The sequence below is a fragment of the Vanellus vanellus genome (genome assembly GCF_965231255.1).
Source record: "Vanellus vanellus genome assembly, chromosome: 3".
NCBI lineage: Eukaryota > Metazoa > Chordata > Aves > Charadriiformes > Charadriidae > Vanellus > Vanellus vanellus.
Window position 1 is genome coordinate 112,418,722 of NC_138907.1, and position 130,526 is coordinate 112,549,247.

The window sequence follows — 130,526 nt, forward strand, 5'->3', positions numbered from 1 at the left end:
CATCCTTACCACCTGAATCAACCAAGGGAAGGTGGGAAGAGAAGAACTGAAGGTTTCCTCCTGATGCACATCTTACACATCTTCTCCAAACACTACTTCTGCCCACCATCTGACCTTCCCCAGCTGAAATGCCAGAATCTTGCCTTAATGAGACACTGTGATTTTGTACCTAATTCACTGCCTCACCATAACACAAAGGAGCCTGTCTACAGACTGGATCCATGCAAGAGGGCAAAGCTCCATGACCAGCAGTAAGTGTAGGAGCTGTTCTGTGCACATGGCTTAGTTACTCCCATCAGTATTTTAGCAAGATGTGTGTTTCTGCATAGTGCTAGAATGCTTAAGTCATAGATTCCATCACTGCTATTAGCCCTGAGGCTGCACCATTTTTTCCAGCACAGAGAGGATGATTTTATTGCTTTATTTTGCTTGTAGAATTGAACTTAGAAGTAGGTGCACACTATACATAGACTCTTCTTTACCGCTTCCCATTCTCTGAATTAGTTATTTTTCTTTTTTCCTTTCTTTTTTAAGGCAAGCCCTCTGATGTCTCTATTAAGGTTTTGCTTCAAGAATGTCATTAAAAAATTGCCTATCGTTGTTATTTATAAAGGACTCGGAAAACACCAGTTGTATCAACGGCTCTGCAGCAGCTGATTGCCAAGAGCCAGCCTTGCAGCTCCGCTCCAGGGCTGGGCACAGCTGCACAACTCGGGCTACATTTGAAAGTCTGAAAACTCCTTTGCACTGTTTGTATTTGTTTGACCGTATTTACTTGTTTCTAATTTGGCAATCAAACATATAAATGTGTAGGAGTATAAACTGTATTGTAAGGCAATCTGTGACTTAATGATACCAGCCTTGGTGCAATACAGCAGCCAAACCAAACTTCTGTCACAGCATAGAAAGCTGCCTAGTTGTTTTTTCTTGAGAGGCATTGAAAAGTGGTTTAAGAGTGTACAGTGCATATCCATACTGACGTTTTAGAAACAGTAATGTGCAAAGAGAAACTACTAATGTAGATGGGAAGGGAGGAAGGGAGTTTCCTCGGGAAAGGTGTGAGAGCAGTCACTGCAGCAAAGCAGATAGGGAGCTACAGCAGCAACACCGTATGCTGGATGAAGGAACAAAACCTTCGCAAAACCCCAGACTCCTCTAGCTGGCATTAAGGGTGCTTAGAAGAGGCAATGGGAACAGACATTAAAATCTTTTCCATTTTCTCAGACAGGGAACTGAGAAATACATTCTGTTTTAAGCTATCATATGCCCTTCAGTATGAGCATGAAGGCATGCAATTATGGAAATACTGGTTTATTATTTCAGCAGCTCTTAGCACTCAGGGAGAAAGGCATGTTTATCACACTGACTACTTTAGGCATCTAACCCAAATATGATCCAAATGATTAAAATTAGGAGCTTGACTTTATTATAGACATTCCTGATAAGTTGAAATGAGAGGACTGGGGTGCACTTTCTGAGTGAGGGTGCCATTGGCAACACCAAGAGCCTACACCGTAGAAACCCAAGTAGCAGCCCAGTACAAGTGATTTTGGTTGGAGCCATTATCAGTGAGATCCTAAATACACCTGGCACTTGAATGCAGCCAGCATGGTTTCCTGCTTCAGCAGTCTCCTGCCAGAGCATGCCACCAGGTCTTCCCAAGAACTGGGACACTGGTGGCTGTCACCACCGTTTTTTAGCCATGGATGGATTTTCCATGCAGCAATACCTGGGAAAAGAAGGCAAGTGATAAGAGTAAGTAGGAAACTTTGCAAAGGGTTGTCAGCTGCTCCCAGAAGGTCCTGTAGTGAAAATCCTGAGTTAAGAAATTGTCTCCTTCAGGTGCTTCACTTTGTGTCTTTGGGGTTAAAAGTGAGGAGACTAGGGAAAAGCAGAATTAACTATACTACTGAAAAAGTGACCAGGAGAGAGAGCAAGAGTGAGCACCCTTCTCTGAGGAGGGTTGGGAAGGTGAACAGAAAAGAAGACACAGTTTGGCATATGTGTGCCACAAGTGACAGGCTCCTGCCTGATCACTGCGTATCGACCACAGCAACCACATCTCTAATGAACCTCAAGCTCAGAATCTCACCTCCTCTCCTCATGATAAGCATCCCAAACAGAATGAACCCCTGGGGTTCAGTGATGATGCTGAAAATCATTTCATGGTTCAGGAACTGACAGTTGCAAAAAAAAAAGTAGCAAACATGATTTTTTTCTATATATTTTTGCCTCAGTCAAAGACTTAGAAAAATGTTCTGCATTTTCTGCTTCCAGTGGGAATGTTCTTCATGATACTTTTCCAAGCTAGGCACAGGGAATATTTAAGCTGTGTGTTAACCCATCCTCAAGCCCTGCTTCTTAATACAAGACATTCCCAGAAAGTGATGGTTAAGTGGGGAGCTGTGAGAATTGCAGCTACATATTAAATATACATATATATAAATAGTTATTTGCTTCTGCTCAGCCTCCTCACATATTACTTTAGCTTCCTTAATGATGAAGTCTTTGGAGCAAGGAGTACATAACAGCATTTGTCTGGAAAGAGCCTGGCAAACCCAGGGAGCAGCAACGCCACAGCCCTGCCATCACAGCCAGCCACAGCACACGCCAGCGCCATCTCCCCAGATGTTGGTGTGTGCTCTGCAGCAGCTGATCAGCATCTGTGTGGGGCACCCAGACCGTCCACATCAGGGGAAGCTGTAAAAACCTGGATTATATTTTCCATCTTTTTTTTTATAGCCAGAATGTTTTAGCTGTTCTTTCTCTTGATGGTTACACCCTATCCAAAGAGTGATGAAGACGCAAAGACGGAGCATTCAGACCTGATTGCAGGTCTCTGATGTGTTTGCCAGGTTGAAAATTCTCTGCTACCCAGCAGAGAGCACTTTTTCCTTCAGAAGGATAATTCTGGGCTAGACTGTTTTGTTTCCCTGTGCGCTGCTACAGAGCTTCTCAGCCATGTATGTTTTCCTGTGTGGGTGGAGATAATCTCTGTGCCTTTGCCAGCACCTTCTTAACTCTTTTGAAGCTAAGGGTCACATACAAGTACTTTCTGTTGTTGTCAGCCTGTGCTTCAAAGTTACTTCAGACTTGCTTTGTGAATGGATTATTTTAACATACTTTATTATATAAACTTGTTGAAAGAACCTTCCTGCAAGTTTAGAAATCACAAAGTTAACTAATAAACCATGTGTTATTTTTTCTCATGGGTTTGTGAATGAATAAGGGTGGAATGTGGACAGATTTTCACTTCAGATGTTAATTCTGCACCAATTTCATGTATTTGCCCTGTATGTGTAGACCTTTTTTTTGCCAGGTGAAAGAATGCAGTGGAGAGGCAAATATAGGCCATTTCTTGCTACCTTGCCAAAGCTTGAGGTATCTCAGCGACAGCCACCCTGAAAGTTCAAAGCTCATGCACCAGGCCCTAAGTAGCAGGCAACTAGCCCCAATTTCTTTGGAGAAGTTGTGGATTTTGATCTGTCTTGATATTTCCAAGACTTTCTTGTCCTTGGCTGTAGATAGAGAACTGTGGTATCCCCCACATTTCTGGAACGTAGTCCCTGATGCAGAAGTTCTCATCCTACATCTTTTTCCCCCTTCCATTCCCAGCCCGTACACCAGCCCTCCTCTGCACATCCATCCATCCCCAGGTGTGCTCCTCTGCCTACTCAGGGAGTCCATGAAACTTCAGACAGAGGGGAAAACACCCCGGGCTCCTTTATTGCACCTTCCTAGGTCTGGTGTTGCACAGAAAGACAAGAAGGAAGACAGATTAAGGCTACCCTGAATGGATGAGCTCTTCCTACTCCTGAATTCCTCTACCTGAGAGGTTAACGAAGTCACAGCTCAGTAAGGACTGAGAGTGAGCATGGTCTCCAGTATCCAGACCAGCAGTAGCACAAGGGATGTGACATTGCCTAATAGTGTATGTTTTCACAGGAAAGTGGAAAAGATTGAAATGTGTATGAGCTACAAAAAAACATTTGGAGAACTTCAAGTTCATGTAATTTTCAACTTTTTAGCCTAGCAACCATTTCATTGTGGACTGTGGATTTCATCAAGGCCTGGTTGAACGGGGCGTTCAGCAACCTGGTCTAGTGGAAGGTGTCCCTGCCTATGGCAGGGGGGTTGGAACTAGATGATCTTTAAGGTCCTGTCCAACTCCAACCATTCTATGATTCTGTGATTTTAAAAAATATTTCACAAAAGTTTTTCTTAAGTTTTTCTTGACATTTCCATTTTTCAGTATCAAAAAAAGGGGAAAAGCATTCCCCTGCTACCATCCCCCAATATATTTTTTCAAACCTTCACATATTTCTTATGCCTTATCTCTCCTTTCCCCGCTTCCCCGCCTCTTGAGACAGAAATGCTGATCAGATGGGGTTTCCCTTCCAGACTGAACTTTGTAGGGCTTCTCCCATTTAGGAGACCAGCTCCAGTCCCAGCAAAATGCTGTGAGTTACAGGGAAAAAAACAACCAACCAACAAATGTTGGCAAGACCACAAAATACACAGCGTGTCTGTAGGAGGAATATATTGTCAGGCTGGGGAAATACTGAATTTTCACAACATTGAAGCAGATAATCTGGAGGAGGATGGATTTTTTTCCCTAGCACTCCCTATTACAAATAAACACCGCTGAGAAAACAAACTTGTTTAGGTGAGAGAGGGTTGAATTAAACAGCGGTATCCATTTGTGGTCACCTAAAGCTGCTTCTACGCAGATCGCTTATCTTTGTTTACTGCTCTAAATTGCCTAAATGGTGTGAGCAATTCTGGGGATGGGTGTATGCTGTTTATACCTTTGTTTGGGTTTGTTTGCCCTTGTCATATGGGCAGGGATAAGATGAAAATAAGATTCCTGGTCTGACTTTCAGATCTCCTTTTTCTCCCTTTCCAACAATTGTGAAGGATACTTAGAGTACATTAGAAGTTTTAAATCAGCAAATTATCCCTTCCGTATCTTGAATTAGCACATAGCGTCTTATGTGCATGGCTAAAAAGAAGAAACGGAATAAAGATTGTGAAGGCACCAGTAATTTGGGCACGTGGCCTTTTTACCACACAATATATTCATGTGAGAAAGCAAGCATCTATTTGGGTACCATCGAAAAAAAAAACCCTGAGTAAAATCAAGCCCCAAATCCCTACTCTGTGAGCCCACATGATTTCACACGCTTCCTTCAGAGTGTGATCAGACCACTAAGCAAAGGTGACTTTATTACACAGGTATGTGCTGAATTTTCCTCGGGGCAAGGGTGGGATTCCCAGAGCACTCCTTGTGCTGGGGATTTGCATCCCACCTTCCCAGTTTCAAAGTCTCCTCTGAGGAGACCTCATTTAAAGAGGTGCTCTAGGTAGGCAGCAGGGACAGGGAAAGACAACTGCTATTTTTTTAAACCTCTATAGCCAACATGAAACATTTTCTGGGTGCAGACTGACCCAAGAAGTGGGGGCTGTAAGAAAATTAATTACTTTTAAGTTCTTCGCGTGCCAGGAATGGAAAAGATGGTATAAATAAATAAATAACAAAGACACGGCAGGGAAAGAAATCCCTGATGCAATCGTAAGCTATCGCTCCAGAACTACGTGCTGCAGGATTATGCGCTGATCTGACTAAGAGAACTCGTGGTGTGCAGATCTACAGATCCATCTGCAAGTGGTGACAGTGATACTTCTGTTTCCCAAGGGTGAACTAAGGCTAAATACATTCATCTGTGATAATTGCTACAATATGCGTACATACACCTAGTCCAAGTCAGTGTCCAAGAGGGCATGAACCAAAATCCATTGAAAGAAGTGAATTTTTTTCCACTGTTTTTAATGGGCTTTGGATGGGATCTTGAAGTTTATACTTTAATGAGCAACCAAATAGTTTCATGTTTAAAACCAGGAAAACAACTAGTGCAGGAACACAATGAATACTGTTAATGGCATTAAAAGGCTACCAGATGGACAATCTTCAATGATAATTAAATCACTGTCCTCAAATAGAGACTATATTGTTTAAAAGCTAAAAAGTCTTAAGATGGAACATATCAATAAGATGAAAAAAGCATGACTCATCCCTAGCTTTCCTCTTCTCATTCTCATTGCACAAAAGCTCTTAAAAATTGGTTTCAGTGTTTTTCTCCTGGTTATAACGCTTGATCCCTTTGTCACTGCTAAATGCATCCTCTTAAGCCAAAAACTTGCTAGAACTGTACTGATAAAACAGGGCTGCAATTCAATTTGCTATACTCAAACAGATCCTCATGGAGTCTCAGGCACATCTCAGTCCTGACCAGCGCCTTTCTGCACTTTTGATATTTCCATTGTACCATTGATACCTGAATCAACGAGGCGTGCAGTCTTCAGCACTGCAGGAGCAAAGCTTTCCTCTGTGACCTTTCTGTGTACCTACAGAAATAAGAATATTATGTTGGGGTGAGGCAAAAAGGAACCGTCAAGGCTCTGTCCCCTTGCCATTACAGTCTATTTAGTACTACCACCATCACAAATGCCCCAGTGCGCAGCTGAGCTCGAAACAGCACTGAACCTTGCTGAGGCACAATATATTCACGCTGGTGTGAAGCTGTCTAGGTACATCACATGCTGTAAGCCACAGGATTAATCAAGTTTTGAATAGGGATGGTGATCTTTTCTTTCTTCAGAAAGAAAGGACAGAGAAATAGATGGTGAGAAAAGGAGGGCAAAACCCACTGGGGAAATTAGATTGTAAGTCAAAGCAAACCTATGCCTCTGTTTTAGTATATTTTCATTTTTATTATTATAATAGCAAACACTACTTTTTGTAGCCCCCCCCCCCCATTTAAAAAATAGCTCATAAATTGCAGGGGGTCCTAGAAATTTAATTGCAATTTTTTAATGTTGTAGTTAGAACAGAAAATATATGTTTCTAAACTCTCCTTTTAAACTCCACAATCCTGCATAAGTATTTACAATAAAAACTATCATAAAAGCTGTGTATTGTGGGTGGGGAATAGAAATTGAGAAAGATGATATAGGTTTTTATTTTAAGGGTATATTACATACTATTTTTGGTTTCATTTTCTTTGCAGAACATTCACTTTGCCAGCACCATGTCTAGTTTAGAACGGCATTTATCAAAGATCCTTTGTAACCTTGAACATACATGTTGGTTTTGAAGAGTACAGCACCTTGGCTAGGGTGATCCTACTGGTTCTTCTGGATTCTCCTGAACGCTGCTGCATTCTCCTCTTGACAGAGACAACTTGGGAAGTGCAGATTTGAGTCCAAAGCTTGGGAACTTTCTGAAAATCGGGGTTTCTGTTCTGCTTAATTCTTTTTCTTCTACATTTGGCTCTCCTTCACCGCTGTGTATTCTAATGTAGAATCATCTCTCACAGAACAAACATTGAACACCTGCTCCCAGTGGTCTATGGATCCATGCGTAATGGCCTCTTGGAAGCATGACGGAATGAAGTATGATAGGAAAAGGTGCTTTTTTTTTGAGATTTCCATATTTTTGAAACCAGAATAGAAGTTGTTGGCTCCCTGCAACAGCCTTGTTATGTCTTTTTATGAATCTTCCCCTAGTACAACATGTCATCTTATATGTGGTTACATCTAAATTACTGGGGGGAAAATTAAACCAGTCTGAAGAGACCATTAGGGATACCAATAGATATCTCCCGTTTAGCAAAACAATGTTGGAACAAAAGGGGAAACTAAACTCTATTAAACATAAGGGATATTTTGGGCTTGTTTGTTAAGACTTGACCTGAAAAGAATGACTTTTCAGATTGCTTTCACACACTACTTGCTTTGTAGTATGCTTTGGGATATTAATGATGGTTTGGTTAACAAGGATTTTGAAAGTGGTATCTTTTTGAAATTTAATTTAAATTAGAGCTCTGCTAGTGTGTAACTAATTAAAAAAGCTTCTGGAGATGAAACTTAGCTCACTAGAAGCTGGGTAAAAGCATGTAAGACCAGTGTTCAAGTCCTGTGCTGGACTTGGTTGTGTCATGATTCAACAGCCAGACTGATTACCAGCCATTTACCTCAGCAATGGCTTCTCTAGCACCTGGAGAATGGCTCCAGCATCACAGTCCCTTCTTTTTTGTGTGAGGTTCTTTAGATATTTAAGGTCTACCACTTAGAGAGACTTTTAAAATTTGTGCTTATACAAAATACATTTTTAAGACATCATCCAATGACAATATGTGCTGAAAATAAATTGCTGCAGCATTAAGGTACTGAAAAATATCAAAGACCTGTCCTCTTGTTCTGGTAAGACCATGGGCTGGTATCCACATACTGGTACTGACAAGCACCTCAGAGTTCATAATGAGAAATGATGGGAGAGAAACAGTAAAAGAATCATTTTATAGCCCCTATTGCAACCTCAGAACCAAGACTACTTACTCTTCTATGCAGGAACGACTGGTGAATACTTCCAGTTACGGATTATGTCCATCAGTGATCCTATCTTTGCTATTTCTCTGGCTATGGAGCATATAATAACTCCAAAACTTATCAGCACTTTTGAGGACTTAATTAATTACATGGTGAAAAATGCCCTGGGAAGAACACCCCCCCACACACCAAGGCTTTGTAGGACATAATGAACACATTACTTTGCTTCCCCGATTCTGCTGCTTTCTGCATTTTTCTGACAGGCTTACATTCCTGCCTGCCACTGCCCACAAGTGTATTTCTTTGCTGCCCAGTTTTCTTCAGCAGAGGATCTGTGTGATGCACTGTGTACTCACTGTATATGCGCAGACACGTGCATGTTTACTAGATAAACAACCTCCAGCATCCCGTTGCATCGGAATTCCTAGCAGTTCCCAGCAGTATTGTTTGGAGCCCCTTCATGAATCCCAGCTCCACAAGGTGGCTCTCGATTCCTTTAAAAATACCACTTTGTTGATTAAACACATCCGAGAATGATCTTGAGAAGGCTCGTCAAGGCTCTACAGACACACAAGGCTACAGTGGAACCCAAGACCCCCTCAGTATGTTGTGTATTTTTCTTTCAGTAAAGCTGGAAACTAGACAAAGTCTGACACTATTAAAGTACTACAATTTGAAGAAACATTTTATGTTAGCTGCTCAATAAAATCTGAAAAATTAGAAAATAAAGGCATGATAAATGCCTAGAATGAGAAAAGGGACATTAAAACACCCACTTCCTGCTCTATTTTTTTGTGACTGCAAAGATCACCTTTTCTCCTAGAAGTGTTCTTTTTCTATTCCGTAGCCCTGTAGGATCAAGTTAAGATAGTCACCAGTACTGGGGGGTGTGATTTCTGCTAAAAAAAAAACCAACAGCTTGGTGCTCCTCAGGAAACAAATCCTGCCTTTGAATGCCAGGGCCCACAATGAGGTCTTTACTTGACTCCAGCTAGGACTTCAGCATCCCCAGGCAGACCTCCCAAAATCACTTTGTTGCTGACCACACGGTTTCAGATCACACGAGGAAGTTGAACATAAAGAGGTATACCTCCTAGAGCAGCTCATCTGAATGTGAGGTCTTCCCTTGTGGTCTGTGTCTCCAAACACCTCTGGTTAGATGATCACAGATGATCACCAGCTCTCTGTGGCATGGAGAGTCACATGTGAAACTGGAGCAAGACTGTGGCACCGCCATGTACCTCTGTGAGACGGGCTGGGCTGCAGCATATGTGCAAAGCAGAAGCTTATGGTACAACCCCCAAACTTGGTGTGTAAGATGGTATGTCTGCCCTCCCTCCTGGGTGCAATATTGCTGCTTTTGGTAGTCAAAACTTCAACTTCATGCTGCTCGCATGCTAAGAACAGCTTAAGAAAACCTGAGTAAACTGGGGGGGGGGGGGGAGGTTATCTGCTTTCTGTTGGTTTGGATGTTTGAGGTCATATTTTCAGGTTTTCTAGGGCCAGAAATGTATTTAAAAAAACAAAACAAAACAAAACTGAAGCTGCATAACAAACAGTATCACAGGGCAATGCTGGGTGTGCCTAAGCTGTAACGTTAAATTCATTCTTCTTGTCGCTTCCTTCAAAGCTGCACTGAGCTCAGCCCCTCCCTGGTTATCCTCCCCTACCAAGGTTGCTGCAACCCCTACGCTTCGCTGCTGTTCCCACCTTTGTCCCTTCTCCTGCCGGCTCCTTGCACAATTGTCTCTCCACACCTTTGCCTCCACGACACTTCTGCTTGGCACAATTTTTCCCCTTGACTCTATCTATAGTGTGGTCTCTTTTAAACATCAGTTAGACTGAAGCCATCTGCTTCTTGTTTTCCTAATTTCCCTTTTTGTTTTCTGTCTGGTTTTAAACATGAGTTCTTTCATGGAGAGATGGTGCAAAAAACCAATTTGTGGGTGCTAATAGCGATGTATAATTTCTATAAACTTGAATCTGGTAGATCTGCCCTGTGTTGATCTGCACAATCTTTAGAGCAGTTGAGGTTGTCTTTCTGCTCTAACTCTTTGTAGTAGGTGTCTGACAATGGTTAAAGACTGGGGAGAACCTCTGCTACAGAAGTTCATGTCCTGGAGCCAGCACAATTTCATGAGCAACATCCCAAAGGACAGGCCACAGGACATGTATTTCAGTCCAATGTGTAGTTTTTACGTTTTCACATGTAGAAAGTCTGCAGTCAAGAGCCAGAAATGTGATATCAGCGATGGAACCCAGTTCATTAAAAATTCAAATCAATGGAAACAACAGGACGTATTATTTATCTAAGCCTTGAATCAATCTGACTACTATGCATAATGATCTTAATTAGAAAAGTGAGCCGAAGCAGGAAGACAGTCTGTCTCCTGACTTTGAAATTATCATACCCCTATCAGTATGCTTGGGTAACTTGTAATTAGGGACAAAGGTTACACATAATTTTATATGCTGAAAAACCGGTTTTCTACGTGTCATTTCAAAAAATATTTAAGAAATAGATATAAGACTTACTACCCCTATTATGCTTTGATTTTTTACTGCTAGATTACCAGTCTGTACTTATTAGTTGATGGTCTTAAGAAATACCGATAGAAGCTTTGCAATTATATAGAGCCTGGATACTAATAAGTAACTAGTAATATCAGTATTAGTCTTTGTACAACTTCCCTTCCGAAGTTTTGTAGCTTTCCATATCTCTGTTTCACCTGCACGGAAAATGCAGCTCAGAAAAGTAGTGTGGGTTGTCCAAAAACAGAGATAAGTGCTTGCTTGTTCAAAAACTTTACTGGCACGTTACACCAGTATGCCCAGAATTACACCAATATAGTTCCCTGTGCAGTCACCCACCCTTTTCTTCTTGTCGTGCTTATCTTCAACTGCTGCCATTGAATATGAAGTGTTTTGGTTTTGACAAATTGGCAGAGTCCTGTAATTACGCTTTCTTTAACATTTTTTTTGACCAGCTGTAATTAGAAAACAGAAGTCCTAACTCCGAGGTCCTGCCTCATCAAAGCAGTCACTTTCACGCTTAATTTACACAAGTTCTTCAATTTATTTAGACCCACAGAGCAGGCCCACTGCCGGCTCACAGAGTCGAGTCACACACCAGCACCGCTCCCAGCAGGAGCAATGACATATCTTCTGAACTGGAACTCCACTCTTCCTGGTTTATGACAGATATAGCTACCCTGATTTTTTTTTCAAGGTAGTATTTCATCTTAGAAATTCATTACAAAAAGATCAAACTCTTTCCGTCACACGAAATGGCCTTGCTTTCCCAGAACAGTATTTCCACAAACAAAAAATATGGAAATTAAAATCACAAGTAGGATCTCTTTCATCAAAGTATTAGCTGCATTTCTGTGAGGCTGACAATCACCTTTTTAACATGTCAGGAATTATATGCGTAATTCTCTTTAATGGGTGTTACAAATGTTCATCCCACACCGAAAAAAGATCACAGTTGGTATGAGTAATAACTTTTTTCTTGAACATAAACAGTTCCCCTCTAGCTCTGTACATATCCTCCAACATCAATGTAACCACAGCTGTCAAGGCAGCCTCACCTCTTTCTATGTATATTTTAGCTTTAATTTTTTCCCATGCTTTCACTTAGTGGACTTTTTTTTTTTTTTAAGGGGCCTAAACCTGTTCTCCAATTTTGTGGGTAAATTCATTCCAATAGCAGATCTCAGTGTTTAGACATCTTTAAACATTATTATTAGTGTGCAAGAAATTAGAGACCTACATCAAGATCTGGAGGTTTGGGGTTGTTTTTTAATTGAAAGCGAATTTCAAATCATAGTTTCCCTCATTCAAGGATGTCCAAACACTTTACATAGTTAAATGAGTTCTTGTGGCCTCCTTTTGTACAGGCGGCAGCAATCCCCCTTCCAACAGCTTCAGCACGGCCTCAGCGGTTGCCCGCCGTGTGTACCCAGCCCGGGCAACACAAGGGCGAGGACGCAGGAGCTCAATGCAAAGGCATGGCGGTGGGCTGGGGGTGGAGGGGCATGTGTCCCCTCTGGTCCCCAGGACCCTGCTGTGGAGAAGCATCCCATGTCCCCTCAGAGATGAAGCACCCATGTCCTCGCAGTGAAGTGCCCCGTGTCCCCTTGGAGCACCCATGTTTCCTCAGTGAAGTGCCCCATGTCCCCTTGAAGCACTCATGTCCCTCAGTGATGTGCCCAAAGCCCCCTCTGAGATGAAGCACCCATGTCCCCTCATTGAAACACCCCGTGTCCCCTCTGAGGTGAAGTTCCATCAATGAAGGGCCACATCTCCCCTTGAAGCGCCGATGTCCCCTCAGTGAAATTTGCAATGTCCCCTCAGAAGTGAAGGACGCATGTCCCTTCAGTGAAATTTGCAATGTCCCCTCAGAAGTGAAGGACCCATGTCCCTTCAGTGAAGCACCCATGTCCCCTCAGAGGTGATGCATCCCGTGCCACCCCGTCGGGGACGTTCCCATGCCCCCTCAGAGGGGACGGGCCCTGGCCCCCCTCAGTGCCCTGCTCTCCCCCCGGGCCCCGTGCGGGCCCTCAGGAGAGGCTCTTGTCACCACCCCAGGAGAGACCGGGGCGCAGGGCTCCCTCAGGGCCTTCCAGCCGCGCCGCCAAGAGCTCTCCCGCGAGGGGAGATGGGGGGCCGGGCCGGGACCCAGGGGCGCCCGCAGCGGGCGGGAGATGGCGGTCCCCCAGCCGGGGACAGAGGCAGCTAGAGTTGTACCCGGCGCCGCAGTGGGCCCGGAACGCAAGTACCAGGGCTGCCGTTTCCAGGCCGGCCCGCAGTGCCGGTGCTCGGCGCGGTTGCCATGGTGTAGGCCCCGGGGCTGCTGCCGGCATGGACGAGGAGGCCACGGTGGGGGCTGGGCGGTTCCGCGGCGTAGGGAACCGGTGGGGGCGGCTGGTTTCGCTGGGCCGGAGGGAGCTGGCGGAGCGGGGTGGCCGCGGCTGCGGCCGCGTGGGAGGCGCTTCCCCGCCGGGCGTGCAGCGGCTGCGGGCTGTGGGGACGGGGATGGGGCGGGGGGGTCCGGCAGCAGAGCGGAGGCGCCGCTGGGCGCTGCCTGCCCCGGCCCGGCCCGGCCCGGCCCGGCCCGGCCCGCCGGGTACGGCCGGGGCCCGGGGACGGCGGGCGAGGCCCTGCCTGGACCCCTCAGCGGGGTTGCCGCGGGGTCGGGTGCTTCGTCCCCGCCGGGGGCCGGTGAGGGGCCGCGGGTGAGCCGCCGGCCGACCCCCCGGGCCCGAGGGGAGCTGTTTGTCCCCAGCACGGTCGTGTGCGGTGCTGCTGAAAAACACTGTATTTTAAATGTGTGGGTTTCCCTCTTTTCTCCTGCCTCTGCCGGACTCTCTGGGAAGTTCCCCTTTCTTTCGGCAACGACTTCTGCAGGCCTTCTTCCACCGCATATCTTTCTTCACAGTTGTAGAAACTTATTTTTACTTTCATCTCCAGCTCTCTACTTGTTGCTTCTGCTGCCATTTCTGATGGGTGTGTTTTTTAAGCCATGTCACGTGTATTGTGTATTGTTATTCTCCATGTACTAATGTGCTCATACACAAGAGCTTGCCAGCTAAAATTATTTGTTCACAGTTATCTATGACTGATAGCAAATGCAATGATTACCTGTTATCAACCAGAGCTAACGCAAAGAGCGCAAATATTATCCTCTATGAATATTCTCAGAAGCTGTGCAGAAGTCTAGTAATAGTGCCATTTGTTTTGCTTGAACACATGTGAAACCATTTTATTTTTTCTTTCCCTTTTAGAGAGATTTTAATGAACGCTGTGCCCAGTGTTCAGAAGTGAACTGGGGTCTCACTGATGGAGGCAGATTTTATTGCAGATCTTGTCACAATGTTACTGAGGTAAAAAGCCAAACTGCTGGCCTTGGAAAAGGTTTCTTTTGATTGTTTCTTGGTTTTATATTAAGAAAATGTTAGAATTCCTCCTTGGCATTAGGAGTTGAGGCCAGTATTGTGATTCTTCTTTTTTCATGCTTGACTTGACACTGTCTAAAACTAATGTTCATTGAAATCACAAAATGCAAAATGAGCCATCTTAAGATGCTGTGTTGCTGTGGCTGTAGTGCCAGCATGCTGTCGAGGTGCCTTAGAGGTATTGCCCGGGTATTGCCGTGCTTCAGTACAGTACCGATGTAGTAGGCAAACCCTGATGCGTATTGCCTCCATGTCCAGGATAGTAATTCTCTATTTTTGCAATTTCTGAATGAAAAGTCTCTCTTTAGTTTAGGAAATTTGAACAAGTTTCTCCATTAGGTTGCCCGAAGATAAAACATATGCAAGTTAGGCCTGCCTTTTTTCTTGCTAAGATATGTTCCTGTTTTGCAGAGAACTAGAGAAGTTGTAAACACTGATTTTATTTCTAATACAAGAATCCAGACAATCTCCAAAGGTTTAAGAAAGCAGGAAAAAACTGGTATGTATGAGTTTCCCTCTGTACATTTGTATGAGTGGCAGTTCAGCCAGGGTTCACCTAGCCTGTTATGTCTTTGACAGTGGCCAAAGGCAGATAGCTAGGAAAGACTGTAAGAACAAGAACAAAATACGCCTTCAAATGGTGTTAGAACCTTCAGTGGTCACCTTTGGTGACTTCCTGAGCAACAGGTGACCTCTGTGAACCTGGTGGTGGGTTTTTTTGCATTGAACAGAACTATGTGTTACTTATTGCCACTTTGATTTGTGGAAGCCAATACTCACTGAAGATACTGGTGGCATGCATTCAGATGTGGTGATCCCTTTGTTCCTTCGCAGTGATGGCTATCACAAAACCAGAAAAGTTGTCTCTTTGTAAGTGAGAGATGACAGTGGTCCAGGTCTTAGAATGTCAGTCTGGCTTGCATTACAGGTACTTGGCCCTGTAACCTACACACAAACCTACATGGAAGAGATTTCATGCAGTTACAATAACTAACCCAATGTTATATCTTTCATCTAGAGTCACTTCTATACTTTTAATTTTGTGACTCAGAAGAATAGTAGTCATTACGTATGATGATATATACCATAAGAGGTGAGGCTGCTGCTGGAGCTATGTTATGTGTTCTGTGATGGCTGGATAGATGTTTTACTGTTGTGGCTGCTTTCAAAAAGCAAAAATGCATTATAATGCTAAATGAAGCATGGAGTTAGCTTTGTCTCTGATATGCTGACCTATCTTCCCTCGTGGTGGCAGTGGAATGCTACATTCCTTTGAAAAGAACAATTGTGGGGAAGCCAAGGAAGGAATGAAAAGGGGAACAATCTTAACACCTCTACTTGTCTGTCCTGGGTTGCTCCTAGAGTCTGAGCTGTGTACCACTTCATGCTTTTTACTTCTATTAGGGAAGTCATTAGCCATCTTCTTCATTAACCAGGCTTCTTAAGAAAGAAATCCTTAGTTTCATGCAGTCCCTTCTGTGAGCGCAGTTACATTATACTATGGCAGCTTGTTTTCACGCATTTATAGGACTAAGCTGTATCTGTGATTAACAGTTAAAGCCAATGTCATTAAAGCAGGACAGAAGCTTTGGGCAGATAACTTCTGAGATGGTGAGATGTGATGTGTGATTGGAAGGAAAAATAGTGAAGAACAGGTGGGGAGGGAATGAAAAGGAAGTTGAGAAATGCAGAGAAAATTTCTAAGACTAAAAGCCTGCAGAAAAAGAGACAGGAGTTGTAAATATAGAAAGGTAAGGGTGAAAATTAATTGTAACAGTCTGAGGGAATAATGAATAGATTGGAGAAGGCCAATTCCTTATGAAATTCATGTTGTGCTGAGATTTGCTAGAAGTTCTGAATTTCTGAGAAAGTTTCTTTCATTTAAATGTGTATGATTCTGTGGGAGAGAATGGTGAAGAACCTGGTGATATGGTTGTTTTTTGCCTGACTCACCACCGTAATGTGTTCCAGTTTTCTGTGCTGGGGATGGAAAAGAAATGATCACATTTAATTTTTTAATGACAGGTTTGCAGTTATTTTAAAACTGGTCACTTAACAACTTTCCACTTGATTACAAATGCCGCACGAGAAATTATAGTGAAATATATTATTCTTGGGAAATGTGTGGAGAAAAGTGCTTGTTCAGTAGCTTTTCTTGTTGATTAAAACTGAATGTATGGAAATTAATGCAGTGTTCAGTGTAGCTGGTCTATGCTCTAGGATCTAAAATTATTTAATAGACAGACATGTCTCTGTCCTGATACCAATAGAACAGAATATTAAGTGGAGATAAGTGTGCATAAAGTTAAAAAAAAAACCCTACAACAGTACAAACAAAAAAAGACATACTTTTTTTTTTTTTTTACTTAGATGGAGGTTGTGAATGGTATGTTTGTGAAGGCTTTCAGCTTGTACTCAAGAAACAAGCTGAAGCTTTAGAAGCATTAGGAGTATGTCCACAAATGAAGGTATGTAGATGTCCGTGTGAGTTTTATACACTGTGTGTGTTTTACAGGACATGTTTTTAAAAGATTGTAATTTTTAAAGTGAATGAAATAACTCCCCATCTAAAACCATGGTGCATATGAAAACAAACTTTAGTTTCTCTGGTAATTTTGAAACATAGTTTGTAAATCACAGTTAATAAAATTAGAACTGGAACATTATTTAGATTCCTGAGTTAGCAATTACGCTCTGTTCTCTCAGCAATTAATGATCTTGTTAACTTTGTGCTAATCTCTATGCATTTGTATTTATCAGGATGAAATTCTGTGCAATTTTTGGAGGCGTTACCTTCAGAAGACCAAACAGGCATATTGCAACAGACCAGCTGGGGAAACTGTCAAAGCATTATCAGTAAGTGAAAAGCTCAAATGCCATGAGATGTTTAGTATCTTTGCAAAAAGCAGCAACAGAAACCTTCTTTGTTCAAGTTATATATCTACCTTGTATTAATGTCACTTCAGTATGAAGGATGTCTTCTAAACAGGGTTCCACGTGTCCATTTTGTTGTTCACTTTTTTCCTGTTTCGAGAGACAAATACTTCTCTGAGTATGAAAAACTGCTTATTTAAAAACATTGCTTTGTCTTGGCATAGAAGGTTAGTAGATAGAGCAGAAATTACAATACAAAATGTATCATCAGCTACCATCCTTTCCTGCCTGCTCTCTTGAAGTTACTTATTTCATCAAGCTTTTATTCTATATACTGCCAGTTTTCTGGTCATTGTAGCAGATTGAAATGTAATATAATCACTAGAAGTCAATTTATTTTGAGATATCTTTTAAAAATACTTTTTTTTGCAGGGTTTTCTTACGTTAATCGTGATTCATAGAGAAAGTGAAAATGTGAACAGTTTGAGTTTAAACTTAATTTACTGTTGATCTTGCATCTATCATGCTTTATTTGGTTTCTTCTGATTGAAACAGTAACTGACAGGTAATACAATGACTTATTTACAAAAAATAGGTATGCGATAGCAGTACTGATGTGGACAGTGAACCAGAGAGACCTAGCCTTCTTCACTTGTTATCTCTCTCTGAAAGTGAGGGGGACCTACAGACCGATTGCAGCTTTGCCTCATCAATTAGCAAGGTCTCAGGTAGGAGCAATGAACCGAGCTATCTGGAAACCATTTTTGTATATTTTTTTAATATAAATAAATATATATAAAGTATATTCACGTACAATGAATTGGAAGAACTGGTTGGAAAGTGTAAAGTTTTCAGTCCTGTTTGCTAGTAGAGTACTTTATGTTCTACGAGAAATAGAAGACTTTCCTCCCCAGCCCCTACCCAAAGACATGAAAATGGAACAGGACCTGGAAATACAATGGGAAATGCAGAAGGAAGTTCTATTTTATAACAGGTTTGCTCCATGCCTCTTGTTTGGAGTGGGAAAAAATTGCTGTTGTATTTGCAAAGCTAGATGTTCACAAACACAGCAGCTTTAAAGAATAAGCACTTGTTTAGCTAATAGCAGAGCTGTCAGTTGTGACTTTAATGTTAAAAAACATGAGTTTGTTTTTTGGGGGTTTTGTGTTTCGGTGTTTGATTTTTTTTTTTTTTTTTTTTCCTATCTTATATTTAGCTTTCTAATTTTTTTTCTTGCAGTATTTTTGGTAGTTCTGTGTCTTTTGTCTCTGCATTCTTTGTACTTCTTTCTCTATAACCCCTTCTGTCAAAAACGTTTCAGCATTTTCTGTTCACAATATCAACTTGAAAATACTTAAAATGTTTAGCATTCTGTAATTAAAATGTTACAGAAAATTTGAGTGTTTGGTGCTACTGCGCAAGTGCAATGCTAGACAACGCTGCAATGTCTGATACTGGAAATACATTTCAAGGCACATTTGAAAGGGTTTTTTTTTCATTTTAAACTTCTGATAGTTTTTCTTTTTTCCTTTATTCTTTACTTGCCTTTTCCTTCTTTATCTGTTTCACTGTTTCTTTTCCCCCTGTTATGTACTCTCCTCTTTATGTCTCATTTCTGGTCTTCTTTGATATTGCTCGTCTACCCTCAGAAGAATGCAATTTTGTTCGTTCATGTTTTTCTCTTTATTTTGCAAAGTTCAGAAATGGTAATAGAATGAGAAACTTGATATGTGGCAATTAAAAAAAAAAAAAGAAAAAAAAGACAAGAAATTTTGAAAACCCAAACAGGATTAGAGAGGGGAAAAAGGTGCAAAAGTCGTGACAAATTTTTTTGTGAATACAATGTGAGTACCTTTCATCCTTGTATATTAAAATGCAAAATTTTCAGGTAAAAAATTGCTGTATATTTGCACATGTTGCAGATCTTGGGTGATATACAGACATATATTACATGAAAAGAAAAGAATTGAGTGAGCAATATCTAGTGAAAATATTCCATTGAATTTTCTTCCCCTTTTTGATGTCTGGAGGAACCCCTTTCTTCCTGGAAACTTGTGCTTTTTATAGTTATGTTTCTTAGCAGTTTAGAACAGCTAGATAGTCTTAAGATAGGCTATAATTTAATGTGTTCTTGGTCTGCTGTTTCAGAGATTGAATTCAGCTTTAAGCAGTCATACTAATTTCACTGAAAGCACTTGGAATGGATTAAGAGTTCAGCAACACTAAAAGTACATTTTCGTGAAATCAGACAAACATAGGAATTGTTTTGTGTATTGAAATTCAACACAAGTAATACTAGATGTGTTCTAGTCAATTATAAATTCTTGTGAAGATTCATAAGTTTCCTTTTCAGTGCCATTTTTACAGAGCTGTTATTGCTGCAGACTGGAAAGCTCAACACCCTCTTTTTCCTAAGGGGCTTGCCCAATGTGCAGGCATTTTTTTTTGTTATTTTTGTGTAGGGATAATAGCAAATTCCACTGAGTATAGCACTGAGATGTTGTTAGAGAAGCCTATTAAACTCTTAAATTATTATATGTGTGTAACTGTGTGTTGTCATGCCTTGCATAAGCTGGAAGAAATAAAAGGAAATTGAGTGCCATCATTAAGGCCACAGATATAACGAGGATTATTTTAAATTGAGTTGAATGTGAAATTAATAATGAAGCTTCAGTTGTGAAGCTGCCTTTAAGCACAAGTATCCATGTAAAAGGTGAAACTGTTGACTAAAGGGATTAACTGATGTTCCTGCTTTTGTTCTGCCACGCACCTATACGTGATAGACCTTGTAGGATGCCATCATCTAGACCTTGCCTTAGTCTGTATGAGGTGTATGTTTGAGCCGGTTCTTTTAGTTGCTGTGTCCCTAGTTCTACCGCCCGCCGTTTTAGGAGCCGGTAGGTGGCATCAAAGACCAATTCTGGCTCAGGAACACGGTATCTGCAATGTCTGTCTTCATACTGCCTGTCGGTGGGCGCTGGACCTCGACTGCTGACCGCTGTCACCTTACAGGGTTGGCTATCACCTACCAGCACAACCATGGAGCTGCCAAGCTCTCTGCAGTTTTGAGCTGGTTTTTTGCAGGCTGCTCGCCATGGCCCTGCAGCTCCCAGCTGGGGAGCCCTCGCTGTTCCTGTCCAAACAGGTGAACAATCTGTGGGGAAACAGTGAGAAAATCTCTACGGAATCGATGCTGATATTTTGTGTTGGTGTGCTTTAAATACAAAACATTTTTCATTTGTCCTAGCTGGGTCAGGGTGTAGGGAAGAGGGGCTTTTCTTTTTCTCTTCCTCCTTCCCTGAACTCCCAGGTTTCACTGCTGAAAAGGTTCCTAACTCATAAATCACTCCCCTAAATGAAATTTCTCATTGCTGCTTCTCTTAGTTTTCAGTGATTCATCTCATTAAGGAAGTAAGGAGGTTGGTTTGTTTGTTGTTGGTTGGTGTTTTTTTTTCCTACCTTCTCTACTACGTGCTATATTTTTGTTCTATTTTCTTTTTCATTGAATGTAGATATGTTGTTTTAAAAGAATACTTATGTTTCGAGTTAGAGATTATATGGCAGATGGTTACATACCTTAACCTCGCTAAAATTTCTGCAGTGTAAATCATGTTCTTGTTGAAAGTCCTGACTGTGAAGTTTAAAATTGTATTTTAATGCGCAACTCTGAGGCATTGTTTTAAGCACATCAAATTTTCCCTTGTTTTGCCACTGTTCCCTTATCTCTCAAATGGAAAATAGTGTTTCCAGCTTGTAAGTAATGTTAGTTTTATGTTGTATAGGAGTTAATGTCCTTCTAGAACTCCAGGTTTAAGTGTAGTTTCCAACAAAAAGTCTGTTTTGATGGTACTAGAATGAGTTTTGTCTCTTCATATGATCCAGTGTCTTAGTCAAGTGAAGTAGCAGTTTATGAAACAGGTTGTCATCTCATATCATAGTAGATTAATAAATTAGAGTTAAGCTGTTTAATAGAAAAGTAAACAAACTACCTAACTACTGAAAGTAATGATTTCAGAATGTTGCTAGTTGCTGAACAAAGTTCCTTGTATGTTCCTTTATCTTGTTTTCTGTATAGCATGGATTGTGTGCATGTATGTCATATCAATCAATTTTTTTTTTCTTTTCTGTTTTTAACATGAACCCAAGAAAGCACCTCTGTGTGCTCTGGATCGGTAGATGGTAGCTTGTATTTAATGAAGAACCGAAAGGAGAAACTGAGGATGACAATGCCATTGACCCTTTCATTTTGTTACATGGCTTTACTCTGGTTGAGAGAACCAATTACATTATCTGATCTCTTAAGGTATGAATTGTCTCTAGTGAAGTATTTGTTGTTTTCATAAATAATACATATTTTAAAAATTACATCTGTATTATTGCCCTCTTACTAATTTGCTCTGAAATAGTGAAAAGTTCTCTCCATTTAGTTGTCTTTGACATAACAATTTGTGCTGCTGCTTTTGGAGAATATTCTCCTCTGTTGCTTGCAGTGAATCTCAAAGACCTGTAAGGGGGAAGGTTTTGGATCTGAAAAAGTTTTTATCCTTCTCCTTCAATATTTCTTAAGATTGAGTGGAGGTGTGTATGGTCACACTTCTGCTATTTTTGCTGTTGTCAGCATGCCAAAATTAAATGAGTAAACATTCTCCAGGACTTACATCAGTGTCATCGTACAAACAATATCAGGAGTATATAGTGATCTAAAAGGTAGCTAAGTAGCTTCACACAATGGAGTTGGGCACAGAAATTAATATAGGAAGTCCTTTTTTGCCTTCATATCTTTATATCTGTAATTATCAGAGTTTAGAATAATACAGCTTTTAATATAGTAGAGATAAAATGTTCTAATAGTAGGGTTTGATGTGAAATGGAGACTGTCAAACTATTGCTGACAATGCAATTCCCTTCTCCCCTCTACAAGCCTATAAACACATTCCTTATTTACTTCCAAGCCTGTCAATGTTTGAGAGGCATTTGGACAATGCCCTTAACAACGTGCTTTAACTTTTGGTCAGCCCTTAAGGGGTCAGGTAGTTTGACTAGATGATGATTGTAGGTCCCTTCCAACTGAAATATTCTATTCTACTTAAGGAATGAAAAATAATTCAACTTTTCTTGTTAACAATAAATATTTTAAGTCAGGCCCTCTCCTGGTTTAAATTCAGGAATTCTTAGATCTTCCTTGGAAGACCTTTTGTATACAGATACTCCTTTTTAACAAGTGTTGAAATACTGGGTATTTCTAAAAAGATGGGGAAAAAAATGTTACTTTGCCAAAATTTAAGGAACAGTAACTTGCCAATGCAAGTAATTGTGAGTTGTCAATTCAAATTGCAAACTTGGACAAAATAAAGGAAAAACTGATTCAAAATTCTGTTGATAAGGTAGATTTCACTTCTTTTATATATTTGAAAAATATAAATTACATGTGAGCTAAAAGGCAAGGCAATAAGTACATCATCCCCCACCTGTGGTGCATATAACTAGTATTGCTGCTGAAAGTGTGATGAGTGCAAGAGGAGTTTACCCCAGAGCCTGATCTGCCATCATGGCCTCTCCCCCCTGGAGTGCCAGCTTCGCCTGTGCTTTTCTAGCTTTATACAAGCTTTCTGAGAAGGGTGGGTACTGAAGAACGCTCTTTTGCAAGTACTTTTCAAAATGGGGAGGTTTGTATGTCTCAAAGTACAGTAGTTAATACTAGCTAATTTATTTCTATGCAAAACAATGTTTAACCCTTTGATTTAACTTTAGAGGGTGGCTGTTGGCTTCATCAATCAGAATTGCACAAACCATTGCATATTTGCATAACTGGATATGCTGTCATTGCATAAAAGATGCTTGTAAAATGTTCAGAAAATGCAACAGTATTCAGAATTCAACCCAGAAGTATTTATTGAGTGGGTTAAGAAATAGTAGAAGTCCAAAGCAGTTTTCAATAACAAGATTTATTACTGACTAGTGTCTTCCTAAGGAAATTCTGTAGGAATTGGAAGTACTGTAGTATACTCTGTATTTTTGTCAATTATTAGAAAATAAATATATAGATCCTACCTGGTAATGCTTGCATATGGCAAAAATCCAAATAGTATATTACAATTACTGGGACAGACCAAATGGGTCACAGTAAAGAATTCTTGCTTAGCCTATCCTGTTTGGAGAGAAAAATGAATAATTTAAATATCTGTTCTTGGGCTACTGTATCTTGGAAACTGTTTCTGGAAAGCATATGGGGTCATATGAGGCAAGTACATCTTCACAGGTTCCTGTCTTAGTGTGATGGTCTGGTTTAGAAAAATACAAGACTGTTGAAGTCAACTGTTAAGAGGAAAGGTTGATTGTGTCGTTTGCACATTAATGGTATATTATTGATTTGGCACTTCAAAAATTGAGGAGTCCATGAAAATAATTCAGAACCTGGAGGACATCCTTTGTACTTAGATCCTTAAGAGATGAGCACATTTGCATGAAAGGGTTTAGAGGAACCATGAAAATGGCAAAAAAAGCTGGAAAAGGAGAGACAAAAAAATCAAGTGCAGTACAGAAAGGCATAATCAAAAACTAATAATTGGAAATTGAAATAAGATTATTTGAATGAGAAGATATTTAATTAGATGAAATTTATGGATGTAATACTTTTAAAAGTGGCTAAATTGGAATGATTCAGTGACTTTAAATGCACTGAAAATATGAACTGAATTAAATGCTGAAAGTGATGTTTAAAAGAATTTCATTTGTATTGCAAAGTTTTACCATGATACGATAGTTGTATAAGACTGTAATTACATTATCATGCTTCCCTCCCTACCCTTAAGGTCTTTGCCTTTCACAAGTTTGATGAAGAAGGGGAAAGAATTTTAAATTGCATGTACTACCATAAAATTCTTGTTTTCTAACTTCTGAATATTTAAGTTTAAAAAAATCAGACAATGTTCACAGTTTTGCATGCATTAAGATACACAAATCAAAATAGCGACAGACCAGAGATGAAAACTATGCAGAGAAAACATTAAGTATGCAGCATTACCTTTTAAATCTTTATAGGCAAATTGTTTTATTTAAACCAGTTGAATTACACTTGTGCTTAAAGTTCTGCCTTGTTTTCTCCTCAGTTTGGTTTTTTCCCTACCCTGAAGTCAGCTGACTACCACTCCTCCCTTGTGATACATGCTTAGGCACCATGGTAGGGCAATCTGCCAGCTTTTAAAGGATTTACAACACCAAAAATATACTCCTCCTTGCTACTTGACATACTTAGAAGAAAAACACTACAATTACCTCCTCTGAGAGAGACATTTGGGTTTAAAAATAATATTTTCAACAACCTTCTACTCTATGTAACACATTAAATCCTTTTCCATTGTGAATAGTCTCATGATACTCCATACACTTTATATTATTTGTCTAAATAATAAAATTGTTGGCTTTTGGAAAAAGTTTCAAGTTGCTAGAGTTTGAGATTGTGAGAACTAATGCCTTTCAAATGAGGTTATACCTAGGTGTGCTGGCAGGACGAAACTTGTAATCAGTTTGTGGCATTACTGTGTGGCTTTACCAGCTGCATCATTTCCTCGTAGCATACAGAGGACCTAGGATTTTTTTCATACTTGGACCTTACTAATGGCTGCTGCTGCTGTAATTAAAAGAACATGGACTCTGTACTGTATGTGCCAGTCAAATTTTCAAGCACTCACTGATACAATGTAGTCTTACAAGTGTTTTGATCATCTGTTGGTTAAATGAAAGGTTTGGAAGAACAGCAGAAGAAACTGTTCTGAAATGCTATTCCAAACCTGGGCTTTTGGAGTAAGTGTTAAAAACCTGAATCATCAGCACATTGTATTCATAACAGGGTATTTATGCTGTTTCATTTATTTTTAGAACATAAAAACAACTCTTAACCTGAGAGAGAAGAGCATTCTTTTGTACGGAGATAGTAATTTCAAGCTAGGAAAGATGTCATTATTTTTTAAACGGCTGCAATGCTTTGACTTGGTACAGCCAACTTAGTGAAAACTTTCTGGTTTTTAAACCATTTTGATGGACATTGCTTGCCTCTTGCAGTGTAAGGATGTGATTTCAACATCAGTTTAAGCAGATCCAAGTTCCTGTGGTCCTGCATAAGTGTTCCTGACCTTTCTCTTGCCCTGGGTACTAGCATGCATCCGGTTTATGGTGTATTAGTTGAAAGAAGTAGATATGCAGAAAACTAATTTTGCAAAATAAAGTTTCACCGGATATTTTAGCACAGGTTAATTTGCTTCACAGGAGTCTCTTTCTGCCTTGTGCTGGCAAAAATGTTCCTACAGTCAGCTGAGTCTGGAAATCTGTCTGGTTGAAATCAAACCCTGGAAGACCAAAGACTAGTTTTCAATCTAATCCTCTGTCTGAGAAGTCACACAACTGCTTTTGTCAGCAGGGAGGAGTGTGTGGCTGAGGACTGAAGGGAGGGTGGGATTTCCCATTTCGGAGGCAGCAAGTTGTTGGGGTGGTTTGGCTGCAATCACCACTACACCACACCCAAAGGAAGGTCTTGATTGTTTGTCCTCTTCCAGCCATTGCTGTGCTGGCTCAGGAGGCTGCTGCTCTCTGTGTCTTTGTACCAGCTCTTCAGATCTGTCAGCTAATTGTGTGATTGTGCCTTAACACGTGTCAGGCAAAGCGTATCAGCTGAGCCAGTAATGGGTCACTTGCTGAAAGAGGACGGTCTTGCTTCCCGTTCTTCTCTCCTCCTGCCTGTGTGATGTGCCCCCTTCCCTCTGCCAATTCTTGCACTTGTTGGAGCCATCTGTGAGCCTCCTCTGTTTGTTAGATGATGGGAAACAAACCCTTCTTTCTTCAAACAGGGTAACGGGAAATCTTTTGCTGTTATAAGAGGAATTTGTGGAAGAGGATGATGAGCAACAAGAGCATACAGCCAGAGTACGACTAGTTGTGTTGAGCTTTTAGGTTGGCACAATCCGTTTTGTGAAGCCATCCCTCAAGTTTAAGTTCTTCAATTTAGTGCAGCTGACTGACTAAAATGAGCAGAGGAGCTGTCATGCAAGCTGCTCAGCAGATCGGGTGGGATGGTGAGGACGAGCAACTGGGGCTGGGTTTGGATGGTAACCTCACTGAGCACATGGACCATTGCACATCAGCACTCAGGGTGGGGAAATGCTGTTCACACTAGTTGAGGAAAGCTACCGAAATTTTGTTAGCAAAACATACATCACACAATTTGATTAGAAAGGATTCTGCAGTGACTTCTACCTCTTCATTTAAGAGACTAACACGCGGAGCTTCAGAATAAAAAGTATTGGACAATGGGATTTTTTTCCGATTGCTGTTATTTTTCAGAAATCATTATAAATTATGGGGTAATTCTAGCTGAGAGAGAGTTTTGGTTAAGAAATGCACTTTTCATTTTAATCCTGGTTTGAATTCAATTTTTTAATAAAACTGAAAATTCAGTTAAGTATGTTTAAAAAATTAGGATGTAACTAAACTTTACAGTAGCTAGCTTTTAAATAGAATTTTGGTCAACTTCAATAGATACACACTGTATAACATGCAACAGGTGGTGATTAGGGCACTGGACTGGGAAGAGGGAAGGTGAGCCTGTGAATTGCCATAGGGTCAGGAGAGAGTTGAGTCCTCCTCAACAGTGGCTGCTCTGTCTGTCAAGACGTTCTGCTTTTTTTTTTTTTTTCTTTTTCCTTTTTTTTTTTTTTCCATACTTCCAGATGCATTTTGAATGGAAGTGGCAGAATGCTGTGCTTTATGAGGAAATCGGTGTTTCTGCTTGTGATCCAGCTAGAGATTGAAGTGTTTAGGTACTGCCCCGCATTGGGAGCAGGTGCAAAGGCCAGCCTTACCACTGCTGTAGGAACCCAGGAGGGACTTACAGAGTTCATAGACCACAAAGTTACTAATATGGGTAGCAAGATCAGAGAGATACTGTACAGATAACACTGCTGGCAGGACAGAAAATTGTTTTCAGATCTCTAATAGTATATGAAGAACAGGGTCTTCTCTGTTTGAAATGTTAACTTATTTTAGTTTAATGTACTCTTTTTAACAAAATTGTTTTGGAGAAGAGGAGACAAGAAGGCGGTTCTAGCTTAGTCCTATGGGAGATCACTAATACGCTTTAAGCTGGAATGAGAGTAGTGTCTGTTCCTTTGAGGCTCCATGCTTGTTCAGTGCTTGCTTTGCCTGGTGTGAATGTCAGCTGATAGATAAGAGTGGGGTTTTGGTGTGGTGGTGGCTTTTTATTAGTAGCTGTTGTTAAGATTTTTTTTATATATATATATATATATGAAAAAGTCAATAAAAATCCCAAATAATACTGTCAGCCACTTACTAAAGCCAGTTTTTAACAAAAAATGCATTATTTGGATGCAAATAAAAATAAAATTGTATTTATTAGTTTACAAAATAATTTCTATTCATACCCAAATAATACTTTAAAAAAAATAAAATACAGGTGTAATTAATGGAATTTCAGTTCTGTGTATCTGCTCATCATTCTGTGACTTTCCTTCCTGCCACATGACCTAACTCAAACTCCTCCAGCAGAAAGTGTGTGTTTTAAAAGTAAAATTTACTTAAAGCTTTAGAATTTTGGAAAAAAAAATCCATACCATTCAAAAGGAGCAGTTTCAGAAATGCAGTAGCTGCAGAATGTGCAGAACAAGCTCCATGTAAGGGTGTTGATTGTAAGCCCATAACATTACCACTTGTCAATTGTATCTGAGCTTGAACTTAAAGGCTGTTAAATGATTGAACTGATTTTTGTCCTGTGGAGCATTTAGGGGTGTGTAGCTTCAGATAGAATTGCTTAGGCAGTATAATACTAACGTTATTTCAAATCAGAAGTTGATTTGTATATTAATTTTAGAATATTTTAGAATATTTTGATTTGGTCTTCTTTTTTTTTTTCTTAATGCAGGTTTGTTGTTGAAGGTCATATTCCATATTTGAATGTTTTTCAGCATTTTCCGGAGAAGATGAAATTATATGGACTTGATCTTAAGATCTTTTGTGTAGAGGTAATTTTTTTCTTAAAGGGAAAGATTAAGAAAAATGACCAAAACCTAGTTATGTTGTGGTATTTTAATTTGTTTGGTTGCTGTACTAATAAATTGATTGGATCTATTCCTATGTTGTAGAGTTCATATTTTGCATTATTTGAGCCTGTGCAGAAAGCAGTGCAATCTGTGATTTGGAGTGCTTTAATCTTTAACCAGTCTTATTAAGCCGATAGTACCTAACTTAAAATGAAATCAGTAAGTACTTGTGGAGAAAAAGGTATTCACAACTGCTTTTGGAACAGTCACAAAAATAATTTGTCTTCACAACTAAGGGCAATATATTATACTTTTTGGTGCTTATTTAAAATCTCTTGTATTTGTTTGTAATTCCATATCCTTTTCATAAAATATGGTTTAGATGCTATCTCTTGTTCTGTTTCTTGCTGTACTGGTTGAAATATATCAAACCTAAAAGCTACTAAGGGGTTGTGGCCCTTCTAGAAGCTGAAGAGTGATGGACAATCTTGAGTAAAATGAAAATTTCCCTTATTTAAGTTTATTATGTATTGTGGTAACAATTGCAGAAAGCTGCTAACACAAAAAGCTAGGTTTTGATCTGCTATAAGGTGTTCGTAGCCCAAGCCCTCAGTGATGATGTTGCGAGTAATGTTACCATTCTCCAATATGTATCTTATATTCAGCAGGTCGTGAGTTATTCAGAAGCTAATCTGTAGCACTTATTTTTTTTTTTTTTTTATACCACTGCTGTCCTGTCTGGATAAATGGATAAAGTCTGGATAATTTTTAAAAATCAGGAGATAAATTTAATATAAAACTTCTTGATTTCTTTTTATGTCTTAGATCTTTCCTTAATAGATCAGGTTGAAATGTGGGTGTAAATGTGTTGTTTTTTTTTTAAAAAAGACAAACTCTTTTAATTCTCAGTCTCTCTGTCTTTCTTTGCCTCCATCCTTTGGAGGTGGTTTTGTTTCTCAAAAGTGGTTACATAGAACTTGTATTCTGGCCTGACTAAATAAAATAACTCCCCCTGCCCTAATCCAACAAATCACACAGATGAAATTTTCGTATGAATAGCAGCTGTGAAACTTGTGCCATGCCTCAAAGTGGGAGATTTGGATTGCAGAGAGGAGGTGGCAATTCCCCTTGAGGACCTTATAACTTTCTTTTGGGATAGAGCTGTTTCTGGCATGCAGGATGACCAGATGCCAATCCTGAAGGTGATTTCATCAGTCCCTATTAGCTTGCTTTCTCCCAGAGCTGTCAGTTTGGATTACGCTGCTGTCCCTCCCTAAGCACACTTCCACTATGGATTGTAGCGTGTCCTGACGTGGGAGCAGGACATGACAACTTGTGAGCCAGAAGCTGGTCAATTTAATCTTGTTCCACCTTTTATATAAAAGAGGAAGTCTAGCCACTTCACCCTCTGTCTTAAACGCTTTCCTTTTTTCACTAACTGGGGGGGGAGGGGGGGGGGAACGACCCAAATCAGATTTTTTTTTTTTTTTTTTTTTTTTTTCCGATCTTAATATTGCCTATGATGAGTCTGTATCTAGTGTGGTCTGCTATTTAGCTTACAGGAAATTGCTGTTGTAAAAGCTGAATTTGTGTAACTTTTGACTTCCAACTTGCTTGTCTGTGATACTGACACCTGCTCCCTTCACTTCCAAAGTATAAGTAGGAATACATACTAATCAATTAAACTCTTAACTTTGTTTTCATTGAGATACATAGGTAAAGTTGTGTAAGCTTACTGTACAGTTTATTTTCCAGCCACTCCAGTATTATTGTTCCGCCTTCTTTCTAGGAATATCTGCTTTATACTTTACCTTAAATGTTCCTTTAGTAATGCATCCTCAGGTTTATTTAGTTTTAACATTTTTGACTACATCATTGGGCTGATAATTGCAAAAACCTTACTACTAGCTGTTTCCTACATCTTATGTTTCAGGACTGATCTTGCTGCTCATTGCAGCACTGAGATTACTAGTAGCTTACTGTATCTAGTTTTGACGTCTGAGTTTTGAGAAATTCAGGAGATGAGGTTGTTGTCCTGGAGCAGGAAGTCGGATTGTGTAATACTCCATCCGGAAAATACAGCCTGCATTCTTTTCTCCTTGGTGTTCTGTATATAATATTCTATAGACGATTATCTTCAAAACCTTTAGGGGATTATGACTGTTAATAGCCAGGCAGGTAAGATCCTCTAATGCCATTGTTGTACTTCAAGTCTAGTGAATGTAAGCTGCAAACATGATCAAAAATCTTGATAACTGACAAGACTATTCAATATGTCTCCTTTTTATTTTGAACAGATTTTTAGTGCGTTTAATTATGTCCTGTGCTAATTCCCTGCAGCCTGAATTTGAATCAAGAACATTATTATGTCATAATAGCTTGAAGGATTTGAAGTCATACTAAGTATCATTGTATCAGTTACGTACAGACGAAGCCTAACTTGATAACTCATCTTATATAAAAACATTCTCAGTGACTTAAAGTTTTTTTCCAGTAACAATTTCCCAGATACCCAAAATATACTGAATATGTACAAGATTGAAGTTGTTATAGCTTTAAAAAAATAAATGCAACAATTAATTCATGGTGAGTCATATCTATTTTCTATCTTTCTATGTAGTGACATGTGTATGTGTACATGCACAAGAGTTGGGGTTTTTTTATGCCTCGTCATTTAGTAGTAGTATTTCATATGCAAGGAATGTGACTAGTCTGAGGCTTGCCAGCTGATGAACTTCTGTGCTGTTTAATACCAGAATGGAGTCCATATCACTGACGATTTTTCCCTGTCCTGTGTACAATTTAGCAATTAGAGGTGATTGCAGCATCTGTCATACAAGGAGAGGCTGAGAGAGCTGGGATTTTTATCACTGAGAAGAGAAGACTGGGGGAGATTTCGGTAATGTGTGTGAACACCTGACAGGAAGGAGTGGGGATGGAGTCAGGCTCTCTTCTTGGTGATGCCCAGTAGAATGGCAGGAGTCAATGGACAGGAGTCAATGTAGCCCCAAAGAAGGGCTACAAAGCTGGTGAGGGGTCTGGAGGACAAATCTTATGAGGAACGACTGAGGTAACTGGGATTGTTTAGCCTGGAGAAGAGGAGGCTGAGGGGAGACCTTATCACCCTCTACAGCTACCTGAAAGGAGGTTGTAGAGAGGTGGGGGCTGACCTCTTCTCCCTGGTCACAAGTGATAGGACGAGAGGAAATGGGTTCAAGTTATGTCAGGGGAGGTTCAGATTGGATATTAGGAAACATTTTTTCAGTGAAAGGGTTATTTAACATTGGAATAGGCTGCCCAGGGAGGTGGTGGATTCGCCATCCCTGGAGGTGTTTAAAAAAAGGGTAGATGTGGTACTTGGGGACATGGTTTAGAAGTGGTTCTTGTCAGGGTAGGTTAATGGTTGGACCTGATGATCTTAAAGGTCCCTTCCAACCTCAGCAATTCTATGATTCTATGATAATGGGAAATAAGTGAAATTCCATTTAAACATATAACTCTTACTGTAAGCGTCATTGAATGCTGGAACAGGCTGCACTGAACCACTGTGGAGTCTGCATCTTTGGACATGCACAAAACATGACTGAACACAATCCTGAGCAACTTACTGTAGTTGACCCTCCTTTAAGCAAAGGCATTGGACTTAATGATCTCCAGAGGTCCCTTCCAAACTCAAGTATTCAGTGATTCAAATGCTGTAGTATGCTTTGTATTCTATTTCACATTTTCAGCGTAGGTGGCAGATAAGCCCTTCATATTTTAGTAATGGAACAGCTAATAAGAAGGGCATAATTTTTCATTCTGCCCAAACTGAACTTTATTTGAAATACCTGCCACAAAGGTTATCATATGTGGACAACTCTGTCCAGAAGTCTTGGAGCTCTGGGCACAACCACTTCATAAATAAAGAGAAAAGGAGGCACCACCTCTCCATATCATCTTTATCATGATGCATAACTGTTAGACACGTGTCAGGTCCTAGTTGGAGAGAAGTACTCTTCTCACAAGTATTTTATAAAGGATAAAAGTACTTTATAAAATATCTTTGTGTAAAATGAGTTGTTTATCTTTCCATTGCTCCAAGTCTCCTTTCTAAGCCTTCACTTGATTAGTCATCCTATTTATCCTTTCCTCTATGAAAATCATGTGTATGTTAGAAGTTAGCCCCTGGTTGATGGGTTTTACCTAAATGCAAGATCAGAGAGTTCACAGGGCAAACAGCAGTTTAGTTCTTAGTTCAGAAGTTGTAGGTTCCCAATACAAGAGAAGAAAGGCATGTTTTCATCTTACTCTGCAAAATTTCATTTTACCAAAACAAGTATTCTTATTCCATTTGATTAAAACTTTTTTTTTTTTTTTTAATGCAACAAGAAAGTGTGAGATATTTAAGTTTTGGGTTTTATTCTGTGCAGGAGATCAAGTTGTTTTTCTTGATATTTGCAGTTTGTTTATCTATAGTAAATCCCTGCTGATCCTGGGGCTTGTGCCAGTAGCCAACACATCTTTGATGAGCACAGTCATCTTTTCTCTTTTAGGTGGAAGTCATTTTTGTTTCCTTTTTAATGTGGAGGACATCTATTTCTTTAAAAGTTTGCTAGTGTAGGAGTTAAAACGAATTAGTAAATTAGTAGTACTATGTATAAAGTTCCGTGGCTAATTTGCTCTCAGCTTGTTGTGTATATATTGATAGTATCTGTCCTCCAGTGGAGCTACACACAGATTCCCTCTTCCCTTTTTGCTTGAAGTAGGAATGCATCCTTAAGATACACATCCTCTATTTTGCTTTTAGGAATTTATCTGTATCCTCATCATACAAAATCCCTTTTCTCTTGAGCAAGCAACAACTTGTGCTTGCCATAGATCTGTTTTTCTTTACGTTTTTTACTCTGGACTGTATACCAGATTATCTCTTATGTAATTATTTTGTTTGTGCTTTAAAGTTGGTTCTGCTTTGCTGTCTCAAGTTTACCTTTAGTTTTCATTACTTCTTACAAAACTCATTACTTTTTGGTGTATTTTACCATTAATACATATTAGATTTTTTTTTTTTAATGTCCAAAAATAATTTTTGGTTTTGATTCTCACAATCTTAACACACACAAACTTAAATGTATGTATATATATTTATAGGTACGCAGGTCACTTCCATTGCTGTTGGGCAACATGATTTACTAAAGTATTGAAGATAATAAATGCATGGCTTCGAAGTATGTGCTGCATGGAACAGGACAGGTGCAGTCTCATAAATATCTTTCAGATCCTGTTGTTCTGAAGAGCTTCAGGAATGGTCATCTCTTTAGATGCACAAGTATCTGGACTTGGCGAGGAGCCCGATATGTGACCTTAGTGAAGTTCCCCCTCTCTCGCATTCTCCTCCAACTTTAAAATAATTAATTTCTTGCTAAAGTTACTAAGAATCTCTTTTTCTCAGGGATGGGGGAGCTAGGAGAAAGTTGAGCTTCATGGATGTCAGATGAATTCTGTTCAGAAATTATCCACCAACCTGCCCTCGAAGACAAAAGGAACGGGTATTTACCAAATTATCCTGGCTGCTTCTGCCCTGGAGCGTGGTCATAAAATGGCTTCTCTATATAAGTCTGTCTGTGTTTTTAGTTTTTACTTTTTTGATCTTAGATGGAAGTAGCTGCACAATTCTGTCTGAAACCTGTCTTTTACAAGGCCAGTGAGTGCTTCAGTGTTGACAGAGTGTTATTAATATATCTTGCTCTCTAGGAAGCTCTATCTTAAAAATGCTTCCCTTTTTGTTTTATAATTTTAATTCCATTCCTCTCTGTCTTCCTCAGTGTTTGTTGTTTTTTTAATAATCCACTGAGTATTGCTGCCCATAACAAGAAATGTACTTAGACAGCTTTGACCTTGCAATGTAAGAAAAAGAATATCCAGGTTACTTTTTGGTGGTCTTAGTATACATTGTTGTTTTCTTTTTACTTTTACACATCCTACTTCCAACTTACCTATATTAACAGAAGCTGTTTAGTTTGAATTCTGCTCTATATAATTCACCTATTTCCATCCCTAATTGTCTTGATTCTTAAATAACTCCTTGTGTTACTCTTCAGGTTTTTCCATGATATAGAAATGCTTTCTAAACTTCCAGCTGAGAGGGATGTTAGCATCTTCCTTACTTTTGCATGTGGAAAATTCTTGAATGCACCCTGGTAAAGCAGCAGCAATATACTTTGCTTCTTGGTGTTGTGGACAAGAGGAGAAGAATCATGAAACTTAAAAGCACATGTCAGGATTTTCTCCTCTTTTTCTCACCTAACTGAAAAGCTGCTTCTTTCTTTCTTCTCCCTGATATCTTTTTTTTTCTTTCAGGCTTAATAGATTATCATTCTACATTAAAGTTATGTACAGTTTTGTCTGTGTCAGGTTAGGCCAGTAGCTCTGGGCAGCTGTCCGTTGTGTTCAGTTCAATAAGAATTTTAATTCATGCTCCATTATGAACTGATGTTGGCTTTGATGGGAAAATGAAGAGTTTGAAAATAAATATTTGCTGCCCTAAGAAAAGGTCTATTTCATTCAGGGTTTTCCTTTTGCTTAAAGTAACCTTTCATAGGTGTTGAAGTAGAAACCATAATGTATTTTTAAAGTAGACTGGAAAACTTTACCTGTTTTGAGAATGTGCCACTTTAGTGCGCAGTATTTTATTCTGTATGATGCTTTGGATTTATTGTATTTTATTTGAGTTGGAGTGACACACCCTCCCTAGCTTGAATTTCTTTCCTCTTTTATTTGAGAGTGAAAGGCTTGCTTTAAACATTGAGAGATGATCATTCTTCTCTACGCCGACTGGAAACTTTCCAATTCTTTGGTTTCTTCTTTTACAGTATTCTATAGCTTGTATTTTCTTTTTGTTCTTCTATTCGTTTTCTTTTTTTTATATTTTTGCTTGATTTTATTCTTGGCAGCACTTTTGTACCTGTATTTCTCTGTGACTAATCCTTCTGGCACCTGTCTTTCTGTGTCAGCTTCAATCAAATCTCACTTCTGCTGAGGATTTGGGAGATCTGATTTCTAAGATGAATTTACTAATATATCCTTCTGCTATCTGTTTTGCTCCTTTGTTCTGCACACTTTCCTTTCCAGCAGAGTTTAATTGAGTTTAATTATGACTTCTGGTTTTCTACTGAAACTTTGTGGTAAATTTGATTTGGGTTCCCTTTAACTATCCTATAAAAAAGGAAAAAGGATTTTCAGAGCAGCTTCTTGTGGGAGCTGGAGCTTCAGTCACCTGTCTCCTCTCCTGACCTTATGAAGGTTGCTTGACTGACAGGATATTTTTAGCTTCCATTTTTCCCATTACCATTGTATTATTTTGTTCAGGATCCGTGCCAAGCTAATCATTCTAGAGTTCCTGAATCTCCCCTTTTACATTTTTTTAAATACTGCATATTAATGTGGAGAGTTCTTTGATGTTTAGGATTTCTTAGAATTATTTAAAAAACAACATTTGTGTTTCAGAGAGCTCCTCAGTTATTTCCTTGAAGCTTCTTGTGTGTAAATTATCTGGGCCTCTCCTTTGTAAAATACTCATTTTTATCAGATGCTGGTTTGCTTTTTTGCAGACATAATTTTTCTCTTCCTTACGTATTGTTTTAACGAGATGCTTTCATGTACTTTTTCCAGTTATAGAACAATCTTACTTTTTCTTCTTATTTCTTTTATGACTTACCCATTTACCTGTAGCATTGAAATTCAAGGTTTTGGGTTGGTTTTCTTTTAAGTTTCCCTTCTGCTTACAGCTTAGTCACCTTTACCTCTTGTTTCATTACAGAATATCTATAGTGCTGTTTCTTGCCTTTTTTTATCCAGGAGGTTGTCCCTGAGTGCTATGCAGTCAAATCCCCCCTCTTCTGCTTCAAAAGGGGGATCTTTTATTTATGGTTTTCCCTTTATCCCATGATCCCACAATAAAAAGAGGGATATAACAGTCCTGTCTGGGAGTGTAGTGACCTACCAGGACTGTATCTGGAGAGGTCTAAAGCATGTACTTTCATATCTAGGACATACACTTTTTTGTATCGTTTACTATCCTCCTTGAGAACCATGTTTAAATTCAGGACTTTTGTCTTTGTGCGGTACTACCCAGTGCTGGACTTCTCTTCCAGGTTCATAATGATGATGGAATATTAATCATTTATGTTACAGTATGGTTAAATGTTGCTGAGTTTTACTATGGTAGGAAGATGAAAGCTACGGAACCTCAGATTTAGCCCATCTTTCTGATTGTCTTCGTTACAGGCAATGATACAACTGGAATACAATTATTAATACTTGTGCTGTATAAACATTTTGTGCCTTGTGACCATCTAACAACAGAGTTGCTCAGTAAAATCTGGTTGGGGATGTGCCACAAAAATGTATTTGAATCAATTCAGCATTGTTCAAGCATAGTAAAAGCCATTTTGTTTTGTAAATTTAGTGGATGAGTTTAAGTAGTTTAAGACGCTTCCTGATTTTGATTTCCCTGTGAATGTTGGGGGCAGAAGAACTGTCAGGTAGCCTGGAGGAAAACATAAAATTGGAGGGTTTCTCATGGACTAGTAAAAGAAGATTGCTCAATATTTTGACGGTTACCTGCTGTATATAACCAAAACTAGGACTTGGTTATAGTCTTCAGTTTTCGAGGCTACTGGCTTAATTTTAGAAGTAATTTGGCATTCAGTTCTCACTAATTTCTAATCATCTCTATCAGCTTGTTATAGAGTTTGAGAGCTTAATGTAATTTATACTGCTAAGATCGGTTGAATAATTTGGCTATGTTCTGACCTGAAGTGGCATCAGTATTACAGGTTTCTTGAAAACTAATTCTTTGAATTTACAGTAGTAAATAACATGAAAACTGTCACTTCTGTATCCAAGTGTATTGCTTGGCTTATTCTCCTTGGAAATAATTGTCTGCGTTTTCTTGGTAGATACATTGAGCTGCTTCTGTTTTGTTTTGTTTCCTGCAGTCACAAATTGATAAAATATTTTACTGTGTTTGAAGTGCCTAAACTTAGGCAGATAGGATCTTCCTTGGGAGGCTTTCAAAAGTAGCTACCTCTATCACTTACTGAAGAGTATTTTCATTAGATAACTTAAACGTAGATACTGAAGAAGGATAGATAGAGATTAGCAGACAGATTGTTAGTAGAGTATTGATGCTTCTCTTCTTGCCTACGCTCAGCTCTTTTCCTAGAGGGCTGGGCAAGCTCATAGTTTGCATGCTGCTTTCACTCACGGTGGTAATTCTTCCAACCTTGAACTGTGAACAAAGCCTTAAGTACTTTTTCATCATTCTTTCAAATACAGAAGTTAGTATCTTCTCACACATATAGATGAGTGGTGAACTTCATTGCAGCACAGGAAAGTGACGTCTGTACTCAAATGATGAGGTGCTCAGGGAAGAGTGTGATGTCTGTGAGGACGATGAGGAATGGCTGTACAGCACGCTGCTCATACCTGCCTTTCTCCAAACATAGAGCTGGGGGCTGGATATTCTGGGTAAAGTCTAAGCTTGTATGGCATAAACTTATGTGAAGCTGTAATATTGACCACTGAAATCCTTAGAAATCTCATGATGACCATTTTCAGTGTTGCTAAAAATAGAGGTGTTTGTTCTGCTCTTCAGGCTAATTCCTCTGTCAGGTTTGCTGGTAACATTCCTTGATTTGTACCCTAAATTGGATGCAATGTGGCTGACTGCTTTTGTACAGCAAATGATATTTCATTCTTTGTGATTGTTTTATATCAAAGATGCTATTTATGGTACTATAATTTCATCCACTTAAAAGCAGAAGGATTAGCATTTGCTTCATTACAGAGTTTGGGTATGTCAATAGAAGTTTATAAACTTGACAGTGTTTCTTAAGTGCTCCTGTTTCTTTAGTTGTGGGTGTGGATTTAGTCTCCTAATTATAGTACTCTTCTAGGAGGGGCAGATGAAGTGAATCACTGTTCTGGGGCTTTATGTTTTTTTGTCCCACTGTCTAAGGAGGAGTGAAATTCCTCTGTATATTTTTGTATTCTGAATATTGCATGAGGTCACTGTAGTGAAATTCTTACTGTGAAAATGATATATACCATTTGGTGACTGCTTTGATATTGCTAATTTGATAGGTGACAACAATGCATTCACTAAACTGACATTACTCTTTTGAATGCTGATACGTTAAATAATTTTCTAGTCTGAAGATGGTTAATAAAATAAAGTGGTCTGCTGACCATTTTTGATGAGTAAACCTTGTAGGAAAAGGTAAAATGTGTATCACTGATGCAAGCAAAGACTGCATAACTTGCAGAAGTCATTTTTAAAGAAGAATGATAATTTTAAACAAAAAATCATGGCGTAAACAAAAGTATACCTCCAAGTTACTTAGTCTTTATTATTTTATTCAGTCTTGTTTTTTCACTGTTGTTCTCGTCTTCTTTCTTGATAAAATTCTTAATCCTATATTATGAGCAGTTTGGAACAAGTCTTCAAAAGATGCTACCCCAGAATTGGGGGCAGGGGGGAGGAACAAAAAAAAAAGGGAAACTTACCCCATTCTGCATCTACTGAAATATATGATCTCTCAGCTTCACAGTTATGAGAATACAGATGGAGCAAATTCAGCTTGAAATGTCTCAAATTTTCTTGTCCAACAGTTGAGTTAAGATATTTTTAAGTCTATTTGGAGAAAGTTGTAGAAGTAAAGATAAATTGAGTGGAAGGAGAAGGTCTTAAAAGACAGATACAATGCAAGTTTGGGTTTTTTTGTTTGGCATCATTACAGTGGGCAAGCATTACACATTAGTTTTTGGTTTTCTTTAAAAAAAAAAGATTACAATTCAGTGACCCATGAGCTGCTATTAAAACACACAGATCTATTTTTTTTCTACCAATGTCTGTTTTGTGTCCAAGGGCACCCATGAAGTACATCAATCATCAGGTTTGTCCATGCTGTTATGTTTGTTAAATAGGAAGAGATTTTATTTTTTAAAGAATAGAATTTGTAGCATTCTCTGAAAGCTGGTGTTATCAATGCTATTAGGTTTGTGTTACCAGCCTTAATTTAAATATCTGTGTGATCTTAATTATACATGTTTCTGAAATCCCTTCACGATGCTGTTTTTGAACGTGCCATTGTTGTAGCCCAGCTACATTGGAATTATTTTCTAATAATTCCTGACTTCTTGTAAAGAAGTGGAGATCAACTTTATGTTAATGTATAGATCTGTCATGCACCCAATATTTTTAAATATTCCATAGAATTCTGGTTGGTTTTTTTTTTTTTTTTCTTTTCATACTCTCCCTCTTCTCAAAGTCACAGAAGAACTAAGAAAGAGGTACAGAGTGTCACAGCAAGGATCACCAAATGAAGGGACAGTTTTCCTACAAGAAACAATTAACTTTATCTGCTTACCTTTCAACCTAAGGAAGAGGTGACTTAGGGGAAGATAGGGTGATAGTTTGTAGAATGTGTTAAGGAGTCAACTATTCAATGTCTCTTCCAGCACAAGGACTGGGAGGTGTCAGAAAAGGTTGCTGGTCTGCAGATTTAGAATCAAACAGCAGGAACCGTGGCTTCATATGTTTTGTGGGTAACTGGTGAAACTCCTTGTGGTAGGATCTTTTGGGTGTTAAAAGGGCCAGATAATGACTGGACAACTGCCATGAAAGAAAGGGTATCTGTAACTAAAAAATGCAGAGATCACACTGCTGACTCAGCCACAAATGGTGTGAAGCTGCACAGCTACTTGGTAAAGTGTCGTTGTGGCTTGCTTGGTTCCTAAATTCCTCCCTACACATCTCTCTTGCTTGCTGCTGGATGCAACGCTAAACAGATCTTTTTGGATTGATGTGGTACAGCCACTTTTTTTTTTTTGTTCTGGGATTTCAGTTAGGGTTTCACTATGTGGTTTTTGTGTTCTGAGGAGACTTTTTTTAAGATCGTAAAACTTCATTTTTCATTAACCAGTTATCTCACAACTTCTTTTTAAGTCATAGTTCAAGCCTTTAAGTTAGGTGAACTAAATACCATCGTTTAAAGTTTCAGATTTAAAGATCTGGAGATGTTTCATATTCAACTTGAAAAATGTTTAGGAATGACAGAATAGTAAAATCATGCAAAATCATTGCTTGAAAGGGGTATCTCTAGCCTGTGTCAAAGAATCCTAAGCAATGAAAACTATACAGTTTTCTTAAGCAAAAACTTTGCTTCTTGAAAAATGATTTTGCATGCCTCTATTTTTCTAGTGGTCCTTTGGTTTGTTTTGGTGGAGTAACTAGAGGAATTGTTTGTATAAAAACTCACAATGTAAAATTTCTTGTTGTTGAGCAGTAGTGATGATCCCAACGCTAGGAGGAAGAAGAAATGCTTGCAAGAAGTCTGGCCTAGAAACGTGGCAAGAGGAGAAACAAGAAAAGCCATGTAAGAGTAAATACATTCCAGGTCATGGGGGAGCCATCCTGGAATGGCAGAGATGGCAGCTTAAGGGTTTTTGCACTTTACCCATAATATTTCTAAACAGCCTTCAGTTCTGTGCAATATTTTTTGGCCCTAAAAGTAAACACAGGTCTAGGATTTGTGAATAGATTACGGTAATACTGTCTTCTTTTCATGTCTTTGAATAGCGATTAAGGTTTTAAAGTTAAGCATATAGAATTTAGAATTACTGGAGTGAATTTGCTTTTAGCTGAGACTGATGTATAAGTGTGCTAGGGTGTAGTCATTAATCACTTCATCTCGTATTGTTTCTAAACCAAGATAGTGTCTTAGTTTTGCATGCAGAAAAAAATGAGCTGCTCCGTGTATCTTTTCCTTTTCTTCATTTAACGTGGGAGTTTAAGCCTGCTTTAACTCACGCCATGTGAAGCCAGCACAGTTGCAGAGTATTTGGTTCTTTCTCTTCTTTTTATGTTGGTCATTTCTCCTCTTCATGCCACGGTGCCTTTGGCTGCCCGGTGGCTGCTCCTCCAGGGCTGGGCTCTCAAGGGTGGTGTTGTGCTGCTCTGTCACAAGGTGGAAAACTGGGACAAAGAGACCTGCCCGAGGCAATGGGGTGGGTTTGTGGCACCATCATGAGGAAACCTGAAGATTTCGTAAATCCTGTAAAGTTGTCCCCATATTTAACTTTTTTTTTTTCACACTGGCTTTTCAGAAGGATTTCATATCACTTAATAATCTGCTACTGGCTAATACTCAGGTCATCAAGTCATCACTCAGCTCATAGGAAACTGCTGCCATTTGGATTGTCTCACGCTCCAGGTTTTGGTGAATTGCATATTTATATTTTAGTTTGGGTCTGATTCGAACAAAGTAATTCCTGACTAAATCTATTAATAAATTCATGAATGCAGGTCAAATGTTTGCTCTGTTTTCTCCCAGAGCATTCAGACAGGAATGACAATATCTTTCCGCTTTGCTGGAAAGTGTATCCATCGGACTGGCTTTTAGACACATTCCTCTGTTTGCTGAGGTCCTTTTCTAAAAACATTTAAGGTTTGATGTGTAAGAGCCTCTTTTCCTAACTAAAATTTGGATGAGATTAATTGCCGTATGATTTATTTTTTTTTTTAGTGGTAACTATTTAAAGAATTCAAATTAAGACAGAAGCCATTCTTGTTTATTTTTAAAAAAATCTTCAAAGAGGTATAAAATTCTAGCCATACAAATTCTGCTAATCAGTTATGCTGCTTTTACTTTCCAAAACAAGCAGTGATTCCTGCTGTGGTCTGCTGGTGTTTTGAGATACCTTGTAATCTTAGTTTTGTTGGGGGTGGGTGTCTTTCTATCTGTGGGATCATTTTTTTTTCTGACTAACTCTGTATTTTTTTGTGCATTTTAACAGCTGCATGCAGTACTTGTTCAGGATAGAAAGTAGTGCAGAATGAAAAGAAGCAGGGGTGAGGCTTTTATTTGAAAGAAAAAAAAAAAAAAGCTGAGGAGGAAGTTCACTGTTGAAAGGGTTATTGTAATCAAGTTTATCATGGGAGCTTGCTGTTGTGTAACAGAAACTCTAGCTTGTCCATACCTGTCTTAAAGCATTACTTAATGAAGAAGGAAAACAAACCAAACAAAATATTTATGAAATTCAGTAAAATTTGTTCCCAAACTCTTAAATTTCAATACATTATTACAGTTCAACTTATTGGATTACTCTCTCCATTTGTAGAAAGACTACATTTTTTTAGGAACGTGGTATTTGTCAGAGTTAGCTTGTGAGCATGATCAAGCTGACGCTCAAGCACGTGTCTCTGTTGGTTTAATAATATTGAAACTCATTTATTCAAAAACCACTTTAGCCAGGAATCATGTAATGAACAAGATGTCTTCCTCTGAAAATAGCGTATTAGAAAGTCTGCTACGCATCCAATGAAAATCTCTTCTCTTCCACCCCCCTCCCCTAGTAAAGGAGTACAACTGTACTGGATGTTCAGTTAGCTTTTTCTCTTGTGTGTGGGTTGCTTGCTCACCCACATGCCATCATGAATTCTTCAGTAAAACCTGCCTGTGTCAATTTAATGCAGTCTAATATCCTAACACACCTAGATTTTTTTTCTCTCAAAAATGCATAAATATTTTTTTATTGTGTCATCTTCTAAAATTAATCTTTTTTTTCCTATACAAAGATCCTTCTCACTTCCTCTGCAACAATGATCAGGAGTATTTCAGGATTTTAAGATGTAGCAGCTGTTTCAACTGAGACAGTTATCAAAGGAGAGAGCAAGAGAGAGGCTGCCAGTGTGATGTCTTCTATGGTTTTCAAATGGTATCTTGACTTTTCTCCCCCCCTGCCTCTTCTGCCCATTTGTTGCCAGTCAGATAATTTGGGCAACATGTTTGCCTGGCTTCATGGTGGACAAATTGATTTCATTATCTTGTGTTAACCTTTCAGTTATCCTTTCTGCTTGGTGAGAGGCTTGTAAAGCAGCAACTGTAAGGGTGTGCTTGATCTCTTTGTGTTTTTTTTTTTCTAGTGGAAGAAGTGTCATGAGATGCATATTTCTTAGCAGTTATCTCAATGGAGTTGTAGCAGTTTCACCCGTCTTTGTTCTTCTTGTCATTTTGTTCCCTTTTAATAATTCCAGGCACACCCTCTCGCTGTTACATCAGCATCTGTATGTGATTCATGGATATCAGGGTTTGAAGAAATTTATCCACTCATTTAGTCGACATAAAAATGGCTGTACCGAGTCAAACTCGAAGCTCATTGATTCTGATCTCCTGTTTCTGATGGTTACTTAGGAAAGGATGTAGGAGCAGGGTGCAGTGGCTCTCCCCAGTATACTTTCACACTTGCCAGCAATTCACAAGTCTGGGACATTTCTACACAGCAGTGGTAACAGTGCTTACAATGCTCAGCCTTTACATCGCCTGTCTTTTCTGTATACCCTGTGCTCTGGCAAAGAAGGCGTTCATGAAAAATTTAGCTTGAGACTCCACAGAATCTAACTGTGCAACAGAGTTGACTACATTAGTTTTGTGATCTAACCTGGCTGGGGAATAAAATATTAGTGAGTGCTGCTTATTTTTTAAAGTTTGTATTCATAGTAACACACAGTGTTAAAGCACGTTTAATTTGTGTGTGATGGCTCTTGCATTAATTTGCTACTGTTCCAGGTGGAATGGTGATGGTCCCTGAGAGGTGAACAGAGGTTAGGCAAGGGGGAGAAAAATGTTGTTTAAAAAATATACATCAGCAAGATTCATTGGTGCGTGTTTATATGGGAGGTAGCCAGATTGGTAGTAGTGTGAAAGTACACACAAAACATGGGAAAAAAAAATCTTCAGTAATCTTGGAGTTTGGGCTAGCCAATGACATTAAGGATGTAGTACGTAATGATTGGTTCACAAGGTCATTTCATTCAGTTTACAATACTACTTTGGGTGTAAATTTCACAGCTGATACAGTTATTGTCTTTACTGTCAATTCTTTTATGTAAGAGCTGTGTGCACTGCGGCTGGTGTCGTCCCACATCAGGCTTATGCTGCAGACGACCAGATATATCTGAACCAGTTGAGCAGCAGAAGCAAAGTAAGGTGAATCAGGCTCCATAGAGCACTTGACTGCTGTGCTTGTTGTTGGTACCTAATTTTACCTTATGCAATTTTAAAGCTAGTTTGGGTTCCTGGCAATGTGTGTTTCAATGTAGGCTGTATTCAAAGATGTTTACACACATTAGGGCATCCACTTGATTTATTTCATTTACAATAAATATCTTTTGTTTTATGAACACATCCTGCTTTATGCAAGGATTCAACCAAAATTCTGAATTGTGTTGTAAAAACTCCTTCTTCAAGCCTCCTAACTTGATGTTTTTCAAATCTTCAAGTTAAATTGCTTTCTTAGTCCATTTCCTGAGAAGTTTGGTTAACTTTTTCAAACTTGGTCATCTTAAAAATGATAAAGCCATGCTGGTTTTTATATCCAAACTTCAGATGTCAAAGATTCCCAGAAACCAACAAAAAGCCAATAATGAAAAAGTGAAGTCAGACCTTACTAGATTCCAGTATTGGAATTGAAATTGAAAAGATTGAATTGAAAGATTGAATTGAAAGATTCACTTAGGAAAGATCTCCACTGCTGAACATAAGCAGTAGAGGTGAAGGCAAAGCCTTAGAGAATGTGCAAGCATAGGAAGAAAGGGTTTTCTGGATGGAAATTCACAGATAGAAGGATGACAAGGAAGAGAACTATGCTGCAAAAAAAGTACTGGACAAGAAAGGAAGATGGAAGGGGAAAAATACAGAAGGGAGAATTTAAAACAACTCTATAATTCTTTTCAGGAAGGCTAGAACATTATCATAATAAAATAAACTGAATTGTGAATATGTAAGTAATGGCTGCTAGGATGTTGTCCTGATACAGAAGAAAACAGCCTATACAGTCATCTAAGAAGAAAGTCAGTCAGACCACATTTAATACAAGAAGCTATGGAGCCTGCAAATGAATCTAGAAAGCCAGCCAATGCATACTGTTTTCTACTTGTTGATCAGCAACATTCTGATATTGTCCAAACAAGTAGGAGAGGCTGCAATCTTGGCTTACCCAAAACAATTACCTGTTACTGTGATCTGATTATCATGCTAATAGTTTGGCTCATCTGCTTCTGAAAACCAGCTTGTTCTTTTCTAATACAGGTGAAAAATTCCATGTAACTTTCAAAGATAAAGGCAACCAATTTAAATAGTCTAATGAATATTTATCATCATGAAAATCTTGTTCTAGACACTTCTTCACTGACTCAACAGTATGTATTTTGTCCTCCTATGCTCAGTTGAAGATGAGGGGTGAGGGAAAAGAAAAGAAAAAAGTATTCTCAAGTAGTACTCATCTTCCATACTGCTTTCTGGAGAAGACCTGAAGTTACCTTATTTGTGGGAATAAGATACAAAGATTTTAAAGACAAAACAGTTAAGAAAAGTTCTCGGTAACCTCTGTACCCAATCTAGACAAGTTATAGACTATGTCAGCATTGTTGATCAGTCTTGAAGAAATCCCAGCTTGCGAAACACCTGAAAAGGCTAGCAGGTGGCATTACTTTAAAAAGGTTTTCTGTCAGTCTTCCTGAAATTATTAAGTGCCCTCAAGGGTTTGTAACTGAGTTTTATATATGGAGTGTTTCCCAGGTTCTTGAAACAAGGTGAGAGCTCAGTAACTTCACGTGCTGATGGACAGGGGAGTTGCCCCAATATTTAGCACAGAAACACAACTTGAAAATATGCAACACAAAATTCTTTCATTTATGATTGGGTAAGCAAAAGTTATACTTAGAGAGTGTGTGGCGTGTGATCTAACACTGTCCCCTCTTGTCCAAGTACTCCTCCCTGGGGGTTTAATAATGGGGTTTTTTCACCTGAAGGAGGCCCCAGCTCTGGATCTTGCTTTCCCAAGTTGGTTGGGAACAGTACTCTCCCAGTACATATGAAACTTTGCAGAGTAAGAGATTTGCTCTGTGAACTCACAGCTCTTTCAGAATTAAACAGGGTATGTAGTGACTGGCTAAAATTATCAGTGCTTGATTACTGAAATGCTCTACAGTCTCTGCAGTCCTCAACCTTTCAGCCTTCAGATCTTTGCTATGATGTGTCCTACTGAGATGTGATCTCAGGTTGGATCCAGCTTATGCTTGCAGTTTACAGTCCAAGAGATTACTGCGTACTCCTGGAAGCGTGGTGTTTGGTTCAACTTGCATCGTTGTGACTCAGCGCTGTATTGTAGAAACATGAGTACTACAGTGAATGCTTTTGAGCTTAGGGGGTTAAGCCCTGGAAGGTAGCGATTGATTTGGTTGGTCTTTATGGTGGATTAGTATGCCCTTCCTAGATCTGCACATCCAATTGTGTTTGCATCTCTTTATGAACACACATCAACTAAAAACATTTTTTGTCTGTTAACATCCTTTCTAAAATAAGCCAAGTGATAGCTCTTGGCATTAGTTTTTATTTGTAGTTTTTACATCACTTGTTTGCTCTTCAAAAAAAAAAAAAAAAGAAAGCATCAGTTGTCATTGCAAAGGAAAGAGTGTTTCCTAGCCATTTTGAAAAAGAACCAATTGCCTTCTTTAACTTGCCAATGAAAGCTTTGAAACAAAAGTTGGTGTTGGGCTTGAGGAGGAAGGGAAGATTCACTCGTACCTAGGATAGGAAAGCTCTCCCCTTTGCTTGATGCAGTGAGAGAAGCTCAGATACAAGGCGATAAAGGTGCCTACCTTGAGCCCTCCAATTAAGAGTTATATTCCTTAAAGTACCTCTGTGTTAAATTAGACTGTTCAGATAACTTCACAGGTGATAGTTCAATGTTTGAGAATGGGAATGCTTCAAATGACTGAAATCACGTGTCTTAATTTATTTTCATCTGTAATATATTATTAAGAAGCTACTAATTCAACTGCTTTTCATTAAAGGGAAAAACATATTTCCTTTATATATAATTAGGAATAGTATTTATGTGATGCTTTTATTCGAATTATCTGGGGCTTTAATTTTTCTCCAAGTATGCTCAAGAGAAGTTACGTATGATTCAGGTTTTGTTCCAGATTTTTTTGGTATTCAATTTAGCATTGTTTTTTAAGAGGAATGGAAAGTACTGTGAGCCTGGTCTTCTGTAGAAGTCTCGTAATGCGTGTTTTTCTTGTTTCTCAAGATAGTCCTGTAGCAGTCTAAGCCAATTTTTAACACTGTTTAGAAAATATAATGAGCAGGATACAACTTCCTAACTGTTACAAAAAGTTGCATGTGTAACAGTAAGTGACAGCAGAATTATTCATTTGCTTAAGCATGTGTTCACACAGTTAAGCAAGTCCAAATTGCAGTTAGAGGGGAGATCATTTAAAAAAAAAAAAAAAAAAAAGGAAATGTTGGCAGTCATTCAAAACAATAAAATTTGAGCATTGGCTATGCAGCTTATTAAGACAGATGAAACCAAATGATTGAATAAAAACGCTTTATTGCAGTCTTACTGTTGTTGTAAATATAATTGCTCTGTTTTTAATCTGGTCTAGAAAAAACAGAAGCCTGAATTCACTCATGTTCAGCAAAGTTTTGAATCTATGCACAAAGTGTAAAGCCCTGCTCAATTGCTATGAAAGCAAAGTGTCTTATGGTGTCTTATGCACAAATTGATTTGATTAATACGAATACATGACAAAGTGCTCTGATGAATTAGAACAGCCAACACAAGCAGAAAAAGCATCGCTTTTTGTATGTTTAAAATGGTGAAGTAGCCTGAGCAACTGAAAATTATTGCTTTATTTGAATTTACCTCTTAATCATTTAAAATATAAAGAATTAAGAATGTTTAATAAAACAGTTAAAGTATGGAGAAATGAGGGTCAAGTCTTACAGTCCATACTTATGCAAACTTCAGCAGGTCCTGCTGAGTTCATTGTGAATGAGCATGTCAAAATCTGACTGTAAGTTATATTCTCCTCTTGCAGGAGAACCTCAGTAGAAGTTGGGAGAACTTTCTTCATGCAGTCAATAGTTTTGAAAAGAAAGTTGCAGTTTTATTTTCATGAACAAATATGCAAATAGGGAATTAGATATTTTTTTTTTTAAATTATATTAAAGATTCTGTGGGAAGGTTCCAGAGAATATGGGCCTGCTGCTGAATGGGAATGGGGACATGGTCACAAAGACCAAGGAGAAGACTAAGGTGATGAATGCCTTTTCTGCCTCAGTCTTTGCTGATAAAGAGTGGCCTTCAGCAATCCCAGGTCCCTGAAACAAATGGAAAAATCCAGGGGAAGGTAAATTTGCCCTTGGTGGAGGGAGGATCAGGTTAGGAATATTTAAACAAACTGGACTTATGAAGATTAATGGGTCATGATGGGATGGTGCCACAAGTGCTGAGGGAGCTGGCTGATGTCATTGCAAGGCCACTGTCAATTTTTGAAAAGTCATGGTGACTGGGGGAGTTTCTTGAGGACTGGAAGAAAGCAAAAGTCACCCCTGTCTTCAAGAAGGGCAGGAAGGAGGATCTGGGGAACTAAAGGCCTGTCAGCCTCATATCGATCATGTTCTTGTTGATAAATATGTATTGCGGAATAACCGCAGACACCAGCACATGCTGGAGGGCTGATAGGTTGGATAGCAGCTTTTCAGAGAAGGCCCTGGGAGTTCTGGTGGACAAGATGCTGTGAAGATGAATGTGAGCCAGCAATGTGCCCTTGTGGCAAAGACCACTAACGTCATCCTGGGCTGCATTAGGCAGAGCATTGCCAGCAGGTCAAGGGACGTGATCCTTCCTCTCTACTCGGCAATGGTGAGACGCATCTGGAGTGCTGGGTCTAGTTCTGGGTTCCTCTGTACAAAGGAGATATGGACATACTGGAGTGAGTCCAGTAAAGGGCCATGAAAATGATGAAGGGAATGGAGCATCTGACAAATGAGGGGAGACTGAGCGAGCTGGGTCTGTTCAGCCTGGAGATGGAGAAGACTCAGAGGGGTATGATGTGCATATTAATACCTGACTGGAGGGTGCAAAGGAGAAGAACCAGATCCTCCTTAGTGGTATCCAGTGACAGGATGAGCAGAAATGGGCACAAATTGAAATACAAGAAATTTCATTTAAACATAACAAAAATGTACAAACTTGTGCAGCGAGGGTGGTGAAACACTGGAGTAGATTTCCCACAGAGCTTGTGGAGTTCCCGCCTATGGAGATATTCAGAATCTGACTGGACGTGGTCCTGGGCAACCTGCTGTAGCTGACTGGAACAGGGGGCTTGGACTAGATGATCTTAAGCAGTCCCTGCCAACCTCCACCCTTCTGTGGTTCTGTGATCTCTTAGCTCTTTAGAGACTTCACCCTCATTGCAGCTGTATATTTTTTTTTTCCAGTGCTTTTTTGATTTTGGAGACATACTGATCACTTCACAAAAAAGGTAGTGGGTTGGTTGCAGGTCTGAAGCCACTTTCTATTTGTTCCTTATATATTTCACAGGCTTTGAAACTAGCACATGTTTCTCTTTGCAGTACTGCAGTCTGGCTCCATTCTTGCATGTATGTTTAGTCATAGAGTGCTAAAAGAGACGGTGTAAGTAATTCTGCGTTAAATAATAGAGTATTTAACATCGATAACTAATTTAAAGTGAATAACAAATACAGTAATAGAGCAAATGTGTAACATCCTCTAACCCTGTCTTTCAGTCGTGGCCTGTATACGAAGAAGTATACAAGAAAATGCTTGAGCTTGCAGCGTTTTTAGACCTCCCTCGTTTTCCAGATATAACAGACAGCTGCTTTCTTCATCCAGACATGTTGTGCATGAAGTACTTGATGGAAGCTAATTTACCTGGTAAATATTTTCCCAAACCCGAACTGATAAAATTTTTCTTCGGTTTATTAAACTCTAGCAAAAAAGACTTGAATTACTACTTTAAAAGTGGCTGCTCTTTTCCTTCTGATTTATACCCATTTAAGCTTGAACTGAAAGATAATTTCTATAGAAAGCACCTTCATCAAACATTTAGAGTATGTATTATAGGCCCAGATATGCGGGGGCACTCTGGTGTTGGCTCTCTAAGGCTGTGGAGTGGATACTTCATTTCAAATCTTTCAGTATCCATGTGAACTAAGAGGCACTAGTTGAAGTCACTTTATTTATTAACTTTAGCTAAATGATTCATGAAGTTGGGACCTGATTGCTTAGCACTGGAATTGTCTCTCATATATTAGTGTGTATATATATTCTAGAATATTGCATATTAGCATTAATTTTAGTATTAACATGCGATGCTGTGTTACAAATCAGCTGGTGTCTCACTTAAATTCCAATTTAGTTTTGAAATCCTATATTGCATAAATATTGAATATTTTTGGTTTTCCTTAAGTTAATTCTTGAATATTGAATTGCCAGAGAAAGACCAATAGGTCATAGTATGTGAACTGTGTCTGTTGGGCTACCGTACCTCCTATCAAACGCCATTATCACTGAAGAGGAGTTCTACAGACAAATAACCTCTAAATTAATTTTTTTTTTCCCTCAAAGCATTCCAATACTTAATATTTTGGAGGGGTTTATTGTCTTATTTTGCAGTTAGTTATGTTGAACAAAGCTGCTTGGCTTTTCTTTGTACTCACAGTTAAACGAAAAGAAGGTAAACAACAGATTTAGGGCTAAAATTCCAGTGTAGAGATTCCTATTCCTATTTTGTAGTTTTACACCAGTGTAGTGCTACAGCCTATAGAAAATCACATTATGTTTCAGATTTAGAAGTATCACTTGAATCAAAGAAGCAGCTAGAAATTTGGCGTTTTCAGATTTATTACAGAGAAATACAAAGCTAAGTACTCTTAGAAAATTACTGTAAAAGAAGAATATATTGTCCTTTGCTTTTTCCTTGCAACTAAACTTTTTACCATGTAGAAGCATTTTTTTTACAATTTGAAAAAGGACTGCTATTGTTGTCTAACAACTCCTAAAAATAAATTAAGCAATGAATTGGCAGTGCCTCTGAGGACATTAAATAATAACGAAAAGGCCATTTTAAGTATCTGAAATAAAAGAAAATATACTGACAGTATTTATAAGAAAATTTGGGTTCCAGATTTTGTTTAACTTTTACTGTTATGTATGAGAGGATTAAAAATGAGTTCCTACTGAACTCTTTGTAAGCAGCAAGCGAGTACAAAGTATAGCTGGATTAAGGTTGTACTTAGTCATACATTGCTAACCTTTGTGGAATCTGATGGTGATGTAATCAACTCCTGTATTTCTTGCTGAACAGGAAAGGTGAGAAATTTGGGGGATTTGTATCTGTGAAAAATAAGCATAGAGTAGTAAGAGACTGTATAGATATCATACTGCTGCTTTTGGAGCTGTAGCTGTACCTTTTTGACATAACGCATCTTTACAATGTAATGCCGGTTTTAACCTAGACTGGGATTGTCTGTACCTCAGCCGGGTTTTGTTGGGATAGCAGCGAGCGTTGCCCTGCCATGATTAGGCTGCTCTTCATACCCAACTAACTTTTTTAAAATTAGCCCCGTTCCTCTTTGCAGTACTCAATCCATCCTTGCATGGGTGTTTAGTCAAGATGCAGGAAAAAGTTTGTGACAAGCTTTTGGTTTTGGGGGTTTTTTGGAACTATATTTATGTAGATTTAAAATATTCTTTCCCACAACAGTGTTCCAGATGACCTAACAACATCATTCGAGTAACACCAAAATGGAAAAATGTGTTGGTTTTTTTTTTTTTTTTCCCCCACCGTATGAATATATAATAAATCACGACTGATTTCCCTGTAAGCACAGTGAAGGTTGCCTAGTATTTTTAAAAATACCAAAAAATACTTTTCAACCTGAAAAAAATTGCTGTCTAATGGTCCTGAAAGACGTAAGCATTGTTTCCTCAAATGAACAACATATTTGCACTGTACAAGTACTTCTGTCTTGTGTCAACATACTCATTTTATATTTTTACTTACATTAATCAGATGAATTACATAAATGGACTTGTCGAGTGGTGAAAAAGATCTGTATTGGAGAAGCAGATTTCCTGACTCTAGTGCCTGGAAATAAGTCAACAAGAAACGTGAAATACGATGTTCTTGCTGTGGCAGTGATTGTAGTTGTGCTCAAATTATTGTTTTTATTAGATGATCACTATGAATGGTAAGTGTACAGGCAAATCTGTAGCAAAGCCCAAATTTCAAATAGTGCAAATGATCGTCTTGGATCATTCTTTCTTTAGTAATATTAAATTTATAGTATTTGACTTTTTATTAAGTTCAGTAGCATAAAACATACACCTTAAGACATTTTAGACATTATATATTACTTCTTTTTAAAAATCATCAGTTTCAATCTGAAACTTGGAATAAAATTAGGGTGTCATTTTTGCGGATTGTATTTGAACTATATGTGAAAAGTGCAGTATTTGGATCTACAAAATAGCCTGATTTTTTTTTTTTTCAGGTTACTTTCAGATTTTGCTGAAGAAAGAAATAAAAATAACAAAGAAGGTACATAAATATTCTAGTAGAAGCAGTCTTGTGATTTTGTAAATGAAATAACTTTGTAATCAGGCTTAGAAGGATTTGTCTTATTGATCATTAAAACGTGGTTTTGTCATTTATTTTTTTTTAGGGCAAATCTTTATTCAAAGAAAACAGTACATCTTCCTCACATAAAATCGTCTCAGTTTACATGTATGATTCTTATTGTACTGGATAGGGGAATTTGGTACACATTTTGCTAGGTACTTTTCTGCTTCTCCTTGTGCATGTTTGCCTCTTGTTTTAGAATTTTATGCATGGTTGGTGAAGATGAATGGATATGCAGTAAAGAGGGAACGCACTTTGATCGTAAACAGCAGACACTTATTAGGGGCATCAAACCTCATTTATGATAAAATCCAAACTTGTTTAGTCTTGTTAAATAAAACGTCTTAGTGTGTAACATATTTCAGATGTAATCTATTTTCTTAGTCCAAATAATCCTGAGAGAGTGTGGAAAAGCTAGCAGCAATTAAGATAGAGAAGATAATGGTGTGAACATGGTTCTTTGAGGGCAGAAAGACTGAATCAAAGATTAGAAATCTTCAGGAAGATGTTCCATGGCCTGATCTAGATTGCAGTTGAAGATAAGATCAAAGATGTGTTACAGTGGTTTATCTTTTAAGCCTTCCATCCAGTTTTGGGTCCATTTTGACCTTTCTGTTACTTTTTAAAAATTTAATTCAATAATAAAAGCAGTGTTAGCCATGCATGAGCACAATTACTGCTGTATCTAGAGATAGTCATCACTGTTAACTAAAACTGGTAATTCTCATTTTCAAGTAGTTACACAAACTTATTCTGGATCTTATTTTTTTTTCCTTTTCATTTCCCTTGAAAACTTGCAGTACGTGATAGTGACAAGTAGAAATTGTGCAACTGCTTACAAGCTGAGGCTCAAAGCCATTAATGTCTTAATGGGGTTTCTCCCCTATTAACAAGTCTCATTGCCCTTGGGAATTAACAGCTCATTCTTTGTCCACTTTTTTAATTTAAAATCTGCTGGTGCAAAATGATCCATATGCTGTGCTATGTTGTTGCTATCCTTAAAATGTTGGGGTGACGGTGAGCAGCTGCGCAGAGGAGCTGATGTGAGAATTTCTGTTAGAGCACTGATTAGTGCCAGGTCTCAAAACTGCCTCTGGCATTTTCTCAAACTTAGCTTGCTGAAATGAATAATGGTTAATACTTATTTTTAAAGATTCAGTTTATGTTGACTCCATTCTCAATTTAACTATCCTTTCTCTAGTTTTGGGTTTTGTTTTTTTTTTTGTTTTTAATTAAAAAAATAGTATTTCAGCTCCTACAGTTTTTCAAGACAGACTGGAAGCTGTACAGTAGTAGATAGTTGTAGTTACCTAGTAGGTTTGTGTGTGTTATGTTCTATGAACTGCACACATACACAATACTGTTTATGTTCAAATAAAACGTGATTGAGCTGTATATATGTATGTGTGCATCACAGAGCTGTGTATTTTCCAGCCAGCTCAGCTATATGAACATCAGACTAGCAGTAATGGCCAGGTAAATGGTTGTTATAGCATATCATCATGTCTCTGACAATGGTTTTGCTTGTGACAGATGCTTAATAATTGATAGGAAGTTTAATAAAAATTTCTGCTTCCCTTCTCTCCCGACTGCCGCACCAGCAGTTTAGGAGTACTTACTTAAATCTCTGGGTTTAAGGAGTTAAAAGAAGTCGTATCCACACCTTTGAATTTTAAGAACTACTGAAGGGTCTTTCTTCCCATCATTTGTTGGTTGCTTTTTGAGTCCATCCATGTTTCTAGCATCTAAGACATCCTGTGCCAGGGTAACTTGAATAGCAAAAATGCAGATAGTACAAAATGTATATAAGCTTCATTATAAGAACAGTATATTCACCTTCAAAACAGTTTAAACAGCTAGCTGGCAAAGCTAAGCACAATGCAAGCATCGCATGCAGGGCAGCTGAGGTGATGGGGAAATGCAAAGCCTGGTTAATTCAGAATGCAGATAATCCACCTATGGGTAATAAGAGTTGATTATATTTTAAATATATAAATCTACACCATAGTTCTGTTTGGAATTCTTATACTTACTGTACCCAGTTGGTCTACTTCAGTCCTGTGCCTCTTTGGAGCATCGATGATAACTGGGCTGCTACAATGCCATATGCCTTAACGTTTTTGCATGTGCTGATAAATATTTATTCAGATATGGAGTGAAATTGCTGCATTCAAAAACATGGGAGGCTGATACAAAGTGAATACAACTGTCTAGTCCATTCTTTGTGCCCTGTAACATTTCATGGATAGTAGGATAAACAGTGGGAAGCTGATGAAACTATGTAAAATTTTACATCTGAGCTTGCTTAGATCTTACTTGTTTAAACCTAAGCTTGATGTAGAGTTTCATTAATCCCTTGAAGTCAACTTTTAAACAGGTGAATGCCACTTCACACTGTGGAGATCTAGTTCATTTGGTAGAGAAGGGGTAATTTCTAGGTTTAACGTTAAGAAAGGGGGAAAAAGGTTTGAATTGTGCTAAATCTATGAAATCTATTCTAAATTAAGGAGCTTCTTTGCACTTACTTATATGACATGCTGTTCTTTCACTGCATTTCTCTTTCTTACAGAATTGTTAGATCAAGTGTGTCTTCTTAAAGCACATAGAATTAGGGGTAGGTTTGCATACAGGTGGAAGATGCAGGGTCTAACTGCCAGGAGACCACTTTCTGTGTATTACACGTTTCTTTAACTTCCTCCCAAACTAAAATGTGAATGTTTTATTCAGGTGGTCCATATTTTGAGTTCAAAAAGTGGTACCAGGTTATAAAATGTTCCTTGGATGTGAAACAAAAGAAATTGGATGAAGAAAGAGCCAAGTAAGAGGTTTTTAAGTACTTTTTCTTTTTTTTTGAGGTAGAAAGTTGTATGTGAAATCCTGACCCCCACAGAAATTAAAAAGGTTAAGAATTTGCTCCACACTTCCATCCATCAGGCTTGGGTGACTAGAGCAATTAAATCCCTATCTTAATTTTCTATTTACACTCATAATGTTTATCCAGCCTATTCATTAAATGCTCACTTTTTGTGACAAGTGGCTTATACAACTGAACAAATAACTGATTACAGTAAATTGAGGCTTACGTGCCTCAGTTTGCCTACTCTGAAAAAAGACTTCCTAGATGTGTTGGAGGGCAGTGGCTTTTGATAACACTAACCATTGGATTATTTTTATTTTATTTTGATAGCTCTAGTAGTATTTGTAAGAAATTACTATTCTTTTACTTGTTTGATGCAGCATTCTTTTTCCTAACAGTTCTTATGTCTCTTACTGGTAGGTATCTGTGGAGATGTGAAAAGCCACTGTTTTATTCAGCCAAGAAGAAATCTAAAGTTCTTAAGAGAAGACGTGAGTAAACTTTGTCTTCCCAGCAAGTCAGAAATCTGCTCCAACTTTTCCCATCATAGAAAATTTGCAGCCCTGACCATGATAACATTTACATCTTAAAATACTTTCTCTTCTCTCTTTCATCTCTGGGTACAATTTATGTAGTACTATTTTACAACCTGTGTCTGGAATTCTTCAAACAGACATTTTCCTCATGCTTAACTGAAACTGCCTTTGCCAGTCTTCCTAATGACCTACTGTCGTCATCTTCACTGGATTGTTAGCTGCTTTTATATAACTGTGATCTTCATGACTTGTTGTTGGTCTTCCATAGCTTTCCTGTTGCTTTTCTCCTTTACTTCCTTGTATCCTTTGGTATGGATATCCCAGTATGTCCATCGGTAGACCTTGCATGTCCCTCTTGTCTCCTACTACTAGTCTTCTATGGAAAGTGAGGAAGGCTTGTCTGAATGGGGCTTGACTTGAATAACTTGCTATACGTGGTCAGAATGCAGGTGCATCTACTTTATTTTAGTAGCTCTAGTAGTATTTATAAGAAATTACTGTGTTTTATGTTACCATAAAAACAAACAAACAAAACAACAAAAAAAAACACTTATCTGTGGAAATATGGAAAACCAAAATTTTATTCAACCAAATTAGATCCAAAGTTCTTCGTTCTACATTTAATAGTATCTAGTAAGCAGCAGATATTTGGGGAGATGTTAAGTGTGGCAAGTGATATTTTTCCCTCTATATACTCTTCCAGTTTCTGGAAGTGACTGGTTTAGCGACTTCTAGACAAGCTGTATAATCATATTTGGTTTGAACAACTCATGTTGGATTTCTCTTTCAAGGATGCAGTTGGGTTTTTTAAAATGTTCTTACTCTTCAAAATTCAGTAGGGTTGATCCTACAGTCAAGTCGTGTTCTGTGTAAAAACACGTTTAGATTTATTTATTTCAAGATGATCATTTCCTCAGATATACTTTAGTTCCTGCGTTTATAAGCAAAAGTGAATAATGATTCATTGTTCATCGTTTCTGTGGCACTCTAGATTCCACTTCCGGCTCTGCTTCTCTTCGAGCTAGAAGAGGACCACTTAGATTATGGAGCTTTACCGCTGGCTGTTGCAGGGAGGAATGTCACATAATGCCATTGCAACTGGGAAAGATTCATCTTAAAACAAATTTAAAATAGTAGAGACAAAGAGTGCTCTAGAACACTTACATGCGAGATACAGGTTTTCGGGAACCTTCCTCAGCCTTTCTTTTTGATGGTAGATTTTCGTGTCCTCTTGAAAGATAAGCTTCCCTGTCCTTGGATTACTTTAGGATGTCTTTTCTGTCTTTTTTCCAGTTTATGAATGAGTTTATTCAGAGACAAGTCATAAAAAGAAGTTGAAGCTCCAACAACAGTGTTTTTTAACCTGCTTTTTTATCCTAGGGAAACAAGGCTTAGGTGGTCATATGTTGTGTGCTGATCTATCATTGTACCTTCTTTCCCTTCTCAGCCTCAGTAACATCTGAAAGTTTGTCATTCTTTCACTAGCAGTGGGGAAAGATGGAGTGGTTTTTTTGGTTTGTTTGTTTGTTTTTTTTTCCTTTCCCAGTTGAAATTTGCACTATGAAAAACTTAACCTTAAATCCATATGTCTATGAAACCAGGCTTCCTTAATTCTGATACACAGGAAACTACTCAATAAATCTTAGCCCGTCTGTGTAGTAGCATACAACCAGGTAAATAGAGCAAAAGGCATCCTGGCACGTGCTTTCTATCGGAATAAAAATACCAGCAGTATCAAATGGATTTTATATGTTTTACTTGGGGAATATTTTTGGAGTACGCCAGTATTAATAGCATTAGGTATGAAAGACATGGTGTTTTCAATTATCTTTCAAAATCTTTCCCTAAAGCATGTGACAGAGGTGAATTTTAGATCAAATGGGGGAGAGAACATACAGACGTTTAAGGTTTCTCAGTATTCCACACAGAGATTTAAAGAAAAAAAAAAATTAAAAAGGCACAAATACTGTATTTTCATCCTGTATTAATTACCTCTAAACAGTATTCTACTACGTAATCCTTTTGCCTTGTTTTTTTTTGTTTGTTTGTTTGTTTCTATTTGTACAGAAATGGTTGTGAACTTACAAAATCAGTTTGGTAAGCTGTCCGGTTCAGTGCAACCTGCTGAAAAGCCAAATCCTTCAAGTTTTCAGTTAAGTTGGTCTGAAGAAAACACAGATGGGAATTGTTTTCACGGGCATAGCCTGAAGGGAATTTTGCAAGAAAAATGTGGTTTACTTACAGCCATGAACCCTGACTATTGGCTGTGTACAGTTAAACTATGTAATGAGAAGTAAGTATTCAAATTTTTGTTAAATACATTTTGGAAAGTTCTCCTGAAAATAAAGTGCCACATATATATTTTTACAAATCACAAATGTGGGGTGTGTACACACCTATGTATTCACATATAGTTAGAATCATTTCTAGAAAAGGGCATGTGCGGAATGGTTAGTCTTGGATTGGGAGTAGACAAATTGTAACATGAAGAGTGATCAAAGTGAGCTTTTGAGAAGAGAGGAGATGAGGCAAAATCAACAACTAGAGTCACATGGCAGGAGTAGCAGGTAGATACAAATATTCACTTCCTTCTTCATAGTATTATAGAAAAAACTTGCACCACAGCTCTCCAGAGAATGGGAACACAGTTCCATTCTTCTCTCCCCTGGGTCCCCAAAAAGCGTAGGAAATTAGTTTTCTAAGTCACTAAACTGCTTTTGTGGTGGCCTTAATCAAAATGAAAGTTAAAAGTGGTAGTTGGAGTTCAAATAAGCAGGCAATTAATGCCTCCAGAACGTATTTTTAAAAATGTAATTACGAGTGAAAAGGACTTCATCACTATTTCATCTAACCATATCAGCAATCAACAGTTGTATTTTTTGCAAGCAGAAAAGAAAAAGAAGACATTTCTCTTACTGGAAAAGTAAAAGAAGAAATATGAGAAAAGAAAACATTTTGTGCTATTAAACAAGTTTTGTGTCTGTCTTTACTAAAGAACTGTTCCCAAATCCTGACTTTGCAAGTGAAAGGGAATTATATTTTTTTTTTTTTAAATTAAGGATATATCAAAACAGTCATGCTATTTGTTAGTAAAATTATTTTCTTTCAAGGACCTAAGTAGCAATGAGAACGATAGCCCAGCTAATCCAGCCTTGTACAAAATTATATGGATATTTACGTATCTGCCTGGTTTGTGTTGCTTCTCACTCTTCCTTTAATACTTTCTCCTCTTTGCATCAAATTCTGCAAAAATTTGTGAATTCTCAACATGGTGGGTGCTGGCAGAGAACTGTGGCCAGAGACAGAAAGCAAAAGCCCTGCTGAGGGAGTGTAGGAGTTCGGCAGCATTTACTCCAGGGAATATGAAATATCTAAAATAGTGTTTCCTGTAAACTCCCTGGGTAGTGTGGATATGCCTCTGGATCATACGCTAGATTTCAGTTCTGCCATTGGTTGTCTCATGAAATCCTCATCCAAAAGATGAACGTACCAGTGGGTAAGAGTGAAAAAGATGAACTTTGCAGATAGATTGGATTCTCCTGAATTTCTCATGTGTGCAATTAGAGTGTGGTTTTTTGGAAAGGCGGTCAGGGTACATTAATGTGAAATGAAATTTCATTAGTGCGTTGAATAACATCTTAAATATCTTTATCTGGTATATACTTCTAAATGGCATGCTTAAGAGAGCAACAGCCCCTGCAAAATCTTAGAGATACCTTCCTGATTTTTAAAACATTAAATACTCCCTTTAAAAATAACTGGCATTTACACATATGCAGTCTTTTCTGTCTTTCAGTGGATTTATTTGCTTATCTTTATTTTCCTTTTCACATTACCTTTCACATATCCACCGTGACAGAAATGGGTTGGAATAATGTAAACACAGTGTTATATTACAAGAGCTTTGGTTGTATGGACTCATTCTTTTGTATGAATAAGAAGCTTTTTTTTTGAAGGGAGGAGAGGTAATAATCCTTTTACCACAAATTTGCGTAAATCTTATGTACACAGTGAATGAGTGGTTATTTCGGTGTATGTTTGTGTGAATAATCTTTCATGCAAAGTCTGTTTTTAAGCCTACATTTTCATATGTAATATATTAAAATGTTAATGGCAAACTGTCATAGCCTTCATGAAACAAGATTTGAATTTAAATTCTTACCGGTTAAATTTCCCATTATATCATTTGCAATGCAAGTAGTTAATTATACATCTGACACTTACTTAACTTTGGAAAACATCATCTACTCCCTCAGATATGAGGTTTTATCCTATGCAAGTGTTTGGGTTTAGTTCTATTATACATACAAACTTACAAATTCTCTTTCTCTAAAAAATCAGCATGGTCTAACTGGGACTACTGAAATGCTTTAGTCCTGGAACTAAGGTATGATTTCAGATCAGCAAAGCTGAGATAGGTCAAGCGGTTGGGAAAATGATCTTACATTTTCTTTTATTTTAAAACTTTCACTTTTAAACTGGATTCTAAATTGACTTGGTGTAGAAGTCTTTACATGATATATGATGAGGTATTATAATGTGTGAAAAATGTTAATAAAAATTGATTTCCCTTATCACACCTAACTTTAAAATCCCTTGGGATTTTTTTAGCTCTTCAGAGATGCTTTTAGGGTAAGTAGCACAAAAATAGCACAAAATGAGGCAAAAATGTGCATGTGTTTAGGTACTCTAGTGAAAAGTGTAACTCCAGTTAATCAAATAGGTGCTTTACAGTATGGATTTAATTATGCATTTGCTTCAGAATATACAATATCACTCCTCTGCCCCACCCCATCCCCTCCCCGCCCCCCAAAAACTGAGATTTGACACCTAAGTTGCCATAAGAGCTGTAATTGATGAATCTCAGGGTTAGGACTAGGATGTAGCAAAATGTCTTAATTCATATTAGCCCCAAAATGCAAATTTGGTTCAAACAACAACATTTGTCAGTGAAGCTCTAATTTAGCAAACACCTTGGACTGTGGGGTCAGCTAATTCATTCTGATGCTGCCGAAATGTCTGATTTGATTTTGTTTTTTTACAAAGTCACTGGCAGCTTTTGAGGAACATGAGGTAGGGCATAGGGTGGGGTGTACAGCACAAGAAACCTAGTTTCCAATTTCCCATCTGCCAGACTTTGGGAGGCTTTAAACAAAGACTCAGCCCCCTGAAGTGCGGCTTGCGTGGCACTCCAGGATGGGTCTGTCTGTTCCTCCAGTTTGAGGTAAAATGTAAATGTTTGTTGGGCCAGAGGGAGCGAGCAAATGACTCTATAGTCTAGTAATTAGCACACTTGCCCGTAAATTGGGACAGACAGGTTCCAGTCCTTGTTCTGGTGAATATTTAAGACCGCTGCTCTGAAGCAGACAGAGGGGAAATTTTAAACTCTGCTTCTCCACATCCCAGGGCAATACCTAGTACGCTAGAAGATGCATAGGGCTTATATGGTAAATAGCACCTAAATCAATCCCTACACCAATGTAAAAGATTTTTTGTTAATTGAAACAGCTGGATTTTATACTATTTTAATCTTACCCCTTTTAATAAAAACAAATTTGGGGCTAACCCAGAACAGGGTATTTTTCCAACGTAAGCTGCTGAACTTAATGTTTACAGAGCTATCTCTGCAGTCTGTCCTCTGTGTCTTTTTTTTGTTCAGTCTGACTCTTGTTACCAGCAAGTACTGTCTGCTATTTTTGTTATATACTTCATCAGTAAAATCACCTCACCATTTTCATTAACATTTTCCTATGAAAGCTACAAAATAATTAAGCAGAAGCCTGCTACAGCATGTAATTACTTTCTGTTGACCTGGTCAATGTTTGCCCCAGTGTTTCCTGTGTTACTCCGTTGACTTGAACTTAGCTTTTCCCTCTTGTTTCTAGACAGGTAATTTACATTTAGCCCACAAAGGCAATGGACAAGAAATGGATGGGTTATAAACCCGTGCAATGGTGTCAGGAAGAGGAGCAGGGACCCTATGGACAATGTGGGCAAGGACTAGAGAAAAGATCCTCGGGTGTCTGCATTGGATCACAGAACCATAGAATGGTTTAGGTTGGAAGGAACCTTAAATAAAGATCATCTGGTTCCAACCCCCACTGCCATGGGCAGGGACACCTCCCACTAGACCAGGTTGCTCAAAGCCCCATCCAATATGGCCTTGAACACCTCCAGGGATGGGGCATCCACAGCTTCTCTGGACAACCTGTTCCAGTGCCTCACCACCCTCAGAGTAAAGAATTTCTTCCTCATATCTAATCTAAATCTCCCCTCTTCCAGTTTGAAGCCATTACCCCTCATCCTATCACTACACTCCCTGATAAAGAGTCCCTCTCCATCTTTCCTGTAGGCCCCCTTTAGGTACTAGAAGGCCGCTGTAAGGTCTCCCCGGAGCCTTCTCTTCTCCAGGCTGAACAACCCTAACTCTCTCAGCCTGTCTTAATAGAAGAGGTGCTCCAGCCCTCTGGAAATAGTCTTAGAAATTTTAAAAATAGAGTAAGGTAGCCATTTTCACAGTTTGCTACATTTGCTAAAAGCTGGCAGAATGAACAGTGGTTCAGTTTAGTCCTGAAAGGCAAAGAACGTATTCTTCGCATGGTTGAGTATGACCCTGATTCATAGTGCAAGAAGCTATCCAGGCTTTTCCCTCTTACCCCGTCTGCACCATCTCTCAACATGTCTTGGCCCAGTCCTCTACTTCAGGGTTTTGCAGGAGTGCATCCTTTCACAGAATTGACATTGTAGACCAGAACTGTGATTTATGCTGTTGATAAAATGTATAGTTTTCCTCTAATTACAATTAAATATATAAATGCTAGCTAAATGCTAACTAAATACACTTGTAATTTAGGGTGATTTTTTTCCCCTTTCTTTTCAGGTTGTGCGGTCATCTGGCTCATTACAGAGAAGCAGACTTTCCCCAGAGTTACCATTTTGTACTAAGGCTATTCGCCTTTCTTCTGAGGATACAGCCCTCTTATATCCATGACGAGGTGTGTGTGATAGAACACAAACTTTTTAATAAAAAACTCTGTAAAAAGCCAAAATACAACACAGGCGTAAGGAAGTAAAAAGGCCTGAAAATAGCAGTATTAAAACTGTGTAAATTAGTTGGTTGGATCCCAAACCATGTTATTACATCTAAACTTACACTGATCCTTTTGTCTGCATGGATTTTTTTTGTTAGATAGTAGTGCTGAGATTTACTACTGTACTTTAGTTGTAGTGTCATTTTATCTATAATTTAAGTCACTGGTTTCCAGCTGGGAAAGTTACCAAGGAAACTGTTTATCACAATTTATTTCCTCACTTTGCATCAGAGCCAACAGGAAGCTATGAAATTACCATTTTTTTGGCATAATTGTACATACTTTGAGTGCACTGGACAGCACATTAGCATCTAATTACATTGTGAGATTTTGCAATTAAAATATCTATTTTTTTACCTACTGTTGTATGACAGCAAATACATTTCTAGAAAGTAATGTTTACTTTGTTTTGAAATGGTGTGTTAACAAATAAAAGGAGCAGTTGGTTGATGTTTTCACTGCAGTGAGTTTTTTAGTCACTGTTTCTAAACAGGCTCTTCTGGAGCAACTCTGGCACTGTTTTCTGCATTTCCTTACATCCTGCGTATCTGCCAGTCTCTTGTTGTGCCTGAGCCTCTCATTCAAGTTAACACCTTTCAGGTCCATGCTCCACTCCAGGCTTCACAGATCTTGCAGCTACTTTTATACCTGGCAGTGCCCATCCTATTTCTTGCGCAACAGTTAATGCCAGGTCCTCCTGTCATTCTTCTTTTGCAAGGCTGCTGTCATTTGAATTTCTTCTGACTGCTTTATAATCCAGCATCTTCAGCAGCCTGCGCCTCAGCCTTTCTACCAGTTTCTCATGCTCAATCTTATTTAAGCACTGTGTTTTTAAACTATTCCAGACAATGTGTAAATGAAGTTGGGTGCTGCCACTACATTAAAGACGCCATAACATATACATATGTTCAACAGAGATGTTGAGTAGATACCCAGATGAATGAATTTCATTCAGTTAAATGAAATAAAATTCAGCAACTCTAGCCATCAGTACAGAGTACAGACGTTGCCAAATATATTTGATCAAAACCAAAATCAACAGTGGTTTCTAAGCATTATTATAGAGAAGAAAAACAGTGTCTGCAGACTTTAGAAAGAGTAATCTCTTCCTTTCTGAGCAACGGCTTCAGTGAGGTGTAATCTGGGAAGGCAATCAGTTCAGCAAGAGTATGATGGAAGGGTTTAAAATGTGTTACAGTTCTATCCGTGAAGCTGTTGTCTAAAAACAGGGAACAGGCAAATGACAGGAGAGCAGATGGGCTGCCCTGCCTGTCTGGAGCAAAGTGATACAGCAGTGTTTCAAGCACAGGTAGAGCAGACAGGACTATTAAAGGTAAGTTGTAATAGTTAAATGGAAATACCAGCAAACCAGGAGGCCTCGCTGGCTCAGTAGAAGCAAGGTGCGATTGCGCATGGTGTCCTGATTTAAGGTGATAGAAAAGACACAGTTTGAGTTAAAGTTTTTACTTTTTCAGATATTTTATTTAGTTATTGTGGAACAGAGATTTAGAGCAATGGTCCTATAAAGTGATTGTAACGTGCAGATGAGAAGGCATAGTTTTAGCCATACAGAGCTAAACTGTGCTTGATGGGGGAAGAGGAAAGAGCAGACTGAGTTGTTACTTGTTATACGTGTTAGAGATTTCATAAGTGGGTAAAGTTTAGTATGTCTAAATCTATTACGCTAGATACTTCAGACTTCTTACAAGATGTGTCTTGAACTGATGTTTACATTAATGGACTCAGAATATACCAATTTCAATCTCATCTTGTGTCCGATGTTTGTGTTTTAAAATTAGCCATTATCTATTATGTTTGACCTCACCTGCCTGAATTACTAAACTTTGTAAGTATCTGGTAAAATTATTCATTGTTTTGTTTTAGATGAGTATTTATGTCAGTTAAAAATCTACAGAAGTATAATACACATTGTCAGTGTTTTCAACAGTGGTTGCTCAAGCGACTGTGTCTCATTCTTTTTACTATAATATCTGTTAAAGTTTTGAATTAACTATCTAAAAGGCACCTTATTATACATAAAGTATTTGTTTAATTCAGAAGTCTTTATTTGAAAGACTTACGCACTTAATTATAGGTACACCTTTCTTTTAAAACTACTGTAGTAGTAAAATCTGAGCTTCATAAATTAAAAATACTGTGCTCATTGTTACATTGTTACAAACGTAACAAAGCTGCCTTAGATGTTAGAATAAATTAAAGCTGTACTTTAATAAACTGGAATAAAGCTTGCAGTTAATCATCAAGAGCCATGTGCCTTCTGGACACATAGGTTAAGAGTCAGATTTAAAAGTAAAGGGTGTGCCCCTAAAATACTTAATGTTAGTTCTATCCAGTTTAATCAATCAACACTTATGTTGGAGTAATGATGTTTAAGAAGCTGATGAGCCCCAAAAGTGCCTTATCTTCAGTGAAGTGTAGTTGAGCTCTCTTGGGACAACTACTTTGAGTCCAGTTAATATAACCCTGAGGTGGAGCCGCGCTGGTTGAACAGCTACTGGCGGATAGCTGAAGGCTAGGGTGTCTGCTGCAACCCCACGCTTCCAAACACCCCTTCTATCTACTTTTAAGTTACAGCTCCTTTCTGTAGCTATTTGCTGAAATGTTCCGGCTTAACTTTATGATAGCTACTTTTTTTTTTGTACTTTTTCTCGTGGAAATTTTAAATAGAGAGAACCCAGTTTGTTTTGTTTCTTACTCTAAAAGTTGAAGAGAGTTCTTAAGTACATAAAGGCAAGTGGTTTTTTTAGATTAAACTTTTAAAACATTATATATTAAGATTTAGAATAGTTAAATAATTATTAACTTAGACAATAGCAAATCAGTTATTCTGAGACCTTGATATGCCTTCTAAAGTGAATTTAGGCTTTTTCCTAGTTTGTTATATTTTAATGTACTATTTTTTTTCTATCTTTAAGAGTGTAAAAATAACCTTGCTTTATGAATTCTCCTAAATAATGCAACCTTTCTGTTGTTTCATTGGGGAAATATGGGGGACATCTCATTTTCTTTTGAAAGGTACAGCCTTCAGCAGAATTGGAATTTTACTTTACTAGTTTTTCACCACCTCAGTGTGTCTGCATTCTCAATGTCAGCTTAGTCTGAATCAAATACATTTTTCTTTTTAAAGTTTTTACCATTTTCCAGACATGAAGGAGAGGTGTTTGGCTTTCTCCTTAACCTCTTAGGTGGAGCAAGGGCTCTGAGGCTGATTTAACAAGAGAATGAGAATCGTCAAAGCCCCATGCCTGTAAGCAATACTAGTCAAATTTTTTGGCCATAGTGTGTTGTATGGGCTTCACTGCAATCACATCTTTCCTAACCCATTTTTAGCATGTCCCCTGAAACAATGATGTTTGGAAGATTTGAGAAAGTGTTTGGAAGATTTGAGAAAGCTTCATACAATGTTGCAGGCAATGCAATGAATAACCGCCTTTCTCATAACTTCTTGGGAAGCTCAAAAGTCCCTTCCTCAAAATGACTTTTTTCCCTTTATGGATAAACAAGATTTTTGCTTATGGTCATGAAAAAATTATTTCAGGGTATTTATGGAAAGTTGTTAAGAGGGTGTTTTGCAGAGCTGGGAGCAAAAGGCCAGGACCAGGACCCACAGGGGTTTGGGGAGAGGTAAAGTCTGGAAATATTAAGTCCCTGAATAAGTGTCTGCTCCCTGCTTCAGCCGTCCCTTCCACATGTCAGGTTGAGTAAGTTTTATGCTGCTTCACAAGCAGAGAAGAATCAGGATAACTCCAATTAATGAATATCTTATTTTGATCCAAAATGAAATGGTCTTCCCAGCACATAGGGTCATACATATTTCCTGACTGAGCATATTAGCAGATTTGCCAAGCAGTGTGTACTCGCTCCATTCATCCTTGGACTGAATGCAGAATGCTTGCTTTCCAGTATCTCCTCCACAGTTACTGGTCCTGTTGGTCCTCATGTGAAGCTCCATTGTTCCTGGCCAGATTCAATGAGGGACAACATAAAAGGTATGCCAAGATGTGGAAACAGGTGTACGTGAAAGAGCTTTCTTCACCGCTGCTTGTGCTAGGATGCTGCTGAAACGGTGAACAAGAGAGTGAGTAAGGATTGGCAGTAGAGGAGATGATGAATGCTTGTGTCCTCATGTGAGGTTATAGCCGCCATTGTACAACTGCTAATGGCAGCATTTTGAGAGCCAGAACGCTCCTCCCTGGTCCTCAGCATCTACACTCTGCCTCCGGCAGTACATCAGGTAGTTTAAAAAAAAAATACAAGTGCATTCCTCTAATGATCTCACATGGCTGCTGCGTATTGTAGAGGTATTGTGTATCTGCTCCCTGTTGTCCTAGCAGTGGCTTTGCCCACCAGCTGCAGACCCTGCCATTGCCTCATGAGAACGCCACCGAGGGTGTTTAGTGCCTATGTTGCAATCCAAAAGCTTGATCTGGATCCTGGAGTGCTTCTGTGCTTGCTTTTCATGGAGGACACCTGCAATGGCTGGCTGATAGAGCCATTGCATGCCTCCGACAGGACTGCCCGAGGGGTGTGGAGCAGAGGCTGCTGTGAGAGAAAGGGGCCACCTCTTTACAGGCCCATGGAAGAGAAGAGTCTCCTAAAACTATATCCAAGCGCCCCAGCTCTCAAGATCAGGATACCAGACCGCAGAGCTGGTGAGTTCCTGGAGAGCCGTCGGCTCCACATAAGCTGGGCAGGCTTCACATTTGCGGGCAGGCTTCACGTTTGCAGGCAGGCTGGTTCCTGAGCTTCTGAGCAGGACTGGGACCGCGGTGCAGCAGGGCTCCCCGTGACCACCGCCTGTAACTTGGTGTGACGCTAGGATGTGAAAGAATCCACCTCGCCCTGGATCTCATATGCACAGGAAGTCATGCTGCATCGATAGAAGATGGTGACAAAACACTTGTTTGCTGAACGGAGATCTGTGGCGTTCGTAACTCCTAACTGGGCAGCTGGGTGGTTTCTGTGCTGCGGAGCAAAGCGGATTAGACAGAGAACAGTATGCAGCGAAAGAGCTGCACACGCTGTTCTCTTGCTACACCACTGTCGGCCTGTGCGGCAGGACCTATGTACACAGAAGTCAAACCCAGAAGTGCGATACTGAGCAGAGATGAGAAATGTTCAGTGAGACCAGTTAGCATGCTAAAGATTTTATCGTTGATGAAATTCCAGGCTCCAGGCTGACTTTTTTTTTTTAAATATATAGGCTACTGCAAAATTGATTCATTTATGTTGTAGTCATTTCAGAGCATCCCCAGTCAGGCTGATGGAGCTGCATCTCCTGCCCCTGAATAGTCTGTATGCTCTCAACATTGTCTGTGTTATCTTTAGGGCTAAATACAGAATTAAAAGGGGAATCTAAGGAATGCATGTAAGATCGCATATAGGAACATAACTGAAGCAAAAAAGCAAACTGTTTATTTTATTTTCCTGTTCTGTATTTCACACATTGTGCTTTCATTTATTTTTTTACCCTTTTTTCCCCCCAGCTTTTTCCATTTTCTCTTTCCTACAAGGCATTTCCAGCTTCCTTTTCCACTGTCACTTGTCTTTCTCTTTCTCTCCACTGTGCCGGCTTTCACCCCAATTCCTAGTGAGTTCATGAAACACTGCTTGGGCTTTTCTCTTTTTTTTTTTTTTTTTTTTTCCCCCAGCCCTTTGATGCCTTCAGCTAATTCTTCGGGGGTCAGTGATCAGCTTCAGGCTTTCTTTTCCAGCTCTATTGTCAGCAACCACAGGCCTGTTAGAGGAGAAGAGAAAAGCTTGCCTGGTGTGTTGTGTAATGGAGAGAAGGATAGAAGATTCACTCGTCTTTACAGCCAGCTCTGCAGCCTGGCCCTCACGTCTTAGGGGTTCAGATTAAGTAGAAAGTGTCTTGTTTTGATTCCCTGCTGCGTTTTGTGAAATCAAAAGTACTGTTACAAACTTGATGCAACTTGTTTGTATATTACACAGGCGTGAATGGCCAGTGCGTGTAGATGATAATTATCAGGTACCAGATTTTTAAACCCTTATTTGTTAGGTAAGTCATAACAGTAGCTAATCCTTGTCCAGAATAATTCCCGGTTTCTCTAGACAGTGATGTCAAATGACAGACTAGGAAGAGGTGCAAGGGCGCTGAGACAGTGGTTGGCCAGATGGTTGCAAATGGTGTGTGAGTTTGGTGGGGTTCCTTGCGTGTTTTGAGTGGGATTCATTTAAAAGGCAACAAATACATGAAGAAGGGAAGGAGAACACTGAATGCAGGACCGAGGCAGAGGGAAAGGTAAAGGGAAGGGCATGAGACGTGGAGGAGAGCAGTGAGATCAAGGTGAAAGGGCTGAGCGAGGGAAGGAGTTGGAGCTAACACTAGTCAGCACAGGGCAAGGGAAGTCCTGCCAGAGCGCTGCCGCATCAGGCTGGCATGGCTTTATGCCCAGGCCAAAGCTCTGCTAAATCCCTTTGTGATTCTTGCCTGATTTTATTCAGCAGTGATGCAACCCGGTTCGTGACATCACAGAAATACACCTACAAGAGTCTAGATTGTGACCGGTAGATTAGTCAGCAGTGTCACAATCCGGTGTTTATATCATTGTCTCCTGAATGTGGAAGTGATTGCTATGTTGATAACTAAGTTTTCATCATCAGATCGGGCTGTTAAGAAAAGCCGTCCCTTTTGCAGAGGCAACAGCTTTGATTTATTTGGAATAAAATCCTGGTAAATTCTAGTTAAGCAGAAATACCATGTGGAACATTACTAAGATTTCAGCAATTCGAGTGTAACATAAACATGTGACTGAACTTCAGCACGTACTGCATCTAGGTCACTTACAGCTACAGGGTAGTATTATATTTTATTGTTAATGAAAAGTATGCACGTGTGCCAAAAAGCAGTGATTGTGTCTGCACATCCCAGAATTCTACGAACAGAAGTAGGGAGCATGAAGAGTGAATAACACCTGAGAAAGTTAGCAGTCCTTTCCAATACTTGCAATTTTGAGCTGATTTTGTAATTTGTATGGGAAGCAAAGCGAGTTACACTTGTTTGGAAAAATGTAACTTTCTGACATCTTAATTGGATAACAGTATTTTCATATGTGAGAGCAGATAAATTTTCTTCTATGTAATCTCAAATTAGATTTTCAAAATGGGTTAAAAATATAGAATGCCTTTTATTGCATGCCATAAAGAACGATTTACATCAGTCCATTTCACTTTGTAGAGCAAGATCCTACTTCAGTAACGATATTTATCTTTTGCCATCCTAATGGCAATGTTTGCAGATCCAAACAAAGCATTTTGTTTCTAGAACGCTAGTTGTAATCCAGTCAGAGGATATTAAGCAACTTCCAGGATTAGACCCTTAGTGAAAGTTTGTTCCCTTTAGTTTCATATTTCCTTCAGTTGGCTGCTTGAATTGTCCTTCTATAATTTTGCATTGGAGTATATCCTCTACAAATAGGGAAGAGATTTTGACCTAGAAGGAGAGACCTCTTATTAGCGTGCATACTTTTAAATTACAGTAGCTATCTGAAGCATCTTGACATATGATAGATAGCGTTGTTGCTGTATGGGTTTGATTCAGCGTGTTACTTAAACAAGCAACCTCCCACCCTTATTTCTCAAGGAGAAACTTAAGATCTTTCTGATTTAAATTCATGCGCGCGACTTGGGATATACCCGATGTATTTGTAATGTCGCTGTTGCTGTTAAACCAGAGGATTTAGATACATTTCCAGCAGTAACTCCCATCGTGAACCTCCCTTTCTATCCAAACCCGGGTTCGTCGATGAGGCGCGTAATGACTCTAGGGTCAGCCGCGCTTTGGTGGTCAGTGCAGTGCTCGTGCGAATTAACGCACCTCCTGTCGTTTTTAGACTTTCCTAAAAATGGGTTGAGTACAGGAAAAAGAAAGGCGGATATATAGGATGGGAGAGGGAGAAGGGAAGCCCATTTTTAGTGCGATAAAGATCCCAGGGTGACTCCCGCGTACCCTACCGTGAGTGCCGGCCCGGGGCCATGAGGTGACCCCCCCTCCGGCGCGGTCCTGGCCCCGGGCCCGGGCGGGGCGGGCCGCCCGGGGAGGCCCCGCGTACCGCCGCCGGGAGAGGAGCGCTGGGGACTCCGGTGCAGCTGCGGGGCACCCTTTAGCCCCCGTGAACGCTGCCCGTGCAGGGGGAGAGGCGAAACCGGGGGGGGGGGGGGGGGGGGGGGGTGTTTCCTCAGGAAAGCGGCCTTTGACAGCGGGGCGGGCTGTGGGGGGGCGCCGGGCCCCAGGGCGGTCCCCAACCGTGGGGGAGCACCTTCCCCGCGAAGTTTTACTCGTCCCTTACTTGCGCCGTTCACCCCGCGTTCTACAGAAGGGACCGCGGCCCATATCATCCGCTGCCTGGCCCGGCTCGCCCCGCGGCGCCCCCCGGCCCCGGCGGAGCCCCGCACGGCCACCGACACCGCCCCCGACCGCCCAATGGGGGCGCGGCGGCTCCGCCCCGCAGGTCCGCGGTAGCCAATGGGAGGCGTCGCGCGGCGCCCGTCCACCTGCGGCAGCGGCCGCCACCTGAGCGGGCGAGAAAAGCCGACAAAACCCGTCGGTGCGGCGGGCTGCGCGCTGCTCTCTCCGCTCGCCCCCGCCTCGCCCTCCTGACCAGCCGGGCCAGTTCTGCCGCCCGCTGCCTCCGCCAGACATGACACAAGACTACGACAAGTGAGTGAGCCGGGAGGAGCCGGGGGGGGGAGAAGAGAATCGGGTCTGGTCCGACCGGTGCTGCCGCCCCTCGGGGGGGGAGGGGGAGCTGCGGTGAGAGGGGCTCACCCCCCCGGGGCCCGCTCTCCTGTGGGGCCGGGCCGGGGCGGGGGGGCAGCCGCGCTCCCCGGTGGCCCGCCCCCCTCCATCTTCTCGGAGGAGTAACCGGAGGCTGCGGCGGGGCGGTGCGAAATGGCGCGGGGAGGGGAGGGAGTGGGGGGTGAGCCCCGGGGTGAGGGGGGGCCCGGCGCTGCAGCGGGGGTACCCCGGCGGCCACCCCGCCCCTGCGAGGCGAGCGGCGAGGCAGTGCCAGCTTTGAAACCCGACACCCGCAGCGAGGCGTGGGTCAGCGCCGCCGCCGTCCGCCCCCCGCCCCGCCGCGCCGCGCCTTAAATGCGGGCGGTGGCGGGAGAACGGGCCGCGCCGTTGGGAGGAGCGGGCGCCGCCGCAGCGCCGGGCTGACCCTCTGCCGGGGGCTGAGGGAGGCGGGCGGAGCCGCAGCGGCGGGCTGTGCCCCCCTTCCCGCCCCCGCCGGAGCCCTGAGCCGCTGTCCGGCGGCGGGAGCGGCCCCCATGGACTTCTACGAGGCGCACCCCTCCGGCAAGGTGGATTTCGGCAGGTGAGGGGGTCTTTGGGGCCGCCGGTGCCGGCAGCCGCGGCCGCCGTGGGGGGGGGCGGGCTCTCGGCGAGCTCGGCCGCAGCTCCCTCGTACTGCGCGAAACCGGGCGTTAAAAGAGCGAAAACTCGTGTTTTCTGTAACTTCACGGTGTTGGACGCCGAGGTGTCTTCTCCGAGCTGCGTTTAATGGCTCGGGTTTGTTTCCGCGCTTGTCACCGTGTCCGTCTGGGGACGGCGGCCGCGGGCATCGCGACTAGAAAAGTGGGTAAACTCTGAGGTGATTTGAAGAACTAATTATAAAATTACTGTATTTTGAACGAGCGGTGACTCAAATGCACTCATTTCCTAGGGAAAGAATAGTTTGTTTTTTTTTTACCAAAGTGTTTTTTTTTTTTTCCTAATGTACTACTTTCTCAAAAGAAGACTCCAGCGCAGCAGCTTGCTAGCTTCACCCTGCGATTAAGGATTTGTCATATGTATTTTTGGCCTCCAGTTGACACTTAATCGACGAGGCCGCAGCAATTTAGGGTACCTGCGCTTCGCTTTTCTGGCACGTAGCAGCCGGCGCGAGAAGTCCTCTCTGTTGCTGAGCTCCGCGTTCCAGGTGTGCGCTGTGCGGGGACCAGGTGTACAGCGCCTCGCGGCCCGGCATCGCCTCGCGGCCCGGCATCGCCTCGCGGCCCGGCATCGCCTCGCGGCCCGGCATCGCCTCGCGGCCCGGCATCGCCTCGCGGCCCGGCATCGCCTCGCGGCCCGAGTTAAACTGCACGGTGAGGGAGAGAAAGGGTGGCTTTGGGGACGGCGAAGTAGGTAGGAGTAGTTTCTGCGATCAGGGAACACTGCGGGCTGTGGGATCCTCACAGGCGAGGAGAGCCCGTCTGCTCTTTGGTAATATTCCTCTGCTTCCACTTGGGTCATATAGAAAAATTTAACTCGGAAATTATTGGAACTGCAGTAGGAAACTTATTTCCAGCCTTTGCTGGACATGTTTGCTACTTTGTGAGCAGATCCACGTGCCAGTAATCTTGAAACCTAAAACTCAAAAAAAATAAATATTTGCTTTCTCTTATGAATATGTTTTCATTTTCCTGAAAGAATCTGAGGTTCTGTTAAGGGATTGAGTTACTGCCAAACCCTGCGCTTCTCTTGATAATTCTGCAGATCATCTTTTCTGCGCTGCCTTTAGGGGGGTAGGGTACCTGTAGGGCAACGTGCATTATGTTTAGGTGTTGCAATGACAAAGAAATCGCTCAAAACCATGCAGTTTTTGCACTTGCTATGTTTCTGGTTAGTGGCTGGTTTAGTTCTGCGTATTTTTAGTTCTCCCTTGGTTCTGTCTTTCCATGTGAGCGTTGCGTTGCTGGAGGAAATCAGCTTAGTGGTCTTGTGAGTCGCAGGGAGGCTGACTTAGCCCTTCAGCTTGGCAGGGATGGATCAAGTGAACTGCACCCAGGTTACTTTAGTTGCCTTTTCTTACAGGTGACTTTAACTGCAGGATTTGCCCACTTGCTATGGATATTTGGTGTTTCTTTTATCCTATTGTATAAGAATAGGAGCTTGTACTATGTCCCTAAAGAAAATTTCACTTTGTCTTCTGCTGTTCAATCTTTGATAAAAAGTGGATGCTCTTGCTACCAGAGGTATCTGCATTTTGGTACGCTGCATTTTGGTATCTGCATCGGTGTGTACACAAATATGTACAGAAAGGGCTTGGTGCAAGAGCTTGTCTTTTTTGTTGTTGTTTGCTTTTTTCCCACTATATAATATTGATTTATAGCCACGAAGTGCTCTTACAAGTCCTGGAAACTCCCACTCACTTTAAGTGTCTTTAGCTCAGCCAAGCTGTCCCATTGAAGCTCAGCGAGACTCCTTGTGTAACTGATAAAGGATCGAACGCGTAATTTGCAAAGTGCTTTGCAATCTTTTTGGTAGAAGGTGGTGATAAATGTAGGATACTGTTAAGCTGATTATAGTGATTAGAGTATTTCACAACTTTCTATTTCACAACTTTTTGTATTTGTAGTATATTTCAATCTCTGAATGCATCTAGGTAAATAGGTGAGAAGAATGCTTGTCTGTCGGGGAAGGGGTATGATGGTGGTGAGTTCCCCAGTTCACGCTTTTTTTTGACTTTTTTTTTGCTAATTATTTATTTATTTTAAACTGTTACCAATTCATTAAAAATGCTGAGTTTGGGATTATTTAAGAAAAAAAAAGCCTCCCTTCTCCCTCCACCAATGTGCAGTAAACTATTGTTACGCTTGCACTGGAAAGAAAACTGAACTGTTTTAAAAGTCAGACTTAGACAATGTTCCCTTAACTGGCTTAAAAGATGAAGTGTTATTTTACTAATTGAACCAAAATATATTAGATTCTCCAAGATGGTAGAACAGCATTTTCTACAGCTATCCCACTTTCACCTGTCAGCAGAACATCCAAGTAATCGTGGTGCTTTCTTGTTTCCAACAATCTCAAAATGTTCAAAGTAAATATACTTTTTTTGGTATACTGTAACATAAAGGCAAAACCTCCAGTTTTTCTCTTCTTTCCCAGTCATCTGTTGAGGGTGTTGCAAAGTAGTGTCACAGATTATTTCAACAGTAACCAGACAGTAAGTCTTTTGGCTTCCCTTGTCAGAAAAATGCACTGCCAAATTGATTTGAGGTCCCTTTGAGCAATTTCCCTGTGTAGTGTATAACTCAGCAGCAGCTTCTAGGTGGTATTTTCAGATATACTCTGTGAAGACACCTTCTGAAAGCTCTGGGGGAAAGAGATGTTTCATTAATTCACATTTTCTAGTCCCACTTGGGAACTGGTTGTGACTCGGTAGTATTATATAGGATGTGCTAGAGGTTTTGTAGGTGGTAGACCAGTAAGCGCGTATAACTTTTTTTTTTTTTTTTCTGGGTTGGATTCAGAGTGTGAGTAGCTCCGTTGTGCTCTTAAACAGCTTTGCAATTTTATATAGGCTGGTGTAATCCAGCTGAGTTTGGTCAAATTAATCCTCATTTACATTGAGTGTGAGTGAGATCAGAATTAGGTTTCTGGGCTTTTTGTGTTGACTAATCCCTGCAGTGCACTGAATCAGAATATGAACCCTGTGAAACTGGGGCAGCTAATTTAGAAGAACTTGAGGAATGTTTTTCATGTGTTCTAACAGGTGGCTTTTTTCTTTCTTTTTTTTTTTCACGATTCAAGTAAAAGACCCGTGTTGGTTCTTCAGAATGACTCTCTCTACTCTCAGAGACGTCCTTACACCAGTGAAGATGAGGCGTGGAAAACCTTTCTTGAAAATCCCCTTACAGCAGCTACCAAAGCTATGATGAGCATCAATGGTGATGAAGACAGCGCAGCTGCCCTTGGACTGCTGTATGATTACTACAAGGTAGATTGGTATGGGTATGCTCGGGCAGCCAGCAGAGCTCTTGTTCCACCTGTGGAAAAGATGTAATTTGCTAGAGGATTTTACAGAAGCTATGAATAGATCATGGGACTTTAAACTTATGTGGGTTTTAAATGGAAAAAATTCCATATCCCTTTTTCTGAAAACTAGTTTGTTTTTAGCTCAGTAAAATAAGATTCCCTGGATCTTAATGTAATGGGTCAAAAGCTTCAGTTGCACTTTGCCTGTCAACTCCAGGTTCTGTGGGAGGCAATGTATTATAGAAATAGTCATGAAGAATGAAACTTTGGGAGGGTGTTTGTATCTGAATGTAAATACACATGGAGAAAGAAACTTTTTTGCTCACGTTATCCCTGTTCTGGTAGGACCATTGGCTTTTGCTGGAGTTTTGATGTGCTACCTTAGTCTCAGCTGATAATAAGCTATAACTATAGATTTTTGGTGATGTGGATGGTAGAAGTGTCCATCTGAAGGAGTTGCTTCCCACATCCCTCTAACCTTCAATGAGCTTCAGATGCTCTAATCTTTTAATCTTTTGGCAACTGTGGTTGTTTTCCCCCGTGTTCACGATCTTCTCAGAGACAGGCGCCTTCCTAGATGCTCACAGGTGAATTGGACATAGTCAAACAGATAACCTTCTGGTTTGTGTGGGATACGTTTTGCTGAGCTTTCTTTCCTAAATACCAGAAGTCTAAGGCAGGGTAGTTGTCTCCAGTCCATGTCCAAGTCAGTGAAGACCAGCAGGCATTTCCAGGCAAGGAGGTGTCCTGCTCATGTTAGAGGCCTGCGTTATGGTGGCCTGGCTCACTGGGTGGAGATGCCTGTTTTTTCTTTGCTGAGCATGCAGGAGGCTGACTTGGCTTCTGTGCCTGATACTTTAGCTAGTGTCTTTTAACAGTAGTGAGTGCAGTTGCCAGCGTCGGTATGTTCTTCAAGCACAAAGAGAGGCTGCCTTGTGCGTACAAAATCCTTGCTTGTCCTTTTAAGAGTTGAGTGCATCTTAAATATCAAAATATTCTTGTAATGCTTAATATGGAGATTAGCACTCCACACACACGACAAAATGCCACAAACTCACTGATGTGGATGTTATTCAGCTAGTTTTGTGAGAAAACTGGCTTTCTGCTTTGTGCCTGTGCTTGCTATGCTCTTGGAAAAAAACCCCAGCGCTTTCATTGGAATGATTTTAATCCACAAAATCAATTTAGATTTCTAAATCTGTAGATTACAGAGAAAATGTTGATGTTGATCCTTCACACTTGGCAAAGCAGAAGGGATTTTCTGTATGTTAACGTCTAATTTGGGGTTTCCTCTTATGTTTGGGTATCGGTGGGCGTACAGAAAAACCAGTGGAAGAACAGGTATGCCGCACACTTGTGTGAAACAAAATGGGTAGAGGTTGAAAGATTTATTGAGGGCTGTTATGAAGTAATGCTAGAGGGACAATGTCTAGGCATTTCTAATACGCCCCCTCTGCAATATTAAAGGCAGCCGATGAGATCACCTTTATATTAAAAAAAAAAAAAACCAAAAAAAAAAAACAAAAAAAAACCCAAACAACCAAACAAAAACCAAACCCAAACCAACAAACCCAAACAACTTGAGTTTTCTTCCATTTGACTAATGGGCTACACTGATAGCTCAACTGTGGTTAATAGGGCCTTAAGGGAAACAAATTTTTGATCAAAAGCTAGAGTTTAGGAGTGTCGGACTTGAGGCCAAATGCAGCTTGGAAGACCCTTGTTTCTCAGTGGCTAGTTAGTGTTGGCTTCCTAGCAGTCTCCAGCTAGAGGTTCCCAGAATTTTGCCAGTTACCATGGAAAATCCAACAATTCTGGTGTCATTAGAGGTACCAGGTTATGTGGAAGAGCCAGGACTTGGGTTTTAGTTGGGGGCTGTTTAGAGGAACATGCTGTTCATGCAGGTATGCCATCAGTCTTCGAATTAGTACTAAAGCAGTGGTTCCCCATGTTGCACCCAAGCTGGCAAATGCAGGCAGTATCTGAGCAGGCTTCAGCAAAGGAAAGTGGTGGGAGTTTACTCCTCACGCTGCAAAGTGTTTGCTTTGCTCACTCAGGAGGCGTGTTGAGGGTGACAAAAGTCCTGGGCACTGTTTGTGTTTGCTGAGGAGCTTGCGTGGACTTGTTGTGCGGTCTAGGGGACCTGAGCATGGGCTTGTGCCAGCTGTGCTGAAAGCCGTTTGGGTCGCTGGGGCGCTGGCTCTGTACTCTGGTGAACCAAGCTGCTACAGGTCGAAGAGTTCACCTTCTTCTTTATGCCTTGGCCTTGCAGCACCACCAGGAAAATGGCGTAAGTCTGTGTGTGGTCTAGGTGGTTTGTGTGATTGGTGTTGCAGTTTGTGGTGTTTTCAGGGCAAATCCTGTCCATGGCATAAAATAAGAGGAGCAGTATTGAGCTGTCTTAAATCCTTTTGTTTATAAAAGATTTAATACAATTTGGGCCAGTGTGTTGTATGGGGCCATGCACAAAAATGAGCTGTAGCATCCCATTACCTTTATTGAACCTGGTCCTCTGTAAATCCCGTGGTCTCTGAGGAGAAAGGAAAGCCTTGGGTAGTTTTTGAGGAAGTGGCCTAGAGAGCAGATGTTCTTCACGTGTTCTTTGGGAAGGGACTGTGGAGCAGTGTCCTGTCATAAGCCTTGAGCTCATCCCGCAAGCTGAACTCTGCCAGCCTGCAGATGAGAAAACCTACACCGCCAGCACAAACCTTGGAGACTGTCCTACTGGTCCTGCTTACCTCGGTGCTGGTGCTCCAGCCAGGGATGGATGATTTTCTGCACTGGTTTTCCTACCATCTGGCACTGACAGGAGCCCAGGGCTGGCACAGCTGGATGGGTCAGCTGCACAGGGATCTGTGGGGCATCACCTGCCGCAGGCCTGGCATCCCAAAGCTGTGCGAACATGAGTGATGCTGTAATGCTAATAATGACTGGTATCAGAGAGCAATGCATTCTTAATTTGACTAAATGGCTGTGCTTTGAGGAGATAATCTTTTTTTTTTTTTTCGTGTGGGAGGAAAAATGCAATTATAGCATGTCTTGTATTTCCCAGGTTCCAAGAGAGAGGAGATCTTCGACAGCTAAACCAGAGGTAGAACATCCTGACCAAGACCATAGCAAAAGGTACTAGTTTTTATTATTGTCTGTCTGCTTATCTCCCTTCCCTTCTAGACCACCAAAGCTGCTGATGGAAAGTAACTTACTGCACTGCAGTGTTGTGCTGGAAGAGAGAAATTGTTTACTTTTACTGTGTGCCCCAAATTCTCATGCTGCCCCAGAAACAGGATGGGGGTTGTACCATAATGTGGAGAGCTGAGGCCCAAGCTGCTCATCACCGTCCATCTGCTTTCTGTGTACTGGTGCCATACAGTCAGCATAGCAAAAGCTGCTTTCTTTAACACTAGACACAGCCTTGTAGCACAGGCACCCCAAGGCTGCAGAGGTGACTGGTGACCCTTTTATTTTTGCATGTGGTTGCCTCAATTTCTCACAGCTAATTTTCTTCTCGGGCACCAGCAGCATTGCTTCTTTGTGCATGGGCTGATAGGGAAGGACATCAAAGTGCTTGTGATTTAGTTTTGAGTTTGTATTATTTGTGGACTTCTTTAGTATCCTCTGGAACTCCTTTGTTTCTTCCTGCCCTCCCTCTCTTGTGCCTTCCAAGCAGAAGATGATACTGATTAAGTAAATATTACAAATGTGAGGTTCACTCAAGCCAGGCTTCCACTCCTACCATCCTCTTCCTTTGGACAGACTAGAATGCATGAAGGACTTGAGGTGAGGTTTTGCAGTCTGACTGAGCCAACTGAAAGACTTATTATTGAGAAGAGCAGTCTGGTTCCCAGCCATGTGTTACCACTGCTCCTCTCGTACCAGGTCCGGTCTTCCGGACCCATAACCTAGCAGGACAAAAAAATTAAGCAGCCAGTTTTCTGCCAGTGGAACAAGCCGAACTGGCTCACCAAGGGGACAGGGGAGCATCAGAATTACTGCAGAGGAGAGGGCAGAACCACATTGTGGGGAGGGAGAAAGGGAGGGCAGGCTGACTTAGTGGCTGCTAGCTATGAGGTCAGCTCAGCCACAGATCTCAGTGTTGTCCTGGCAGAAATGAGTGTGGTGGGGTAGAGAGTGGGAAGTTATGCAAACCACTGCTGGGAGTCTCGATGTGGATTTTCTTGGGGGTTCGTGCATGAAAGAGGGGTGTAATTTCCCTATTAGTGCTTCCTGAGTGGCACGCAGTCCCAGGGCAGAGGAGCAGCAACCTTGCTGTCAGTCCTCCTCCATCTGCCAAAGAGCAGTTTCATGGAGCCTGCATGTGCTGATGTGTGGTGGAAAGGGCCTCGAAGTGCTTAGTTTTGGACCACGGTTTTCCAAGCAGTGACGATCTGGGCTATGAACCCTCACCCTGTGCTTCGGGGTAATTCATCTCCAAGGTGGGGTTGTTAGCAATGGGTGAGTTTTTTTTTTTTAAATGAGTTTCTCAGCTTTTCAGGTTAGGATTGAGCTGTTTTGCACAAGCAGGAGAGTTGGTATCAGCTGTACTTGTCCCAGAAGGCTGAGAAGTATTTCTACCTCTTGTTTAATGAGAAAATGAGCTGTGTAATTTATGCATGTTTTTTTCTTTGCCCTTTAAAGGAATAGCATCCCAAACGTGACAGAACAGTCACTCATTTCTGCTGGAGAAAACAGAGTCCAGGTTCTGAAAAATGTGCCTTTCAATATTGTCCTTCCACACACACCCCAGATGGGCATGGACAAAAGAGGCCACCTTACAACTCCTGACACAACGGTCACCGTTTCAATTGCCACGATGCCCACCCATTCCATCAAAACGGAGACGCAGCCCCATGGCTTTGCAGTGGGCATCCCACCAAGCGTCTACCACCCCGATCCCCCTGAGCGGGTGGTGGTCTTCGACAGGAACCTCAATCCTGACCAGTTCACTTCCAACACCCAGCCTCAAAACTCACAGAGGCGAACACCAGACTCCACCTTCTCAGAGACTTTCAAGGAGGGGGTGCAAGAGGTACCAAGAGAGGCAGTCGCTGCGTGTGTGTGCGTGTCTTGATCTGGATGGAGAGATACAGTTCCATCTTCAATTGTTCTTGTTACATGAGCCAGAAATCTGTCCAGTGATTTAGGAATAGAAGACTTTCTCAGAAAAGTGCATAAGTATAACTTAGTAAATAAAACCCTGACAATATGAAATTATTTATCACAAGCAAATGACTAATCTTACTAGTGACAGAGCCTTTGGTTTGCAGAGTGTGGAAGTAGTTATCTTGATCCACAGCACTGGGCCAGATTTTGCAAGAGTTCAGCACTCTGTGGTGCTTTTGCAGGTACCGAAGTGAAGTGACTATGTCTGTAAGCTTCCTTACTGCCAGTTTCTAGGCGTGGTGTGTGTGTCAGTGGAAAACGGTTGGTTTAGGGGCCTTGAGTGAGGGTTAAACCTGGATAAAAATCCGTGGTTTTTGTTTTATGGTACCAACTGAAAACAACAGCATGACCGTGTTTTGATTTTTAAGCCAGACCTCAAGGAACTGTGTAGCTGTGCCCTTTCTTTGAGATTTGGGAAAGCTTTAAAATGTTACCCTAAGCTGACTCAGAAGGCTTGTGAGATGATGTGCTTAGTTGACACCCAAAAGTTTTGGGTTAAAACCTTGCTTAAATGTCCTGTTGGTACAGACCAAAAATTAGTTGTTATCTGGTGATCAGTTTGCCTGCCAGAAGTTCTGTGGTAACGAGTATCTGTTTAATCTTGACTTTTCTTGTTGCTGCTGTGTTAATTGTTGTGGTGTTTTGTTTTTTGTCTACCCCAGGTTTTCTTTCCTACTGAACTGAATCTCCGGATGGCCAACATGAATTCGGAAGATTATGTTTTTGACAGCATTTCTGGGTAATGCTTTAAGGCCCCTGCTTGCCCGTATCCTCCTGTTTTCTTACAGTTTCCACGAGCAAGCAGTGCAGCTTACTCCCTTCTGCGCCAAGTCTCTGTCAGGCACTGGGGAGGCTCTGGGTCTCAAAACCACAACAGTGTCTGCTTATTTAAATTTCACAGTTAAAAATCCTACCTATGTCTTTAAGGAAACCTACTTCAAGGAAAACTACCTGCAGGGTTGGAAATACCACCCAGTTTCAGTTGCTGTCCTTGTACCAACTCCCTGTCCCGTGGGAAGATGTAGTGCTGTCTGTTAGCTCTGCAGTGGTCTAGGAGTTGGCTTCCAGCTCTGTCCCTCTCCCTGCTGTGTTTGCCTTGTTTTCTCCCTGCTGTTGAAAATCTACAGCAGAAATAGGAAGCATGAAAATCATCTGAACTCTTAGGGAGGGCAATAAACTAGGTGTTTGGTTAGTTGCAGTTGACCAAGAGGGAAGACAAGAAGACTGTGGCTGCTGAATGGCTTATTAGCTTGTGAATTTAATTTGATTGCTAATAGATACTTTTCTGTTCCATGAGAGCAGCTTGCTGCTCTCAGCCTGCATAGGGAGCTTCCAGTCTTGCTTGCTGATGTGTCGTGGGATTTAGCTTGCCAAGAATTTCTCTTAAATGTTCATTCATGAAGGAAATGGTTGAAAAAGGGGCTCATCCTGTTTTCCAACTTCCTTGCCTGTTGATGGCTTAGTGAGTCAACTAACGACTTTGGAATTTCTCCAAATTAAATGTGGAACGTTTAATCAGCTTTCCAGGAAAATGCCTAGCAATCACTGCCCTCTTTGCTCCGTAGGAATAACTTTGAATATACTCTGGAAGCCTCCAAGTCCCTCCGACAGAAGCCTGGGGACAGCACGATGACTTACCTGAATAAAGGTCAATTTTACCCGATCACTCTGAAAGAAGTTAGCAGCAGTGAAGGAATCCATCACCCCATCAGTAAAGTCCGAGTGAGTGGCAGCTTTTGTGGGTACTTGGGAAAGAGGGTGTGTACAATGGTAGCCTTAAACTCTTCCAAAGTGCAGTAATCTAAACCAGAGCATCAGCACTGAGGCCAGTTTACTCGCTCTCTTACGTCAGTGTTCGTTCCTTTGCTGTCCACCTACTTCCAGACCAACCCATCCTGGCTCAGTCTGTTCAGAAGTGGTGTCAGCAGCTTGTGTAAAGGTGATGCAACACCTGGAATGAGATCCTTGAACTCCAGTTAGGAGCGCAGTTCTGCTCATCTCTGTTTATGACCCAGAAAGCGCTGCTGTCTGCCTTCCTGTTTGGCAGCGGTATACTGTGGTGCGTCAGGTTGGAAAGCCTAAAGCAAAAAACCTGATACGAATGAGAACTTCCAAAACAAATGTACTCTGGCTTTTTCTTTCACATGTTTGCGTTTTGGTAGGGTTTTTTTTGTTGTCTTTTTTTTTTAATCTTACCCTATCCCCCTCTCCTTTCAGAGTGTCATCATGGTCGTGTTTGCTGAAGACAAAACAAGAGAAGATCAGCTCAGGCACTGGAAATACTGGCACTCAAGACAGCACACAGCCAAACAAAGATGCATTGACATAGGTAAGGAACACTCATTGCTGATGTCAAACTCCAAACCTAATTCCTTGGCAAGGTTTGTTTTTTTGCTAAAGCTTTGTTATTTTAAGGAAGCTTTGGATCATGCTCTTTGCTGTCCATAGCTTTGCTGAAAGCCCAGAGAGAGCTTTTGATTGCTTGCAGCTAATGCTGTAGTTTTTAGGGCTCCTTAAAGAGGAAGATTTTTTGGAGGATTTTGGTTGGCAAGCAGACTGAGTTAGGATTTTGCATTGGGAGATTTAAAACTCCCCTCCCAAACTACAGTTGCTTTGGCATATCCTGGTGCTTGTAGCTAAATCACAGCTTATAGACTCTACGTGACTGTCCTAAATATTGTGTTTCTTCAAAGGACAAGATCCTTGTAGAAATACCTCAACACTAATGATCCTCCTTCCCATAGCTTCTCTCACAACTGGTCTTTGGTACATGTAAAAAAAGAAAACACTGCAAATTTCCACTTGCCTCCAGACAAGGCTGAGGCTGGCTGGTTTCCAGCCTTCTCTGACTGAAGACCGGGTTGTACTCCTCGTCCTTTCCTTCTGTGAATAAAAGCGGGGATTAATCACTTGGCACTTAAAGCAGACGCGCATGCAAATCTTAGTTTGTTATTGAAGGAGTTTTATTGAGAGCTTATGTCCTTGCTGTGGAGGGTAGAGTTTCCTGCACATAGCAGGTTATAGCACAGGACATGCGATATTTGGGATGTCTGCGTTTCTCACTGGAGTTTCTAGTTTGGAATTTCTGCCGAGTCCTGTTTTTTTTCCTCCTTCCTCCTGTTAGTTGTTTTTTTGGTGGGTTGGTTTTTTTTTTTTTTTTGGTTTTTGTATGAGAATCATTTTCAGCCTTTTTAATGATCCATTCTTAAGTACAGTTTAGCTTCCTTTGCCCCCAGGGGTTTGCCAAGGAGTTGCAGTTTCTGGCAGCTTTGTGTTATTAAGGGCTCCAGATGGTATCACCTCTTCCTCTCCCTCATGCATCCTTCTTTCTAACAGCTGACTACAAGGAGAGCTTCAACACCATCAGTAATATCGAGGAGATTGCATACAATGCTATATCCTTCACTTGGGACATCAACGAGGAAGCAAAGGTATGTGACCATGATTATATTTCCTGTCCTTTTAGCAGATTCGGGGATTGGGGGAGGGGAAGGGTGTGTGGCCTACCTGCTGATTAGCATGTAACAAGTTTGTTTACGCTCTTGCATTAGGCAAAACCTTCTGGCTATTTCTTAATAGGGTTTGAGTGTGCAACTGAGGAGAGCTTTGCAACTGCTTTAAGGTTCTTGGCAGAACTGTCTACCTGACAGACAAGTACTGACAAAAGGAAGCACTGAGTGTTTCCAGAGCAGATGAAGTGGTGCAGGAGGTGTGATGGAGCATAGCTGGGCTTGGCAGGGAGCACAGTCTCTTGGAGGTTCCCCGTGGAAGGCAAGGGGCAGTTTCTGAGGGAGATAAGGCTGTGGCAATGGGCCTGCCTTCAGCAGAAGAGGGAGTAGCTGCTGCCATTGAGCTCCAAAGCATGTGTTGCAGAAACCACAGATCCCAACACCCAGTGACCTATTTCAGACCGGAGTTCACCAGGAGGCTGCTCTAATTTGATCTTTTTTCAGAACTGTGGGCACTATGGTGGGTATGTAAGTATGGGCAGCTTCCCTAGCTGGTAGCTAACTGCAGCTGTTTGAAGCCACTCCAGCTTTTGGAAAAGGCCTGTGCATCTTCTGGATGCCGGGACAGCAGGTCAGAGAGCAGAGTCGCCTCTGTTCCAAAGGCATTTGCTGGAGTTAGTGGTTTGTTGCTGGATTCAAAGTGCAGGAGTTTTCTTTGGAGAGTTTTGTTACTTCCTGGGTTTTTGTTAAAAATTGGGAACCGTTTCCTTCAATTTTTGGAGGCAGGCTGTTCCCTTGCTAGTGCATCATGTGCTAGTCACTAGCATCATGGAGAAAACTACTGGTGGCTGCAGAGTGTTACATCTAGGGAGACCCGTGGCTTCAGGGGACATAAGAGCTCTCAGCAGAGAATGCAAAAGGTCCTTCTCTCAAGCTGTGTGTGCCAGTATGCTCTGCAGGAGGCACAAGGGATGGTGTCACTGCAGAGACCTCACTGTCACCATGAGCTTTGCTTTGTGCAGCACAAAAGCTTTGGAGAAAAGAGAGAGGGAGGGATTATGTGGGGGATGCTCTTGGGATTCAGCTCTGTGGGAGAAGTTTGGGATGCTTGGCAGGCAGTAGCGAGGAGCTGTGTGTGCTGCTGATGAGAGAATGTTCTGCCTCACAGCATGCGTGACATTACTTTTGAAGCTGGTGTTGGGTGCCAGGCTTCCCTGTTCACCACATTTGGATTCAGTTGACTTGAGAGGGATGGCTTGAAGGGCCCTACCTGCTGGAGGAGACTAAAAGGCTGATGTGATTTTTTTTTGAAGCGTTTTGCAATGTGAACAAACGGGTGAAGCTTCAGAAGGGCTGTCAAAAGGAGGCAGTATTCCCAAAATGGTATCCTGCTACCATAGCCAGTCTAACATTGTCCCATTTGAGGAACTCTGGTAAGCTGTGTCTGTGAGGTTCTTGGAGGCTTAGGACTTGCACACAGGGATGGATCATGCAGATAGAGCAATGATTTCGGGTCCCTGAGGAGTCGGAAGCACTTTGCAGCTCTGCAGCTGCCTCTCTGCCGGCTGAGCCATCCTACAGCAGTTGGGATACGCCGCTAACCCAGGAGCAGGGCTCAGAGCTGGTGCTACCCATGGCTGCACCAAGGAAAGCCATCCCTTCCCACCAGGTGACAGAGACCTGCCCTGTGAAGCAGGTGGTTATTGCCCAGGTGCTCTGCAGATCCCCAAATGAGTAGTTTCAGTCTGTAGTGAAATTGCCAATAGCAGCTTGAAGAGGTCTGAGGACCCTCAAGGTGGTATTTCAGCGCAGTGCTGAACTTCATAGGATGAGGTGGTGAAGAGAGGTGTGACCTAGACTGGTTTTGCAGCTTCATAGGCAGATTTATATCCGGATTCACAGTCATAGTGTGTGAGACCCATATATTTTGAGTATTGATTTGTGTGAACCTGCAGAGAGGATTCTTGATACCAAGAGTGCAAACCTTGGCTCCTGGGATCAGAATCATATTAAGACAAAAATACTCTGGACTTTCATGTTCAAAGAATTGGCATTTTTTAGCAAGTGCTCTGTGTGTTTAAGTGTCTGTTTAACTGTTGGGTTTTTTTTAAACCTGAGTGTCTATGTTTTGTCAATGATTGGATTTCTTGCCAGTAGAGCTGCAGTTCTTTCTCAACTCCTGTGATCTTATCAGGAGATGCCTGAGCCAATTTCAACAATTCTTATTGCATGGTTCATTTACCTTGCATGCTCTCTCTTTCATTAGCACCCCCCCCCCAACCCCAAATAGTCAAGTACATGAAGAGGACAGAAAGTCCTCCGCAGTAATAAGTAGCCTCTTACATTTAATAACAGCAGCAGTGTTGCATAGATATGTTTAACCAGCTAGCGAGCCTTGATTATTAGAAACTTACTTCCTGAGCCCTGGAGTTACCTGGACCAGAGCCAAATGATTCTTCTGGGGTTGCTGTTTCTCCCATTTTCCTCTTGCTCCCAGTTTGCTGTGGGAATGATTTGGTCCTGTGCAGTGGTGTCAAACAGGAGGTAATGAGGCTCTGTGTCTGGGGTTTCCAATGCAATTACTCATTTAGGCACCCAGGGCTCTAGGTGTGTGTCACATTTAAGGGAGAAATGGCACGTTATCACAGGAAGTTAGCAGCTCTGGGACTAGGTACTTGCCCTTCTTGTGCTAGCCCTCATTGTGGGGATGTACCGGAATATCGGAACTCTGCAGCTTTGTCTGTGCAGGAGGATGTCACCTGCCTGAGAGAGTACTTTGCCAGTCCCCTTTGAGGATTTTGTAAAAATACAGCTCTCTGGTGAAGAAACACTGTTTTCAGGTGATATGAGTCACGTGCTCACTCTGTAGCAAGGAAAGTGTGCAGATTTTGCAGCTGCAGAGTTGGGGGATGGAAAGGATGTTTGAGATGCCCTCTGCAACCAGTATTTCCCAGTTGTGTTGTGCTGGGAGAGCTGTGGGCAGTTCCAGAGCTTTAGATGCTGGATGCAGTGGGCAGGTCTGGTTCGGCACGATTGGAGTTGTCACACAGCTGGCTGTGTTGATGTGCTGTTTGTGAGCCCGTGCGTGTAGAAACCAGGAGTATTTCATGCGTGACAGACACTTCCCACTCTGGGACCAGACAGTGTTCATGAGTTTCCGAGCAAATGCTGCACGCTTTTTTTCTGGCAGCTCCTCTCTGCCCTCTTCTGTTGCTTTGGGACATCACAGGAGCTGCTAGAAGTGGCCACTCTATGGAATATTGGTGGGTTAAGTATTCTCTGAGTGTGTTCAAGCTGGAAATGGACCCAGGATCCAAAGCCTCCTTGCTCTGAGACAGTGAAGGGAGCTGAGGGTGGGGAGGAAAAGACAGACTGCCCCGAAGTGGTGCTCCTGAGACTGGAAGCAGAAGCGAGGACAGGGTAGAAAGATTGACAGGAGACACTGCAGACTGGGGAAGTGGTGATTCTGATTCCAGGTGTGTCCATGTTAGAGGTGAGGTCTGACCCCACCACCTGACAGATCAGGGGAGGGGAAGAATTGAATGAGGAGGCAGTCATGCTTTGTGAGGAGAAGGAGGGAGATGGTGAACTGGGAAATTAGTTGATAAACTGATGGGTTGTTGGATATTTAGGAAAGCCAGCGCACCTACTCGTTCAGGAGCCATCCTGGTTGGGTGGAAGCATGGTCTGATGAGTCTGACAAAGATGTGTAGCTGATACTCACTTGCATGCAACAGGTAATGCTGGTGTTACCCTGAGGCTTGTGGAGACTTCAAACAGTTTCCCACCCTGTCCTGCATGTCTGCTGTGTTGGGCAGACAGTCAAGGTGGGGTTCTTCTCCTGCAAACAGCTTTTAGATGTCTGAACACAAGCTCATCATCTTTCGCTTCTATGATTTCATTAGAGACGGGATGTCTGGAGCTGGGATAGAGCTTTCTCTGGAGGTGCCTGCTTCTCCTTGTTGACTGAGCAGGCTTGGCCGTATTTTTAAGGGGATTTTAAAGGTAGAGAAGAGAGAAATCCCGTCCTTACAGCCCTTCTTATGTGTTTGACCTTTGACCTCCATATGTCAATCAGGAGAAGCATTTGTAGGTTCAGGTCATGAGTTTTTGAGGCTGGGAACCATCTCTTCCCAGGTCTGTACAGCATGCCTGGTTTTCCTTCTCTTGGTTGATACCCATTAGAGGTCTTTTAATGAAAATTGCCGCTATATGCATGGTCAAATGCACATTTCTCTTGAGTGTTTCCTGCTCTTCTATTCATAATGTTGGCCATTGTCCTGTTACCTCTGTTGTGTTACCCGTTAGGCTGTGAAGCAGATTCTCTATCCCGTAACTCTGGCCTGGGGACATGGGCTGCTGTCAGGTCAGTGGCAGTTGAACAATCTGGACAGATTGGTTTCTCCAGGGTTAACTGGCTTTGCTGGATCCCGCTTTCCTCAAATCCCGTCTGAGCTCCTGCCTGGTGGAGCAGGAGGGTTGGAGCCTCATGTCTGAACAGGGCGAGTTGTTGTCTGCACGGTGATTGCAAGACCCTTTTCACTCCATTTTTGTAGTTCTAACAGTGCCTTCCATGCTTGCCAACAGGTCCCCTCTGAAACGTAGTGTTCCAGCAGCTCCCAGAGAAGGGCCCTCGTGGAGGTCTTCTTTCTGGCTTGCTTTAGGCTGGATGGTGGGACTGTAGCCAAAAATTATGTCACTGCACATTAAGGGCTCTATTGTCCTCCCACTCCTTCCCTCAAAAAAAAAAAAAAAAAAAAAAAAAAAAAGCATTGTAAGCCAGATGCTGTGTGTGAAAGGACCCTTTCTACTAAAAAGGGATACATAACAAGGGTGTAACAGGGGCATTTAGAGCTGGAGAATATTGTGGTAGGGCTTTTTGCTGTCTTTGCACGAAAGGGAAGGTGATTTGTTATCTCTTAAGTGATACTGTCAAAGACAGAGCAATGAAAGCTGCTTTTTTTTTTTTTTTTTTTTTGTTCAGGAAAAGTGAAAAGGTCCTGTATTAAAGTAATTTGAGGCTAATTTGGCTTGGCCTATTGAAATAGATTGGGCAATGAGGGTGGTCTTCTGGGAGATCATCATGTGTGTTGACTGCAGTTCTTGGGCAGGATTTTTTGTTCAGATGAGCTCAATTTTTGGAGAGCGTGGATCTCTTGCTACAACTTGAAGTAGGGCTGGGGTGTACACCACGATTTATTTTAAAAGTTTATTCTAGCGTAATCCTCACTTAGTGTTCATTGTAGGAAGAATTTCAACTTTTCTGATTGATGAGTATTGCATGCATTTATATGGATGCCATTGTAATGAAACAGCAGTCATATGCCTCATTAAAGAAGGTGTTGCCACCTTCAGCAGCATTGAGGAGGTACAGGTTTGGCTAGTTGGAAATGAAACTATGAAATGTGATGAGTCAAACATACTTAAAGGAAAGAGATTGGTTTGAAGCCAAGGCTGCAGACCACAAGTACTTTGAGGCACAAGTACACACAGCTTTTGGAGCAGTGACATAGGAAAGTCATAGGAAGTGTTGCTTACCTGCCTCTTAATGCAGACCTCTCCCTACTCTGTCCTGGGTTTTCTTAAAAACAAACATGCATTGCCCTTGATTTTAAGCGTTGCAAATTAGAAGCAGGTTTTCCACTCACCGTTTTTCTTCAGAACCTGGTGTCCCAAACTGCACCATCTGTCTGGTGTTCCAACCAACTACGGAGTTCACAATGTGTGTCATAAAGCTGGAAGAAAAATCTTCCTGACATTAGCTCTTCTGTAAAGAAAACTGGGAGGTGATTTTTATTTTTTTTTTTTTCCCCTTTCTCCATTCCTTGCATACCTGATGGCAAAACTTCCTTCTCAGCCATTTTTGTGTGTTTGTAGATGAAATTCTTTGCTTTATGTGTGGTGGTGGTTTTTTTTTTTTTGGGGGGGGGAGTTTTGTTGAAGTTATTTGGGGGATGGGTTGTTTTTGTTTGGGGATTTTTGGTTTTGATTTGTTGGGGTTTTTTTATTTTTTAACATACTGCAATTTTTTTTTCCCAAACTGCTGCTTTTACTTTCTTTCCAACCAATCCAACAAAAGCTGATGCCTGAACCCACACCTTTGTCTTATCAGAGCATGGGGTGGGAGGAAGCATCAGTAGGACTGGGAACCTCCATCCCCGGGTTTCCCACGTGTTGCGAGCAGAAACGTTCCTGTATTTCCTTGCCTTGGAACAGGTTGGAATAACAATCAGCATTGCTCTTTGTGAGCAGGAATATGTATTTTCCTTTCATTGCTATTCATTTTCATTTTGTTGATGGAGTGAACTTGCTAGGAGGATGTTCTCTTATCTGGGGTTGGGTCAATATTTCCCACTCGGCATTCCTTGGTGTGGTGTGGGACCCGTGGTGTGTTTTGTGTCAGTCACCCAAATTGGGCTTGGTAGGTTTGAATGCAAACTAACTTCCCCGGGCTGCGAGCAGGATGGTGCTGGGTCTGGCTGAGTGGCGCTGGAACGGATGTGGCCCTATCACACATCTGCTAGACAAGCCTTATTTGGAGCGTCCGATCCCAAAGGCAGGAGGCAGCTGGGGAGCCCGCAGGTGCATGAATTGCCCAATTTTTTTATCTCTCTTTCCTGGCTTGCCTCCTGCTGATGCAAAACCTGTGGTGCATGTGGGAGGTGAAGAAACGAATGTGAGAGCAGTAAGATTATCCACCTCTCAGGTGATCTGTACCAAAGCATGGCTGCTTTTTTTTTTTTTTTTTTTTTTTTTTCCCCCTTCTTCCTTCTTTTAAAGACAGAACAGTCTTCCCAGCGTTGCTTTCTTAGGACATGCCTTCGTGGATGTGTGCAGGCAGACCTGTGCTTGCCCTGCCCACACTCGGAGCTGCCTGGCTGTGACCCCGTGCCAACCCTGGAAGCCACGTAGCTGTGTTAGCACAGCGCAGTGCTCCAGCTGACAGCTCTGCCTCTCGAAGAGCTTGGAGCCGCGCTGGTGTAACTTATAATGTTTTTGGGCTGGAGGTGATTTGTGTCCAGCCAGCTCACAGCACAGATGAAGTATGTTAAGGCCGATCTTGTACACATCCATGTGGACAAATCTTTAGAAAAGACCCTTTATTTTTCACTTTTATGTTTATATTTGTCCAAGCCTTTAGAGAAACCACATGTGTTCAGCCATCATCAGCATTTAAATAACAACCTTTGAGCTTCCGAGTAATTTTTCTTTAGCAGAGGGCTGATAAATGAGTTGGTTGTGGAATTTGGGCCTAGGACTGCTCCTTCAGCTGGCCAGCAAGGACAGTTGTGACCACACAGCTGTGTAACCCTGAATTGCATGTGCAGCTGTGGGAGACCAACCGACCTGGTGGCTGCTGGGCATTGCGTCGACATTCCCAGAATTCCTGATGGCAGCCAGGGTGGGGAGCGGCTATGTCACGGCGTTGGCAATAGCTGCATAACTTCCTGTTCCCTGCTGCTGGATGGTGCATGTCTTGGTCCTCCTAGGGAGTCTGTGGAGGAGGAGGAGGTTGGTTTGAGTCTTCTGGTCCGTATCCAAGTCCTTTTATTTAGGTCTGATGGATCCTTCACCATATTTGTTCCTCTGGTTTTTAATCTGCTGTGGTAGCCTCAAAGGTTCCCGCTCAGGTCAGTTCAGTTAAAGGGCCATAGAAACCCTTGTCCTACAAAAAGTGAAAATAACTTGTAGATCAAGTCAGCTGTGCAGTGACTGCTGCCTTGCTCGGCCAGAGACCACAGGAATGGCCTCGCTGCTCAGAGGGAAAGCAGAGCAGGACACAACGTAGGTCCCATGGGTCCTGTTGTACAAGGGCTGTGTGCGGCCTCAGGCTGGTCTGCGAGTAGGATGTGCGGTGATCAGTCCACAGGTGAGATGCTGCCTTTGTGGTGGGGAAATTATTTCAGTGTGTCCTGGGACCCCTTTGCCTACTGTGTCTTGGGCAGAACATTGAAATTATTTAGTCAAAGTCAAGGAAAAAAAGAGTATCCGAGTGCCTTCCCTATAAAGAATCTCATCACAGTTTAATCTATCACTGGTGGTTGTGTTGTGGACTCCAAACTCTGTACTCTGTCCAAATACAGTAATCCAAAATGAAAAGCATCCTGACAATTTTAGCTTGAATATAACATTAAAATGTCTACTAGTGCTAGAAAAGAGCTAAAGTTTTATCTGAATTCTCAATAGAGAAAGAAATACCCAATGGACTTGGATTATTGAGTGATGTCCTCATCCTCCGAGTACAGAAATATAATGGAGCATAAATAGGAGGAGGTGAATTCAATTTACCTGTTTTCTATTGAAATGAAAGCCATGTGGAGCAAGGTGATCAGACTGGAATAGTCCCAAGTCTGCCTGTGTAGGGTCTTATCCAGAAAGACGTACAAGGCTTTACATGACTGGGGAATCTGTTATGTGGCCATTACAGTCTCTTGACCATGCTTGTGTTTACTGGGGACTGGCCAGAGCTTACGGTGTGCTAATACCCGTCCGAGTTGCTTGCTATTACCTATGGCAATCCCAGACACGGTTGCTGTGCACCTACATATTGTTCCTTTTCAACTTTACTTTGCAGTGAGTCAGAAGAGGCTGTACAAGGTGACATTTCATCTAAAGCTGCTGCCTATGTAGCCTTTGGACTAATCAAAATTGCTGGTGCTTTTTGTGTGACAAAAGAGCATGGCATCCAAGATAAACCAAGGAGAGGAGATCTGGGTATGCAAGCCTTCGTTTAAAAAAGGCATCTTTCATCTCGCTGACAGTGAGGTTCCTGCAGCGCTTTGATTGCCCTTTAATTACGCCTGTTTTTCCTGGTTTGTTTGAAAGGCAGATCTTGTTAGAAAAAGGTGCTGTGTGGAAAGAACTTGGCTGTCTCTGCTGCCCTTCCTTGAGGGCACACAGCAGAGCTGCCGGATTTTTATTTTTTTTCTGCATTATTAAAATGGAAGATTGTTTCTCATAGTTTTGAACATAGGCGGCACAGTGTGTTTCTCCCAAATTAGGCAAGGAGGGGCACGAGTGGCCGGGTGGCTAAAGCAGACTGGGAAGTCATGAGGTCTGGCTTCTTCCCACACTGACTTCCAGCATGATCCTGGAGGAGGTGCTTTAATCCTTCGGTCTTTCATTGTGTGCGGCTGGGCTGCTGCTTGTCTGCCACAAAGGCTGCGGGAAACCCAACCTGGTGTTGGGTGGAGGAGGGTTTGTAGCATGTCCGGGTGTCGGTCACAAGATGGGGGGGGGGAGAGTGTCACAGCTCATACCAGCTCACAGGTTTCGTGCTGTTTGATGTCTTATCTTTAAACCTCGCCATTGTGGACCCATTTGTCTTGATGAGAATCTCAGCTTTCATTAATAATAACTTAAAAAGCCTGAAAGGAATCAACAAAAAAGAGAAAGTAAGGCCTGGCTTTGGTTGGAGAGAAAAGCCTGGAAATATGATTCAAATATAGGTTAAAGGCTTAACTGCCAAGCAAGTGAAATAACTTGAGAACAGGTTTCTAATCCCTTTAGAAATCACAGTTTTAAAGAAAATGTGTGTAACTTTTGAGGGCTTGACTCGTGTGTAAGTGCTTGGGCTTGACAATACTCTATTTTTAAGTGCTGTCTCTATGTTGAATCTTGGGAGGTAAGATGATTTTTTTTTTTAAAGTAACAACAAATCTTAATATAGCTGAGAATGCGGAACTTCCCTTAGAAAAATAGGTTGGACACATGAAAAGGAATCTTGCTCAGCAGGCTGAAGACGCAGAGCAACTTCTGCGGTTATGTTTTTCTTTCTTCTGGCAATTTTGGGGTGGGGATGTAGCTGGTGCAGTCACTTGGCCTTACGTTTTGAACGCAAGTCAAATCTTCCTGAACAAAAAGCAGCTGGCTTGAAACTGTTTTAGTCCAAACTGGAAAAGCTGTTCACTAAAACTCTGTTTTTGTGGAACTTGAGGCAACCTGAAGTTGCTCAAAAATAGGAGTTACAGGATGGGCAGGGAGGAGTAGATGATCCTTTTGAGCCGAAATGGCTTTGTACGAACAGGAGAAGACAGGTTGGCTCTCTGTTGCTTCAGAGAGGTGATTAGGTTTTAGTTGTCACCTCCTGCCCAGAGTCCTGGAGACTTAAATGGCATGAAAATGAAATCAGCTGCTTAAAGCCAAAGCTAATCAAATGAGGAGACTCTAAAGTAGGAGGATAATCTTTGTCATCTGACAGACAATCCCAAATTCCCATGGGATACCCATGCAGCTCTGCTGCTGTAGCATGCATAGTTGTGCTGAGACCAACGCTTCTACCTTCAGCCCAGCATGCTGCGTGAGCTTTGCGTGGCTGGTAAGCCATGAAAACTGAAAAACATGGACCCGAGTTACCCAGTAAAAAAGTGACACAGCTTGCTAGGGAACTGGTGGCCGATGCTGCACATGGAGTCCACTGGTGTCCAGTGGTGTGAAACTGGAGTGAGGGATTTCACAGAAATTTTGAGGCTGTGGTGGACCTGCTGACATGGATGGTCAGGCATGTTTTGTAGAATGCAGTCATTTCTTCATACAGACCTGAGAGTTTGTGTGAATATTCAATATGGGTAAATTTAAAATTTAAATTTAAAATGTAAAAATATGCAAACACCAGAGCTGAGGCTCTCTTTTAAAAACCAAAACCCTTGCTCAGGGAACACAATTATTAAGGCTGTGCATACATCTGATTACCTAGCTCCGAAGTGGGTGAAAGCAACTCTTCCAACTCCTTGAAGCTTTCCCCTGGGGCATGCCAGCACTGCAAGCAAAATACCCTTGTAAAACTGAAGGTAGCAAAAAGGGAAGCAAGGTGGATAAAAAAAGCTGGCAAAACCACCATTTGGGTTAGTCTGGGGAAGACTGAAAAGAGCTTATTTTAAAATAATTTTTCTGGCTGCTACTTGGGATGCATTTAACACTTTCAGAAAAAGTTGTCTTGGAACAGTGCAAGTTTGGAATGCTGAGACACAGGCTGGAAAGCGAGCGGGCATCGAGCACAGCTTGCCTTCAGTGCTGCTGTCCTTGCGTGTCGTCCTGGCTTGGGCCACCGCAGAACAAGCAGCACAGGTTGGCTGGCTGGGGATGGGGCTCTGCCAGCATGCCACGCTGGCGTGAGTTAGATGTTGTTTCACACATCTTAATGTCCCTTTGCACAAGTGGGACTTGGTGGGGGCATTGCCAGCTCTGTGAGGCTGTGTGTGCACACAAGGGAAGGGATGGGGGCTGTTTGCCGAGCTGGTGTGCTGGCAGCTGTCTCCCTGCTCTGGGGCAGCGGGTGCTCACAGAGGCTGCAAGAAGTTGCATGTGAATCGCAAACACTCAAGTTATTTTCAAACAAGTTATTACAAGAGACGATGCTTATCTATGCTCTTCTTCCTCACCCCCCTGTCCTCCCCCTCCCCCCCTGGCTTTTTATACTACTGTGTTCTATACAGGAAAAAAAAAAAAAGGAGCTTATATCCCTAATCGGGTGATAGTTATTACATTTCCATTTCCCCTCTTTTGTTAAAGCTAGTAAAGGATGTTGCAGAACCTGTGTGAAGAAGCCTGTGATAAGCGCTTTGCAAAACCACAAATGCAACCCAAATGCTTTTCAAAACCTACCTTGAGACTTTGCAACACCGGGACGTCTCCGGGAGGTGGCACTAACTCACTGCAGAGACTGTCAAACGGGTGTTTCGTGGTAGTAACACAATAAGTGAGCGATCAAGCGGTGGGACAGTATTCCTGCAAAATCTCTGGAAGATACTCTGGCTCCCAAGGATTTGATTACTTTTTTTTTTTTTTTAAGTGGTGGGTTCCCAGCCTTTGTTCTTGACACAGAGAGGAGAGGAGCCATTGCAGGTCTTGGTAGCTCATAAATTCCTGGTAATTAATCACTGCAGCTTCTTCTGAGACATACCAATAACGAGGATTGTGTCTGGGGAAAGGCTTGGCACGAAGCAAGTGCACATTCTGGATACGAAGTACTGTAGTCTGTCTGTTCATATCTACACAAGGGTATTTCTTCCTTTTGTTAAGCAGCGTTTGGTTCATTCTGTGGTTGTGTGTTGTCGTTGGGGTGGGTTTTCGTAGGCAGTTATGAAGGTGAAATTAGATATGTTGAAAATCACTCTCCATTTTCCCCATAATTCAATTTTTTAATTAGAATAATGAAAATATTGCTCTTTCCCTTTTGAATTGAACATTAACAGAGTATTGTAGGTCTTACTGAGGAATATTCAAAATGGTGTTCATCTTTTAAAGTGTAAAGCCCAGAAACTTTCACTGAAATAACTGTATTATTCCAGGGTTTAAAGATATCATGTTGCCTAATATTTTTTAAGAGTTCTTAATATCATTTACAAAAACAAACCAAAAAAACCCACCCAGGTAGTTTGAAGTGTAAACTGTGCTTACAGCAGCTTACATAAAACTCATGAAAAGCTTTGTTTTAACTTGCCCAGAGTAACATAATTTTTTCAAAGCATGGTTGTGTTCTTACCAAGATGGTAAAACACTGGGGAGTGATTGGGTGTAGGAGGATTACTGTTGCTAAAAGTTTGATGACGACATTTGAGATCTCTTGGGTGGAAATATCTGGGAAAGATGGGTGGAGTCTTCAACAAAGTTTGACAGTTTGTTGAAATTTCACTCTGGACAAAATGGCTTTGTCCCTTGTAATGCCTCATATAAAGAATTAAGAATGTAATACTGATTCTTGTGGATTTTACTTGATCTCTCAGAAGACAGAAGGTCCTACTTGTGGTGGCAAGGACCAACATTTAGATCTCTGCGGTCACCAAGTAGTCCCTTGCTCAGTTGCCAGCCAGGAGCCTGTGTGTTTCTACTGACGGGTGCTGCTTCCCTCTTCTACAGGTTTTCATTTCTGTGAACTGCCTCAGCACGGATTTCTCCTCTCAGAAGGGAGTTAAAGGCCTGCCCCTGAATCTTCAGATTGACACCTACAGCTACAATAACAGGAGTAACAAACCTGTCCACAGAGCGTACTGCCAGATTAAAGTCTTCTGCGACAAGGTAAGGTTGGGTCAATGTGCCAATGACCCTTTGGGAAAGGCTGTTCCACAGCTTAGCAGCTTTTTTTTTTTTTTTCTTTCTAATTCTGGCACTTGCTATTTTGGCTCATTGAAAACTCCCATCTGCGTTCAGCCCTTTGCAAGGGAAAAATTTCAACCCCTTCTACTTGGCTCATAGATGTTATGATGACCTCAGATAAATTTGCTACTCTAAAAATGCTGGACCGCTGAGAAGTGTTCCTGAGCATTGACTTTGGAGGAAGGTCAGTCAGTGGCAGAAGAGTGTTTGTCAGTACTCCAGACACTGGACAGTCCTGCAGAGTCCCTTCGGTAGGAGAAATCATTGCAATTGATTTGGAGCAAGTGAGGGCTTGTCTTTTTGCCCAAGCTATGTTGTGTTGGTCCTTTTAAATTTCTTCTTGTGGTCTTACTGCATTTGTTATTTAAAAAACAAACAGACAACTCGCACATCTTGTGAACAGAAAATGTTGCTGTTTACATTGTGCTGCTGTGAGATACAGCAGTATAACAAAGCCCATTTACAAGCTGGATGGGTGCTGTAATTTGACTGCTCTGCCTAATGCATTTAGCATACAGAGAATTAACAGCTTTCCCAAAGCCACTGTTCACCTGAAGCTGCGAAAGAAACATATCGGGAGCTGAGCTGAAAGTGGTTATAAAAGCTTAACTGAGAAGAAAAGACATTTCCCAGTCTTTAACCTGTTCCTACCTGAGCAGTCTTTTGAAGGACCAGAGCAAGTAATGTGCAATGTTACTATTTCTGAGGGACCGAGATCTTTCTAGGCTGGGATCAATGCTGCCTGGACTTCCCCAGTCCTCCTTTTGATTGCTGTGAACCACACTGGTTTCCTATTTTGTTGGCAACCTACTTGATTAAGGCCTCTCATTCTTTGCATCTGGACTCTGTCTGCACAGCACAGGCTTTTTGTGAGTGACGTCTCAAATACCTCTCTGTGTAGCTGCAGGTCTGAGATGGGCTCGTGACCCCCGCTCTTGAGTTCTGTGCTAGCTTTGCACCAGTTACATACTGTGTGGTCTTGTCTTGTTGCTATCCCTCAGGACACTGCCACAAATGTTAACCTTCTGTGCCATAGCTCCTCTTACCTCCCAAAATATATGGAGCCCTCTACATTCTGCCTCTGCTGTAGCATCCCGTTAACCCATCCTGCCGTGTTTTATTGTCTACCTATATGCTTTTAAATGGGCTCCTCTGCTTTCTTGCGTGGTTGGGAGAAGCTGCCTGCCAGTGTAAAGCTACTTAGTCATCTTCCTTCAAGTGCCTCCTGAGATGGCTCCTGTTGTGATGATTTCTGCAAAGAATATACCAGGGAGTTAACGAATGCTCTCCAGAGCTATCTTAAAGGCTTGCCAGTAAGCCTAGGAGGCTTGGGTCTCATGGGCTTTCTTCAGGGTTTTTTTTTTCTTTTCCTTTTCCTCTTCTAAAATGAGACCAAGGCAAGTGTGTCATCTAAAACACTTTCATTATCTGGGAGTCTTGTGTGTTATCAACCTGTATTCTTTACAATACCAGTGAGTATAGACTTGCTGCAGGGAAGTGGGAGATCTTTTACTCAAGATATCCAGTCAATTACTGATACTGTGCTAAAATTACTGACAGGCTTGTGCCACTGCTAATGAGACAAATTGGTTAATAAAAGGTCAGATGTGTAATCCCAGAAGGGGGAGGGATGCTGTCATTCACTTAGTGGCCAGCCCAGCCTAAACCACAACAACATGGCTTAAAGGAAACCATTTGAGTCTATACCATAAATCTCAGTAAATCTATTAGTACAGTAATGCCAGTGTATCTTTTATTTTCCTTTGGGATTTTGACCTTTCCTCCTGCTTTATTCTTCCAGATACTTTGCAAATTGGCTGTAAATTAAAAGGGGAAGGAGGAAAGAAGAAAAGATTACTTTTTTGTATTTAATCTGGCTGTTGCTCGTTCTGTGAACATGCAGCCAGTGTGAGGTTGATGCCTGATGATTCTGCAATTTGCATTTATAGAAATGGCACTGAAGTTTGCTGCCTCTCAGATCTGGCCTAGGTCTGGCAATGAGAGCTGGGGACAGAGGCTGACAAGCTGAATACTGTTTGTCACTGCGTTGAATCAAACTGCGTACTCAAACGCTTGTATGAGGTGCTGGGCAAGTGCTCCTGTGGGCAGACCTGTGTCCTTACAGTTGCAGGTACTGACTCGTAGACCCTCAACGCTTGCCACCTTCTCTAGGCTCCTGTAAGAGCATTGGCATTTCAGAAGGACCACCCATTTTCTGCCCTGCTTTGAATATTGGGTAATCAATCAGCTGGTCTTGAATGTTTACAGGACCATCGTTACTATAGCATCCACACGTATTGCAGTCCTTAATGTGTTTGTTCTCATGTGGCCACTCTTACCTGTAGAAGTGCCATTATCCGTGTTTTCTTTGTGGAGGGCCAAGTGTATACTTGTGGAGGTCTGTTGGAAAAAACAGCACAAAATGATGATGCTGTGGCCACCTAACAGGGACAGCTCTGTGTAGGTCCCCTCTGTTCCTTTGTCTGTTAAGTCTGTGCTTACATTGTGCACCTGAACTGACTTTGAACCCAGACACTGGCGTGGCAGTCCTCTGCTGTCTTTTTTGTATGCACAAATTGATAGATACCCTACAGAAGGTCTAGCAGTTTAGTTAATGTTGTGTGGTGTCCTTAGCACGGGAAAGGCATGAAGGAGGAGTATTCCCACACTTGGGGTGGAAGGGAAAGCTGCTGATACTTGTTTTTGGCTGCTGCCTCTGAGATCAAGTTTCTTCATGCATTTCTGTCTTCCCCTCTCTTCTCTCTCTGTGGGAAGGGGTCCACAGGTGCCCAAGATGTTTGGTTTTTGTCTAATCATATCTGGTTTCAAGACCTGAGTAAAGCAGTATGGGTGTAATGGTGTCATCCTGTGGCATGTTACAGCACAAGCTTTGTTCAGTCTTGGCCCAGCTGTGTTTGGGCTGTGCAAAGATGGGGGTGACCTGTCCTAGAGGAAAATTACCTTCTCTGCTGTAAATTGTGCCTCAGCTAAGCATCCACACAGGAAAAATTAAATACAAGATTTAACAAGCTATAGCTAGTGTTGTCCTCTGGAACCTGCTGTTACTCTTGTAGTGATGGGCGGTGCTGTGGGAAGGTTTTTATGGGGTGGTAGGAATAGGTGAGTGAGATGCTGTTAGAAGGAGAGACATGGTGAGAGGCAGCATTGATGTGGGTGGGCAGCAAAATGGAGACTGTTCCTTGTTTTGCATGATCACAGAATATGGGTGGGAAGGGACCTTTAAAGGTCATCTAGTCCAGTGCCCCTGCTGTGGGCAGGGACACTTCCACTAGACCAGGTTGCTCAAAGTCTTGTCCAACCATACCTTGAATGCTTCCAGGGATGGGGTGTCCATAAGCCCCCTGGGCAGCATGTTCCAGTGTTTCACGACCCTCGGAGTAAAGAAATACTTCCTAATATCTAATCTATTATATATCTACCTAATCTATATATTATATATATATAATTATAACAATAATCTATAATCAATATATCTAATATATATATATAAGCTAATATCTAATCTACCCTCTTTTGGTTTAAAACTGTTGCCCCTTGTCCAGTCACTACAGGCCCTGGTAAAAAGCCTCTCTCCGTCTTTCTCATAAGCCCCCTTTATATACTGAAAGGCCATTATAAGGTCTCCCTGGAGCCTTCTCTTCTCTAAGCTCAGCAACCCCAACTCTCTCAGCCTGTCTTCACAGGAGAGGTGTTCCAGGCCCTTGGACCATTTTTGTGGCCCTCCTCTGGACCTGCTCCAACACATCCATGTCTGTCTTGTGCTGGGGAGCCCAGAGCTGGATGCAGTACTCCAGGTGGGATCTCAGGAGAGTGGAGTAGAGGGGGAGAATCACCTCCCTCGACCTGCTGGCCACGCTTTTGATGCAACCCGGGACACAATTGGCTTTCTGGGCTGGCAGCACACGCTGCTGGCTCGTGTCCAGTCTTTTGTCCACCAGTATTCCCTAGTAGCTTGGCCACTGGTGCCACAGGGCAGGGCTGTATGCCAGAGCTGCATCTAGCGTGAGAGAGTGTGCAGAGAGTGGCTGGGGAGCAGTCCTCTGTCCTTGGAGCGCGTCTGACTGACATGGCACATGTGTGGAAGCAGGGAATCTCACAGTGCCATAGAGGGTCCACATCCCAGTGTGTTGTGACTCAATGTCACATCCTCTCCCTACATCTCTGTTGCTTTATCAAGCTTATTCTTACAAGCTTATTTGTTCCATTATTGCAGAATACAGGATTGCCAGTGTTTTTTCTTCAAAAGTGTGTGATCCTGGCTGTTGCTGAGCTCCGCTGGCAAGGCAGAAAAGCCTGTTACCAAGACACAAATTTATTTTTTTGTGGTGTTTGAGATGGGTTTACCTGAGCCCCTGTAGCCTGGATCAGGTTGATTTTCAGGCAGAAGTCTGGCTGTAGGCATGGGAAAGCAGAGGTTTTCTCAAAATGTGTGCGCTTGATGGATTAGGCCATTCTCCACAAGGAAGCAGGTGCTGTTCTGTAGCACAGTGTTTGAGTAATAGAACTTTTTTTTTACCTTTCACGTGGAAATAACAAGACTGGAGCCAAATCTGATCTTTCTGCTGTCAAGCTGAGATGTTAAACTGTTCTGGTAAGGGAAGGCCCAGAGGGGTGTGGATCCAGCTGTACTGAGGTTTAGGTTTGGCTTTATGGGGACAAATGAAGTTAGCATGTGTCTTCATTAGTAATGTTTTCTTTTTCATAGCAGCTGTCTGAAACTGTTTGTGTCCTGGCTGTTAGGTGGGAGAAAAGGCGATATATGTTGATGTACATCAGATTCCTTTATTGCTAGTGCAAACGTGCCCACTGCTACCTAGCAGGTTTAGGCATCCTGCTATAGGGTATTGATTTACTGGGAGGTTAGGAGGGCTGTTGCCTTAGGCACCATTTCCCACCTCATCACCACATACTTTGTGTCATCTTGTTCACCATAGCTAATCTAGTCTTCCTCCAACACTGTGCGAGGATGTGGGTGTGTTTTGGCAGCTTTGCAGGAGTGGGAATGAGAAATAATGGCTTCCTGTGGCTAGATAACTGTTACCCCCTACCCTGCTTTGCAGGAGGGTGTTGGGAGACAGGTAGAACTTGTGTATACCGGTTTGGGCGGTGATGTGTGGTGGTAGGATCAGGATTCAGTGTTGGGGATCTGCAGTGGGCTTATCACCCTCTGCAACTGGCAACATGACATCCCTGCCTTAACCCACAGTCACATGGGAGGTCTGGGCAGAGCTGGAGGAATGAACACTATTCCAATACAAACCTTCTTCCTTCCTTTTCTCGCTGCACAGCTGCCTGTGCATTGCAGAAAACATAGTTTTCTCCCCACTGCTGCTTGGTTTGGAGGACCAGGAACCATGGCAAGAACCTGGTTAGGTACCTCTGGATTCCCCATAGCCTGGCCCCTATAAAAAGAGAATGTCTGCTTTACAGTTATGCCTGTTTTCAGCTTGAGATCAGTGAAGGCTGGTATAACTGCTGTGTGGGTCATGCAGGAAGGTATCTTGCACTTGGTGAACCAAGCATGGCTTGATCTTTATAAATCAGGATTTAATGATGATCTAGTGAATTTTTAAACTGAGGGAACTTGCAAGTTTTTATTGTTTTAAACACTTCTGATTTATTTTATTTCACATTTCATAAAGTTGTTATAGCTGTGGGTATATTTTTGTCATCATACCCCCATCTGACTTGAAAGAAAAGCAAGTGTTTGCATCTTGGATGTGGTTGTTGGATTTCATTAGGTGACAGGACTTGAAAATAAACACTGGGCAGATCTCCAAGTTGGCACACTGGTAAACCTGAAGCTTGGGTACTGTGGAGCTGACCTCCACAAACACAGCTCTGGAAGAACTGGTGTTCCTGCCTCTGCAGCTGGAAAAAAAAAAAAAAAAAAAAAACCAAACAAACCCCAAACTAAAAAGACCCTCTATCTCTCTCTCCCACCCTTCCCCTTAACCTTTTGTCTGGCAGGGAGCAGAGAGGAAGATCAGGGATGAAGAGCGAAAGCAAAGCAAAAGAAAAGGCAAGTGCACTGACCCCAGCTCTCAGTTGAATGCCTGTAAGTAAAATTATTCCATCGGTATTTTAAATATTAGATCTGTTATTGGTTATAAATAAGTTGTGCAGTCCAACTCTAAGTCAATTTTTATCCCCTATGGAATAGCGTTTGTTTTAAGCAGTTGCTTGTGGAACCATTGTGTGTCCTGGTTCCGGCAGGGATGGGGTTAATTTCCCCAAGGAGCCGGCAGGGGAGGCAGGTTTTCCATACCACGTGAGCCATGCCCAGCTATAAGAGGAGCTAGCCGGGGAAGGGGGGGCAGTCGCCACTCGGGAGCGGGCGGGCTGTGGCGGTTCAGGTCCGGTTACTGTAATCGTGTCCTTACACTACTTTATCGGTGTTATTGTATTTTTTCTTTTCCCGTTTGCTGTTCTGTTAAACTTCACCATCTCAACACACGAGTTTTGCCTTTTTCTGTCGATTTCTCCCACGGCTGTGGGAGTCGAGCGAGCGGCCCTGTGGTTCTTTGTTGCTGGCTGAGGCCAAACCACGACATTGTGTTTTGCAACACATTGAGTCACTTAGGGTTTCACTTCTACCTAGTTCTTCCTGCTTAACACAGGGCCCTTTTATGTTTTCAATCAGGTATGGTCTTTAGCAGTTGAAATGACGGTGAGTGTGTGATTATTTTTTTTTTTCTAGGCACTGCTAGAGCCCCTGCAGCTCTGTGTGGCAGCAAGTACTAGAGCTGTTCCAAGTGTTTCCAGGTTGACCCTAAACTTAGGCTTTAACTTATGTTAAAAACATGTTCATAACTGTGCTGCAAGGTGGTGGCAGCCTTGGGACTGAGCCTCTAGCCTCCCAGCCTTACGCTTAACTCTTCTTGAGCCAAGTGGTCCTTAATAAATAATTTCCATAGAAGGTGTGAAGTGTGTGAAGGCCTCACCACTCTTAGTATGTAAAGGCTGTAGAGCTTATCCGGCTGAGCATCTTTCCTTTAACTGCTGCAGATGACTGCAACAGATCCTGTGTTTGGATGACTAGTTATTCACCAGCAGAGCTGCTCAGAGGAAAATGTATGTTCCTGTTCTTCCTTCTCATGGGGCAGGTGTGTGCTCTCCCTGGCTCTGCTCAGTGTGCTTGTCAGAGCCCTGCTTTTAGCAGTCCAACTGGTTCAACAACCATGTACCTCATGTCTTGCTGGGCAAGATTTTCCTAACGCAGCAGGTACAGGCTGCTGGAGCAGCTTCAGAAGAAGATTATACTATGAGGGAACCCATTTGCTCAGGGACAGTTGCAGAAAGGGCTGGTTTTTGTGTTTTTGTTTTCTCTTTGTTTTTTCCCAAAGTACATGGTGTGAAATGTAGGTTTAGCACACTGTTAGCATTTAACAAATGTTGCCTGTAGGACTCCCAGAAGATTACTCCATGCAGTCCTTTGCATAATGGTTGGAAAGTGCAAACAGTTTCAGTACAGATTTCCAGGATCCTGTGATGTTACAAAAGCTGCTTTCCAGTGTGAATTTCCTGGGCTTGGGCTTAGCCTGATGTGACCTTTATTTTCCTGGAAAGTACAATCCGTTGCTGTTTAGCTCTTGTGTGGGAAGTTTTTCATTCCTTTAAGCCACAAGCTATTATACCCACCTCCAGGATCACAAATGTCACGTGCATATGGACTCAGCAACAGCAGAGATAACTTTGTCCAAAAGTCACAAACTATTTTCTGCAGGGACTGAGGAATCCTTAAAAAAATCAGTTTTGCAAGGGGGAAAAAAAGAGTCTATTTTCCACTGGGGACATGAGAAATGAAGTGTTTTGACTGCAGTTGGTTTGACCCGAAATCGAAATGTTTCCTCTTGGTAAAATGAGTGGAAGTTTTCAGCTGGGGTCAGTTTGATATGAACGTGTCTAAAGTACAGTTTAAGGCACCTCCTGCCTCACTCTTTCCCAAACAAGTCTTTGTGGGTGAAGTCTGTCCACTTGGTGGCTTGTGTCATATCAGCTGGGACATCATGAGAACCAAAGTGCTCTGTGGGAGACAGTGCTGGTCCCAGTGGGGGATGAACTGGGGGTCTGGCAGCTTGAGGTGAGCAGGATGAAGAACGAGATGAAGAAAAATGTAAAATTTGAAAGCATGGAAGAGAAACGTAACTCTAAATGTTACTATCTTGCAAGAAACAGTATTTGTACCACCTCTGAAGTGTGATAGTGCTTCTGTGGTGCTGTCTCTGTGACAGACTACCAATGGAAAACATGTGGGCTCTCTTTGTTGTCTCTTTGTCTTCTTTCTGCCTTTCTGGTATGGGAAATCCAGCAACCTTTTGAGGGAATGGATAAGGAAAAGAGGGGACTCAAACTATCCTTTGCCCTCTGTTTGAATGGTTTGCTTGGTACATGGAAGATCTGTGTTTTTTTGTTGGGGTGAGTGGCAGGACCATTTTCCAGCCCAGTTTAATATCTGAACAAAGTCAAGCAGCTCACTGGGAGAGATGGAGCAAATGCCTGCTCCTCTGTGAAACAAGCTGTTTCCTCAGGGCCCAGGCCCTCATTTGAGAGGTAGACACCCCAGCTGCAAACTCCTCTACTACAGGAGTTTCTCCCTTTGACCCTGACTGCAGAGTACCCTTGTTCAACAGCATATGTGCCTCAAATCGTGTAGGAAGGCCACAGCCCCATCGGTGACTTCACTATCCTCTATTCCAATCTTTGGTCTCTCTGCAGTTTCTGATGTTAAAGTGCCAATGCTTCCCTCACACAAACGTACGGACATCACCGTCTTCAAGCCCTTCATGGATCTAGACACTCAGCCAGTCCTTTTCATTCCTGATGTTCACTTTGCAAATCTTCAGCGTGGTGCTCACGTAAGTAAAGCTCATGGGTGTGGGGATAAGGAGGGCTATGGGATATATCTGCAAAAAGCCTAGGATGCTGTATGTATGTATATACATACAGAATGCCAGACTGTCTGCACTGATGCCATAAAAATATACAGGCTGAGTCTTACGTGAGCAAGAGGCATTGCTCCTAGTCACATTGGCTAGACTTAACTGGGGATGTTTTATGAATAATTTGCCTATGAACTCCCATTTCCATGAACTTGAAATAATGTTTCCAAAGCATCTCCAGTTGAGAGTTCATTGAATGAACTGCAGGCTGTTTTTCTCTTGTAAAATCCATTGGGTTCCTGGTGCACTGCTGTAGACCTCGGGCTCCTCCAGCCTGCTGCTGCAGGGTGAAAAGCCGTTCTGTGGAACTGGCAAGTGTGTCAGCTCTGATCTGCTGCCAGAGTGCCCTGCCTCAGCGTTCCTGGAAAGTCCCAGCTGACAGGAAACTGGAAGGGGAAAAAATTAGAGTGCAACCAAGTTTCAAAATCTTGAACTTTCCTGTACTGAGAGTCCTGGCATGCTCTAACTGGATCTAAACATTACTTTATAAGAGCATTGCCTAAACTCCTAACAGGGATGGAGAATAAATCTGTATCCATAAGGCTGACTCTTCTGCATGTTTTCCTCTGAAGGCTCTAGTGCTGAGCTCTGTCACAAGACTATGCCAGTCCAGATAGAAAGCTAGCTAGCTCTTGTATGTTCCCATCTCTCTCATCATTGCCCAGGGAAGTTTGTGGAGGCCCTATCCCTGGAGGTGTTCAAGGCCAGGTTGGACAAGGCTTTGAGCAGCCTGGTCCAGTGGAAGGTGTCCCTGCCCGTGGCAGGGGGGTTGGAACTAGATGATCTTTAAGGCCCTTTCCAACCTAAACCATTCTATGATTTGAGATCATTTAACTTCTCTTTATGAAATGAGATAAAGAAGATACTTACTGAAGATTGAGCCAAAGCATTGTTTGATACAGGGTTGAAAGATAATAAGAGGAAATGAAATCTAGTTCTGGATAAAAGCGCAAGTATTATTTGTGTATTAAAATGAAGGCCAATGTTTATCGCTTGGACCAAAGCATCTTACTTCTAGTAGCGTAGTCATGGCTGGCTCCCTGCTTGACAGCCATGGTTTCCCCTGTGTCCTGAACCGATGCTCTTACGAGTGAGTTGGGTAGGTGAGCCATCTGCCCCTCCCTTGCAGTTCCTGCCATTGGCTCAGGGGTTCCCTCTCCTTTAACTTGATGCTCTTGGACCTCTGCTCATGCCAGATGCAGCAGGATTGTTGTTCCATGCCAGTGATTCTTTAACGCAAACAAAGCTATTGCTAAGTTGCTATTAACAGATAGCACTTAGAGGGATGGGGAGAACATTGCTGACAAGACCATGTTACACCAGCTAATGGGTCTTTCCTTATGCAACTTTGTTTTGTAGCGTTCAGAGCCCTTTGTAGTATTTTCTAAGGACTGAGTACCACATAAGGTTCTCACTAGCTAGCTGATTCGGCACATGTTTTTCTGCATATGTCAAGAAAATCTCCCCTTTGTTTTAACAGGTCCTTCCTGTTGCTTCAGAAGAACTGGAGGGTGAAAGGTAAGAGTTGTGCTACTTCAGCCTACTGAAGTCTTGCCCTCGTACAGGGGGGTTAGTCCCTGTAATTGTGCTGCTGCTAACTTTTTGCCCTGTCAATGACAGCTCCAACCTGAAGAGAGGAGCCTATATTGGGGAAGAGGACTTTATTGCTACTCCGAATAAGATGGCCAGAATAGAAGAACCAAAAAGAGGTATTATTTTCTTTTTCAGAAACTGAACTATTGGAGTATTTGTCCATCATGACAGAGAGATGCATCTGGGTTAAAGAGTTGTTTTAATTTATTTTGGAGTATACTTTAGCCTGATTTTTCTGGCTTTGAGTAGTAATAGAAAGAGTTTGTATATCAGGATGTAGTTCAGCTCTGCAAATCTCTTACAATGTCAGAATTTCTCATTTTTTTCTGTTAACTCAGACACTAACTGGCTCTGAACCTGTAAGGAAAGAGACTTAGAGGAGGTGAGCAGTTTACCAATCTCCTTGGTGGATTGGTGGAGAGAATTTATCATGTAATCTGCTACAAAATACTGTGGAAATCTTCTCCAGGACTTTAAGCAATGAATGCCAAGAACTAGTTCTGGATATAACTGTTGCATCTTTCATGGTGCCAGAAAATGGGCTGCTCACTGCTGAGAGGGAAAGTGAGAGAATATTCTGCTTATTTTTAACCTGTTGTCAACCTTTGCAATTTGATGTGGGATTGAATGATGCTGTGATGTGGAAGGAGATGAGAGGTCCCTTAGGAGATGGTACAGTGGATTACCTGCCTCATGACAGTTGTGTGTGGGAGGACCATGACAAACCTTAAAGGATTAAAAGAGGAGGATTAAACTTGTGATGTGGCAAAGGTGAAGTCTAGCAACTCTGACCTTAATGGGACCGCACTTCTGTAGTCTGGATAAAACTAGTAGGAAGGATGGATTTTATAAAAGGAAATTAGACTTCTTGGGTTTTTTTTGTTGTAGCTGGATGCCATAAAACAAAACCCATGGGATTCTCTCTCCTTTGGCTGCTGTATCATCCAGCCTGTGCTGTAACTGAGAGTGTGTGTGCTGTCTTCATATTTTAAATATACAGTCCCTTTTTAAGCCTGCCTTTAGCAGAGGAAATCCATCAAGGTGCTGTGTTGTCCTGAGTTCACCTTGTTCAATTAGATGTGCCAGTAATTGTTCTGTGTTGCAGGTGTGTCAAAGCTGTGACTGATGAACCCTTGTAAGCAATCCAGGCTGCAATACCTAGTCATTAGAAGATGGATTAAAGACAGCAAAGCTGTTAAGAGTCCGAGCTTTCTTGCTCTCATGGCTTATTCCTCAGCCTTAATGCAGTTTTGATGAGGCTGATGTTACGTACAGTGATTCTCTGTTAGCTTGAGAACGCTAGGGATGCTTACCTAATTTGGTTTCTCATTCTTTCATTCCCCTCCTAGCAGGAGACTAAGTCTGCATTGTGTGTCAGCTGGGGTGGTATGAGTATTACTGAAACGTGGCAAGGGGCAGGAAGAGAAATGAGACAGCATAGGAGGAGCAGAGGACCGCACAAATAAATTATTTAAAAATGAGGAGGTGGCCAGGATGGCTTCACCTGCTGTGATAGCATGTGTCAAATCATTTTATTGTGCAATGTCTTATGGCAGATGTCCTGTGAAATATGGATACACAAGAGTCTCAAAGCTGTGTGTTTTGCATTCCACCTTTCTGTACTGTGTTTTTCTTTTGAATAATAAGTATTTTGACAATAAAGATGTTTGAGCACATAGTATTTATGTGTGCAAAAAGTATGTTTGGAGCTAACCTAGCTATGCATGATTTTGATGCAATCTGCAATGTATATTGAATATATGTATGTATATCTCTTCATGAGATCCTCAATGTATATTATTCTGTACTGAGCCATTGTCATATATTGTTTTTGATTGTTTTTGAGGAGCAATTATGGAGTAAATTCCTTTCTACAATTTGTTTTTCAGTGTTGCTGTATGTCCGAAAAGAGTCAGAGGAAGTCTTCGACGCATTAATGTTAAAGACACCATCTCTGAAAGGTCTAATGGAAGCAGTAAGTAATAAGGCTGTTTAATAGTCCTTGCCACAAGTTTGAGAAAAATTGCGTGTAGTCCCTTGCTGTCCAGTCCTTATACACCGGACAGTCACAGAAGCTGGACTCTCGGTTGCAGCTTGTGTCCACATATTCCCGCTCTTCTAGATAAGAAGCATAAAGCTGATTTCCTTTCAATAACATGGAAATTAACATGAATAATGCTTTAATTCATTATGAAGGGACTTCAGGAAACTTCCCTTTTAAGTGTCTTACCCCACATCTGTGGGGTTTGGGTGTAAGGAGTTGTTTATCAGCCTTCTTGAAAATCCAGGTGTGTCAAGTTTGACTGGATACCTGAGATAGTCCCAAAATAACAGGCACAGCTGGAGAAGAGTGCCTTCTAGGCTTACCTCTTATGCAGATTCTGCTTTGGCAAAGCTGCAGAAGCAGCTGTGTAGGTCTTTTCCTAGCTGCATCAAAAAACGGTCAACAGACTCCTGCTGTGGATGTCCCTCATGTCAGAGAGGGTATTTTAATTAAAAAATGGAGGGATTTCCAGAATGCGTTCAGTGGTTTGGGTTTATTTCAGTCTTTCAAAGCCTTGTTTGAGGGCCTCCCCTCCCCTTTCATAACCTGCTTGTGAAGAGGTTCAAGTCCCAGCTTCTGATTGTTCTTGAAGACTTTTGTATATCTGTGCACACATGTGTGAAATTGTTCTCTGGTGCTTGACTTCCAAAATAGCCTTCCACTACCCCTGCTGCTGCAGTGCTGCAAAGGAAGTACAGAGCTTAACTCCAGGGAATGGTGTAATGTTTGGCGCAAGCTCAAAACTGACATTTCTGGCTGCCTCTTTCTGTGACTAATGCCTCGTCAATGCTCAGAGGACAGAGGCTTTGGGGCTGCACAGCCAGGTCTTGCTGTTTAGCTTTAGGACCCAGAGATGGGTCTGTAAGCTCAAGTGCTCTCTTCCTGGCTGTGGAGCTTTGCCAGCACAGGCAGGCTGGAGGTGGGGGCTAATGGGGAGGGAGAGTGAAGTCTATGAAGTCCTCTCCTACCCTGTGGTCCTGAAGTGAAGCTGTGCCTTTGTGAGCTCCTGGTTCCTTGCTTTAAGAAGTGAAACAACTGTAGCTTGGAGGAAACCCCCTGTGTTTTTGCATCCTGAAATGGCATATTGGCTTGGTACTTGCTGTCAGTGTGGTAAGAGCAATTTGCCAAAGTAAACCACGCTTAGGTTACTGACCTCATAACTTTTCTGGGGGTTTGTACAATGAAATGACGTGGTTAGTGGCTGTGGTTTCGCACTAAGGTCACCCTGCTGGACAAGGGGGACACTTCTGATCAGCTCATGTCCTTAGCAGCAGAGGTTTTTGCTCTGTTGCTGTTTTCTTCCTGTGCCAGCCACTGTGATGACTAGTTTTCACCTGATCCCTCTGACACTGAATTTAAAAATGGTTTCTGATATGCTAAGAGAACAGAGAGCCAAGAGAGGATGAGAACCAGGGTCTGGGGTGGTTTTTGGTTTTTTTTCTGTGTGAGCTTTTTGTTGTGAGGGCAGGGGGGGTGCTGTATGAGAAGTCCATGGCCAAGTTTAGAACACGATTAAATTTTTTGCACAGAAGTTGGCAGACTGCAGAGGAGGGGTTCTCATCTGTGGGCTTGTGCTGTAGTTCAGGATTTAGTATTGTCTTTATAGGGCAGAGTGGTTGTTTTGATTTTCAGGCCTTTTATTGTTCCTTTCTGTAAAATAGTAGGTGGAGGGCAGTGCCAGCAGTCTCCTTGCTTCACAAATGCTTTTTTTCCCCTTTTGTTCTAGATATCTGACAAGTATGATGTTCCTTTCGATAAAATAGGAAAAATCTTCAAAAAATGTAAAAAAGGGTGAGTATGTAACTGTCTGAGAACATGAACTCCTTTTTTCAAACTTGTAGGCAAATCTGCTTTGTAATTCCTCCATGCACTGCACAATTCAAGTGCCGTTTGCAGATGTGTGTGTGGATGCGCACCGTACTAATCCTATTCCAATGTCATTCATAGAGCAGAAGACCAGAAGGGTCCTATAGAAATATGTAGTCTGACTTCAGTAATTTTCTTGTTTTGTTTTGTGCTTGTGTGTTTTGTGTTTGGTTTGTTGTTTTTTTTTTTTTCTGAAATCACTTTGGTGTCTTCGCCCCTTCCCCAAAGCCCCACTGGCTGGAAAAATACATCTTTTAATCACCTTTGGAATGTAGTTTCAAGGCTTGTGCTTTCATAGCAGGATTAACCCACCAGAATAACTGCAAAAGGTTTGAATTGATGGTAGCTCTGTGGGGTTTTGTGCTGATTTCTTATAGCTGTCAAACAAACCAGTTCAGAGCCCTGGGGTTGCTCAAGTGTCTGCAGCTTCAGAGGGATTTCTGCTGGTTCTGAGATCACCGTCTCTCTCTGGTCCAGGAGCCAGAGTTAACCCTTTCGTTCAGATCCTAGAAGTGCAGTTGCAAGCTTTGGTGGCAGGTTTGGGTAAGAACAGCCAAATCTGCTATAGGAAGCCACGGGTCAGATAGGTGAGCAGGGACCTTGCGTTACCTCTGGACGGTCCAGGCTTTCTAAGATTTGAGGGCACTTTTGCTGTCTTCGGCATTCAAAATGGTAATACTTCCCTGACTTATTTTTATTTTTCCAGAATTCTGGTCAACATGGACGATAACATTGTGAAACACTATTCTAATGAAGATACCTTCCAGTTGCAGATTGAAGAAGTTGGAGGATCTTACAAGCTCACTCTCACTGAGATCTAAGATCACGGGTCCTCTGTGGATTTTAAACAAAGGTCTCAAGTGAACATTTTCCCATAATTTAGGATGTTGGGCGAAACACTAATCGCCGTCTCCAGAAGAAAGCCAGGCATTGACTTGTTCTGGGGAGCAGAGCAGTGTTTTAGCTTAATACAGTTGTGTTTCTGTTCTTTCCAAAGAACGCTGTAATGCTCATGACCTTATTTGCACTTGAAATGAGCGAGCAAAGATCAGTGATTAAATAGAGAGCATGTATAAAACACTAGTAAATACGGCAGGGGAAAACCCCTGGAAGGTGGCCTTTTAGAGTGGTGATATCTTATTTATCTATTCAGCATCCATGTTTGAGCCCGTTTATCAGCTAATACCATTTTATTGGACTGTTTTCTGCTAGAGGTAGAGCTGCAAAACTACTAATTGATACTAGTAGGAATTGCGTGCAGGTTGGAGAAAAAGTCTTTATAATGTTTACTCTTGAACAGGGGCAGACTGTTGAAATCACTTGTGTCATTTGGGGGGAATGTAAAACTGCCTTGCTTATGAAGAACTCGCCTTAGTAACTGTGTGAACTCTCATCAGATGAAGCTATATTGTATATAAGTGCAATATATTTTTGAAGGTTTGTAAATGTGTACATACAAGTGATATATAATATATATAAAATATGGTGTTCTGTATATACCGTGAATATATGCAATGAAGCCCATCTAAAAGGATACCATATACAGAGAAAACAGATATTTAACATAACTATTTAAAAATGGACAAACCCTTAACACGCACCAAAGGTGAGCACATGTTTGTATGTTCGTAGAAGGCACAAGAGACCTGCTTGTTAAACATGGATCTTCCTACATGGAAGGGAAAAGGTACCGGCTCTCTCCTAAACCCTCCCGCACAACAAGGCGATGGCAGTCCTGGCTTCTCTGATAGACTGCCAGTTTGAGCCCCGAAACAGCTGCGTACTGCTGCCCTGGGAGGTAATTTGGGCCAAGTCTGAGAGCTGGGCCCCAAGAGGAGCTGAGCAAATGCAGTTTCCTTGAAATCTCTCTTCTGGGGGTCAGGAAGATCTCCTGGGGGGTGGATTTTTTTTTTTTTTTTTTTTTTGGTAGCAGTGTACTTCAAGCTCAGCTGAATGCTACCCACAGCAGCAGCTCAGGCTGGATGAACTCATGGCTCAGAGACAGCTTGCAAGGTCCTAGGATGTTGACAACTGGAAGTGCACAGTCAAGGCTTTTGAGAGAGGCAGCAGCCTGGCTCAGCAGGCCAAGTGTTAGCAGGGACTAAGGGCTGCAAGCAGGTTAAGCGTTCCAGGCATTGACCTGCTGCTGAGGTGGAAAGACCAAACGGGCAGCTGGTAGAAGGTGTCCTGAGCCTAACCCCAGCTGGGAGTGCCAAACACATCCAAAAAATACTGCTCTGCAGTAGATTGTACAGTATTTACTCATCGCGTGCACGTGCTTATGAAGGAAAGGCACCCTTCGGTTAGTAGTGAGTGAGAGAGGAGCATTTAAACAGCAGCAGTTGGCTCTAAGGCAGAGCCTACATTCCAGGGTGAGCAAATGAGCATGAGCACCAGGTCTAGTGTCAGTGCTTTTGTTGGGGACCTGGATAATGAAAGAGAGCTTTAAAACAGTTTCAGACAGCACAAAGCTGGGAAGAGCTACAGGTGTATCACCTAGGATGTGAAGGTCAATCCGGATAGGCTGGAGAAATAGTCTGGAAAAGCAGGATATGATTCTACTTAATGGTTAATGGTTTTACTTAACAGTTAACAAGTCATAACCGAATGTTGTCTGGCTGTGTCATGCTGCTGTTCGGAAGAGGGAGGCAAATACCATGTTGAGTTGATAAACAGGAGCATGACCTGCAAGGAATAGGAGACCTGCCTTTTGCTCTACTTGGCATCGCCGAGGCCTCTGCTGGAGCACTGTGCCCTGTGCCGAGCCCGGCCCTTCCAGCAGAGCCTAGTCCTATCCGATGTCCCACAGAAGCCAGACCACCCACTCCTCCAGGCAGAGCTCGTGGCTTGTGAAGAGGAAGGGTTGGATGAGTTGCCTGGTGAAGGGCCATCTTCAAGAAGAGAAGGTTGAGGGGAGCAGCCTCCCAACATGTGGAAGTGCTCTCCCGGACCATCGCAAGTATAGTAAAAACCAGTGGGTGCAAATTGCAGAAATTCAGGTTAGGCGTTGAGGTGGTTTTCCCTAGCGAGAAGAGCAGATTGCCAAACTCCACCACTTTCCTGGGCATCGAAGGTCTTTAGAGCCAGTCTGGATGGTATATTTGATTCTCCCTTGGTGCTGAGACTAGGTGACCACTTGAAGTCCCTTCCCACCATATTTTTTTAATAATGTACATGAAATACTGTACTTTGGGATTTGTTTGGACCAATCTCAAGCAGGTTCATAGACCGCTCCATTTGCCCCTCCTTCCTTCTCCACTGATGGGCCCCAGGGAGGCTTGCCAGCACTCTGGGCACCGCCTAGTCCCCTCTTCGCTCTGAGGCTGGAGTCAAGCAAACTCTGCACAGATGTATCCGTGACTGTGGGTACATGGATGGAGCCCGTGGGCTTGAAGCCAAAGGAGACAGGCCAGCACACAGCACGGTACTGAAGAGTCTTGGCCAACGTGTGCCACCCCGTCCAGGAATCCACCGCCTGCAGAGCAGAGCAGCCCTGGGACTTGTACCCAGCCCACCAACCCGCCCCTTGGGCTTCCCTTCAGCAGTCACGGGGAATAATGTTACTATGGCAAGGGAATTTTTTATTAAGCCTGATATATAGAATACATATATATATTTACACATTTTTATTGAAAATGGAAGTTTTATTACAGAAACTCAGTCTAGGGTCAGGGAAGTAGATTTAGTCTCTATAGAGGTAGGATTGATATGAACGTTATTCCTTTTTACTGCTTAATGAAGTATGTGAGCTAAACCTGATGATTGTTTTCCACTATAAGATATTCTGGGACACGGGTCTTATAACAGTAGCAGCAATGTCATGTATGTTTTATGAAACTGATTTTTTTGGTTTTGCCTGCTGTTTTTTAATTGAAAAATGTATTTTAAACCAAGCTATTAAATTTTATATGTTCATTTCTAATGATGAGTCTTCTATCTAGTAAACACATCTTCTCCCTTTGTTTTTCCTTTGACAGGGGATCTATAAAACAAAACCTCAGTGATCGTTTAGTAGTTTCACCTCTTTGCAGAAGAAAATAATGGCAATGCCATCCTTGCTGTTATTCCCACATAAGGAATGATTAGTCCCATTCTCATTCCCTGCCTGTTTCAACCTATCTCATTCATTTTTGAGCATGGGGACAATGTGTACCATTGTGTTTTAGAAGGATGCTTTCCTTCAGCAGTAAAACAAACCCAAAAAGCCATGGGTAAGCTCAGGTGTGTTGTGGGTCTGATGGTAGATGGCTGATGGTCTCTGCTGGAGGTTGAACAAAAGTGTTGGGGGCATTGCCACCTTGTGCACCCTGTGCAGCGGCTGATGGAGTCTCCTGTGGCTGTAGGCGTGGAGGGGGGAGCTGTGGGCTCACAGTGGTGCCAGCGGCTGTCCCTGGTCCCAGTGATCTTCACATGGTCACCAGCCTGTGGTCGCTACAGGGAGCAGTGGGTGCCTTGCCAGGAGGAGCTGATGGTAACTGGCACTTCCCTGGTGTTGTGCAGGACCACCGGGGAAGCTGCAGGTGTTGACTTTCCCAAGATGAAAACCACGCTAATTCTCCAGACTGATTCCAACGCCGCTGCTGCTCTGTTGTCTGCAGAGGTGTTCACCTCCTGTCATTCACCGTTAGAAAATGTCTCGACAAGTCTGCTTTAGCTGCCTCCTCAACCCCTGTGGCGGCTGCAGGGTGCTGCCCTGCGGCAGCTTCGGCGCCGGCACCTTCCCCATCAGTGGGCTTGTGTCAGCGTGTCTGGGGCTCAGTGGGGAGCAGCGTAGGAGGCAGAAGGTTTCTGGGTTAGAAAAAGGCAGGTAACTTCATTTACTTATTTCTAGTTCTGGTGTGGGCTGCACTGGCAGAGTTTGTGTCCCAGATGCAGGACGATGCTGCAGGATGTCACCCAGCCAGTCCTGGGGTGCCCTGGGCGAGGCAGAAGTACTGGTTGATGCCGAGTGTCATCTCCACCCGAGTTGGTGCCCCGCTGAAAGGCTGAGCAGGGTTTAGCCCTTGGGCAGTGGGTTCGTGGTGTGGTGGCCATCTCGCAGCAAGCCTCAGCGTGAGGATGGACCTGCTGCAGGGACGGCTGCGAAATGGCAGTGGTGCTGCTGCCTCTCTGGGCGTGCGATACCTTCGTCTTCCCATGCCTTTACACATCCCTCCTTCCTCCCACCGCCCCCTCGGCCCTTTTCTGTTCATCTGTAGCCAATTTAGAGAAAGTGTGGGTTTAAGTAGCTCTTACCTGCAGTGGAGCATCAGTGGGGGAAAGGTGAGCTTCCAAAAAAAATAATAAAAATGCAGGTTTGAAGTCCCAAGCCAGGCAGCCTTCCAGGGAGAGCCATGCTGCTTCCCTGGGGCGTCACTTGGGGCTCTAATATCACAAAGATTTTTTTTAAGATCTGATTTATTTTTTTTTTTTTTGTATGGGAAAGCTGAATTCTGCAGCTTATTCAAGGATCTTTTGTCTATACAAATTAACTGTGGGAGCTTTTTCTCAAGGCTTTGCAAGAGCACAGAGCTCTGGTTTGCTTGGTTTGTTTTTTTAGATTATTTGTTTTGTTATTATGGTTAAATTATTAGGTGATATTTAGATGGCCCCTCAACGAGATGAATTGCCCTAATTAAAAAAATATGAGCTCTTAGAACTTTTTTGGCTGTTTGTCCCCCACTACACCAGCTCTTTGTTGGGTGCCTTTGCATAGCTCAGGATCCTGCAGAAGGGATATTTTGGCTCGCCTTTTCTTGGCTCGTTTCCGTAGCTGCCGCAGCTGGGGTGGTTGCGGGATTTTTGGTGCATCTCACTGTTCCTTGTTTGCACAGGTCAATGCTCTGTTACCCCATCGACCTGTTTGCCTCCGTGCGCAGCCCGTGGGTGGATGGCGTGCCCGCTGCCTTAAGCCATATTTATTTTGCCACCTCTGTAGCGCGGCCATCCTGCGGGCAGTGGAGGTATGCGCAAATACCAGCTGGTGACCAGTGTCAACGGTGCTGAACTCGTGGGCTCCCGCTGCAGCACTGGTCATCTCGGGCAGCATCCTGAGCCTGGTGCTGGCATGCAGGTCAGTCACCTCCACTGTGGTTTGATGGGTGTGGGAAGAACGCGCAGGGCAGAGGAAAGGAGTGTGGCTGAGCCTGGCAGCAGCTCTGAAGAGTTGGATCGTGGTGGAAAAGCGTTTGCACTTCTTGGGGGGTTGATGCTTGGAGGTGGTGGATGGCCCCGGGTTCAGGGATCGATGGCAGTGAGGGATGACGGAGCATGGGGTGCGGGTGGCTGCTGCCACCGGGCTGGAAAAGATGGTGTAAATGGGAGTGAAGTCTGGAGTAGGGGTGAAAGGCAGGCAAATTGAGTCCTGTGTGGTTCCCCATCACCAGGAAAATCAAGTCCTGGGGTTCCCCAGTGCCCGGGGGGCAAGGGGAACTGGACGGAGCCCCGGCTGGGCATCGTAGCCCCTGCCAACCTCTCTAGTCTGCGCCCGCAGTTTCTGGGCTCAATGGCTCGGGGCGAGGAGGGCGCAGTCCCACCGCCGCTGCCAGGCAGCTCGGCTTGGACCAACTTGCCCACTCCTGCCATCGGCACGTGCCCAGGCAGAGCCCGGTGCCCTGCCTGGAGAGATGCGGTGGCTGGGGCAGCTGCATGGTAGGGACCACGCTGCGGGATAATGCCCAGCTCCGCTCGGAGGGGTGATGGGTGCCCGGGGACAAGGGCACAGGAGCACAGGTATTGGCATTGGGGTTGTTGCCAGCGCTTGGTTTGATGCTGCTTTTAATTCTGTCATGATAAGGTTTGCTTGATTATTTTTTTTTCCCCCCTTAAAGTAAATAATTGCAGGAGCTTTGCAAACATTAATAAGTAAATAAAGTAAAAATGACCACTGGGTGCTCAGCTCTGTGGGTCGTGTCTCCAGAGCCTCTGCTCTGTGACTCTTGTCACCTGAAAGACTTTGCTTTGAGCCTGTCAGCCAGCACTGGCCAAGGGCTTTCGGGGGGAGAGAGGACAACACCGGCCAAGGGCCTTTGGGGGTGGGGGGACAGCGCTGGGTCCCCCATCTTGTGGGTGTTGAGCCTCAAACCGGCCCTTGCTCTCCTGCTTGCTTCCACTCCGTGCTTAAACAGGAGCTGAGCCTGCAGGCGAGAGGCCGGTCGGGACTTGCCCTGGATGAAACCCCACGTTGGGATAACGCGTGAGACAAAAGGAGACAATTATAAAAGCAGCGATGGCGAGGTTAGAAAAAAAATAAATCTGTTGCTGCTTAAATCACCCCTTGCCATGCCTGGTGGCTGTCCCCAGGTGAGCTGGCACCTCATGGTGGTCCTGTGCAGAGCTTTGCCAGGGAGCGATCCCCATCCTGGCCTCGGCAGGGTCTGAGAGGTGCCTGTGGGCTTCCCGCAGCTCAGCACCGGTGATGGTTTCGGCGAGAGAGGGGCCCAAATACAGCCTATCTCTGGGGAGGCGCAGCTAATCCCTACGTGCTGTGGGGCTGGGGACCACAGTGCTGCCCCATCCGTGGCCGGCGGCTCCCTCCAGACCCCACAATGACTTCTGTTGCTTTTTCCCAAGAAAATTTGGGGCCCTTCTTGGGGACTGTAGAGGAAATGTTGAAGATGCTTTGAGAGGAAGATAAATGAAGAAGACAATTATCACCCTAAATCACACTCTTTTGCCTTTTCTTCTTTTCTTCAGGTCCATCTTCCAATTCCTAAATGCTTGGGGTTAATGATGCTGTTCGATGCCATCAAATTTTTCAATATTTAATTTCTTGGCAGAATTTCCCCCCGTCGCCCTGCTTTGCAAAGCCTCTCCCTCTGATCCTCAAGGTTTTCTTCACGCTGCATTACACGCACCCATCACCCCGCTGTTATTTTGCTCCAAAGGTACATCTCGAGCCTCTTACGAAGTATATTCCAGCTCCCTGACGACAGCGCTCGGGCGGATGTAATACAGTGTGACAGACTCTGCGAATGCCATAAAGTGCAGAGATAGCAGGTGGAAATCTGTCCGTCGGGGATGTGGCTGGCTGCAGCGGCGGTGGGATTTCGTGCCCAGGTGAAGGGAGAAGGAGGACCAGGCCTGGGACTGATAGAGCTGGGGAAAAAAATAAGCTCTGAGCCAGCGAAATCTGTCTTTGGCTCTGAAATGGAAGCACAAACCACCAGGTTAAGGGCAGGGTATTCACAGCTCGGCTTAGTTTGGTCAATCACTTGGCTTGGGAGGAAAGGAGAGTTGGCACTTGTGGAGCAGAAGGAGCTGCGGGCAAGGGCTCAGTTTGGCAACAAGGTTGGGAATTACTGGGTGTGTGGGGAAGGTTTTGGGGTGAAAGCAGCGTTTCCACACGGTCTGTAGCCTGTCCCATCCAGCAGAACTGTGAATGTTCACCCTCGGGCTCCTCTTCAGAGTCACCACATGGTTGAGGTTGGGAGAAACCTCTGCAGGTTGTCTGCTCCAACCTCCCTGCTCAAGCAGGGCCACCCAGAGCCAGTTGCCCAGGACTGTGTCCAGAAGGTTTCTGAGTACCTCTGAGGATGGAGACTCCGCAACCACCCTGGGTGACCTGTGCCAGTGCTGGGTCACCCTTGCAGTGAAAAAAGTGTTTCCTGATGCTCAGAGACTCCTCCCGTGTTTCAGTTTGTGCCTCTTGTCTTCACAGAATCACAGAATTTTCAGAGTTGGAAGGGACCTCTAGAGATCATCTAGTCCAACTCCCCTGCTAAAGCAGCATTGCCCAGAGCACATTACTCAGGACTGCATCCAGGCGGGTCTTGAAAATCTCCAGAGAAGGGGACTCCACAACCTCCCTGGGCAGCCTGTGCCAGTGCTCTGGCACCCTCACCGGAAAGAAGTTTTTCCGTGTATTTGAACGGAACTTCCTGTGTTCCAACTTGTGCCCATTGCCCCTCGTCCTGTCTCTGGGAACCATTGAGAAGAGCCTGGCTCCATCCTCCTTCAACCCACCCTTTAGATACTTGTACGCCATCATAAGGTCTCCCCTCAGCCTTCTCCAGGCTAAAGAGTCCCAGCTCTCTCAGCCTTTCCTCATAAGGCAGATGCTCCAAGCCCTTAATCTTAGTTGCCCTTCACTGGACTTGCTCCAGCAGTTCCCTGTCCCTCTTGAACTGGGGAGCCCAAAACTGGACACAGTATTCCAGTTGTGGCCTCATGAGTGCAGAGTAGAGGGGGAGAATGACCTCCTTCGACCTACTGGCCACACTCTTCCTATGCAGCCCAGGATTCCATTGGCCTTTTTGGCAACAAGGGCACATTGCTGGGCCATGGATAATTTACTGTCTACCACAACCCCCAGATCCTTCTCCTCCAAGCTACTTCCCAGCAGGTCCGCCCCTAACCTATACTGGTGCCTAGCATTCTTCCTCCCCAGGTGCAGGACCTTGCACTTGCAAGGTCTTGTGAAGGTATGTGGTGGGTCTTCTGGAGGAAACAGTGCCAAGAGCTCAGAGACATGAAGTTGTGATTTTGTTATAAATATGAAAACAAAATGGTACCTATGGGTACCGGGGTGTCTCAGAGAGGACAGTGGGGACTGAGAACGGGATGGCGAGAGCAGCCAGGACTGAGGCTTGAGCCTAAGCGGGAGGTGAGACGAGGAAGGGGTGCACCCTTCCTGGTGAGTGAGACCAGAGGCTTGAACGTGGGGCACAAGGAGAGGACCAGCAGCTGGACGGTGATGCCAGGCATTGATGTTACAGCTCCGTGCCCAGACACCACGCTGTGAGCCCTGCAGCCTCATCCCATACGTATCCTGGCAGCCTCTCGGTACATCTTTAGCGAGCCCCAGCCAAGTGCCAGGTGACCCCTTGCTGATGCCCTGGAGCTCAGCCATCCCCCAGTACACCCAACGTTTTCCTGCCCCGACTGCGGCAGATTTTAACTAGAGGTGGGATCCTCACCACAGTCTCTTATGCTACTTTCCTCTCCCCTTTCCAGCTTTCCATTTCCTAGGCTAAACCACCGAGTGCTGGGGAAAGAGCTCCGTATTGAATACGATGTGAATGGATTTTACTCAGAAATTGAATTAAAACTAAGAAAGCCGGGAAAGGAAAAAGGTGATCCCAGAGTCGAAACAGCCCGAGCAACTGTTTTGAGTGGAGTAAGCCGTCAGATGTTAAAAGGTTTATTTCATTACGGGGAACTCGCTGAAAGCCAGTATGCTTCCTCCCTTCCCAGGAGGAAGCAGTACGGGATGCCCACGGACCACTGAGGAGGTCCTGCTGTGCCCGGGAGCAGCAGGTTATTTCTAATGGAAAGCGCAATCAGATTTTACAGGGAAGGACAGATACTACGTGAAAGCTGAGGGGACAGAAAGTCTGTAGTGGGCAGAAGGTGGCTGAAGCTCCTTCAGCTTGGAAGTCCTGGGAACACATTGAGTAGCAAAGCTCTGTGATAGTCCAGCAGGGGAGGAGAGCATCAAGTATTTCACCTGCTCCGCAGAGGAGGAAAGTCAGAGCATTGGGGATGACAACTGGTGTATGAAATGCGAAATGCGGATTTTTAGCATTAGTCTGCTGCCTCTGTCCCCACCGGGTGTGTTGGAGGGACCTAAAGAGCCTAAATAACGCTTGAGGGTCAGCTGGGGGTTCTGGCCGTAAGACTTGGGTGAAGCGATGCAGCTGGGACGGCTCCGCTGGTACCCGCAGCACGTTCCTGGCCACAGCATCTCTCTCACCCCCCGCAGCCCAGCGTGGGGCGCGCAGCTGGGGCCATCCCTGGGCAACTCCTGCCGCCTGGAAAAGCTCCGTGACGCGCGGCGCCGGCTTATTTCTCTGCTCTGTGGGCACCATGGAAGGATGCCCATGGGGAAAGAAATCCAATGTAAATAGCGTCGCCCATACTCGGGAAGGGGAAATAGCACAGCTACAAACCAGCCGAGCCACGGCCCAGAATTAGAGCCTGAGTTTATTTTCCCATTAGTTATCTCATTACATCTTCTTAACATCCTGCAGTAGTGGCGGGGAAGTGCACGCCCGAGGCCGACGTAAGGATTTACTCATGCTGTGGAAAAAAAAGGGGGGTTCCTTGCCCTTTTTAAGTGAACAGCGTAAAACTAAGTGGGGAAGTGCCCTTGAAGGGGGGGCTTTGGGATCTCCACTGCGCAGGGGGAGTAAGAGCGAGTAACTTCCAAGCAAGCACCAGTGATGAGAAAAAGCATGAAGTCATACAAAGTCGCATTCAGCAGCTCAGCCTGGCGGGGCGCTTTATCCGAGCAGCAAGCGGGGTACGTTCGGCTTCTGAGCAAGGAGGGGAGGAGAATGAGTCATCCGTGACCAGCAATACTGCTGGGGAAGGATCACAATAGCAGGAATTGCGGTTTTCCAGCTCCTTAGCTGCGGCAGGGATGGGATGCAGGTATCGCCGGGGTGAGACGCCCTCCCTAGACAGGGGTTTAAACTGTTAAGTGATTCCGTTGCTACTGACTTCTCCCCCCAAAACCCCAAAGGCTCAGAAGAACATAGGTGGCTTTTATTTATTCATCTCTTAATGGAAAATTTATTTCTCAGGAATAAAATCCCATACTTGATTGTGTCCATTTAATATATACGGCACCTAAAGGGGGCCCACAAGAAAGCTGGAGAGGAACTTTTTACGAGGGCGTGCAGTGGTAGGACAAGGGGGAGTGGCTTCAAACTGGGAGAGGGGAGATTTAGATTAGATATTAGGAAGAAATTCTATACTGCGAGGGTGGTGAGGCACTGGAACAGGTTGCCCAGGGAAGCTGTGGCTGCCCCGTCCCTGGAGGTGTTCCAGGCCAGGCTGGATGGGGCTTTGAGCAACCTGGTCTGGTGGGAGGTGTCCCTGCCCATGGCAGCGGGGTTGGAACTGGATGATCTTTAACGTCCCTTCCAACATAAACCATTCCTTGATTCTAATTTGTAAAGTACGATGTTAATTCACATTACGTATATGGAGGGCACTCAGGGAATATAATTATTAGTTGCATAGTTTGAGTGCAAGCACTGGGGGATACTATGCTTGCAAGCATCCCATATCCCCAGCTCCTCCCTTCCTTTGCTTTGGATGCTGTTAAACAGGGACATGTCCTTGTCCCTGGGTTTGCCATCCATCCTGCGGCATGCAGCTCTGCTCAGTCCCCAGCGGGAAGGTGACATTGGAGAGGGACACAGGAACCCTGTCACCCGTGAGGGAGCATGGGCTGACTCAGCTGGAGGCAACGCGTTTTTAAGAGCACTTTCTGTTTTGCCCACCGAGCAGTGTCTGGGGAGGCAACGGGAGGTGTCGGGTGAGCGCAGATGGGGACCCTGCGGTGAGGAGCAGCGACAGCAGTGGGCACAGCACAGCCCAAGGGAACGGGCAGAAGGTGATGTCGCAGCCAGAAACCACACTGGTGAGGAGTTTGTTTATACATATAATGGGTTAGCAATCACGTCTGGGTTCGGATGTCAGTGTCGTGTGACAGCTGGTTGTCACGGGGAGGGTTTTATACAGCAAAATTCATGGTGGCACTCACTCATACCTTATGTCGTAGGAGGCAGCAAGCGAAGCTGGGCGTGCAGAGCAGGGGTAGGTCAGCTTTGCTTCTTGCTCATCTGCTCCTACAGACCCCATGTTCCTGCTGCGCTGGTGGCCCCACAGCCAAGTTCTTCAGCCCTGGCCGGGGAATGGCTGGAGGCAAGCAGGGCTGAGCCTGGGTGTCTGACAGGATGTCCATGTGCAGGAGGGTGGTGGTAGAGGCGTGACTTCGTGTTTGGTACCAAGGTTGGTCACTTGAATGCAGCCATCTCATCTGTCCCCTTCTCCACACAAGCTCTCGTGCTTACTTCTGTCCAAGGATGCCCTGGCTGGTCTCCTGCCCCTCCTCAGTCCCCTCATCTGTCTCATTTTCAGTGATGGTCATTAACTGCAACCCAAGATAGTTATTTTTTTATGCGGTTCTTCCTTATTCTTAACATTTAGCCAGGAGAGGGGCAAGACGGTGGAGGGAGAGGCTCTTTCTGCAGGGCTGTGGAGAGGAAGGGTGGGAGATGCAGCTCCAGGGAGGAGCAGGGGAGGCTGCAGGATGGAGGATGTGCATCAGGGCTGCATGAGTGATTAATTCCCCAGGGATGTGCAGGTCAGGAGTCACCGCGGCGTGGGGGGAGAAAAAATACAGATAAGGCACGAGCCCAGAAACAAAATGGACAATTATTTTAAGATCTGCCTAGAGATGTGATCCAAGAAGCAGCAACTTTTCATCCGGCAACCAGGTCTGGGATGTCATGGCCCTACCCCAGCACGTAAGAAGGGCCCATTCCCAGAAAGACGTGTTGGGGGAAGCCTTTGAAGATGCTCAGTAATGTTGTCTCAGGTTATCAAACCTGATGGGGGACGGAAGTCATACATCTGAGCCATGCAGAAGGCCCTTCTGATATCAGACAGGTAATCCAGAAGCAGTGCAAGGGATGGGAAAAAGTCCCAGGATCTCAAACCAACCCCATTCGGTGTCAAAACACCCTTGGTGAGCTGCCCTCTGCGGCCATGTGGGAGGACAACATCGACCACCTCTTCTGACCATACATGGACCTTGGCCAACAGCCAGCGAAGGGATAACTAGAGACATTTGATGAGACAGCAGTAGGCCTGCGACCAGCAGATCCCCCCCAACCCACAGACCCCCCCACTGGGCTCGGCACCGTGCTGTGCTCAGCGCTGTACAGGTACACCGGTCAATCTGGACAACACCCTTGAGGAGATGGTAGTGTTGGTACTGGAGGACCTTCTCTCTGCTTGCGAGGAGGACGCCGTTGCAAACTCCATGTGCGAGGCCGCTCCTGCCCGGTGAAAGTCTGCGGCACCAGTCACCCGCAGCTGGGAGTGTGAACCACGTCCGACGGTCCAGAAGTCGGTCTCTGGCCACACGGGACGTCTTCCCAGCATCCGAGTGCTGCATGAAAACACTTCAGAGTTAATAAAATGTGAAAGATGATTCAGGATGAAACATGTGTTTATGCATAGGCTTGGTATCTGCCCGAGCAGGTCGTGAGATGACCGAAAGGGGGGAACATCTGTCAGCATTGCTAATGCTTTAATACACCGTGTGTCAGAAAACATGCGTGGGTTTAGCTAACAGTAATACTGAGGTGTAAAGAGTGGTGAAAATTATGAAGATACCCATTTCAGCAGAACAATAAATAAATAATACGCTGGTTTTATTTTTGCTGGTATTTGAATCCATCTCCTGGTGCCACTAAAATAAGATCAGGGCATGAATAGCAGCAGTAGAAAAAACAGATGGTGCACTCAAGCGAGCCAATGGTGCACTAGTGTGTCATACTTACTACTGTCACTTAATTTATTATTTCTATTAAGTGGGTCTCTGGAGGCTCCTCACCTGTAATCAATATTTGTGGATTGGAGTCTTTTAATTCAGTAATTTCTCCCTGTGGTACTGCCAGGTCTCAGGAAGTGTTTGATGCAGTCGGTATTTTTTCAGGTAGAAACATGTTTTTGGGAGTGGAGAAAAAAAAAAAATATTGGCAGCGTGTGTTTATTTTATAAGCACCCCGAATCCAAAATAAAGTGGGGAGCAGTCCATGTAATTCTCTTAACCCCTTTCCTTTTGCCATAACCTGGCTGTGTTTCCGTATGCCGTGTTGGCTGCTTACCCACTCCTCGGATGCTTATCCATGTACTTGAAAGATCAATCTGTTTCTGAAAGTGAATATGAAAAACGCAGGCGAGGAAGAAGTCGAATTTCGACCCACACCAGTTGGGGATGGCAAGCGAGGACCGTGTTTTTCGTCCTCCCTTTGGGCAAAGCCCGCTGTGTCACAGCCTGTCCCTGCGAGCAGACACGTACGCAGTTTGCCGGGGAGGGCCGGGCGGCGGCGGGGGGGGACTCGCTGTGCTATCCGATAGCCCGCGGCGATAGATGAGATGTCCCCTCCGACAGCTGGCCCGCGCGCAGCGTGACAGTGCAGAGGGACCGCATGTTTGCACTCCCCTTCCCTGTCGAGCACTGCGCTCGCCTCTGTCGGCGTGTGGGGAGCGTGTCCCTCCAGCGCCGTGATGTCGGCACATGAGGAGCGTGTCCCTCCAGCTCCGCCACGCTGCCGGGCATGGGGACAGGCGCAGGAGCAGCCAAGGGTTGGGGGTCTGCACAGCTGCACCCGCTGGCTCGCTGGGAAAGAGGCAATCCGTCAAAACATCGCTCAGGCCAAAGTCTGCGTAAAAGCCGCTGGATTTATCATTGCTATGGCATTCAGGACTTATTCTAGCGAGAAATACCCCTTGTTGGTCTGTCTGCTTTTTTTTCCCCCTTCTCTTTTTCTTCCTTTCCTCCCCTTCTATGCTTCACGTGTATCCCATCTATAACTCCATGACTGTAAATCCCCTCTATAACTCTGCAATTCCCATGGAGGTGGGAACTTCCCATGGAGGTTCACCCCTGGGGTGAATCCCTCTCCGGCCGGGGGCTGCTGCCGCCGTTTCCACCAGCCGGTGTCAGGCACCACCTGGCAGAGCTGCTCCATCTGCTCCGTGGTGTGGAGCTTCTCCTCTGGCTGCTGCTGTCGGCCCAGCAAGCGCATTTTGGGGCAATCCGGGGCTGCGGCAGCTCTGACTGCTCCATCCTTCAAGTGCCCAACAGAGGAGGGAGAGCGGATGGAGAGACACCTCCTACACGTGCGTCACAGTCTTTCATTTCTTCTCATGCCTCTGAGCCTCCTGTACGGGAGCTCTGGTTGTAATTATCTATATTTATTTAATCCCGCCCCGTTTGCCGGGCTGCGTGCGCTCGCTGCGGTAGCCCTCTTGCTGCGTTCAGCCAGACCAGATGCCGCCGCCAAATTACACTAACTCTGAAGCTGCAGCCCAGGCAACGGCTTTGGTCTATTTTTAACTGCTGGCAAACATTAGGAAAACTGTCTGAGCCCGTAATATTCTTCCTCTCATCTCTTTTGAATTGTTTATTGTATAATTATCTGCAAAAAGGGGAACGGGGGAGAGCTGCCTGTGTGCCCTTTTGTTGTTTCCAGTCTACAGTATTAAATATTTCCCCTCTGACTCGCACGCGATGTTTGATTCTCGACTTGTCTCCCCGGGGCCGAAAGGACGAGACAACCCGAGCAGAGCCTCTGTGGCCCTCCGCCGAAGCACCTCACATCTGCTCCTTCCTACATGGGAGCAGAGGCGGCGTCTATCTCGGACAAAGAAAGCTTTTCTCCGAAGCGTTTGCCAACAGTCTGAGTTAAATAGACCTTTACGAAACCAAAGGGAGCCTTGTTCGGGGGGCACGGGGGCATCAGCGGGGCAGGAGCAGGCTGGCGGGGGAACAGGGACCGCGCGGCCACAGCATGGCAGGGCAGGGACACCGGCGTCCCTGCAGCCAGCGGCACGGGGGGTGGGCTCCCCCGAGCTCCCGGGAAAGGAGTACTGGGGGTATCTGGGCCCTCTTCCAGGAAGGCTTCAGGAGGGAAACCGCAGCCAGGGTGGGTGGTCCCGCCGAGCGCGCCGGTATGGGGCGGGGGGGGCTGCTGGTCGCAATGGCAGCAGGTGTCGGCAGAGAGAAGTGAGATGATGTTAATTGCATTACTATTCACCTTAGCGCAGCCTCGGGAGAGGGAAGAGAAAAAGGGGGGAGAAGCTCTGGGCTGTTGGGGCTCAGGCTCCATGGGCCTGAGCCGCGCGTTGCCACTGGCATCTGATGCGAAGATGAAGAAGATGCTCCTTCCTCCCCTAACACAGCCTCGGCTGGCGGCAGCAGAGCAAGGGAGACCGGATGGTTTGGGGAAGAGCTCTGAGGATTTATGTTAAAATCCTTAGTTGCCGTTTTTAGCTCAGCAAAGGGAACGCAATCAAACACATCTTCCCCCCGGTGCGGGTTGGGGTGCAGACGTGTGACATCGCTTCTTTCAACCTGTCCCGCACCCGCGCGCTGTCGCGAGGAGCCCCGCTCCAGCCATTCCCACCCGGGCAAGGTCTGCGGCACGTGGACTGGGAAAACATTCCACCGGGAGCAGGGAGAAGTGATCCACTCCACTTCCCCGCAACTGCCGCCATGCCGGCGAGGTGAAGACGCTGTTACCCAGTGAAGGACCTGCGCTGTAAATGACTATGGCCGCGCGTGTGAGCGCTTCGCGCAGAACCTGCGTGTGCTTCAACAAGCAGCGGAGAGGCAAATGCAATCCCTTCTCAACTACGGCAGAATGGGAGAAAAAAAAAAAAAAAACAACAAAAAAGCCCAGTGTTCTCCTAGTTTTACAATTCCCTAAAGGTTTCCCTCGAAAGGTTCCCCTCCCTCGGGGTCTACAGGAAAGCTGGAGAGGGACTTTTTACGAGGGCATGTAGTGGTAAGATGAGGGTAATGGCTTCAAACTGGAAGAGGGGAGATTTAGATTAGATATTAGGATGAAATGTTTCGCTCTGGGGGTGGTGAGGCACTGGCACAGGTTACCCAGGGAGGCTGTGAGTGCCCCATCCCAGGAGGTGTTCCGGGCCAGGCTGGATGGGGCTTTGAGCAACCTGGTCTAGTGGGAGGTGTCCCTGCCCATGGCGGGGGGGTTGGAACTAGGTGAACTTTAAGTACCCTTCCAACCTAAACCGTTCCATGAAAAACAGGAGAGGAGGTTAAATACTGGAGGCACTGGGGAGAGACGCAAAGAGGCGAAGGGAGCGCCCGGAGATGGACCCAGGGAGACCATTGTGACGTGGTGTTCGGTACCGCCGGGGACACCGGCGTGGGCGGTGACGGGGGCCGGACGGGCAGAGCGCGGCGCCGGCTGAGCCGCCCGGCGGGCGGCGGGGCTCCGGGGAGCCCGGGGGAGTGCCATGGGGAACGAGGAGCCCCGGCGGGGCGAGCGGCGGCGGGAGCGGGGCGAGCGGGAACGGCCCCTTCCGTGTCCTCCCCCGCACGGACAAGGAGGATGTCACGTCTTAAGACGTCGGGGAAGGAGCGAGGAGGGGTAATCCCGCGTGAAAAAAGGAAAAATTAAAAAAAAAGCTTATTTCTGGCTGCGTTTTATTGCTCTAATTTGAAGATTTTTCACAAGACGCCTGCGGAGGGGGGGGGGAAGGGGAGGGTGCCTGCGTGCCGCGCGGCACGCACCGCGGTGGGTGGGGGGGAGGGGAGCCGCGCCCCCGCGCCCCGCCCCGCCACACCCCCGCGCGCACGGGCATTCCCAGCCACCGCCCCGCCCCCTCCCCCCCCCCCCCCCCCTGCCGCGCCGGACCTTTCCCCCAGTTTCCAGCGCGCGCTCCCCCGCCGGCCGCTCGGCCCCGCCCCCTCCCCTCCCTCCCTTCCCGCCCGCCGCTCCCATGCGCCGCCCTTCCCGCCGGCAGCCCC

The 130,526-nt window shown here is 43.0% G+C and overlaps 2 protein-coding genes across 2 annotated transcripts; both read left to right on the plus strand.

Annotated features, from left to right (window-relative positions):
• The first annotated feature begins 16,730 nt into the window (after nt 1-16,730).
• On the plus strand, nt 16,731-63,711 carry TAF1B (TATA-box binding protein associated factor, RNA polymerase I subunit B). Its single transcript, XM_082480941.1, has 12 exons — nt 16,731-16,813; nt 17,106-17,201; nt 17,815-17,947; nt 21,366-21,522; nt 28,150-28,249; nt 49,912-50,059; nt 52,200-52,377; nt 52,681-52,727; nt 55,536-55,626; nt 56,086-56,156; nt 58,269-58,494; nt 63,082-63,711. Exons 1-12 carry the CDS (start codon nt 16,808-16,810, stop codon nt 63,272-63,274), a joined length of 1,446 nt encoding a protein of 481 aa, XP_082337067.1. The 5' UTR covers nt 16,731-16,807; the 3' UTR covers nt 63,275-63,711.
• An 8,262-nt stretch (nt 63,712-71,973) lies between these two features.
• GRHL1 (grainyhead like transcription factor 1) lies at nt 71,974-113,064 on the plus strand (the record flags this gene model as incomplete). The annotated part of the gene is made up of 16 exons (XM_082481569.1): nt 71,974-71,993; nt 75,849-76,035; nt 79,126-79,196; nt 80,709-81,099; nt 81,896-81,972; nt 82,799-82,955; nt 83,451-83,562; nt 84,570-84,664; nt 97,541-97,699; nt 103,769-103,820; nt 106,517-106,656; nt 108,221-108,258; nt 108,361-108,449; nt 110,223-110,308; nt 112,104-112,168; nt 112,950-113,064. 16 exons carry the CDS (start codon nt 71,974-71,976, stop codon nt 113,062-113,064), a joined length of 1,854 nt encoding a protein of 617 aa, XP_082337695.1.
• Between the last annotated feature and the right edge of the window lie 17,462 nt (nt 113,065-130,526).

Coding starts and splice junctions, on each gene's coding strand:
- TAF1B (XM_082480941.1), top strand. Junction 17,202..17,814: donor AAACTGTCAAAGCATTATCA/GTAAGTGAAAAG, acceptor TACAAAAAATAG/GTATGCGATAGCAGTACTGA. Junction 55,627..56,085: donor TTGGATGAAGAAAGAGCCAA/GTAAGAGGTTTT, acceptor TCTTACTGGTAG/GTATCTGTGGAGATGTGAAA.